The sequence below is a fragment of the Cucumis sativus genome, chromosome 1 (genome assembly GCF_000004075.3).
Source record: "Cucumis sativus cultivar 9930 chromosome 1, Cucumber_9930_V3, whole genome shotgun sequence".
NCBI lineage: Eukaryota > Viridiplantae > Streptophyta > Magnoliopsida > Cucurbitales > Cucurbitaceae > Cucumis > Cucumis sativus.
Window position 1 is genome coordinate 1,111,967 of NC_026655.2, and position 135,809 is coordinate 1,247,775.

Sequence of the window (135,809 nt, forward strand, 5' to 3'; positions counted from 1 at the left end):
TTATGATATTATATAGTATATTAGAATGTTAGAGATTGCAATTAATATGTTTGTGTATATATATATATATATTTGGATTTACAATATTTTTTTTTATTTTCTATTGATAATAAATTTTAAAATAAATTATACCACATTCGATAACCATTTTTTTTAGTTTTCTATTTTCAGTCTCGAACCTCATCATCATTTTTTTAACTCTACGTTTCTTGTCGATGGTAATCAAAATATATTTTCACACGTGTTTTGTTAACCATATGATTTGTAGTTTGTTTGAGACTTTAACTTTTTCCTTGTTTGACATGCATTCTTTGTCCGACGCCTTCCAACTCCTTTGAAACTTTTTTCCACTAACGAATTTCTTATAGACTAAAGGAACTCGAGTGCGTCTCCCTCAACTGTATCAAGTTCAATATCACTAGCCAACTCAATGATAAATTAGTCTTCTAATCCCTTGAGAGCCGTCTCAAGCAAGGATTATACAATACTCTAATAAACACCTCTTGCGATAATAAACATTGTTTAAAAGTATCCAATTAGCTACAATAAAACATTATTTCAAAACTCTCAATTTGCTGCCGTTACTACAACGTCTACTATATTTTGACATTATTCATTCATTTTTATTATTATTTATTATAACTTTATTATTTTTCTTATCAAACTAAAATAGTTTACGCACTAAACACATACTATTATATCTCAAACCAAAATATTATACTCATTAAACACAAACTATAATAAGTGCCCTAAACATCTCGCATAGATTTAAATTGAATCGACGAGATTTCAATATACACAAATGCAATAAAATGTAGCAAAATGGTAAAATAGAAAATCCACCCTATGGAAAAAGTGTGAATTAAATATTTAGAAGAAAATGTATGTAAGATTTGGTGATGTATTAATGTGTGGAAACATACCATTGGATCCAAAGATACTTTCTTAATCCAATTATCTAATAATATATATATTAATTAAACAAAAGAAAAAGTAATGTAATTAGTGAAGGAGTTTAGATTGGGTGCGGCCAAACGCACGTTAACAATAGTTAAATAAAATAGAATATTAAATAAAGCGAGGGGACAAAAAGCCAAAATTTAGGGCACTGCCAGTTGTAAATTGAAATGTAATGTAAAATCAATTCTTGTAAGATAACATTTCATTTCATCAATTTACAATATGATTTTTTTTTATTTTACAAATTTAAACCTTATATTAAAATATTTTTCTTTTAGTATAAAGTATAAATAAACCAAAGTTTTTAAATACGTATCTAGAGAAAATAAATATATATATAGTAGTAGTTTGGATTTAATTAGTATTCCACTTTATGCTTCTAGAGGGACCTTTTTCAATTGTATTAGCCAATATGTACAATGGGCTACATTCTCATGATTTAACTAATTTGAATATTATATTTCTCGTTATTGTAAAGTTGATTTTTTTTGTTGTTAAAATTAAATATATAAATAATCATTTCACCCCTAAATTCATTTTTTTTTTATTTTGTTATCTACTGTTTTAAAAAAAGTAAAATAACTTGAAATATTTACGAGATTTGTTGAATTCTATCCATCATATAAACATATTAGACTTTTATTACTATCTACTAGTGTCTATCAAATATTTGTTATTGATATAATATGAAATTTTGATATAGTTTATAGATATTTTGTCAAGTTTATTATTTTTGATAAATTTTCTTTAAAAAACTTAAAAAATTATTTATAAAATATTGTTTATGTTTTTAAAACTAACTATTTCTTCTATTTACTAAAAACAAAAACTACCCACGAGAGATTAAGGGATACATGCTTAATTACCATCAAACATTCATATTAATAAAAACCGTGTCATTTATTCACATGAAATGGGTCAAAGCGAGCATAATTTAATCAACATATAGATGTGTTAGTTCTTCTATTATAAGTACTTACCTTTTTTTCCATGAGTGATTATACACATAGACATTTTAAAAAATAGCAAAATAAACTAAGATATTTACAACATACAACAAAATTTTGATATATCTATCGCTGATAGAATATAAAATTTTGTTATATTTTGTCAATTTTGACAATTATTCATTTATATATGCATTCCATCAACTAGTGAAATATATTTTTTTCATCGAATAATTTTAACCTCTATCAGTTGAAATAGTGAGAATTCACGTTGAACTACATTTTTTACTGTCAATTAAGTTTGAGATAAAACGACGTGATACTACCAAATACATATCATGTGTGACTAAATAAAGCACATTTTTCCGAATGAGTGTAAGATACTTTATGGTACACATTTAAGTAATTAATATATAATTGAAATTGAAAGATAAAAAAGAGAAAAAAAAGTATATTCAATTTAATGAATGAATTGATTATAAAATTGTGTGGAAAAAAAATAGGGATGTGGGAATTTTGTCGGCGGTTCTTTCTTTTCAACGTTGGCTTTTGTTGATTCGGGCGCCCGATATTCCCTTGTCACAGCTCGCACGTGATTCCCACTCTCCAATTTCCCATACTATCCCCTCCAACCCTACTTCCCTATGCCCTTTTTCGTCTTTTCTTCCCTTCTTTTATCCTTCTTCACGAAACCCTAATCCTTTCAAAACGTTGCCGTTTCGATAACTCTATTAACCGATGTCGTTTTGGGGTTTTGGGGGTTTTGTATTAATTTAATTAAGTTTAGTTTGTTTTTAAAATGGAAACTCGGAAGGAAGTCAGTTGGAGTAATGACTGTTTTTGGGATGAATTTTTTTTTTACTAAATTTCATGTTTAAGAATGGAATGAAGAAGAAGAAATGGGTTTTGTGTAAAAATGAAAGAGGAGGGATTTTAAAGTATTAAAAGTTTTTATTGATAAAGATTGATAAAAGAGGGAACCTGGAAAAAGCCACTTTGCAGCTACTCCAAACCAGTGTGTATATGCAGTTTTTTCTTTTTTGTATCGTATCATTCTATCTTTCATACCTCCTTCTTCACTTCATACCTATCTCTTAAGTTTTGGCTGGGTGCTGTTTCAGAATACTCTCTCTGCTTTTGCTTCAAACCATTTTTATTGGGTTTTTTTTTTTTTTTTCCCTCCCCTTTCTTTCTCACTTTTTTCAGTGAAACACTTTAAGCTGTGCTGTTAATGGTGTATTGACTTTAAAGCTTTTTTCCCACTTGATTTTGCTTCTGAAAGGTTTGTTAAAAGGCACTTTTACTCATCTTGTTTTTGGGAAATTACTAGAACTGATGTGGGTTTTTTTTCCTCGTTTTATTTTATCCTTCTCATGTCTACTTTCTGTTGTTTTTGTGCTATTTATTTTATTGTGTGGAGTCCCATCTATAGTTTTTCCACCTAGTATTCTTGTGTGGTGGTGCATGTGAGTGTTTTACTCTTCTGGGTCCTCATGTTTTTGACTGTTTTCTCTCTTCTGCTCATACTTTAGTGTCTATCGTTTAAGATTACCGCATTTTCATCATCTGGGGTTTTTGTTTTGGATGATTTAGGAGATGGGTTGTGCTTAGATTTGAGTTTTGTTGTACAGGTTGTGGAAATTTTTTGTTTCTTGGGTAGAGGAAAAAGGGTTGTTTCAAAGCAGAGAAAGCTGTGGAGTGAGTCATGGCGGGAGGTGCAGCACCGAAAGTAGAGGAGCCTCAAGCTCATCCACCGAAAGATCAGCTACCTAATGTTTCTTTCTGCATTACTAGTCCACCTCCATGGCGTGAGTGTTGCTTTTTGCTTATTTTTTCTTCCTCCTTCCAAATTGAGTTCCATTTTCAGAACATTAGTTCGATTCTTCTGAATCTTGTAAGTTTTGCGCTGCTTAGCTGTTTTTAGTTCTTAGAATTTCTTGATTCATCACCACTGTGTATTGATTGCTGCCAGAAACTTTTATTTTATTTCCATTCTCCCGGTTTTCCTCTTTATTTTGTTAGAATCTGCTGTTTGGAAAGTAAATTTGTATTACTTTGTAGACGAATCTGACCGATCTTCTGATCGCATTATCTTCTAATTTTGTCATGGGAATAAAGCAACCAACCATTCCTTTGTTCACCTCTTTTACGCAAATAGTAATGTTGGGCTTGTTGCTTTCCTTCTTTTTCACACAGAATTGGAATCCGGTTTAGGCACATCAATCTAGTAGTTTATTGCACTTTACAGATTAATTAGTTTCAATCTTTTCTTCTTCCACTTTTCCGTGGATTCTTGTTGTATTATTTTATTTTTATTTAGCATCCATTTGATTTTTAATCTTTTCATTGATGTAATGCAGCTGAAGCTATACTTCTTGGTTTCCAACATTATCTGGTGATGTTAGGCACGACAGTTCTGATTCCTTCTTCTCTTGTTCCTCAGATGGGTGGTGGATTTGTAAGGCCCAACTGAAACTTTTGTATTATTTAATTATTGTTCTATATCTATGTTTGCTTTTCTTTTGAATGATGCTCTTTAACAACCATGTGACTGTAGCTCATTATTCTTATAGGAGGAGAAGGCAAAGGTTATCCAAACCTTGCTCTTTGTTGCTGGTTTGAACACCTTGCTACAATCACTCTTTGGGACTCGGTTACCAGCTGTAATTGGAGGGTCGTATACCTTTGTACCCACCACTATTTCAATCATCCTTGCTGGTCGATTTTCTGATACGGCTGATCCTATTGATGTAATGTGAACTAAATCCTTCTGGGAAGTCTAACTCAATTGTTTATAGGTCAATCTGGTGAATATATTAATACCTAATGCTGGACATCAAATACCGTGTCATTCATGCTACAAGGAATGCTCATTTGTCCAGTCAATGACTAATTTTTACTGATGAGAGTTTTCTTCAATAGCATTAACCGTGCGTTTCATTTGAGGATGTTGACATTGCTTTGCTGGTTCATTCAGAAATTCAAGAAGATAATGCGGGCTATCCAGGGTGCTCTCATTGTTGCTTCAACCCTTCAGATTGTCTTGGGCTTTAGTGGTCTGTGGCGTAATGTTGCAAGGTTGGTCCAGTCTAGATTATGAAGGACAGTGTTGTAGTATAATAACAACTTGGAGATTGGGAATTTTTTTTAGGTAATTGCAACTATATAGCTGCCTGACAGGTGCTTTCTTGGGATATGGATGATATTCCATGGACTTGGAATATTATTTTTTGGTTAGTTTGTTTGAAGCAAGGGAGACATGGATGACATACTCAATTCATTAAGTTTGCACGTTTGAGGCTCAAGAACTTAGTTCTAAGATGTTTTCATTTTTTTTTTTGAAGTTCTTAGGCTACGGATTGATTCATGTTACATGTTACTTGGAGTTCATCTTAATGATACATTATGAATTTCCCTTCAGAATTTTTAGTGACCTGTCCACTGTACAAGTCTCAAATTTCACTTTGGTTATCTTTTCCTTTTTCAGGTTCCTGAGTCCACTTTCAGCCGCCCCTTTGGTTTCTCTAGTTGGCTTTGGGCTTTTTGAGTTGGGTTTTCCTGGGGTAAGTCTCTCACACTTCTGCTCCGTGAAATTTTTTAAAAATTGTAATTGTTATTACGTTTAATTGCAATACATAGAGATCCCTACAGTCTTTGGATACTTCTTCACTATAAGGGGGCTGACATTTATCTTGAATGTTAGGTTGCCAAATGTGTGGAAATTGGACTGCCGGAGCTTATCCTTTTAGTCTTTGTTTCACAGGTATTTCTTTTAAGCAAGTGTATTCAGTGTTTTCTTTATAATCCAATTCTTTCACCAGGAAGATAGTTACTTTTCTTCTTCCCTCTCTAGTAGCAATATGCAGTATCTGTGAAGCTATAATCTTGTGTACTTCTTGTGCAGTATTTGCCTCACATCATCAAATCTGGAAAGCACCTATTTGATCGTTTTGCAGTCATTTTCTGTGTGGTGTTAGTGTGGATTTATGCTCATCTACTGACAGTTGGAGGGGCTTACAAAGGTGCACCACCTAAAACACAATTAAGTTGCCGTACTGATCGCTCTGGCCTTATAGATAATGCTCCATGGTGAGTTATGACCTCCTAAGATCAATATGCTGAACATGAAGTTACAATCCTAGCTTTGGATGTTGAAGTTAGAATCTTTTGATATCATATTTCTAATTGCTTGGAATATCTTGCCTTGCCACTCCATTATTGCATTGGGTTTTGCTTCCTGGTTCAACAATATTCTTAACATGGAATTTGCATTTACAGGATAAAACTTCCATATCCATTTCAATGGGGAGCACCCTCTTTTGATGCCGGTGAAGCTTTTGCCATGATGATGGCGTCATTTGTTGCTTTAGTAGAGGTTTGTTTTCTTCTTCTTGATTCAATGGTCGTCTGTAACTGACATGAATTCATCCATTTCCTGATTTCTTCATCTTCTTCCTTGGAAATTGCTTGGTTTTTTTGGCCTTTTCAAATAAACAATGCCTTCGAAAAGTATCTTTGATATAATTGACAATACATTTGACATGATCTTCTTTTCCTCCCTTGCCCCATGTCAAATGCAGTCCTCCGGTGCGTTTATTGCTACATCCAGATATGCAAGTGCAACTCAGCTGCCGCCCTCTATTCTCAGTCGTGGTGTTGGCTGGCAGGTAATGTAAAATTAGCTTATGTGTGTAATATGAAATATGTGACTCATAGTTGCATGGTGGTTGAAGATTTAATCTGTTAAGTTATTTTATTGCGGTTTGATATGACCTAAGGACTGGGCCACCTGGAAGAAAAAGGTTTAGGAGGATGTAATAAGAAATTTGCAAGCAAAAATGTTTGAATTGGCTACTAGTTTACATAGCTAGCAGACACAAACACTTATGTATCTTTATCATGAAGCACACACTTGATACATCACCTTATTTTTTCTTAGTAACCGAGTATTGAGCTCTACTCCGCTTTGCCCACCCAAAGCTAGCTCTAGGAGACAGCAAAAGTTTTCAATTATTAAGATTTCCCTTTGGAGGCTTGAAAGCAGGACATTTGAGGGCCATGGGGGTATTTAAGGTGGAAGAATTCAGCGAGTTCAAAGTTAGATCATGTCAAGCCAAAATTTCTGTACAAAGGTGTTTAAGCAACAGGATGATCTAAGGCTCTTAAAATGGTCTTTTTACGCTTTTCTAGGTGGATGGGATACTATTGAGCCTTGTTGTGAGCAATTTTTCATGCCTGGTTCTCGTTATGACCTATAGCTATGTAGCTGGTTTGTGTTGTAATGAATAGCTTTATGCTTTCTATATGACCAATCAGTATTGTTTCTCACCCCTTCAACTTATCTAAGCAATTGTTTTTGACCCCAGGGAGTTGGAATTCTGCTTTCTGGGCTGTTTGGAACTGTGAATGGATCCTCGGTGTCTGTGTAAGAGTTTTTGCTGCCTTGAGCAATATACCTTGGTCAAGCCCAAAAGTTGTTTTTTCGCCCTTAAGATTTTCTATTGCCTTTTGTATTTTAGTGAAAATGCTGGTCTCCTAGCGTTGACCCGAGTTGGCAGTCGAAGGGTTGTGCAGATTTCAGCTGGATTCATGATATTCTTCTCCATTCTTGGTAAGTTTCTGATGGATTTTAGTGCACTTTTCAGTCTGAACTCATGAGTTAGAAGTTGGTGACGACCATCAGTCCATCTATTCTTATCATCTGTTGACTTGTAGGGAAATTTGGAGCGGTTTTTGCATCCATTCCAGCCCCCATTGTTGCCGCTCTGTACTGTCTTTTCTTTGCTTACGTGGGTAAGCATCCGTCTTTGATAAACCGGTTGATAGTCAGAAATGCAATATTTAAGTCATCTTGGTTGGTAAACTATGCATTTTGTTTCAGGCATGGGAGGTTTAAGCTACCTCCAATTCTGTAACCTCAACAGCTTCAGAACAAAGTTCGTATTAGGCTTTTCCATCTTCCTGGGACTCTCTATACCACAATACTTCAACGAGTTCACAGCCATTAATGGCTTTGGTCCAGTCCACACAAGAGCAAGATGGGTAAGAAGGGATTTCCCCTTAATTTCTTATAATCACCTCTACTCCACTCCATGTTAAATTCTGATGACATTCTTCTCTCTTCTGTTGCTACTCTGTAGTTCAACGACATGGTCAATGTTCCATTCTCTTCTGAGCCATTCGTTGCTGGAATTGTTGCATATTTTCTCGATAACACGTTGCATAAAAAGGATGGTGCCATCAGGAAAGACCGAGGCAAACACTGGTGGGACAAGTTCCGATCGTTCAAGGGTGATACAAGGAGCGAAGAATTCTACTCTCTGCCTTTCAACTTGAACAAATATTTCCCATCTGTGTGATTTGTTGAGATCTTCTGTCAAATGCTGCTGCTGCTGCTGCTGCTTCTTCATTCAAATGGGTCTATGGAAATTAAAACGAGAAGATAGAGTCATTATCTTTTTTAATTTATTGCAAGTAACATCTGTATCTTCTTCTTTACTCTATAGGATCACCTTAATTAATAACTTCATTTAATTGCTTCTCTTTTGTATATCCAACGAAGAGGTGGATTTCGATGTGTCTATGAAAAACAAACGTCCCTTCTATTTTTTACCCCTTCATAATCTTCACTCTTCTTCCCCTAACTATTCATATATATGCTTCACCTCAATACTTACAATAAAAAAATCATTAGCTAACATGGATGTAAGGCTGTTTGTTTCGAGAATGTGAAGCAACGGTCACCAAAAGAGGTGCACGATGGTTTGTTTCGATCACAAGAGAAGGGTAAAGGGGTTGATGTGAATTGTGATAACATCATGTAAAAGAGGTCAAATCATCTATAAATGGGAAAGGACTAAGGGAGTTTGTGATGTGTTGATAAGAATAGTAAAATGCAATAACTCATTGAGGAGACTAAGGCATGTGTGTCATTCTGTATTGGCCAACAGAAAAAAAGAAAAGAAGAGGGAAATGTTTTAGGTTCTAGTGGTTAATATTGAAGGTGACCAGACAAAGGAACCATCTAAAAATTTAAGGCATTTCATTTAAATTTTTAGGTGAGAGGGCAATTCAAGTTTGAAAAGGAATACCATTTTGACAAGTCAACCACTCTAATATTCAAGAGGCCACATTGACCTACCCTACATAAGGGACAATTATATGAAAGTGAATGGTCACAAGAGAATATTCTTACATTTTTCATCACTTTGGAGGCCTTAAAATCTTTTTCTCAATCCACATTATGATCAAAATTGTAATTGAGTAGCACTTAGGCTTCAAACCTTATATAGAATTCATGTTTGGTCTTTGCATTGAAATTTGGCTTCAAGTTGTTTGGTACTTGAGTAGGATTCCACCCTTTGAAGAAATAAGAAAAATGTGTTTAGATTTAGATCAAAACTCTTTCTACTAATAATTCATCGGTTTGAATACTACTTTCGTTTATGAACTTTCATACTTGATTCGTTTTAACTCATTTTGGTTGACTTTCAGATTTTCTTTATAAATAAATTTAAAATCTTTCCCAATTCTATTGCTCAAAATATTTCACAACACCTTGGATATGATTCTACTCGAAGACTTTTGATAAGTGTCTTCTTTTATATATTTTGAAGTTATTTATGAAAATTTGTAATGGAAACAATAAAAATCGATACAAAGATTTACGTAATTTAACAATATGATGGATCACAATTTTATTATTAGAGAGAATATTAGATCGCTAATTACAAAGTCACCTCTAGAATGAGAGATTTTATATTATACGTTCCTCTAAACCCTAACCAGGACAAAAAAAATGTAAATAACGTAAATAAGATAATTGCGAATATAACTTACGTTTAGGATTTGGAGAGACTCGTGTTTGATCATTTTTAGTGTCATATTATAAATTCAAGACATTCCAAAAGAATTGAAAAGAAACTATTTACACCATTTAATTGCCATTAATTCGGAGTTTAATCATCTTTTCAATCATATTTGATAATTTTGATTGAATATATAATGTTTTTTTTTTCTTAATTCAATTAACCAAACTAGAGGTCTAATAATAGATTATTATCTATGACACTTCAATAATTCCTTCTAACTAAAAAGATTCCATCTACTTGTGAGTCACTCACAATCAAATCTTAAAGGCAAAGAAAGAATTGGAATCATATTAAATTGGATATGCATATTAACATGGAAGTTTTGAAATGGATAAATAAAGAAAACAAAAAACGTAAACCGTAGAGAAACGAACACGCTGACAACAATTTATTATTAGAGAGAAAAATATCAAAATACAGATTCAAAACATCAGTAAAGCTAAACCACTTCAAAACCCTAATATCAGAATCGTAAATGACATAAACACGATCACAACTTAGATTTCAAACTGTTGTTCGAAACTCAAATTTTCATAGAAGATTTGTCAATTTTGAAGCAAAAGATTGATAAGAAATGAAGATGCTTTTTTTTTTTAAAAAAAAGAAAATTTATTGTGGAAGAAGAAGGCATTATTGCAAAATAATGTGATAAGAACATTCTCTTCCATGATTACTATAAAAGGCTAAACAACAGAATAAATCAACTTTAAGCATATGGTGAGTTGTGACTCATTTGAGATCAAACACTTCTTTCAAGATAAGAATTGATGAGTTTACATCAAAATTCAATCTTTTTTTGGTATCAAATTACTTGGGTATCCTTCAATTCTTCCATTTGGCTTTGGAATGTATGCAAAAGGATAAGGTCAAATTGGTCAATATCAATGAAAACAGGGCCTAATAACAAAATACACCAAACCCTAAATATTCCTTTGGTTTCTCTAGGTATTTAGTTCATGGGATTAGGGAGGTCTTAGACTAAGTAAAGCCTAAAGTTGGAATTTTGCATTTGTATATCATTAACTTTTCGATATTATTCATCTTTATCTACTCAACTATACTTTTGAACTAGTTTCAAGTTAGTTTATTCAATAGTATGTCAACATCTGATTGTAAGATTATGGAGCAAAAACTCATGCAAAGTCAAGTGTCACGAAGATGGCATCGGGATGTTGTAGGAACCTTATGTCATGATGTTAACTTAAGTAAAAGAACAAAGTCTCACTATCTGAGATGCCAAGTGTAACACGTCTTTAATGGTACAACGTTGTTAACCTCAAGCTAGAAGTGCATTCAAAAGACCTATTTGATGAAGTGAGAGCATTAGTGAGTGCATGCACCTCAACGTCCCTAAATGTCTTCTTTATGCAAGGCACCAAACTTTGTATGAGAGTTTGAGTAGCCTATACATCAATGTTGCAACCTAAGTTATCGAATCATAGTGCTTTGAAGTCAAGTAGCCATTATTGGACTCCTTGAAGTGTAACCGTGAGGACCATTCGTAATTTCAATTATAATTAAACTTGCAGTTGCAATAGATTAATCACAGTCTTTAGTTTTTTTTTTCTAGACTCTTTCCTATCTCTTTGCTTACGAGTAGAGAAAAATACATCTACGTTCTTGTTTGTTGTATCGTTGAACACAAATATTCAAGCTACTAACTTGTAATGCTATCTCATGTCATCTCAAAAGTCAAGCTTTTCTTCTGCTATACAAATCAATATCACAAGCTTATAGATTTTCTTCCTTTATGTTAAACTTGTGGTATTTTAGTAACTTAAGGATAAAAATGTACAAAAATATATGCATAGTTCCAAAGCCAAAGATGCTCATTTTATGAAAAAGATAAGAAGGAAGAAACAAGAGGCAGAGTTAAAGTCCTAACAAAATTCAACAAAATTCAGAGCTTTTGGTTTTGACAGAATGGTCAATTTTTCTTCTGAAAGGTCCCATCAAAATTAGTTGTAAACTTATCAAACAGTGATTCTTTTTTTACCTTTTGGTATGATAAAATATCAACTTCCTCAACTTTTATTTAATTATAGTTTATGTATTTTTAATACACTTTAAATTTAGTCATTCAAAATTAACCTTTACAAAAATTATTTATACAATGATAACAATATTTACGTCGAGAAGTGTTATGTGTGAACGTCAAGAAATAAGGCAACACAAATAAGAAACATCAAGAAAGGTGGCAACGTAAATTCTTTTTTCCGAAAATTCTTTTTTTCTTAACGTTTAAAAAACATCAATAAATTAGAATAGATATTACTTGACGTTTTTAGAACATCAAAGAAAAAGTACTTTTCCTTGACGTTTAACAAACGTCAAGAAAGTTGAAAATTGACCCACTTCCACTTTTAAAAAAACGTCAAGTATTTAAAATGACAAACATTAAGAAAGTCATTTTTTCTTCCTTCCAGTAGTGTTATAGTAAAAATGCTAATAGAAAACAACAAATGGTTTAAGAACTATTTTCAAATATAGTAAAATGAACAATGATATATTAATATCTTTTATCATTGATACATACGAATACATCTATCAGTGTCTAACACTATCTATAATGATATATTGTAAAACAATTTAAAGATGTTTTGCTATCAATAATAAACTAGTTGTGAGAGATTTATTAAAAATATATAGACTAAAATAGTATTTTAAATTTTTTGGAAAGAGGTACATAAAACTAATGTATAAATGGAGCAACAACAACCTAATAAATTCATGAAAAGGAGAAGAAGAAAAATGGTACCCACTAAATTTTCAATTCTTGAATGAAGAAAAAGTTGAATATATATATTTTTTATTATTGTTTAAATGTCATAAGAAAAAAAAAAAAGGTATAAGATATTTGTTGTAATATTAATTAATTAAATTTATTGCATTCTTCTCTTACTTTTTGGTATTATTGGTTTGGGCATTTTTAGCCCTTCCCTTTTGCAATACCTAACCCTCATCACATGGCTCCTTCTTCCATACCTTTTTCTTGGACTTTGACCAATCACATTTCTTCATATTCTAAGTTTTTATTTTAACAAAATAATATAGAAGTAATTATGGCTAAATTAAAACACCCATGCTCCTAATCAATTTGTTTTTATTTTTATAATCTTTGACGAGATTGTTCGGGAACTATTTCGTTTGTTTTTGTTTCTAGATTTTGAAAGTTAGTTAAAAACCTATTTTTCTTTTAATATCTTAAAAAGAAGTTGAGATTTGAATCCATGACCTTTTGTTGTCGACGGTTGAACTGAGTTCATATTTGCAAGAATCTGCATGTTACTTACATACAAGACTTTTTGTTAGATTTTAAAAATAAAAATAAGTTTCTAAAAAAATGCCTTTTTTAGTTTTGGAAATTTAGTTTGATTTTAAAAACAAAAAATAAGAATCGTACGAAATATTTTTAAAATAGAAAAGAAAAAACAAAATAGGTATGGAATGATGTTTTAATTTTTTTCTTTTTTGAAATGTAGAAAAACTTAACAAACTTAACAAACTTAAAAACGAAATTGTTATCAAATAAATCTTAATTGTTCTAATTTTAATTTGAAATTAGTTTAAATCGTGTTATTTATTATTACTATTATCATTAACAATACGCAATACATGAAATGAACCCTCTAACTTCAACGTCGACAATACAAATTAAACACAAACTAAACTATACTCATTTCAGCCTCTGGATACCTATTTAACAATATACAAAAATGGCTATTCCAAACAAACAAAAAATAAATAAATAAAGTGGTCAACAAAATTTGACTGTCACTGACCAAAGTTGCTTTTAACATATGATAAGATATATATATATATATACATATTACATTATAATAATGTATTTGTTTAGTGTAATTGAGTACAAAAGATTACTACTTTTCTTAGAATCATAAATTATTAGAAAATCTAAAAGCATTGAAGCAACTAATTAAGTTATATATAAAAGTAAATTATCTTGTAATATATATATATATATTTTTATAATGATTCAATATTTGAATAAAAGAAGAAAAATAAAAAAAAAATGTAGACATCTGAGCATGTGAAGAAGTGATTTCAAATAAAAATTTTGAAGCATGTGAGAGTTAGTTATTCTTTCCATAAAAGCACTTATTTTTCTCATTTTAAGGATCATGTCTCTATTTTTCTCTTTTAACATCATACCTTATAGTAAAAAGTTTCATACAACGCTATAATTCTTTCCACTACTCTTTTCTTCCTTTTCTTTTTCTTTCCCATTTATCTATTTCTTTTCTAAACCAAATTCTACCAAATACTTACAAAATATAGTCAAATTTCATATTCTATCCATGTCAATAGAAGTTTATCAATGTCTAATGTCATATATATATATATATATATATATATATAAGAGATATTTTTAAATATAGACTTGTATCAGTGTCTATCATTGTCTTATTAGATATATTTATAGAATTTAAAATTTTGCTATACATACACATGTATTTGTCTAACGGTTCATTGATACTTATCATTACTCCTACTTACATCTTACCTTTTATCATTAACATTATCAATAATATATATTGAACAAATCATTTTTCAAAAAGTGATTATTGAGAGGGAGGATTGGACCTACGAGGAGGTCGATAGTACATGTTTGATATTGGTTAAGTTGTGCTATTTTGCCTTTAAAATGTTAAATATTTGAATCTTTCACTACATAACTACGTAATAATATATTTTTAGCGATTAGATTTATAATTTAGCCCAATACCGATACATTCCCTCTTTTATAACTCATAAACTTTGTCAACGTGAACGTAACTAAAAGGTAATAATTGAAATATATGTTTTCCTTTGAGGTTGATGGTCAAAAGACTCAAAACCTCATATTTGTTAACAACAGTCTAAATGTAACTCAAACGTCAAAGATAGATTGTTTGATCCACTCCATATGTAATTGTTGAACATATGAGAAAATATCATTCTGATCCCTAAATTTTGTGTTTAGTATTCAATATATTCAAAATGTTACGGATTTAGTTATTAAGTTATGAATTTAAGTTTCAATTTAGTCCATAAATTTCATAACGTTACAATTTATTTGTTCATATATTTCAAGGTTTGTAAGTCTTTCTTTTTACTTCTTAATACTAATTTTCAATCTTTTAGTGTTTGAAATTCCATAAATGTATCTTGGTTTGATTCTCATCAAACTAGAGAAAATTCAATCAAGAAAACTGAAAAGGATAGCAATAGAAAAGAAAAAAAGAGACAAAAACTGACAATAGGCTTCCTACCACTTGAACAATACACAATTTTTTTTTCCCAAAATCAAGAGCATGGCAACTTTTTCTGTCATATCTTACAATCTCAATGATATTGGCAAATGAAATGCCCACCAAGAATTATACACAAACGTGTTCCATTCTCTATTCATCTTTTTACACTTTACCATTCTTATCGGTAAGCTTTTATGCTTTATTCCATATATTATAATATCAGGGTTTCATTTTTCTTGATCCATTAAACAAACCCAACAATGGGGGTTTGTTGTTGTTGTTGTTTGTTAAGTACGATTTTAATGTATAATAAAACCCTTTAATGAGTAGAAAATACCCAGAAGAAGAAGAAGCTTTTTGGTTAGTAAGGCTGAGTTTGATGGAACCTTTAAGAAAAAGGGTAAATTTCCTTTTTGAAAGGGGGAATTGTTTGTAATGAATAGAAAGAGTTTGTAATGTAATACATAACCAAAAAAGCAATAGATGAACACCATTTGATGGGACACCACTCATTATACTGTTACTAAGGGGTATTTTCTTTTTTGTTTTTTTCAACCTTGGTTGTTTTGTTTCATTCTTGAAGCTATGGAATTGATGAACTTTATCTCTAATTGCTTTATTAAGATTTGTTTTTACCCTTTTTCGAAAGAAAATTCTCATTGTCTGTATGTGGTGAAGGAGATGGGGATTAATGGGTTGGATTTGGGAGGTACCCACAAGATTTTTTTTTTCTTTTTTTACCTCCAATTCTGGTCTGTTTTCTTATGGGCTACTTGAAAACTACTCTCAGTTATGCAATCCAAGGAGAACCACTAGAAGTAGAAGATTGAAGTCTATTTTTCTTTTTGGTGTTGTGGGAAATATTTGACATTTTCTGAAGGAAAAATTTGTCTTCTTTTGTGGTCCTGTGGAATCATAACTTTGAGAGCATGACATTCAAAATGTATACATCCCCATTTCATTTATTAATATTCATATATTCTTTTTCATTTACAAAGTGGTGGTCTCAATTTGAATTGATGTGTGGAGAGGGGGTATAAAAAATACCCAAATGAAAAGAGAAACTATTGGGAGGTAAAGAGAAAGAAAAGAGAAGTGATGAGAGAGAATGTATTCATCATGTAATGTGTATATCAAGACTTGAAGCTGTATTTTCACCTTTGGCACCAGATCCTCTGTTCCTCTACCCACCCAATCATAGCTCACCACCTCATAACTTGTTGGACAATCTTGCCCTTCTTTATCACCTGAGTGAGTAGCTTTTTTTTTTTTTACCCTCAATGATCTATTAAGCAGATAAGAATTTAAGGCTGCTGGTGAATGAGTGTTTCTTAAGTGGCTATAAAAAAAGATTGGTTCTCTTCACAGCCCCTCCCCTCTTGCTTTGCTCATTATCCTCATATCTCCCACAATTTCAGAGAGAACTAGAGATGGGAAATTGTCAAGCCATTGATGCAGCAACACTTGTGATACAACACCCAAGTGGGAAAGAAGACAAATTGTATTGGCCTGTAACTGCTAGAGAGATTATGAAGATGAATCCTGGTCACTATGTTGCTCTTCTCATCTCTACTACCATGTTTACACCAAATGAAAGTAATAACAACAATCAAACAAGCAATGAAACCAGTAGTAATTCGGTTCGTTTAACTCGAATCAAGCTTCTTCGCCCAGCTGACATGCTTGTTCTTGGCCAAGTTTACAGACTCATCACTACTCAAGGTTAGTTTTATCTATCTTTCTTCCTCTTGTTTCTGTTTGTTTTGTCATATCCAACTTTTAAAACTCTTGAAATATCTCTTTACTCTTAAGCTTTTTAGGATTAACTTGAATTAATGGCTTCTTTGCTCTGGTTTTCAGAGGTCATGAAAGGTTTATCAGCAAAGAAACAAGCAAAAGTTAAACAAAGTCAGTTAGAAGCAGCTGATAAGCCAGACAGAAGGAAACAACGTACAACCAGAAGTTCAGATGCAGCAGCAGCAGCAGCTGGAAGATCTGTTTCTGAAGATCAAATTCAGGTGAATTTTTAACAAACATCCAAAGGAATTTTTAATTCTGAACGATGTTTTTACAACAAATGTTGTCTCTATTTTGAACTGAGTTAAAAACACAATTCTTTCTAAATGAATTGCACAATCTTTTTCCAGGCTAACAAACATGAGAAAAACAACCGACCAAGGACAAGTACGTCGACAACCTCGGCCACAGCCAGATCAAGAACATGGCAACCTTCATTGCATAGCATCTCAGAAGCTGGAAGCTAATCATTTATGTTTCCTATTTCCCACATGCTATTGAGAGACAGGGTGGCACAGATTGTCCTAAGGCTCTTTAAGCTTCTCCTAAGAGGAAAAAAAAAAAAAGCAAAAAAGGAGAGATAGGCCAAATGAGCCTTTTAATTCAAGAAAAATTCTTCACCAACACGTTACTGATAATGATATTAGGATGGTGGCTGTAAAAGAGTTGTTTAAAACTTTTTCTTCAATCTTGGGGGAAAAAAAGAGAACCAAAACTGTGTGCATAAGAAAGCAGGGTGGGTATATAGTGAAAACCAGTTGAGATTCTTCAAACATCTTTGTAAATTCATAGTCTTTTTCACCAATTAAATGAGATTTGAGCAGAAAAAGATAGCTCAGTTTTTTTCTTCTTCTTATTACCATTCTGATTATCTGTCTGCAGAACTGACAAATTCATGTGATTCACTGTTGTTTCTGTTTTACACCTTTGGTTTATGAATTATAATCTCGTGAAAAAAAAGGTTTAATGGTTGGATTCTCTATTAAGTCGAGGTTGAGCTCAAAAAAGCAACTTCCCACTTGCTTTAATGCTTACAACTCATGAGGAGCACAGTTGAGTTGATGTGGATTTGCATCACTATCATCTCAAGTTTAGCTAAGCATTGTACGGTATAAAGTCTTTTCTAACATCTTTTCTTGGAACTAATCAAATAGATTAATAATTTTGTCCCATTCTTTGATTATGATTCATAATTACCAAATGGGTTAATTTTTCTTGAAATTACCATCTGTTTACCTATATTTGTAAACTATTTGTTGGTAACTAGTTAATTCTTTGGAGCAGTTCATAAATCAAGAACAGTAAGTTGTTCTTTGTAAAAATGAAAGTGAAGATATAATTAAAAAGTAGAAAAAGAAAAAAAAAACCTAAGACAGAATGACTCATGTATAGTGCAATGTGACATTGGCCTCATGCATAGCTACAGTGAAATTACATAATTGAAGGCTAATTGGGATGTGATGGATTGCCACTTCATTCCTACAACATTAAGTATATAAAACTTTTAAATTCTACCGATTCAACATGCGATTAAAATTGAAAGATTCAAACGTCTAACTTCTTTAATTTAAATTCATTCTAAAATTTAATTATAAAGCTCTAAAATTTCAAAACTAAATAAATTAAGTTAAAATTGATTTTTTTAGTAAACTTTGAAAACCTCCTCCAATGTCAAGATACGTAAAGATTTGAACCATAGATTTAACTACTAAATGGTAAGAAATTATATAGAGTTAAAGTTATATACTTAATGGAAATAGAATTGTGAAATTACAGATAAATGGCAACAAAAAGTTAATCTTTTTCCTAATGATTATAATATTGGTTTTGATAGTCATTAATTGAAGCATTATTAAAGGTAGATTTTTTATACTAAGAATATTCCATCTTTTAGATGGGTTAGAGAATTGATAGTGATTATTAACAAATTTGAATAAGAAACAAAAAGTTATACGAATGACTCGTAATACCTTTAGTTTGTGACGCTATTAGCATACTGATGAAATCGATGAACTAAATATTTTTACTCTTAACAAATTTGTTGTTGTCTATTTTGACGACATATTAATTTAGAATCTTTTCTACTCTTTAATTTCCAATAGTACTTTAATAATTTAGCCTTACATCAAGTTTGTATATTCCTTTACCAATCCCTTACAATACTTGGAAGGTCCTTTTTCATGGATTTCATACTTAGGTTGGAAAATGACAGTGCACTTTCTACCATGTAAAGAAGACTTTCAATGTCTTAATCTTACGATAAATTATTGTATGTTATGGAATCGACATAAAAATTTACATGTTAGCTACATCTTCAAACACAATTTATTATTAAAAAGAAAACTTCAAATAATAAATTGAAATACGCTAGTAGAGTTAAAAGAGTTTATACAATGTACCTCTCAAAATGCTAAAAGTTATATATTTTCGTAACTCTAAAGGAAATCAATACTTGAACATTCAAAGTGTCAAGTAACATATTCAAAAGTTTGGACGAGATATATAATTAGAAAAGGTGAAAGGATGGAGAGGAAAGAGACAGTTGCCATGCATGCACACAATCAAACCTTAGGACAAAAGGAAGGAGTAAGATATAGTGGAATGTGACAGTGCACTCGTGCATAGCTATAGTGAAATAATATAATTGAAGGCTATATATGTGATGGATGGATCACCACTAAACACACTTATAAGCCCAAAAAAATAACACTGTCATCATTTTGGGGCATATTTTTTGACCTTTGATGCAATCATTAACTTAAAAACTTTAAAATAAGAGGAATCTTCTTCAATACCCAAAGACATCATTACATAAAGTTGTATATATATATATATTGGGCTTAAAGAAGGGCAGAGCAATTACAGACCATAGGAGAAAAAGCAGAAGATTCATAACTTTTGTTTTCTTTTTAGATTTTGTTAAGTTATTGCTCCACTTATGAGATTGCTTTTTTATTATTATAGAAACAAACACAAGATCATCACCACTTAGTAGGTGGAGACTTTAATCTTAACCTTTATCTTTGATTCTAAATCATCATATTAATATTAAAGTGAAGTTGTAAATAAGATCTTTCAAGGAAGTCTATACTAATATTTTGAAAAGTAAGTTTTTGATAGCTAGAAATGAGTAGACTTTATTTGGTAACCCTTTGGTTTTTGTTTATTCGATTTATGTAAAAGGGAGATTTGTTTTTTTTTTAATATAGCAAGTGAGATGTTGTGATGTCTTGAATATATTATCTAACTCTTTCTATAGACATTATCTTCGTATTCGTATTGTGTACTAAGTTGTTTTCATAATGGTAAAATTGTTTCTCCCTCAATCTGCCATTATCAACTCTTCTAGTTCTTATTCTTTGTTTTTGTCATAACATGGATTATGGATATTTGAGCCTCAAACCTCAAAAGAGATGGAGTACATTTCAATTTTCACTTTTTTCTAACATTTTTTTCTTTGGTTTTATGACCTTCTCTGTCATATCAGAGACCTCATTTCTCAAAAAAAAAAAAAAATTCAATGAAAAGCACATCAATGAAACAAAACAAAAACAAAAACACCTTTCATACTCAATGAATCAAGACCACTAGTTTTCTCACCTATCAATTGATTGCAGCATATCCTCTCTACATAACGCTACTAACTAATTGATAACAACAATAATTGATATCCATTGTTATGCCAAGCTGTTTCATATTGCATTTTGCTTGTCAGTTTCATCACACAAGTTTTTACTTCTCTCTGTTACAACAGTATGGTTGACTGTTTCTCTACAGGCAAAAACGTTTGTATTGAAGCTTGTAGCCTATGGTCATCTAGACTAAGCTGAAAGGTGTTTTGCTTTGTTGTTTCACACGTGTGTGTTCAAGAGTTCATATTGCTCTTATGGGGACATAATCCTTATTTGCTTTCTCATTCTTGTTTGAGAGAAGCGTTAGAAGGAGATGGAGGAGAGCTCATTCGTAAGTGTAGCTTTAAGTAAGTTATTCTGAGGGGATCTTGACTAAGAGTTAGCTATTTGTGAGTTACTGTAGAGGAAATCTAATGGATAAATACCTTGTTCTAATAGCTTGACTCTTTCTTTAACGAAGTTCCTTTCCAATAGGCATAGTCACACTACTCCCATATGAAGTGTTATGAAATCACCAAAGACACAAAAAACATTAAGAAAAAGAGAGAGAATCGACACATATATGTTATGTGATACACTACTAGCAATGTGTTATTTATGTTTCCGAGATAAAGAGAAAACAATATTATTAGTAAGAATATTACAAAATACAGAGTAGCGACACTAAAGTTAAAGAATTTATGTTGTGTACATCTCTAAACCCTAGAGTCATCAATGTATATAACCATAAATAATAAAACATATTGAATACTGATTTTAACTAGGTTTTAAGGACGTTGTCCCCCTAACCCCCTCCAGTGAGACTCCTCGTATGTGGTTGTTTGTAGTGTTAGATAACAAATTCAAAACATTCCAACATCAACAGATAGATTATATCACATCGAGCTGGGTTGTCAATCTTTGCGTTGTTGTTTAGTGTGTTATAACATTGTGTCTAATTTGTGTGAAATCGATAACTTCACCAAAATAGGTCATTATAAGTGGAGTTTCCCTCTTTTTTCTTTCATTTTTTTTTTTTTTGACATGAGGGGTTGGAGCAGAAGAATAAATATCAATAACTTCATGTTCCACAGGTTATGAGGCATATCATTGGTGAGTCTTGAATCTCATTCACTGACTCCAGCTGTTGGATAAGAATAATAATTGAGATACGTCTCATAATTTAGCAGATCTTGTTCTCTTCCCATCTAGATCCAAATTTCAAGATTGCCAAAGATCAGAAAGAAAGGACCAATAGCTTTTTTTCATGGCAGTTCTGACACAAGAATTTGTACTTCTTTCTACAACTTTGAATGTGATTTACTGTTTGGTCAACCAATAATAAAGAAAATTATCATTTGAAACAAAACAGTTTCTTCACATATAACAAAAAAAAAAAAAAAGCAACTCATTAATGAAATGATGAAAACAGCTTATGGTCTGATCAATTGAATAGAATAACAATACATCTCTTTCTGCAGTTCTTATGTAAGGTTTTAAGCTCACACTCAAAAAATTTATTGAAGCTCAAATTGCTGTTATAGTACACTTCATAGAATAGCAAACCGAATCCGTAAGTAGTGAAGAAAATTGTAACTTTATCAGCTCCTCGTGCACGATATAACAGTTGCAATCGACAGAGAGTTGTTCTCAACTGGTGTGTTCTTAGTCACTTCCTTTAATCTCTTCATGCTTGTCAAGTTGGCTGAAATTCCCCTTCTGTTTGAAGAGTTGGTTGTGATGATGCCTGCAGTAGAGTCGATGTTCGTGCGCTATGTAGTTCGATGGGCTAATCACACACCCTCCATGTGAGCACCTGAAGCAAGCTCTGTGGTATGATTTACTGTCAACTGCCACCTGAAGGAAGAAAGACAACAGCAAGTTTTCAATTTAGCAAACTAGTTTTAGTGAAATTTGAATAGTGCCTTACTGATTCAAGCATTACGTCCTCGATCAAAAGGTCAGAAGTTCAAAGACTCCAGACTCGTTTTAGCAACTTTGAGGAGTAAAATACCCCAAATCTCGTAAAGGAAATTGAGAGATTACACTGTCTTAGATCGAGGAGACAAATATATGTTTATAGGATCTTGATACTTGATAGGATCAAATACTTATTCATTAGTTTGACTAACAATGGAAAGAGAGCGAAAAAGGTGAAAAGTAAAATAGTTTGGGAGAGTTTGAAGTCAATGTGTTGATGGAGTCCTTTTGTGAACTTGTACAGGAACAGACCTCATGAACTATCTCTACTTGTATTTGTATACTTTCGACAAATAATCGAAACCTTTCTTATTTTTCTTTGTGGGGGTCTATCAGGATCACACTCCTCTTTCTCTCGCATGCAATACACAAACAGACGAAAAGAAAGCTATTCTAAGCCAACAGTCAACCACCCTTCCGAATTTGTAATTTCCAAATGTATCATATTGTCCTAAGTTGAATTTAGCTATATGGAAATTATTGCACTGATTCATAACATAAGCATTGGAAGCAAGTAAAAGCTTACAGACATTTAAACGGCATAATGAACATTTACCTTCTCAATTGGATAAACAGTTTTCTTGCAAGTAACACATTTATCTTGAGTTCCAGCAAATAAACTTGACAATTTGCTGTTGGTTTGGACCTTCAAACATAAATCAAATTTAACTTTCACGTTTTAATAACAATATCAAGTTGTTAGATACCAGATCATAAGTATTGATTTTAAAAGATAAAACTTGGAAAAAACGAATAAAGCAAAGAAAAAAAAAACCTGATTGGTAGATCTGTCTGTTCTAACAGTTCTTGGAGTAGCTAAAAGAGAAGAAAGAAGAATATTTATAGACTGAACAAGCAGAAGCCATTGCAAATGGTTGAACAAACAGCCAATTACCTTCAAAGCTTTTTTCTAAGCTTCCAGTCATCTTGAACAACTGATCAAAGTGAGGTTTGCAATACAATACACCCTCAAAGGAGGAGTAATTGAACAACTGGAGCAACAGGAAAATAAAAATGAAATTATTAATAATAATTGATATTGGTGATGGTGGTGATGTTTCAAGTTACAGATTCCAAGTCAACCTAAATATAGTTCAACTAGTTGAAGATTCAAATCTCTAATCTCTCATGTTAAGTCTCTCGTGTTATTGAACTCAAGAGACAAACTATGACCTTACTTGAACAAAAACAGTTCTACTTCTATAGGTTGTACAACTGTGTCTTTGAGTTCTAATGCACCAACAAACGTGATCTTAATACACACGAAATCTTAGTTAGCAAAATTCCTTGTCGGAGAAGCTTCACAATTACAGACTCGAGAAATCAGACCCTTATGAGATATGGGAACCATTTAAGATCATTATGAAATCCTCTCCAGGAAAATTTTAGCCAAATTACAATACTTGAAGCATTCCAACAACGGTGTTTTCATTAGTCATAGATAAAAATGGAAAATAGGATCATTTTACATCAGTTTGAGACACAATCTTGATATCTTGAGCAGGCATACATCAATATAATCTATTCAAAAAATCTATATGGTCAGAATTGAACAAATAATCAGAAATCAATAAGGGTTCTTATTCATTCAACTTTCAATCTCAATCAACAAGCATTGAAGACGTTAGAATGTTTTGAATCTGTTATGTAGCACTCTAGATAACCAAGAACGTTGGTTAGAGGGGTGCCTTATGTAAACTCTGAAACTCTAATTTTCCCTTTAAATCTGATATCTCAATATTTTCTCTCTAATAACAAACAAACCGTTCACTCCCTCTCTATTTGTGAATCATGTATTGATTATTTGTTTTCTTTTACGTTGCTTCTGTTTACCTTTGATTGTAGATTTCTTAACATGAGAAACCATTAAGAATGAAACATATCTGTTTATAGAAGAAGAAGAAGAAGAAGAAGGAAGATTAATAAAAAAAGAGATACCTTTAGAGTGCTCTTGCAATGGTGGCATCTGAAACAAGCCTTATGATAAACTTTGTTATCAGCAGTAAGCTGATCAACCAAATAAACAGTCTTGTCACAAGCTTTGCACTTTTGGGTTGTCCCTAAAAAAGCCATCTTCATAAAATTTGAAGGATTCAAAGAAGAATATGAACAGAAACACAAACAGAGCTGAACTGAACTGAACTATCAAGCTGAGAATAAGATCAGACTTCAGAAGGGAAAGAAGAAACAGAAGATCTTTCCTTTGCCCTTTTTATGTGTTGTTTCAATTTCAAAATTCAGTAAATTTCCTCTCTTAGTCAATCCAAAATCCTGAGTCAGAGATTACAGCTCAGGCACATTTTGAAATCTTGACCAATAAATTTCCCATCTAAAACAGCCGTTTACTACATCATTTTACACGTGTCGTCTCTTTTATTTGCTCAAAAAAGTGAAGTTTATGTACTAAGCAGTGGATTAATGTTAGGTTTCAATGCAATTTTTATTAGTATAAACGTTATGTTATTCTTCACTTGTAATGGAAGTAACAGAACCAAGTTTCTCAGTTACAAAGTCTTTTTTAACCAAAGATCATATTGATTAACCTTGAGTTAAACTTTTAGAGGTTCGGTTATAAAAGTGGAGAGATGACTTGTTGAATGAATTAAAAAGGTATGATGGAAGATGAGAATTTTTGAATAAAAAACTATATGGCTTTTGAGTAAACAAATGTGGTGACAGATAAGAAATGCATATACAAGGAATTCGAGAGAGTGTATATGACAACTTTCAAGGACTATAAACATTTTAATTTGTTGAGTTCATGATTTGACATATCACAAGTCTTCAAACTAATTATTTTATGCAAATACAAGGTGTCAAATTCAATATCTTGTCCATTGAATTTAAAGCTAATCTCTTCTCTCTCTTCTTACAAATTAAATTAAATTTTACATTATTTGAAATAATTCACTTTACATTAGACTAATTAAGCTTTTTTTTCTCTCTCGATCAATTACAAAACACTCTATAGTGTATAGTATATACTATTTTTACTTCTTTAAACAACATATTAAAGTGGAAGTAGAAAACTTTAAATGGTATGTTTGTTTTCTTTTCAATTAAACTTTATATCTTTTCTCAATCTCCTTTTGAGGCGCCGATTTGGAATAACAATTGAATTGATATTTGTCCCACCTCCAGCCTCCACCATCCTTGTTGTCCTCAACAATATGAATAAGACTACATTAAATTTGAATTATTCCTTTATTTTTTTAAATTTTGTTTAGAAGGTTTTATACAAATGGAAAATCACCTAATCCACTAGGTATATACATAGCTTTAAATAATAATAATGATACAAAAAATAAAGAAAGAAAGAAAGAAGCATCTTTCTAGGTTGCAAAGAGTAGTTAGGTATTGGGCATTATTTATACTTAAAAAATCGTAATCATGTCAATAATAACCACCAGCCAATCTTACTTGTATTTCTAATTTATTTTTATTTTTCTTCATGTGGGTGTTACTTCTAATTTAAAACTCAAATCATTAAAACAAATCATGGATCAATTTCATTTAATTTTTGTAACAAAATATATGAGATTAAATATCAATGGATCATAAAGTTTTCAAGTTAAATCATCTTGTAATCGAACAATTTCTGCCACATAAAAAAAGAAAAACTAACCTTTTATTATAAAGTAGTTTCATAGTAAACATCATGAAAAAATCATCACAAGTATTTATGGCTAAATTAAAAGAGTACGTTGGCAAAATTAAAAGGATGTTCAAATCTCATCTCAAATTAAATCAACCAAATTAAACCGATTCGAATTTGATAAAATAAAAATTCAAATAAAATCTTTTAAGCAACATAATAAAAAATGGAACTCCAATTTGAGAATTCCTTGCAATTACTCTAAATTAAAAATCTCATATTTCTTTCCACTATGAAAGTTTTTTTTGTCAATAAAAAGGCGAAAACGAAAACTAACTTAAGAAACCAACAAATCGACCATGTAAGTTCTATTTCAAGCTTTGAAGCAGGCAATGTTGTAAGCTTCATAAAATGTGTTCACAACGATGTAAACGCACTCTGATATCCCCTTGAGATGTTATGAAATGAAGGGTACAAAAAGAAATTATTGATGATTAAAACCCTACAAGAAAAAAAAAAAAAAACTCGATCTTTATTTTAGCACACAGATGAAAGCATTAAGGACTTTTTGGCAGACATTTTAATTGGCCAAATGGATACAAACTCCATCATGTACTTCCGCTACCTGTCTTTGCCTGTCGTCGAGCTTCTTCTCGCATGGTCGCTTTCACATAGATTTCATAGCAACATCCTGAAAAATATGATGATAGAGATCAAAGATTTGTTTATTTTGGGGGTGGGGAAATAAAAGATGTAAAGATGTCATTCAAAGGAATGGAAGAGATACTAAGGAGGTGTTTGGTGCGTTGAGTTGAGTTGTAAGTTGAGAGTTAACATATTGAAGTTATGAAATCCATGTTTAGAGTGTAGAGTTGTTTAGTCTAGAAGAGAAGATATAGTACAAACTTCAATAACGAACACTAATGAAGCTAGTGAATTGAGTTATAAGTTGGTAGACCAAAAATCCCTTAAAAGATATCCTTCCTACCATCGAACATGGGTAGATAAAAGAACAAAAGAATACCCTTGACGAAAGAGGATAAATTAACGAATGATTTGTAAGATTTTGACCAGAGAAATTTTCCATCTCTTAAAATGCTATGCATGTTGTGTTAGAAATTGTGTCATTTCTTTCTAAACAAGTGGCCCACAAAACAGATCTTGACGCTTTCACTCCCAAGCTTCACTTAACCACCTAACCAAAATATTTTCAGGAAAAACTGGAAGTACCGATTGAAAATTTTACCCTCCTATACTTGATGTGTGGATATATCCCATTTCCCCCATCTTTTTGTATATCCCTTTGATAATGAATGTTTTTATTTCTTGAAATAAAAACAAAGATAATGGTAACATTGCAGAAATTAAAATAAGGAAGAAAAAAAGAACCTTCTAATGACCGGGAGAGCTCAGAACAAAGAACATCAAAAGAGGAAAAAAATCAAAGATGTTTCGACATCATGCCAATTCACACATCAGGCAGCTGTTAGGTACCTTAAGCACCTTGGAGAACCACACCCCAAGTCAACAATTGGGGTGGGAGAGCCAAGCCGCTTAAGTACCATATTGGTAATCCCATAACTACCTTGATTTCTAACAGTACCCATTCCCGGAAAGTCGATGTCCCACCGGTTCCACTCTGAAACATTGACAACCAGCTCTGATACTATTGTTAGGTACTTAAGCACCTTAGAGAACTACATCCCAAAATCCAGCTATTGAGATGGGAGAGCCAAGCCACTTGAATACCATATTGGTCATCCCATTCTACTGATGGGGACACAAAGCATCGCATACCTACCTTGGTTCCTACAATACAAAGGCATCTCATAACTACCTTGGTTCCTAACAGCAACCTAGTGCAAATGTGAGGCACTCAAAACTGAAGAGAGAGAAAAGCTTCACTGTCCACATTCTAGTCATGGAAATAAAGATTGTGGGGAGATCAAATGTTAGTGTACGAGCTCAGTTGACTTAGGCACAGCAAACAAGATATTGCCCACGCTTCACTGGACTTAGCGTTAAACTTAAACTGTTCGTTTTCTACAAGTTTGAATTGACATTTTCGGAGAAATCTGAATAATAGAGAAGCATTATTGGCATCCTTACGAATGTTTTTGGAGATGAGGGCACTAGGCTCTAGCATATGGAGGCTGGAAGCTAATATCAAGTTCAACTAATGCAATATTGCTGAATCAAACTATGGAAACGCAGAATTGCCTAATAAGTTGGTGAATATGATGTGCAGCTTAGAGGTGGTCTTCAATCTTCATTTTCTTACTGCTTCGCAGATCAATCAACACTCATGACCTGCTTGACAGACATATTTTCATATATATATGAGTGTCCACGAGCACACACATGAAACCTCAAGGTGGTGAAAGCTCATTGGAGAACTAGATTACCAGGTCCCTAGAAGTTGGTCTCTTGACCACTTCAATGGAAGTAGCCGAAAATCTTTAACCTGATTGGGCTTCTGCAGAATTATTAAGGACCCCAAATTATATGGCGGCAATTGGCATCACTGGCAACCAAGATCATATTCAGTATAGTTATTCCAGTTTTTGTTGAGAATTAAGGGAACTAAAAAGAAAGAACGAGAAGAATCTTTTGAAGACAGAAAAGCTCATATGAACAATGTCTGGAAGAGTGTTTTGTTTTGCTGTTCTCTTCAAGGAGAGTCATACTACATTATTATCCTGTTTGTTATATAATATCTTGAAGAATTTGATTGTATTCCTCCTCTTCTACTTTTTATTGTAAAGAGAATCAAAATTGCAAAGAAAATAAGTAACTTGTATGTGCCTTTACCAGTTGATCTATTGTCTACGACCAAGTGTCATCATGATACTTAAATAAACAGGAAAAATAGCTACTTAGACTTTCAATTGAACTGTTATTAGCTAGCTGTATCACCTAATAACATCCTTAGATAGAACTCAAGGTTGAGGCCACTAAACTGTAAATGAAACTAATATTAATCTGGCAGTCACTACTATCCTAAATTAAGAAAACCTGTACCTGAATTGGTCAACGGAGTGGCATGTTTAAATGATCGTTAGTACTAAAAGAAATACCATCTCCAAAATTCACATATCAGTAAAAGTTCTTATAAGATAAATCCAAAATCTCGATCAACTTAAACATTGGCCCTTATTTAACTAAACACTACTTTGTTCTAAATTTGAGTCTCAAGTTTCTTCTTTTGCAGTCATTGAAACCCAACGTTTCTACTAAAAACACCCCATACAAGCTGCTGCCCCTTTCTTCCACTTCAGTAGGTATTATTTCTACCTTCTGAGTTCACCTAAGATACTTTTCAGCTAATACAATACTAAGAATTAACCGAACCAAAATGGCTAGAGCTAATTTTCACCTCTAAGGAGCAAGTAAAGATGTGACATTCTTGTAACACAATAAGGAAATACACCATCCAAAAGTTTCATCCACACACACACCAATCACATGTGTAGCTATAATGGCAAAAAGTGCAGAGCAAGAACCCCATGGGACAAAGAGAAACATATTTTATTTATTAAAAGAAAAAAGGGCCAATACCTGCAACAACCACAATTGTCAAAACATCTCCAACTCTTTTGAGTCGAGAGACAGCTTTCTTATGTGATCTGAACCGCCTAAGACAAGGGTCCTCAGCTAATAACTGCCAGACATTCAACATAATAAAATTCAATGCCAATAAGTCATTGCAATCACATACACAGCAACAAAAGTGCATCAACAAAATACAAGAGATGAACCAAAATTTTGGTAGACATGTTAACCTATCCACATGTATAGCAAAATCCTTCGCGAAATGAAGGGAATATATATTTTCTAAAATAGTTCCAAATTCCAAGTATCGGTGTGGAATGTATAGTTGCAAAGTTCGAGAACGCGCATGCAAATCAACCCTTTAATATTCACAACCAATAAAAGAAAAAAAAAAATTCACAAAGGTTTCATGCCATAGCATGGTAACAGATTAATGTAGAAAACAGCAGCCGTCAATTTCATGAACCTAAATGTAGAAGCTCAAGCAGTTCGATCTGAACAGCTTCGAAAAAGTTCCATCTATACTGACATGGAAAAATTCAAATACATACGAGAGATCAATCAACTTAATGGAGCTAGTATGAGGTAAACAAGGAATTAACTAAATATCCAAACCGATGCAATAAACAGGTAGAATAACAATTAAAGATGGAAAATAAGAAGATAGATAGATATGCTTACAGCCTTTTCACGAGTCCCTGGTTCGACGTGGAATCCACGTCGAGAAAGTGAGGAAGGATCCACCTGTGGATGGGCCAAAAGGTGAAAAGATTGAACGAAGAGATAAAGAAAGAAGGGATTGAGGGAGAAAGAACCTGAGATTGAGATCGGAAATGAGAGGCAAGAGTGGATTTGTTGAGGAAAAACGCCATTGTTGAAGAGTAGGAAATGCGAGAAGGAAGAAGGGAGAAGTTTGAAACCTGAAACTGAAGTGGGCTTCCAAAACCTTTCACCTCCAAGGTGGTAAGTGGTGAATGTGAAAAGTAAAAAGTAGAAAATAAAAAATATTTTAATACTTGAGCTCTGGAATATTGGGCATTTCCATAAACAGTAAAATAAATTAAAATATTTACTAACCTATTAATATAAGGAAAGAAGCCTAATGTAAATATTCTGTTAAATTTACCTTTTTTTACTATTCTTAATAATTCTAAATCCTTTTTATTTAATTATAAATTTTTGAAAAATTAACTTTCAAACTATATCATAATAGTCCAAAACAACAACGGTATTTTATAAAAAAATTTAGAAGTTGTCTTTAAAATTGTTTTCTAATTTTATTTTGTGTTTTTCTAAGCCAAAAATAATAAGAAGAAGAAAGATTGTCATAAATTGAAAATATTGAGAAAAAAAAATTGCAAATGAGCTGGGATGAATTTATCAATTTTTCTATGATTTGTAAAATAAGGTTTAAAATATTAAATTTGTTTAATGTTTTTAAATGTTGAATTTTAGTTTATGAACTCATAATAAATCTTAAAATTAGTTCTTACAGTTTTTAATTATTTTTTGCTTTTATTAGGATTTTCAACATAAATTTTAAAAATATATTTACATGTTTTGTTTTGTTTTTTTTTTTATGAAAAAAGTATAAAGAAAACATTTTGATTAATTTTGGTATGTTTCCTATAAAGTGATGCAAATTATTTTTGAGGTAATTTTGGTTAATTTGTAAGGGTTTGATAAAATAACCATTTTTACAATATTTAATCTCTGTGGAAGAGAAATGCGAGTAGTGGATTATGGGTTGCCACGCGTTTAAGCATGCAGGCAAGAAGCTGTTTACGAATCACTTCTTCATTTTGCTTAAGCAGCCTTCAAATGCAAACCACAAACTAGAATATGGCGTTTGGAGGAGCAGCTGCCCCTGCCATGGCCTCCAAATTTGCAACAACAATCACCACTCCAATTCGACTGATCCCATCTTCTCACCTTCCCAAGCTCGGCCGCCATAGCACTCAACTCTTCTCCCCGTTTCGAACCACCAATCAACTCGGTAACATTCATTCTCCATTCTTCAATTCTGCCTCTATTTGTGAGTCCTCGTTTACTTGTTCTTTCCGTTTAAATGATGTTCTTGTTCTTGTTCTTGAAGTAATTTTTTAGATGGACAAAACTTTTTTTTTTTTTTGAGTTGCTGGAGCTAGAAAAGTGAGAAATGGTTTGATTAATTCCACGTTCATGTGTGCGCATTTTGCGGATTAACCCATCGTCTTAAATCTAATGGAGAATTATGGTTGATGGGTTTAAGAGGGGTATTTGCAAAAGATTTGTCTGATCAAATGAAATTAGCTACTTTAGGAAAATGACACGCTACAAGCTGTTAGTTTTCCTTGGTGATTGATGAACAATGCAATGCAGGATTGAAATACCAAATTCGTGCTATAAGTGAAGCTGTAGTAGATCCTGTTTCTTCAAATAAAGAGAATGGAGAAGGATCATCCCAAAGTTGGAAGATCAAAATGCTCTATGATGGAGATTGCCCGCTCTGTATGCGTGAGGTTGCACTGAGATATCTCATTCGCTTTTAAATTTTAGCCTTTGACAATGGTTCAGTAAATTTTGGCTGTTTAAATTGTTGTTTGATGTCCCATTTTTGTCTAATTATATGTGAATTCATGGTTCTGATAGGTTAATATGCTAAGAGAGAGGAATAAGCAATATGGTACAATCAAGTTTGTTGACATTGGTTCAGATGATTACACGCCACAAGAAAATCAGGGTCTTGACTACAAAACCGTAAGACTTTGATTATTTCTCTTTTCCGAATGATTGAATATTAAGTATTAAATATCCGAATTGTGGAAGGAAAGAGGTATAGAGAGATAACAATTAACAAGATGATGAATCATACTTGATACTATCGTTACTGGATTTTGAATGGTATGAATCCCATGAATTGTAGACCCATCATTATACTCTTTTCTTCTTCACTCTGCATTTGTGAAATTCAAAGATCACCCTAGTGCATAAGAGTGTCTGTAAGGAACCCTCTATGACAGTAAGTTCTCGCTATTGAACTACAAGGCAATGCAAATAACTATTATCGAGAAGTCGAGAACCACTTTCTAGTTCACGTAAAATGCATATTATATGAGATTTTATATTCTTGTCCTGCAAGCAACAGTTTTGAAGTTATGCACCTTCTATTTTCATTTAGGTTATGGGAAGAATTCATGCAATCCTTGCAGATGGTACTGTGGTCAGAGATGTTGAAGTATGTGCCCTATTGTGTTCCTTTTGTTGTTCTAATTTAGATCCAGCTATAAAATTTTGATTATATCATGTGGTTTCTGTTGGGTCATACATCGTTTCAAACTTTCAAGGTCTTTATTCCAAATATTACGCTTTTTCCCTGTTTTGGGGTCCTTTTTTTTGTATTGTGACTTATATCAACCTTAGACTCATTATTTATCAGCTATTGATCATTTATTACATATCTTGCTCAAATATTAGATGCTCAACAACCTTTAGGAAACATATTTACTCAATAATCTCAATAGATACTTTGTCTATTTTTGACCCTACCTCTGTTGCAGGCCTTTAGAAAACTTTACGAACAAGTTGGTCTTGGATGGGTATATGCTGTTACAAAATACGAACCAGTAAGTCTTCTCAAACTTATTTGATCTTTCATCCATTTGTTTCATCAGAAGTGATCCCACAGACTATTCTCTTTAGTTCCACATTGATGCTAATGAGCAGCTTATTATCTACAGTTTGGAAGATTAGCTGATGCCGCATATGGTCTCTGGGCGAGATATCGTCTTCAGTTGACAGGTGAAACACAGCAAGTGATTTTTGGATCATATAGTTACTATGTCTATATGGGATCCTTAATGACCGTGTACAGAAGTAAAAAGCATCAACCACATGTGTATATCTTGTGTTACATAGCTACATGTCTCACACATCCAAACCTGTCTTCTTGTGTTACATAGCTGCATGGTTAATTGATTCTCAGCATTGAAAGTATCCCCATGAATATTCATTTACTGACTGATTCAAAATGCTGTCTACAACCTTCAAAAATCAATTTGTACCTACCATTAACAAAACTCACAAGTCTTAGGGTTCTTGATGATTGTGATCTCTAAATTTTTCTCATTGCAATTTGGTTTCAGGCAGGCCACCTCTAGAAGATATTCTGGCAGCACGAAAGAAAAACCAGGTAAATTTATATGCTTGGTATGAACTATATTTTTGCCTTTCCCTGACGATAAGATTTATCCACCAGCTTTAACTTACAAGAATCAAGAAAGAATTTGAGAGTTCTTTTTTGGGCTATCTCATGACTTCTAAGTTGACACAACAGTGCAATAGTAATTTCGACACGTTTTTCTGACTTTCTAGTTTGTGTTTTACAAAATATAGAAGCCTATCTATGAATATACACATACGTGTTGGACTTTCTGTTTTCTACACAGGATGAAATATGTAATGACAGCAATGCATGCAAGAGGTAATCCTTCTACACGGGGTGATGATTCTCGCTTGGCTAGTTGAATATCAGAAAGGGGTTGGAAAAGGACTCAAGCTATTAAACGTCATTAATTTAAAGGCCAGTAGCTTCTCATGCATTATTGTATTAATGGATGTCTAATAGGCTCATAGCAGTACCCTTTTTCTTTTTTCTTGGGGTAAGAGATAATACAATATTTATAGTGTACTTTGGTAAGATTCAGAGGCACTTCTTCCCAGCTCCTTGTACTCAATAATCTGTTACTTCTTCTAATGAAATATATTGGTCTGTGCTTATTCTAACAGAATGCTAATGAAATCTACAATTTCATCTTGTTGGTTCCCTTGTGTTATGAAATGTTTTTGTCGAAATATATACATCATTGCCAAATTTACGAGGGGTTGTGATACTTTTTAACTTCTACTATTTTGTGGTTCGTCGAGAAGGGCGTTTTCTAAGTTACACAGGAACTTACAGATGATGAATATGTTTGAAGCTTTTTAGGTGATATATGGGCGAGTTTTGCAGAAGAAATGTACTTTTGTCGTCATGGAAGAGGCCTTCAAGGACGCTGTTGCTAAAAATGATTGTAATTAGTGAAAACAAAGTTATCTTTCAGTTACGTTAGGGGTTAATCTTAGTGTTCTTGAATGCATAAGCTTTATTTTCCATTTCTTTCGAAACAGCAGCCATCTAGGCATTCATTTTAAAGAGCTTGTATTTGCCACCAAACCAGAAACTGCCGAGGAAATTCAAGAGCCATTTTTAAATGGTGACTTAGGGAAGAATAACTGAGCACATAACATAACCTAATGCCCAAACATAAAATAAATGGGATACAGGCACTGCACACAGGAGGAAGAGAAAATTTTCTCAAGACACCAACCTTCGTAAGAAGAAAATTATATGCACTATTAATAAAAAACCTCCCATTCCCAATGTTAAAAAGTGGCAGAAAGAGAGTTTGTTTTGTACAGAAATGTATAAACAGTAGCTTGTAAAGAACCAAAACATAAGCATTGGGGGCATTCTGATCAAACATCAACTGAGACCAGCTACTTTCTGATAGTGCCGAAAATTGCTACACCAATGTACAAACACTTGAATCAGAGAGAAAAATCTTCTGGCTCAGAGAGATAGCATATCCAAAACACTTGGAAAAAACTGCACAGGACCTTCCGTATCACACAAGAACACCCCTCTCTTGCATCTCTTTATAAACGCACACACTTTAAGCTGGACGCCATTTTTAAGTTTCAACCATAGTCTAATTTTTCCTTTCCACGACTCTGTACACCTTTGTATCTCTTGAAGCCAAGTTTGTTTCTTCTCCTGATTACCAATCTCAACAAAAAGAACCATTTTAGCACACCATATACCTTAGCCCATCTCATTTGAGCAACACACGATGAGGAGCCACCTTGAAGAGTAGTTGTTGTCACTCGTGATTCTAAAATTGAGCTACATTGCACATCGGACTCTAGAACTTGCATATGATCCACGTCAAAGAAAGATGAGTGTAGTGGCTCGGAATCGCAGATCAGAGAAGAGTTGGCAAAATTTGGGGAACTTGGCATCGGATCATATCTTACAACCATAGAACCGAAACTCTGCAAAGCATGATCGTCCAAGCCGCTAGGATTCCCAATAGAACCCATTGATGAAATTATGTCTGAAGAATAGGCATTTGATGGTGGGAAATCAAAGCCACTAAATTTTGGAGAAGACAAGTACTTGCTACCATAAGAATGGTCCTCCATGGGTGAGCTCGGGGTGTAAACAAAACTAAGTGGGTGAGAAGAGCCACCTACAAGCAAAGTTTCATCATCAATGGAATCCACTTCGTCCCAGTGTTTGTATGCAGAGACAACCAAGTTGTGAGCATCAACCTGAGTACAGAATGAATGTACTGAATCAGCTGAAAAAATGTAAAGGAACTTAGAAGAATGATATATATATATACTTAGAGGTGACAGGAGATGAGTGCCTTTTCACTTTCAGATAGCTTATCTATGGGAACGTACTGGTAATCTGAAAGTAGCCCCATTACTCGTCCTACAACATCAAAAACCACTCCGCTTTTCTGTTCCAAATCATGAGGTTTGTACACATAAATCTTCTTATCGAGCACACATGTTTGTGCATGCTCAATTATAGCTTCCCACATTTTGGTAGACATACCATGGCCAAGAATCTGGTTTTAAAACCAAAAAAAAAAAATCTATAAGAAGTCATGATTTGCACAAAATTTAGATATATGATAAACGAGAAAAAGGTATATACATTGCGAAGCCTTGAAGGTTGTACATAAAGCTGAGTTAGGAAATCTTTCACCGTCTCGATTTTTTCTTGGCTCAGGCGCTTATGATAGGCTCCATCCTTGCTAATTTTCTGCAATCTCCATACTTCATCCTGCAGAGTTGGAGGATGGTGCTTCTTGTACACTGAACCAAATGGCAGATGTCAATTCTTTTTCTAATATGTCAGACCAGAAAGATACAATATATATGCATGTACATATGCCTCCACAAACCAAAGGATGGGAGATAATATATTGAGAGTGAACTCCAGTGTTTTGTATTTAAATGAAGCATATTCCTTAATGGCGTCAAAGTCAGTGTTAAAAAGTGGTCCATCAAGATTTAAAACTGCTCTCAATTCTTCAAAAACGTATCCACGAGATATTACACATAGTATAGGTTAATCGTATCACAAGCTTCACATGATAGAAGCTTCCAAATAGCCAGTATCATATTTCAAGCTCCAGTTTGCAATTTATAAGTTCAGTTGACAACCTAATTCAATACAATAAGCAACAAAAGATAAATAACAGCCAAGCAGAAGTTTTGAAGCCGTTGGGCCAAAAAAAATTCATAATGCATAATTTGATTTTATACAGACTTCATGACGAACATCTAGAGAACAAATGGCAGAGTTTGATTATTAAAGAAAACTGTATTGAAGTTTGACAGCAGTGTTCCATTCTCCTCATAAGAAAGGAACTATACTCGGAATAATTTGATGCAATCAGTACCAAACTTAATATTTTGCAATGACGTACTGATCTTTCATTTTAACAATGTGTAAATTCAAATAATAAACCTAATTACTCACATTCTCCACGGTGATCTCTGACAACAAATGACGCAGTCTTTGCTTCAAGAATTCTTGTTCCATCATTGTCGTCTATAATTCTTGCACCGAGCCTGAACCGACGACTTCTAGTCCAGCTTGAATTGTCAGTGAAAGAAATCTCACCTACCGAACCAATCCCATCTTTGAGACTCACAAGTGTCTCTCCTGTTAGAAGGGGTTTCTTTCCTTCCCTCTCTCTTACAATGTTATTCCTAAACTCCTCTGCGGTGTAATTATCACCTCCACCCTCAAAATCACCCTCAAGCACTACAATTTCCACCTTGGCAGAGGATTGAGGCCCAGCGCCAACAACTTCCCCAGTTAAGGTGTCAACCAAAGCCACCATCAAATTGGAACTCTCTCTTCCTTCAATGCGAGATCCAGTAAATACCGGGAGAAAAATATCAGTTATGAACTTCAATTGAAAGCATCTCGGCCCAGAAGAATAGTTTTCTTTCGCGTCATTCCCATCATTCCTTAACATAAATGCACATATTTCATCAACACTCTAATATATCTCATCCATACATAGATCTTTTGGGTTTAACAATTTATGATCTAATGTCACTTCTTCTCTACTTCTAATTGTAGAAGTGGGGGCAGTAAATGTACATGAAAGCATAAAAAGTACTACCTTTGCACATTGGTAATGTACTTTCCTAGTGCCAATTCAACCTCCTCCCTCACCTGTCCAGCACACAATTAGCAAAGCTTACATCAAATTTTCAAACTTGCAACTCAAGGAATAGAACCGTTAATTCATCTATTAAACCATAAATATACTTTTTGATTAATTTTCTTTTTTTTTTTTTACAGAATCAATACGTATAATACTGTAAGAAATCAGAACTGTTGAGTTGATGCAATTTGCCTATCCCATTAATTAACTATAAAATGTTTGTCTTCATTTCAAGTTTCCCATGAAGTAGCCATTTATACCTTGCCAATCCAAATAGTTCTTCCCCACCCTTATAACAGAAGTATTCAATATTCAAGAACTGTAGGAGAACTAAGTAAGATCCCAAAGCTGAGACCACAACCTAGGCCTGAAGAGAGAAATAAGCAAGTAGCAACCGATCATATTAATTGTTCTTTGTGATTGATTTTTTGGTCATTTTCCCTTAGTATTGCTCGAGTTCATCTTTGTCTTAGTTTGTTTGGATGATTTTGTCCTTTTCTTATTTTGCTCTTAGTATAATCCTATTGTACTTTGAGCATTAGTTTCATTTATTATTATTAATAAAGAGGCTTATCTTCGTTAAAAAAAACAAAACAAAATCAGTAGACATTTGGAGGACAAGAAAAATAAGAGACTAGAGCACTCAATGATAAAGCTTATCTTCTTTGATTCTTAGTAAGATGAAACCCTTATATCAAGTCCACGGAGTTATTTGGTCTTTCAACTTGAAACATAGGAATGGAAAAACTTCATCTTAAATCACCACTGCTGTAACTTATCGTGTGCAAATGTGAAGTTGGTTTTTTTTGTTACTTAAATTTTTATTATTAATCGACTATGAGGCTCTAGCTCCAATTGCTTCATGAGTTTGACATTTTATGTTCCTGAGACAACAACTTAAATTCATTGTTGGGATTTCATAAGCACTCAATTCCAACAAAGCATTGCCTCATTTCAACTTTCAAAGGGTTTTAAATTTTGATGGTTAAAAGATATAAGAACCCTACCAATCATAAGTCAAGCCAAAATAGCCAAACTACTTACTTTTGTTGCAAAAAAAATATATTCAGACTATGAAAGTATCCTTCCTTTCTAAACTTGTTTGGTAGACCATTTTCTTCTTTTTTTTTTTTGGATGTTTCTATTCTTTATTCTGTCAAATACTTTCATATTCCAACAAGGGTAAACTAGACTAATTCCATATGCACGTTCCATATTGCATATAAGGGATGGTATGAACAGAGAGAAACATAGACAAAAGCTGGCAAGCTTTTCAAAATAAAACTTATAGGTAGATTCGACCTCAATGGTACTATCAAAAAACCTACTCCGCTGGAAAACTTTAATTGGTAACATTTGGAGTATGTTATTCTTGGTTGGAGATAAAAGTGACCAGATAGGCCAGCAATCTAGAACTAAAAAAAGAGATGGTCTTCATATCCCTATGATATCCATTTGCAAAGTAATCAAGCTTTTTATGTTATGCTTAAGGCTTTGACGCTTCATTAGAAGATTCCTGGACCTTATATTTGGTCCTTTCTTTATATCCAGAAAAATAGGAAAAGGTCCTCTTTGGTAAAGGCTGGGACTCCAGTCCCACTATAAATTTTCTGCAGCAATGTAACAATTTTTCATTGACAAACAATGAATATAACATATTTCCTGGAGGGCTCCTGCTTACCACTTTACGAATGACAGGCTCCAATAGCTGTTGCATTGATTGCAATGATATGGCATCACGAACCACACTGTACATTATTGAAAAATAAAACATCAAAAGAAATTTTAAATTATAAAATTTGAAAAAAAAAATGAAAAAGAAAACAACATAGCAGTCAAAGAACCACAACAAGAATATACTGGTTGCTGCAAGGTTTCGAGGTTCCAAAATCTATTGGGGACATACTTATTATTAACAACATAGGAAGAGTCGTAGCCCCCTCATCCATCATATCTTGTAGCCAGTGTTTTTTAAAGCTCAAGGTGCAACAAAGCACAATACAATAGCCTTCTAGGGCTCAAGAGCAAGGTGCAAAAGAAGTGTAAGCCTTTATTTGTGAAGTACGCTATATATAAAAGTCACTACATTAAGGAGAGAAAGCAAGATGAGAAAATATGGAAAGGACCTCTAAAGACAAGAAATTTTGCATTTAGACTTACTAAATTTGATATTTTTTAGTTAATAAAGAAGGAAAAACCTTAATGATTACCATTTCTTAAAAATAATGAAAAAGCCCCAGAGGGCAGGACCTTGAGCCTTAGGACTTCACAAGAGACATGTGCTTTGTTTTGTGAGTCTCACCTTTTCAAGGTGAGGTACAAGACCTCAGCCTTCGGCCAAGTTCAACCTACTCCCTATTTCCTATATATATATCACATGAGATCGTGCCTAATAGCTTCTTCAAGGCAACTTTGTTCTTCAGGTAAATATCAAACAAACTCAATTGCACATACCTATCCCTTCACACTCACACTCATTATGATGCTCCATAAAATGCATCATTTTTCACTCCTCAGCATAGTCCCTAGAATCCACCCAAAAAATACTCAAAACAAGAGTCATCTAGCTCTTTCACCAACTCATGTAGTAGCACACATACAAATAATTCTCCTAACCTTCTATTAAACCGACGAAGCCAGATCACACCACATTCCCACTTCGAATTCTAAGCTTCCAGCAAATGGAAATCATATCCAAAACATAGATAACCATTGCTAACAAAACTCACTAAGACTCCATATTGCAAGAAGAAATTAAACATAATCAACTACAAACCTTCCATATCCACTAATACAAGAACAATCCCACAAAAAATCAATGAAACAAAAACCCAATAAAAAGAAGTAAGAGAGAGAGAAAATCGCCATGTGGTAGTACCTCATAAAACAAAACTTTCTACGCTTATCATCGGGATTATCACCATCCGCCGGACCATCTCCATCATCTGGGTTTCTTTTCTGCGACAACATAGGAGGCCACAAGACATACAGACACAAGACGATGCGATGGAATTGGCGAAGATTGCAATGAACTAAAAAGACCCACATGCGGCGCAACCGCAAGAAAGGAATAAAAGATATACACAGATAATGAAATATATATAAATATAAATATATATATACACACACAAACCCACAAATCAATTTCGATTGACCCAAAAAGGAAAATAAGCCAAAAAAAAGAAACCCATCTGATCCCTTCTACTCTTCGTCCAAATTGGAGCTCTCCTTGCCCTGAAACTCAATCATAGTCGTCATTTTTTGCCTCAAAGCTTTCTGGGTCGGTCTGAAAAAGAAGAATCTGAAGCTGTGGCCGAGTCCAACCGTGAAGAAGAAGAGTGTAAGCCAGAAGTGAAGAAGAAGAAGAAGAAAATCGTTGGAGAAAATTTCCGTTGAGGCGAAAGGCAAAGAGGGAAAAGGAAGAGTAGATTGGTGTGTCAGTCAGAGAATGCGAGAGCGTGTGGGTGGCGAAATGGCCCTTCAAACCGCGTCGAGAAAAATAAATAAAGGCTGACGTCAGCCAAAACGGGACCTACTTTTGAATAACCTTCACACGTCTTCATGCCCTCCGCCCTCTTCCCCATCGCTTTCCTTCACCAAATTTACATTTACCATATTGCCGTTATGTCCTCTCGTGGGGTCATTCTCCACCAAATTTTCTTTTAGCTTAAATTACAAATTTGTCCTAACTCATTTGAAAGGGGTGATTTTGTAAAAATATCCAAAATAATAATGGAATTCATATTAAAACATTTTTTAAATTTATAAAAATAGTAAATTTAAAACTGATGATCTTTGATAAGCCCTTATCTTTGTAGTATACGAAAATTAACAAAAATATTTACAAACTTATTAAATTCGAACAATCTATCTTTGTTTATTACTTATAAATGGTAATATTTTACTGTATTTTTAAAAAAAATTAAAATTATGTCCTTTAAAATAAATGTTTGTATTTTACGAAGATTTATCAAAAATAACAAATTTGACACAATAAAACATATAACAAAATTTTAGATTTTATCCATAACATACAATAATATAATTTTAAATTTTGTTATAGCTTATAAATATTTTAATTTGTTTTGTTATTTTTTAAAATGACTCGTATTTTATCTTATTTTTCAATTATAATATATCAACACATGTTTAACATGTGTGTTTAATCATGCATAAAAGTATTGTTAAATGAATAAAATTATCACATTGTTCAACATTATTGAACCTAGGGTGCTTTATCAATCAATCAATATTATTTTATCCTATTCTAATATATGTGGCACACAATGTAGAATAGAGTTGGAGAATTAATGGCAAGTTTTGGTTTTGGTTTTTCCTTTAAAAAAAAACTAAAATTGTTGGAAATTTAGAACCTAGATTTTGGAAAGCAGCACATGGGTATCCTTAGAACCATATTTAGCCACATCTTTTACCTATTTAACATTCAACCTAATTGAATCGGCTAACTAAACGTCTCAAAATCAGGAGTATAACTCAATTAACGTAAATTTAAATCTCAAAGGTAGACGTTCGATTCTTTCACTAATATTCAAAACATAATAATAAAAAATTGTATCAGCCCTTTGAATTCAACTCCTTTCTAAGCCTATCAAAAGTAGACTTTTAAGAGTGTTGTGTGTATGTACATATTATACACCTTTGAAAAGTAGACTTTTAAAGTTATGTTTAATATATATAGTTTTTAAATTTTGTTCAATATATATAATTAAACACTTCAACTTCTAAAAGAATAATAACTTTTTAGGAAGGAAAAAAAAACTGATATTTGCTAAATAACCAAACACCATATATTTATTTTTGTTTGAAAATTTTTCTAATCAATTAAAACCACAATTATTGGTCAAATATGAGCATAACTAAAGCATCAACTACCATTCAAAAAGTTCAATCTCACACTTCATTCTTTTTAGACAACCAACAAAAAGTCGTATTCAATAGTACCCTCAAGAAGGAATTGATGCTCTAATTTGAACACTCGTACAAGTTTAAAAGCTTGTTTTTTATACGGATATTTTTTAAAATAAAAAATAAATTAAAATATTTACAATTTATAGCAAAATTTTGAATATATCAACGACAGTCACTAATAGACTCCTATCGGTCTATGAATGTGATAATAGAATTTAAATTTTCCTTTTATATATATATATATATATATATATATATATATATATATGATAAGAATGATATATATGTTATGTATTATTATAATAAGTTTAGTGCATTTGAATAGATATTACTAATAGCATTAGTCAAAATGGTGAGAGCAACTTAATAATAATAAACTAAGCGTGATATGAACTCAACTTGATAGATATGCACCCATTTCCACGAATCTTCCTCTGTACTTTCAATTTGACATCACCATCACGGCTTTGGATTTGGGAATGACGCAATTACCCCCCGGCTTCAAAAGGCCAAATCGGATGGCGCCATGCCATGCCCTGCCCTGCCCCTTGAACTTGAACACAACAACAAAAACACTTCACAAAACCATGTGTTCCACTTCAATCATGCAAAGCAAGGGCTACGATTTAAGTAATAATTACAACAGCAATAATATAGAGAGAATACAGAAAGAACGACATGACACCAAGGGACCGAAAATAATGTCAACGTGTTCGAAGGAGTGAATGACTTTTCTAAACTTCAGCATCTCGGAACATGGGTAGGAAATAGTACAAAGAGAAACTTTAGTTGAGTTAAAGCCTAAGTGTGGGTAAGTTATAATAGTCCATTTTAGAGCTAAACGACTTCTAAAAGTCCATCTACTCCCTCCAAAGATCGAACTTTTCAGCTCAAAATTTTGAGATTGGACCTTTTGAGAGAAGAAATGAAAAATAATAATATTAGACTATCCTGCATCTATCAACTATGAGAATAGCATCTACACATTGTGGTACCTACATTGAATAGTTTTTCATTTTTGTGGGTGAAAAAGAATTCTTGTATGGACTAAGCAATTTCTTACAAAGTTCATTTTGGCTTGACCTCTTCAGTTGGTGGAAAAGAAACCAAGTGTGGAACTTTATTGAAGATCGTTACCGTCTATGTTATAAGTGTAACCACTGACCACAATAACCAGATGAGCTACATGATCGCCTTCTACAAGTAGTTGAATCGACTCCGCATTCTTCATCACTGAAACACTTGTGATCTGCTCGAGCATCAAGGATGTGGCAAGCACTCTCTATTTGTTGGCCACCATCTCCTGCTGTGTTCAGTGAGGTGGCTGGGCAGACTTGTAAAGACATTGCGCTCAACCTTCTTGATGAATTTTCACCCTATAGAAATAAAATGCACTTCATCCACACTAATTCATTTCACATTTTTTTCAGCCTAAGAAGATATAGGAGATTGCACCGTACTACTTGTGTAAAAGAACACGTGAGCTCAAGTAGCAAATGTAGCCAAAATGCTTTAGTAAATTCAAGATCGGTGAACTAAGCTTGAACTAAGCTTAAAAACGATACTTCTACCAATTTTGTTTTTGTTTTATTGGTTTTCAAAATTCAATAGAAACTAAGAAAAGTACTTAGAAACTTATTTTTGTTTTTAAAAGTTGGGTAAGGATATAAATGGTTAACTAGGAACTATGAAAACCTTGAAAAATAAATAATGCCAAAGAATCAAATAGTTATCCAACTAAGCCTAAAATTTTTAAATATTTATTTCAAATATGTTCTTCATTAAATATTTCCACTCAATTGGACATATTTTTAACAGTGGCTAGCTGTTATGGAAGGGTAAGTATGTAAAGACTGGGTAGTGGGAGAAATACGTACCTTGATAGATGTCCCGTTAGTCAGGCCATAGACCTCTGGAAGTCTTTCGTGCCAAGAACTTAAAACTGGCAGGGGGTGACCCTCCGTAGTGAAAATGTAATTTTGATCAACCAAAAATGAGTCGTCAAATAAAAGATATAAATATTTGCACCTATAGAAAGAGGAAGACGATACTTTGGTGTGATGAACAAGCTGGTTTTATAGAGAACAGAATCGGAGGGAGAGAAAGAGAGAGAGAGTTCATACGTTTCAGAGAGGAAAAAACTATGTTGATGATCTTCCAACTGCATAGTTGTAACATCTCTAACACTTGCAAATCCTCCTTCAACTTTAGTGTGTGAAATAAGGGACTTTATGATTGATTCACCCACTTCAAAGTACCAGGGATCTACAAGACCAAAAGCAATAGTTTATTGAGGAATAGGATGGATGATTGCTAGAAGCAGACAATGAGATAAACCATTATATAAGATCCGTTTGGACTGCCATACGGAATGAATACAAAATTCAAGTTTAATAATCAGAATATCAGTTTGGCCAAGAAGCAATGTGAATCCCTGAGATATTCTATGTAAAAAGAATACAAGAAGTTTGGCCACCATAAATCGAAGAAATATCTTATGTCCTAGTGTTAGGCTCAGATGCGCTTTATAAATTATAACTAGTAGTTGGAAAAGATAAGGAAAATAGCATTCCAAGAATACTACAATACAGCAGAGCTTCAAACTTTTTGTCAACATGAGATAAAATAATCATAATATACAGAACGGGGAAGTTTTTGAAAAATAAAACCTTTGGTTGCTTGATATAAGTAAAAAGTTGACTCTGCCAATTCTGGACGGAGAGGATAATACTTTTCTGTAGGATGCAGCATTTGACGGTCAAGTAAATACCTGGACAATTTTAAATCCCAGAGTTCAGATTTAATCGTTTTCATGGAAAATACACAAGCTCCAATAGAGAAACAAGATAATAAACAAAAGAAAATAAGATAGAACAGCAAAAATTCTGTCTTCTGGTCAAATCATGGGATAGTTTAAATAGACAGATCTGCGAGGAGTATACCTTTCCGGTAGAACTCCATACTTCTCCCATACATAAAAGAACTCACGATGTGATGAATTAGCTGCCGGAATATCCCCAACAAGAACCTATTAACAGTGAGTCAAAACAGTCATATTTGAGTAAATTAACATTTCCTAAACTTAAAAGGGTTATAGCAACTAGCCTGTAGGCCAGGCCAAAATGCTTGAAGGCTTGTAAGCTGCCAATAGGTTGCTCTCCCCGTCCTCATATCGGCCTCATGATACCTACATTACCAAATAATTTCAAACAGCCCCCCAACTTAAGATAATATATTTTTGTATACTACCCTTTCAAAAGGGACTAAGTGGAGGATAGGGAATGTATGGATGCTTTTTTAAAATTTTGTTCCTAAAGAACATTTTCAAAAACTGTTTTAGCTGTCATTGTTGAAAAATCTATTTGGAGAAAAAAAGTTCGCGTTGAAAATTGTTTTGTTAAGTATAAGAACAGTTAAAAATGCACTACCATGGACCATGTCTGAAATATTTCTGCACAGCAAGGTAAGCAGCGTGAAACATTCTCCAGAACTCTTCTTTCCCAAAAAGAACATGCGCCTTCAATAGATACTCATAGAATGAGTCAACCCCTTGAAGAAACCACAAGAATCAAACATCAGAATTGTGGTTTTTTAGTCTTTCAATATATAATTAAGTATAATTCTAACCCAGCAAGCTCAATTCCATAAAACAGATTTTCTTCCTCATGGACGTTGAGTTAATATTACAAGAGTATAAAGCACCCTATAAAAAATGGGTGACAATTATTAAATAAGAAAAAAGGGTAACAGTAAAGATATGCTAATATCTACCGAAATGTGTAAGAATCTGTATTTCAGCAACAGAGGTGACATACCAGCTCCAATTCCAGAAGAGAACTCAATCCATTCACCTGTTTCCACATCCAATGTAGTTCCAAGTAAATTCAATGAACTGCGCATGCTCCACAACTTACGAAGAGCACGCAAAGCAGCATGTTCAAACCTGGGGTCACCAGTCAATCGTGATAATGCTCCCATTTCAAGAATTAAAGAACCTATATCCAGATAAAAGTTGATTCAATTCAGACCATAAATCTTGAACGTATACTTATCTCAGCCATAAAAGATAAAACCTCACCACACCCCGAAGTACTTGTTTCAGTAGTCTCATCCTCCATTACTCCATGCTGCCCACAGAATTTTGGATTGACGCGGAGTCATATACTCCTCTTTAGAGGAAGGAAAGGGGAACATGACCCAAAAAAACCATATTCATATATTCTAAAACTGAAAAGAAAACTTCTGAAATTATCTAAGGAACTCCTATGTACCAGGGATACAGGGAGCATAAACTGCATCAAGAATATCATTCACATAGCCCAGATTTAAGCTCAATTTTAGAATATTTAACACCCCCACCCCACTCTTATCCAAGAAAAAAAAACCACAGAGAAGAAGCAGATGAGAAATAAAGCAAAGTAAGATCTGGCTTATTGAATGCAAAATGTGTTCAGTACACCTACGGAGATTCACTTATTATTGTTGTAATCATTTAGGAACCCATACCAAGAATATTGTTCAATATGCAAACAGCATAAACAAATTAATAATTAAGCATCAGAGACATCTCAATATCTCAACAACCACAAGATTAGCTTGATAAAAGAAAACAGGCCAGTGAATGCAAAATCCCATAAAGATCATATAGCAAAAGTATGATATATCATAGTATTTTTAATCTATAAAACTTTGACATAAGCAGATGATAGGTAATACCTTGAGGTTAATCCAAGCATATGGCAACCCTGTGGGGGTATTAAATGCAGGTAGGAAGCGGTTCCCTAAGTCTTCAGCCAAAACTAATAGTTGATTCTTATAACTTTGTCTAGCCAAACGATTTGTGGAATCAGTTGCAAGAACATGGGCAGAAACAAGTCCTCCAAGAACTCGTATGTTGCACTACAAAATTGTTGACAAGAGTTAGGCATGTATTGCTACTTCAGACACGACAGCTTAGCTCTTTTTTAGGACAAAACACATTTGAACTCTAGAGATGCAACTTGCCAACCAACCAACCACATTCATCTTTTTAGCAATTAGGGATACATAAGGACTCGGATACCTCAAATAGATTTATCCGTGCATCAACATCAAAATGCAAATTTTCAGAAAGCCAAAGCACGGCCTTTTGAAATTCAGTGTTGTTACCTAAAATTACAAGACTGAAAAAGAAAAAGGTCATACATTATGAAACTGATAACTAAACAACCATAAATTCAGGCAGTATATCAATTCATACCTAGACAATGATTCAATTAATGTAAGAGCAGATCCAGTATAATTTTGTGGCAAGTGTTCCAGCTGAAATTGGAAGAATAATAAAGTTAATGCATTCCCTGCAACCAACCACTCTACAGCTATATTAACAACATAATTATTACCTTAAGATTACCCAGCTCACTGAGGGAGTTAGTGAAGGTCTTCGTAAGAGGTTTTAGCTCATCATTCTGAAAGAAATAGGCTAGTCAATAGATTTCTACATTATCAGAGATTCAGAGCACACTAATCTGCAACTGAGAGCACTTACTGGAAATGCATATGTCATATAGTTGTCATACGCATGGTAGAACCTAAAAGCATACAAAATAAGCCAACTGTTAGATACTTTGTGAACTAGTAATGTGGGGATCATCTAAGTTAATATGACAAAACTATGCAAGAACAATGTTGCATACTAAAACAAGATTATGCAACTCACCAATAATAAGGATTAAGACACAGTAACTAGAGGTCAAAATAATACACTTAACGTCACTCGGAAAGAAGTTCAACAAATCTAATCGTAGTTCCCCTGAAGACCTAGACCGAATAAGATCGATGTAGTAGTTATTTGATCCCATATTACTGTGACTTATTTTCCCACATAAGAAGTAGATAAAACTCAGGGGCTTGTGTAACATACTCTTTTGAAAACAAAACTGAATCTAAGAATTCTACGGTGGTGTGAGCTCGGCTTGACTACAGCAATTTCAAACTAGAATATAGATACTGGGAGGGTCAATAAATATTACAGATAATTAAACGATAAATGCAACACAAATGATTTGAACTTAGAGTATCCTCGATAAGAAGAAAAAAACATATCGACATATTCTGAATATCTATGTTTGAATTCACAAAACAAACTATGGTCGTAATTCAGAAGGGAAAAAAAAATCCTATAAAAAGAACCTGCAATATAACACTTGTTCCAGAACTAAGATAAAGTAAATCCTACAGCATACAAAATTGTAATCGAAAACGCTTTAACGTCAATTAAGCCTTCCATATGTTATTGCGTTAGATATTTCGAAGAGCCAACACTTGATCCAAGCAACAATTCAAACAAGACATAAAAGCCCACAGCAATATCACTCTACAGCCTCCATGTTCCAGAAAAAAAAAATGGCTAAGCACAGATAACAATGATCAGCCTCAGATAATCCACATAGCGAAAATTCTCCAGAAATGACAAAATCAGACTTCATAGTTATAATCTTCAAAGAACTGAACAAATTATCTCCTATATCACACCAAACACTAGAGTTGCTCAACACTACCGATCCGCATAAAGAAAACGAAACCAGAACCGAATCCAATTGGCCGAAAGGAAAAACAAGACTACCGAAATTAAACTAAAAGCGGCAATGAGGAATATGAAGATAAGAGTCTTACATCCGGCGGGCTTTCTCCCTCATACGCATTCTCTTGGAAGTCAAGTAGCTGCTGGAGCTGGAAGGATTGAAGAGAGTGAAGAAGATGATGAAGAGTAGGAGAATCCATGCGAAAGACCGGCGAGACAACATGTATGGAAGTAGTGTATGGAGGGGATAAGAATTCCGGGAAGAAGAAACGAATCGAATCGAATGGAATCAATGGCGCTTGGGGATCTGAACCGAATCTTGACTCAAATCAAAGACGCCCATGGAAACTTTGTTGTTGTTGTGTATTGAATCATTGAATAATTTGGTTATTAATTTCCCAAAAGAGATGAGTGCGAAAAAACAAATCTTCCAATTAAACATAAATATAATATGATGATAATAATAAGATAGGAGTATATATATTCATTCATTCCTTTTAAATTGCATTTCTTCAAACTTGATGGGTAATTTGGGAAAGACTTTTATAATTAGTCATTTCACAAATATAACAAATCAACAAAATATTTATATAAATAATGTTGTAGACGAAAAAAAACAATTCATGATTAACTATGTCCAACGAAAAAAAGACGATGAAACAAAAAATATAGAAGAAAAAAAAAGATGTCAGAGGATAATAGATAAAAACAATAATAATAAAGGGCAAACTCATAATTTTTTAGATGGTAAATTTAATAGACTTTTTCATTTTCTTATGAGCATCGTGAAATAATTTGATCGTATCAAAGTTAACCGTTATATATATTATCTTGGATAGGTGGCCTTGTTCCATTTACAAATCTAAATATTAGATAGTTGCAAATTTAATAATTAAATTCAAAATAATTAACTATAAGCAACGTTTTAAAACATTTGTAAATATAGCAAAATTTGTCAAATTTTATCAATGATAAAAGTCTATCACTAATAGACTATGTTGTAAATATTTGTCTATCACCAATAGACCATAGGAGTCTATCAACGATACAAATCAATCCGTGATAGTTTTGCTATATTTATAACTTTTAAAATGTAAATTATATTTCTCAAATGACCATTCATTACAATTATCTTTAAATATTTTGTTTATATTTTTTTAGAACACCTCTTTAATTAAATAATTTATTTATAAATTTGATTCTATTGGTTATATTGAAATAACTTAATAAGTTGTAATAAAATAGAGTGATCGCTCTCGAACTCAAATAATTTTATACACTGTCTCAACAAATATTTGAATTTTTGTACATTCTCGTTGAAGCATATCTTCTTAGTTTTTATGTTGTACTTTATGTGTGTAAGATGCATATAGTGCAACATTACATGACGTGAATTTAAACATTTGATATTTTAATTGATAGATTATGATTTTTATGTTAAGAAAACAACTATAATTTTTATCCCAACAAATCAATGCCATGTAACGTTGCATGCCATAAAAATGTATAAAAAAAAATCAAACAAGAGGATAGGTAATACAATTGTGATTTTATCCTATTAGAATATAAAATATAGTAAAGATTATTCTATTTCAAAACAACCTTTAAAAAGTTAATCAATTAATATCCACCTATACACAAATATGTATAGAGTGCTTTTAACTTAAATTACATAGGTTACACGATAGCATTGCGTATATTCATAAAAACTAAATAGTAAATATGAATTTGATTTTGAAATTTTGAAATATATAAATTAAAATTTCAAATTCGAAATTAAGATATATATACTTCAACAAAAATTTAAAAAGTTAAAATCTACTCCTTCCTAACAAAATATATAGTAAATCAAAACAAATATTAGAAAATGAGTAATTTGTTTCACTAATTACTACACACCACTAATTACCATTCCATAAACCTTTCCCCATCCAACCACTTGTCATCTTTTACACAAAATAATCCATAGTAATTGCTTTGATTCAGTCATCAATGGAAGTTCGAGGACATCACCATTTTCCGCCATTACCAATCTCCTACAACTTCTCCCATCCACAACCCCACCTCCATTTCCCACCCTTTTTCATCCCCCCCCATCTCCATCTTCCCCAATCCGTCATTGTCTTACTTCTCATTCCTTCTGATCATCAAACACTCCACAAACCTTTTCTCCACTGTTCCGGCACCGAGGAAGCAGGTTTTCCACCACCTCCTTCCTCTTCCGCCATGGCTTCCTTTCCTCCTCCCGCTTCCCTTTTCGTAATTATCCTCTTCGCCGTTCCCTTCTTAGTTGAATCCCAGCTTTCTCTTGACTATTACCAGAAAACTTGCCCCGATTTTGCTAAGATCGTCCATGAAACCGTCTCTAAGAAGCTTGCTACTAGCCCAACCGCCGCCGCCGCCACCATGCGTCTCTTGAGCAACGATTGCTTAGTGGGAGGCTGTGATGGCTCTCTTCTCATTGCCTCAAACGCCTTCAACCACGCCGAACGCGATGCGGAAATCAACCTCTCTCTTCCAGGAGACGCATTCGATGTCGTCGCTCGAACGAAGGTCACTTTAGAGCTTTCCTGCCCAGGGATCGTCTCTTGCTCCGACGTATTAGCACAAGCGACTCGCGATCTCATCGCGATTACAGGCGGACCGTCGTACAATGTTCCATTAGGGCGAGAAGATAGTTTGGTATCAAAATCATCCGAAGTAGAAGGAAACATTCCGAAGATGAATCAAACAATTGACGAGTTGATCAAACTATACACAGCGAAAGGATTCACAATTCAAGAAATGGTAGCGTTATACGGTGGAAGAACAATCGGATTCTCAAATTGCAAGGAGTTCGGAGACCGAATCTTCAAATTCAGTAAATCAACACCAACAGATCCAGAGATCCATCCGAAGTTCGCAGAGGCTTTGAAGAAGAGCTGTGAAGGATATGAGAAGAATCCAGGAATGTCAGCGTACAGCGACGTCGTAACGCCGGGGAAATTCGACAATGTGTACTTCCAGAATCTGTTGAAAGGACTGGGATTATCGGCGTCGGAACATGCGATGGTGAAGGACGCAAGGACGAGGAAATTTGTGGAGATGTACGCCGGAAACCAAGCGTTGTTCTTCAAGGATTTCAGTAGCGCCATGGAGAAGTTGAGTGTTCGTGAAGTGAAAACTGGTGGGAAAGGAGAAGTGAGGAGGAAATGCGATGTGTTCAATTCAATTCAAACTTGAAATAAAACGTCAACAAGTTTTTCCAAATTGTAACGGCGTCGTTTTGGGACATCATAAATAATTTACTTAATGCCGTGATTTAAAGGAGGAATTTTCTGACCTCTCTTTTTTGTAAAATTGAATTGGAAAAAAGTGAGTTAGAGTTTATTGATGGAGTGCAATTGTATTTGACACCATGAATTATTATTTGGTGTTTTTCTTCTTTTTTTTTCGAGCATGAAATTATAATATGCCCTCTCGTACTTATATTTCAATTTATTTATGTTCCTTTCTCTAGTAAATTGTAATAAAGTTTGTTTTTTGAGTTTTTTTAAGAAAAAAATTGACAAATTATTTACACATAAAATTATTACATTTAATTTTTTATGAAGAATAAATATTATGTTAAATGTTATATTTTTCTTTATTTTTTGTTTTTGTAATGACAATTTGATAATTAGAAGCTTTGATTCAGAGTTCTTTATTTTTTTTGTTAAGAAATCAACATATTTGATAATTGTTTCCTATTTTGTTTTTATTATTCCTTATTTTATACATTATTTTTATTATTTCATTCTTTTATATATTAATTTTGCTGTTATCTCCTTTACATTTTTTTCCTTGGCCACGAGTTGTTCTAGTTGGAGGCGACCGAAGTTGGGTGGCAACGAGGGTCAAATGTAGTAGCCAACAAAAAAGTAAGTAAAGAAAAGGATATAAATGATAAACAAAAAAATAATGATCAAATAAGTTATCATATCAAATATAACATTGTTTTTAATTCTTAAAACATAAGAAACGTAGAACAAGAAATATGAAATATAAAACAAAACATTATCAAACGAACACTTATTTTATTTCGTTTTTAATTGTATATAATCTATTTAGTTACAAAACAAAGATCTATTTAACTATAAAATTATCTAATAGTCTTTATTTACTTGAATGGTTGATAAGAAATAAGAATAGTAGATCTAAGTGTCTACTAATAATAAATAAAAAAAATACAAAGGTGGTTATTGAATTGTTGTAAAGTTGTGAGCCTCATGCATAAAGTTTATGAACTCTTTTAGGTCAACCACTCAAAAGCACCCAACCTCTTCTAAATCTGGTCCTCTAAATTCAAACAAATTTGGAAATTTATTTTAGATAAAGCATTTAACAAAAAATAATAAATCAAACACATACTTAAATGTTTTCTCTCCCAACAAAAATAAAAAATAAAATAGTTATCAAATTAATAACGATTGAGAGTTGATGTTATTAGTATATTACTCAATAAACTATGCTCTATTCAAATTCTAATAGAATAGAAAATGTGATGTAAAAAAAATAATCATGAAAAATAAGAGAAATATGAATTCCCAACTCCATCCAATTTAATTTCTGTCATTTTTTAAAACAAGAAAAAAGAACAAAACCTATTTTTCTATCATAATTAGATTAGATATAAGTGTAATTGAAATTTAATATTATCTCAATAAAAAAGAAAGAAAAAAGAAAAGGAATTTATTTGTGTGCATGCCCAGTCAATAAATCATTCATCCTTGTGTGGTAAAAATGATTGCACCCACTTTGTGAGTTGTCTCATTTTGCCTTTATATATATATATACAAAATGCAAAAATACATATATGACAACCCATGTGACATACATTTCAATTATACTAAACATTGAAAAAAGTAATTTCAACTAGTTCTTACCAAAAAAAAAAACTTCAATAATTTTAGTTCAAAGTAAGAAAAAAGAAACTAAGTGTGACATCATTTGTATAGATTGATGTCACAAGTAATATATATAAATTGATTGTGCGGACGATATCGATAAATAATCATAATTATTGTGAAAATCTTTTAGTTGAAAAAAGTAACTATATAAATATCGAAAAACGTTTTCTATTTTTCATATATTATTTCTCACATCAATTTTTATACTTTATAATAACAAAAATGATTAAAAAAAAATCAAAATATAACATACGTTAAAGAGGACGAACATAGTAGGTTAAAAAAAAGTACCCTATATTGACCTTTTAAATGCTAAAAAAATATTTTAAAATGAAAGAAAAATTAAACACTTGAATATTTGCTATAATAAAAAATAGAAAATAGAAAATAGAAAACAATTAAAAATTATATATATTGTCACATAATATTTATAGCGAGTTGGAATACTCACAAATAAAAATAAAATAGGAATAGAAAGAGGGAGAGAGCTTTGTGGAATTGTGTAGGGAGGAACATTATAATTTGCAATGCAAAAAGTATAGAATTGCTTGTGCCATTTCTAGAGGACAAGAATAAATTGCTCACTACAATCTATATTTTGGTGGGTCCCTATTTGTTTTTCATTTTTCTCCCTCAAATCATATTTATCTAAATATACAACCATCTAATTCAATTTTATTATTGTTATATACTTTTTTAAAGAAAATTATTAAAATGGAAATATTGAAAAAAACAATAAAGTGTAATATTTTTAAAAATAACAAAATAAATTAAAATATTTACGAGTATAATAATTTTTTGGCTTTTATCAATATCGTCGACAAAAATATATTAGTATTTATCAATATATATTATTAATAGAATTTGAAAATTATACAATATGTTCGGATGTTCCATGACGATATTTGCAAGCTTGACGCGTTTGAATTAGAGTTTCAAATGAATATTGACAAACCAAAACGAATAAAAAAATACTACCCTACTACCAATAAATATATTTTGGAGATATCTTCTGTCCATTATGTGATTGTGTTAGTGTCACTCTTGACTAAATTCATAAGTCGACTTTGATTGTTTTAAACAAAAAGACGTATATTACACGTTGTCGTATCAAATAACTGAAACTAATAGTTGTCACACATTTATGGTATTTCTATGTAATATGTATAATTGTCATTTTTCTTAGTAGAGGAGAAACGACAAATATTTGAAACTCTAATGGATGAGTTGTATTCACTACACACAAATGAAATTGTACCCGAATTAATATATTTGTATAAGATATTGGGTGGTTTAATAATTTAAATTAACATAGAAAGTTCACAAATTTGACTCAATTTAACGAATTAAACACATAGTCAACTATATACAATTTTACAAAATTTGACCTTCTATTACACTCACCCACTTGTTTTCAACAATAAAAAGTAAAATTCTTAATGAAAATAAAACTATAAATTTACTCACACACACCAAAATCTAATATATTACTAACTAAAATGCATCATCACCACATTTATTTTAACATTAAGATTCAAATAAATTTATTTGTTTTTATAATAAACATAAATTTGTACCATCAATTTTAAAATTTGAAGTTTAGTCATTATTACATGAACGAAGTAAATGACAAAGTTTGTTTGTATTATTGTTATTATTAGTTAGTATATTGTGGAGTTTATTCAATTTCAGTCTATATATTATGATCAACTCTATCTTAATTGTGGTCAATCATAAATAGATTCTAAAATTTTGAGAAATTTTATTATTTAAAATAAATTATAGGGTATTTGTCAAGAAAAATTACATAAGATGACATAAACATTTAGAGAAAAAAAATATGACACAATTTTTTTTGCATATTGTAAATATGATAAATAATTAGTGATATTTATCAGACAACTGTCTAAGGTTATAAGAGGGTTATCCATGATTACATTTACTACATTTTTGCTATTTTTGTCAACATCTCAAAATTAAACTATTTCTAATATATAATCAAAAATTAAAAAATGTGTTTGATAAAATTTGCTATATCTGTTTAAATAGTTTCAAATTTTACTATTTTTGAAATTTTGAAGTAAATTATGTTAAAATTCATGTAAACATTTTATAAGACGTAAACAACAATCTAACAAACTCACAGATTATAACATATAAAAAAATGAAACCTATAGTAGTTTATTTAAGTAAAAGAAAATGATTTTTCTGACAATATGACACCAGGAGTGGACTGTTTCTTAGAGCATGAAAATTAAAATTGTAATGAAATAATAAAAAGCCATTTCCCTCGTCGTTGACCAGTCAACCCACAAAAACCAAACCCACAGCAGTACAATGCCCTAAAGCACGCACCTCAGCTCACATCAGCTCTCCCTTCTCCATTCTCCATTCTTCATTCTCTTCTTCTCTCTCTTTTTCTTCACTAACACAATTCTCTGTACAATTGAATTCCTCTCCTCAACTTTGATTTCTGTATGTATGGGTGGCAATGGCAAATCCCGGTGGAAGTTCCTCTTCCCCCACCGTCGTAATTCTAGGCTTCAATCCAACGATCCTCCTAAAGAGTTCCTTTGTCCTGTTTCTGGTTCGTTAATGGCAGACCCTGTTGTCGTTTCTACTGGACAGACGTTTGACCGTGTTTCTGCTCAGGTTTGTAGAAATTTAGGGTTCTCCCCTGTGTTAGATGATGGTTCTAAGCCTGATTTCACTACTGTGATTCCTAATTTAGCTATGAAGAAGACAATTCTTCATTGGTGTGAGAAGTCTGGTGCTCGGAATCTTCAGCCTCCTAATTACACCTCCGTTGAAAGCCTTGTTTCTGCATTGATGGAGAAGGAGAAGCCTCAAGGCGGGATTGGGGATTCCTCGGATAGGGATTTGTTAGAGGGGGTATCGGATTTGCCGGCAGTGGATTTCTCGCACGCTGCGACGGAGTATGGACACCGTCCTGAACGGTTTTACACCAGCTCGTCGGAGGAATCAGTCGTCGTTGGGGGAAGCCCGGGACCGTTCACGACTCGACCTGCGTGTTATTACTCATTTTCGTCTTCTTCGTCTGAAACCGTGGAAAACGAAGCGCTCGTACAAACCCTAGGCCCGAATTCATCGATTTCCGAGGATGAGAAGAATATTTTAACGAAGCTCGAGAGTTCCGATGTGTTTCAGCAAGAAGAAGGCGTTGTTTCGCTGAGAAAAATCACGAAAGCCGATGAGAATATTAGGGTTTCTCTTTGTACGCCTCGGATTCTTTCCTCTCTCCACCGGTTGATAAAGTCGAGATACCCCAAAGTACAGATCAACGCCGTCGCCTCTCTTGTAAATCTCTCCCTCGAAAAGCCGAACAAATTAAAGATCGCGCGGTCAGGATTGGTTCCAGACTTAATCGATGTGCTTAAAGGAGGTCATTCCGAAGCTCAAGAACACGCCGCCGGAGCGCTCTTCAGCCTAGCTTTAGAGGATGACAATCGGATGACGATCGGAGTTCTCGGCGCGCTACCGCCACTCCTGTACGCACTCCGATCGGAAAGCGAGCGAACTCGAGACGATTCAGCTCTGTGTCTCTACAACCTAACAATGATTCAGAGCAACCGAGTGAAGCTTGTGAAACTCGGCGCCGTAACGACTCTACTTTCCATGGTGAAATCAAGAAACTCAACGAATCGACTGCTATTAATCCTCTGTAACATGGCCGTGTGCCAGGAGGGAAGGTCCGCAATGCTAGACGCCAACGCCGTCGAGCTTTTGGTCGGAATGCTGAGGGAGAAAGAGCTGAACTCCGAATCAACCCGCGAGAACTGCGTTGCGGCATTGTACGCACTTAGCTATGGAAGCATGAGATTCAAAGGATTAGCGAAGGAAGCTGGAGCAATGGAGGTTTTGAGGGAGATTGTCGAGAGTGGAAGCGAGAGGGCGAGAGAGAAAGCAAAGAAGATACTGGAGAGAATGAGAACGAGAGGGACATACGGTGAAGACGACGACGACGACGATCCCGACGGCGAGTCGAGTTTTGAGAGAGGTGGACTCAGTTCGACTCGGTACCCAATCGGTGGTGCAAGATTTCCCAGCTCAGCCAATACGATGCCGTTTTAACAACAATCCCTTCTTCTTTCAGATGTATTCTTTTTGGGTTTGTTCTTTGTTTTTGTAAACTATGTAATTAATGGTTTTTCCCTCTAGAAACCCTTCAAGTGAGATTCGAAGAATGTGTATTCTATTTTTTTTTTAATTTTTCTCAACAACATTTAGGTTGGTTCGCTCGATTCGATTCAAACAAAAATCTCTTGAGAAATAGTATATGTTTAGACCATCAACTATGTTCATCAAGTTAACAATTTTCGTAGAGATAGCTTAAACTTTATGATAATCTAATTACCGACTAGCTTATAAACATTTACATATGATTCCTTAAAAGAAGGTTTGCTTTTTCCTACTTTGTCCAATTGATATTGTAATGGTTACTTATGATGTTTTTCCAAAATTAATGGACTTTTTTATTAAAAAAAAGTTAATTAATTTTCAATTTATGAGTGGTTGATAAATAAGATTATAAAATGGATATAATTAATGAGCCCACTTTAAATTGCCCTTTTTAGAGGGAAGTATTGGAGATGTTTTCTTCCTTTGTCTTATCCCTTTCCACTTTCTCCATTTCGTGTGAGTTCGAAATTGGTATTCATCCTATGTTTCTTTTCTCATAAGAGAATTCAACTTATAATGGATTGTCTATACCATATTATTGTTACAAAGTTATAAGAATTTTTTGGATAGTTTTCTTAATGGCCCGAGTTTGCTTGGGAGATATGACTAAACATGCATCGCTTCTCAATAAGAGATCCTAAGAACATGAATGTGTGACGTGTGATTAAAGAAGTTTAAAAGAATTTAATGTCATTGTCTATGCCATGTTGCTTAGGAGACACAACTTAATAAAATCATATTTATTAAGGGGTCAGTCTCACATTTTCGTTTTTTGTATTTTAATATTAATTTTAAAGTGTTATATTACAATATATTAAATAATGTTTTATTGTTACTAAATTAAGCTTCTTGTACAATGGTTGTGTTCACCTTCAAAACTTCAAAGTTCTTGATTCAAATTTCATCTACTACATCTAAAAAAAATTAATATTATTATCTATGCCAACCATATGCAATTTTTTTATTCGATAACTCAATCATATAAATTTTAAAGTTTGTATTTTCTTCTTATAAATTTCACTTTCATAAGCATCCAAGTGAAAACAACAACAATGAAACTTATACTTAGAGGCACAAATTAAGTTTTACTTTTAAGAATGTTTTGTCCATAAAAATAAATAAAATGAAAATGAAAATGTATAATAAATTAGAATACTAGTTGGAGGAGTGAAATTTTGTAATAAGTAAATTTTAAAAAAGAAATTGTAAAAATAGAACATTCGAAAAAAAGAAAGAACGCAGAGTAAATTTTGTCACATTTTTTTTTGTTGCATGGAGTTTAAGTAGTATGTCCATTTTACCACTCTTCCCTTTTTTATTTTTAAAATTATGCTTATTTCCTTTTAATTTCTTACAAAAAATGTGCATATTTCTTATATTTAATTTTTATTTCAATTAATTAATAATTGATTATTTAACCAAACCCTAAAAAATGATCAAGGTTTGAAATTCTAAAAACAAATTAAAATTAAGTAATTCTAATTTGAGATTAAACATTTTTTTTTCGATGATGAAGATCAACGGCCGTAAATTAGTCAAGAGGAGGTCTGACGTGGTGGAAGAGGCCCCACATCCCTATTTATGTATATATATTATATTACACTGATCAGTTGCAGTTTCGCTTTCGCGCGCTCTCCACTCTCGTCGGGACACCGCCGGCCACTGCCATTGTCCGGTAGCCACTGGAACTTTTCAAAACCAATTGCCATTGCTGGATTCCTCGACGTCATCCACCACCATGCCAATTTTCTCTACAAATTTTCATTTCTACTTTCCACTTCCACTTCCGATCTCTCTTTTTTCTCTTTTCTTCTTCTTATGGCGTCCTTTTTTTCTTCCACTTTCCTTATCTTCGTTACAATTTTCGCCGCGTTCTCCACTTCTCGGTCTTCGACGATCGGAGTCGAATATATTTCGCGGCTTCTTGAGATTCAGGATCGCGAGAGAGTGCCTGCGTATGTCCAAGTTGCTGCAGCTCGTGGAGTTCTTCGTCGGCTTCTTCCTTCTCATCTCCCTAGCTTTGACTTTCAGATTGTTTCTAAGGTACTTGGCTGATTTTCTTTACAAGTTCCAGTGTTATCTATTTGACTGATGAAAGAAGTATAGACTACAGAGTAGTTTGTTAGAGAGATTTTGATTTGTTTTCCTAGGCACTCAAACATTTAGGAAAATGAAAGAATTATTGTACATTTAAAGTTTCGTTTGCTTATAGTGTCTGTTTTTCATGTTCATATTTCTCGTGGTCTTTCTATGTGTTGAATTTTCTCAGGACAAATGTGGTGGAGAATCTTGCTTCGTGATCAGGAACCATCGTGCGTTCAGGAAATCCGGGGATCCTGAGATTTTGTACGTAGAAACTATCTGCTAATCTTTTCATTCAGTTTGCCTTGATCTAACTGGCCTTTAAAATTGGATTAAGCTACTATGTTGCTTCTTGTTATTTAATAAGTGAAGGATCGGGAGTTCACATCACGAAAAATATTAATTCGTATTGCACAGTGTTCTTTGTATATAGAAATTATAATCGATCTCTTACTTTTCAACATGAACACGATTTCCAATATTTTTCTAGAATCGCTGGGGTCACTGGAGTGGAGATTTTAGCTGGCTTGCACTGGTATCTTAAGCACTGGTGTGGTGCACACATATCTTGGGATAAAACAGGTGGCTCACAACTGTTTTCTGTACCTAAGGCAGGCCTGTTACCTCGTATTCAAACAAACGAGGTTGTGGTTCAGAGGCCTATTCCTTTGAACTACTATCAAAATGCAGTTACATCAAGCTGTAAGGTTTTCTTTTTGGATTTTTCATTACATCCATCTCGTTGCAATGCACAATTTTCATAAATGAAATTGAATTACAAAATTGTGTTTCTCCAGTAACAGTTATTCGTTATTGTTTCGATACATATTTTTCTATTTTCACTTTCTTTGCTTCTGGTAGACTCTTTTGCCTGGTGGGACTGGAAAAGGTGGGAAAAGGAAATAGACTGGATGGCTCTTCAGGGTATCAATATGCCTCTAGCATTTACTGGGCAGGAGGCTATTTGGCGAAAAGTATTTCGGGTATGTTTTCCTCTATTTATAAGTGTTATGTTATTCATACTGTCTTCAACATAATGATATTTTCAGCAAGTGTGAACTGTCATCTTACCCTACATATGCTATAATCTCTGACTTATCTTAATATTTTTGATGATTGAAACAATGTTACTAATTGTGCATCATGGGACCATGGATGCAATAGTCTACATCCTTTGCACTATAGCAATACAAGTATAATATTACTCTGCTGCTTCCTGCTATTGGAAATTGTTTCTGGCATTATCTCAACTTTTCCTTACATTAGAAGCTTCTTTTGTTCATTACTTTCTTCATCATTGCTATGGTAGCTTTCATGTCCTTTTCTTCAAAAGAAAAAAAAGAAAAAGAAAAAAACAGCTTCCCTTGAGTTATAGGCATGCTCGTTTCCTACATTTTAATTTATGCAACAAAGTGGCTAAAGCGAAAAAGCTATCTCTAGTAATTTTTTTGGCTAGATCCTATTACAATTTACTTAGTTCAAAATATAGATCGATCTCATTCCACACTATATTTGCAGAAATTTAATATAAGCAACTCAGATTTGGATGATTTCTTTGGAGGTCCTGCTTTTCTTGCATGGTCACGTATGGGAAATTTGCACAAGTGAGTAGTTGCTTTGTAACTGCGTTGAAATTAGATCATTGTTGGATCGATATTCTACTCCGCTGGGACTAAAATGTAAGATAGAATGATAAATATATAATCATCGTCACAATCAACTACATAATCTTCCTGCTTTAATCAGATATATGTAGAGAATGGCTTAAATGTGGCATGTATTTTGACTCTTACATTTCAGTTCTAGTTATAAAAAACTCACTTATAATTTCTTATCATTGCGTTTTTAATATCAACACTCTTATCACAGATGGGGTGGGCCACTGCCGCAAAGTTGGTTTGATCAACAACTTATTCTGCAGAAAAAGGTTATTGGCAGAATGTTTGAGCTGGGAATGACTCCAGGTATTTTTTAAGCACTGTCAGATAATTTTTGTAGTACCTCATGTTGTAATGGAGTTCATAATTCTTTGGTCTTGACCCAGTAGGAAACTTAAGATTCTGTTTCATTTAAATATTTTCACTTTCATGCTGGTTTTCTTTTTGAATTGCTGTTTTAAAGCTTCAGTAATGTTGCTATAGTTCGTACAGCCTATTTACTGGACAAAGTTCTTGAAAGCTTTTGTGCTGGGAAGAATTTATGGACCATGGTTTTCTTTTTTCTCCTTTCCAGTTTTGCCAGCCTTTTCGGGTAATATTCCTGCTGCTTTCAAACAAATATATCCAGCAGCAAAAATAACACGCTTGGGAAATTGGTAACTCAACACTCCCTTATGGTCTTATCTTATATAAATTTCATATTTGGTATGGTTAATGATGTTTTTATTGTGTTGTTTTGGCATTTTCTTAGAATATATTTTGAAACATCCTGGAACCAGTGTTGGTCAAATCCATGATACTATAAAAGAACAAAAGTAGTCCATGATACGAAGAATGTGAATCACTTTTGAAAATAATCACTTTAGTGAACTGTTTGATGATATTTTTTGATTTTGTTTTTGGTTTTAATATTTTTCAAGGTTTTTTAAGTTTGTCTAGACGTGCTTACTATTTTAAAACAAAGTGTAAATTGAATGACTACTATTAAAATTTGAGGATTTTTAGGATAAAAACATTACCTAAAGAAAAATATTTAAAATGGAAAAAAAAAAGTGATCGAAGGATTAGTGGAAGGAAGCAGGCAAGTGAAGAGAATCTAGTGGAAAACTGTATACACAGGGAGAGTAGTAGGAGTGAATGTCTAAATAGGAGAAAGGCATGTGAATCGAGAGAAGTTAGAAATTTTATTTTTAGATGGAGTCGACTAGAAAATAATATATAGAGGAAGATCTCGAGAGGGATTAATGCCAGAAAGTATTGGGATAGAAGTTAATGAAATTATTTTGATTGATGAGTGAGAAAGTATATCTAACATGATTAATAAGAGAAACAATGGAGAGGAATTAGTAAGCTAAGTTATATAGAGAGAAGTTATTAAGTTGGAGCTAACATGAGTTCCATTCATTAGAAATTTACTGCCAAAATATGAAATGATCTCTTCATAGAGTAGTCTGACCAGAAAACCTCTTACTTTTTATTTGAAGCAACAACCTGCAGTAATCCTTCAAATCACGAGACCTTACAATGATGCTTGAGCAACAAGAAATTTTGCAGAGTACTTGTTTAACTAATGACAATGTCAATTGTCTCTATGCTACCATTGTCCTGCAGGTTTACTGTTCATAGTGACCCTAGATGGTGCTGCACTTACCTTCTTGACGCCATGGACCCTTTATTTGTCGAGATTGGTAAAGCATTTATTGAGCAACAACAGAAAGGTATTTTTAGACCTACGCGAATGAAATGTATGAGAACATATTTCATGCCTTTTCTTAAATGATGCTTGATGATTCTAAAGTCTGAAATTGCATTTTTTGGCCAGAATATGGAAGAACATCCCATGTATACAATTGGTATGGTGCTTGTTTCCTCAACATATTTTGTATTGTGTGCGGTTCATTTTTCTTTTAATCTTCACTGTAAGATGTGTATGGTCAGCTTTGTTACATTATAATAGCAGGAAAGCTAGCGAGAAACAAGCATTTAAAAATGGTGCAATACTGGTTTCGACAGTCTTTAAATTGTATTTTCTTCAAACATGAGAACTATCCGCCATCAATTTTTCACATCATGAATATCTTTTCACCTTACAGTGATACCTTTGACGAGAACACTCCACCTGTTGATGATGTGGAATACATCTCTTCATTAGGTTCAGCTATTTTTGGAGGAATGCAGGCAGGAGATTCTAATGCTGTCTGGCTAATGCAGGTAATTGTTAGTTCGTTTTTCCATGTAAGGGGCTGTTAGGCCAATTCACTTAATTCTCTGTATAGTTCCAATTTTTATGGATGTCCCTGAAGGGACCCAAATCACTAAGTTTTCTAAGTCATATCACAAAGCAAGTGGAACATGATATGGATTACTCTAGTGAATGTGCATTTCATCTCTTCTTGTTCTGTTTTGGTGAAATGTGAACTTTTTTCTCGATCTTCTTAATGAAATTTGTTCATGTACAGGGGTGGATGTTTTCATATGATCCATTCTGGAGGCCTCAACAAATGAAGGTTATAATCGTGCTTTATGTCACCAATTGCTCATGCAATCATACACGAATATATCTTCCTACTTTCAATCATCATTAGATCATTGCATGCATGAAGAATTTTATCAGGGAATCTTTGACTCAGATCCGCTGTGTTATTTGTAAATGCTAATTCATTTACTTGGGCTCGTTGTATCGTGTACCTTCTTTTATCTACTCATCTTTAGGGTTGTCATTGTGCATTACTTTCACTTCTGGTTGAAATTGGTGAGATTTTTCAGGCCCTTTTACATTCTGTCCCTCTGGGAAGGCTGGTAGTTCTTGATCTGTATGCTGAAGTGAAGCCTATCTGGATATCCTCTGAGCAATTTTATGGCATTCCTTACATCTGGAAAGTCTCTATTTCCATTCTTTTGCTTAATCTTAATGCTCATATCTAATAAATGGTCAAGGCTTAGGCTTACAGAAGGCTTTTTCCATAGCATATCAGCAATGTTGATGAGTATGTTATAATTATCAGTCAAGAATCGACATTCAAAGTTCCTTAGTTTTAAGTTTTCTTTATTTGTTACATTCATGAATGTCTAAAGTTATTTTTATCCGGCCTTGACGTTTTTTTAGTTGCTATACATTGGTTGATTATGTTGACAATCTAAGAACTAACCATTTAAAAGCAGTGGTGTTGAGAATGGCATGTTATATATCTTTTTACAAGCCCATTTTTATAAGTTAATAATAATTTGAAGAGAGAATCTCAAACCTACGGTTGATTTATTAAAGTTCCCTTGATTAAGGATTACATTATCTAATTTTTTTTGGATAAATTTTATATCCTTTTCAATGTAATTTCAGTCCAATGTTATCTTCGTGTTTTTACTTTATAAGAAAGATGTTTCTGGCAAGGCAATTTTAATACCCCATTTCATTTAGTTTGCAGGTTAAAACTGCAGTTATCTGACTTTAGCCGTTTCAAGAAACTTTTTGTAACAAAACTGCTTATCTCGTTAATTCTGTTGTCTTGAGCTAAAACTAGATTGGTTTATTGTTTCATTAGCCATATGCTATATTTCAATGAATGTGTAATACTCGTGAATTTTAGCTTCAATAACATGAATTTCTATTCACAGGTGCATGCTACATAATTTTGCTGGAAATGTTGAGATGTATGGCATTTTAGATTCAATAGCATCTGGACCAATTGAAGCTCGTAGTAGTCCATACTCGACAATGGTAAGATTTTCATCTACTATTATTTGGTGTCTAGATGTTGTCATAATGTTTTGGCAGCATATTGAACTCCTATGGTTATACAAATTTTTTATTCGAGGAGGAAACAAGTCTCTTTACTAATAAAAATGAGACTACCGCTCAAAATACAAGATGATTATACAAAGAACAGAAAATGTATAATTTAGGGATCGGTAGGCACACCTAGGCGTCTCAACTAGGTTGACACCCCTTTAGCACCCTCATCATCTCCAAAATAAATACCCAACTCTAGGTATACTAATTTTGATAAATACTCCAATAGTTTTATAAAAGTAAATTTGGTGCTTTCTTTCTCTCGTCCATAAGTGCAGCTCCAGGTATATATGAGTATTAATGCAACTTTGAGGAGATGAAGTGATTCTCTTTTTTTCTTTTCATTATTGAAAAAACGGCTTGAAATATTATTTTGGCATTTAATATTACTCAATTCTTTTATTTCTTTTTATTATGTAGTGAAGTGACAAATGGCTTAATCATAGTGGATTGTGGCAGCACAGTCACTCTGCCAATTACAATAAAAATTCTACCCATAACATATCATCTCTCATTAACATGTAAAAGCTTTATATTTAACACATCTATGAAGATATTACTAATTCCAATCTTCCTCTACCCTTCTCTTTTTCTCATATATCTGAGGTGTATCATTTATTTTGCAATGTTTAAGTTCGTTTTTAGCTTTGTCAACGGTGTTTTCATTTGAAGGTCGGTGTAGGAATGTCCATGGAAGGAATTGAACAGAATCCTGTTGTCTACGATCTTATGTCTGAAATGGCTTTTCAACACAACAAAGTTGATGTCAAGGTACAAATGTTTTACAATTATTTTTAAAATATAATGGCCCATTTGCTTCATTGCCAGTTGTATTCATGCTCCATGTGTGGAAAGCTGACAAGTGACATTGCATAGATTTAATCGAATATACGGAAGGGTCCATCATATGAAAAGGATAGTGAGATCATTTCTTTTCTGCCGTGCATATGTTCACATCCTGGCTAATGCCAATGTGGTTTTATTTTCCAAGTTGATTTCACAACTAGTTCTGTTGATGTCTTGCATGCAATGCATTATGAGAAGGAACTGACAGATGCGAAAGATAGAAAATGTTTCATAATAAATTCCATACAATTCATGAACAATCACCACAAGTTCTATGTAAAGTATCTAAGCATGGAAGAGAGCTGAGATCTATATGGAGATTAGAAATACCTGGAGCTATTATATAGATCAACTAACTTGCGAAGTTACATGAATTAAGCAATCTTCCTCAACTAACCAAATATAGGCAATCTTCTTTGCCAACAAATATAGGCAACTTCCTAAGCTATGCTCTACTATAATAGTAAGTATATGTTTTTTCTCCACCGACCATACTGATGTAGACGAAGCCCATAGGTCAATAATTAAGGCCATTTGCTTATTAAATAGCTAAGATATAATTTTCGTTTGATTCGTTACCCAAATATGAAATAATTGTTAACTTCATTGCAAATCATTCCAACAATAGAAAATTTCTTTTCTAGTTCAACAATTTCAGGTTTGTTCATAACATCTTGGCCAACATACTGCACACTTTCCCCATGATTTCTGAATTTTAGCTCTATCACTTTCTATTTTAAAGTTTATTTTTCTCCAATAGAATTTATTTTCATGATAGATTTTGCGCAATTGTGTTTATAGAAAATTTTGTTCCCATCAATTAAAATTTGTAAAATACTATCCTTTTATTTCCAGAAATGGCTTCCTCAGTATTCAGTCAGGCGTTATGGTCATTTAGTCCCTTCAATACAAGATGCCTGGGATGTATTATATCACACCGTCTACAACTGCACTGACGGTGCCAATGTAAGTATGAAAAAAACTGTGATGGCCATTCAACCTTTTCTTCTCTTTTGGTACTTCTACGACTAGTGTTTCCTGTCTTGTTGCTTTCAAATGGTCATCGCCGTTCTCCCTTCGTCTATTGTGTTAAAAAATGTTATGCTAACATATGTCTGTCACTATGGAAAGGACAAAAACAGGGATGTAATTGTGGCATTTCCTGATGTTGATCCATCGGCAATCTTAGTATTACCCGAGGGGTCCAACCGACATGGGAACTTGGACTCAAGCGTGGATCGCCTCCAGGATGCAACGTTTGATCGACCTCATCTTTGGTATCCTACTTCTGAAGTAATTAGTGCACTCAAGCTTTTCATTGCTGGTGGCGATCAACTCTCTAGTAGCAACACTTACAGGTTGACTCACGAATTTAAAATATCTCATCATTTACTTGAAACCTATAGAGATATCGAATATCGTCCTTTTCTCTATGTTGAAGTCTAGATTATTGAATTGGCATTTGTCACCACTCTTAGGTATGACCTTGTAGATTTGACCAGGCAAGCTCTAGCCAAATACTCGAATGAACTGTTCTTTAGAATTGTCAAGGCATATCAGTTACATGATGTACAGACAATGGCCAGCTTAAGCCAAGAGTTCCTTGAACTTGTCAATGATATTGACACATTATTGGCTTGTCACGAGGGATTTCTTTTGGGACCTTGGCTACAAAGCGCCAAACAACTCGCCCGAAGTGAAGAGGAGGAAAAACAGGTTCAATTCAAGTCCATTCTACCAATTATGAGAAAATTATACTAATAACATCCGAATTCTGACTCATCTCAAATTACAGTATGAATGGAATGCAAGAACTCAAATAACCATGTGGTTTGACAACACAGAGGAAGAAGCAAGTTTGCTTCGTGATTATGGTAGTGATTATTATAATTTATCATTGAGATTAGGCAATTGTACATTCAAATTTGACTTATTTAACCGCGACCCAGGAAACAAGTACTGGAGTGGACTCTTGGGCGATTATTACTGTCCTCGAGCTGCAATATACTTGAAGTTCTTGAAAGAAAGTTCGGAGAATGGATACAGATTTCCATTGAGTAATTGGAGGAGAGAGTGGATAAAACTAACAAATGATTGGCAAAGCAGCAGAAAGATTTACCCTGTGGAAAGCAATGGAGATGCACTTGACACATCCCACTGGCTATACAACAAGTACTTGCAAATACCTGAGAGCTCTGACCAATGAATCAGGCAAGTTATCCTGCTAGCAACTAAGATTTGAATGTTGCATAATGTTTATTTTGCATATTTTAATTCCTCTCCTGTTTTCTGTTTCGTGTTTGAACTAGTATTATTATTTCGCAGGTTTACAACCTCCTTTTCCTTCTACACAAATGGCCAACGACACAATTTATCTCCCGGTAATGCAAAACCATTTCTTTTTGTCTTTTAAATAGTATCATTGAGTTTCTTGTGAACGTTAAGCTTATTGTGTCATTTCCAATCCGAACATAATTTAACAGATAAGACATCAACTATCATGAATCTGTTGACCTAAACAAAATATATTTAATTATGATCCCAGCTCTTTGTATTTAAGAAAACAAACTATTCATTCGCTTTAGCAAAAAGAAAAGAAAAGTATATCATCCTATATTTTTGGTTTAAATATGGTTTTTGGTCTTTAACTATCACCTCTTGGTAAAAAAGGAGTCATGATCTTAATAACTAACTAAGAGAAAATATTGTTTCGGTGAAAGTTTTTTTATTTGTTTTCCATCTCATTCGTGATTCTTTTGAACATTTATGGCCTTTTGGAACAAAAATTAACTAAGATTATAATCACATTTTGCTAAGTAAATATTATTTAAAAATCTCCAATTAGCTATAGTAAACATATTTCAAAAACTTTATTATTTTTTTTTATAGTTTTTACTATTTGACATTATCATTTTTTAATTCTTTACTACAGATTTTTCTATTTTCTTATCAAACTGAAATAGTTTATACACCAAACACATATTATTATAACTCAATTAATACGTACCTCAAACACAAACTATTCTAATTTAAGTATAATAGTCTAGAACTCCTGGTCTTGTAACTAAAATTATAAAGTATGTATTATATGTAATAACAGGGAAGATGACAGCATCTAAAATCCTTTTTCTAAAGGGAAAACGAAGACTAAAGTTAAAATTCTGAAGGTTGAAAAGTCAAACTTTGCCATCCAAACTGTGGCTTTTTGGCCTGTACTTGCTTGACTAGTAACTACTATTATATTTAAACATCCAACTGTTGTTTTCCTTTTTGCATAATTATAATTGTATGCAATATTTTTTCAATTTGTTCCTTGTTCAAGGCGTTGATTTGAAAAGATTAAATTAAAATGTATGATAGATAGATAGATCATCACTTTGTTTCCAAGAAATAGCCAAATAAAACCTCATTATATTTGGCGTAGGCGGTGACCGATACTTTGGTAAGGTTTGGCCGTCGTTAGTTATTGACTTTATATGCTTTGGAACCTTCTTGAATCTCCATTATCTTATACCAACCTGAACCAACAAATATCACTTTTAACTCTCTTTTTCTTTTTATTAAAATATTATTTTAGCTTAGTGATTTAAAGTTAATTTTTAACAAAATTGGTTTAAATGTTAAGTTATTAAAATGAGTAAAACAATTTTAAATTCTATCGATGATGTATATTGTTATATTTGGTAACTATTTTAGCTTATCCTTTTTTAAAACATTTGTTGGTAAATCCATCAAATAGAAAACACTACTCGATTTGACACAATATAAAATAGTTTGTAGATATAACAAACTTAGACTCTAATATCCTTGTTGCTAATAAGAATGTATTACTAGTAGAGGTCTTTGTGATACTATGCATTTGATTACTTCCAACTCTAAAAGTGATTAACCAATGAAATTATCTTTCTTCCTCAATCGTACAACATTTTAAAATGAAAATCATGACGGTTCATACTAACTTACACAATATTTAATAGGTTAACTCACCATTAAAAATTTTGGGGGTGAAAAATATAACGTATTGGATAAGACTAATGAATTGTCCATCAATTTGGTAGAAAGCTAAAGTAAGCCAAAAATTAAATAACGCATAGATTTAATACTATTTTTAGAGCGAATGACTCAATTTTGAAAATCTCATAGCCAAAAGCCAGATAGGTTTTAAATTGATTATAAGGTATATCTACTCATACATCCATAAAAACAATATTCAAGTTTTTTTTTTTGCAAATGTATTTTATTAAATGCTGAGATAGGGATTTGAATCCAGAACCTCCAGTTGAGTTAAGTTCACGTTGGCAACAATATTCAAATTTAATTTGTTGATATCCAAAAAAAAAAAAAAAACACTTGCGCACATGCAATAATGGGTTAAAGTATTGTTTTGAACTCGGACTTCATGCTTTTAATTTGATTGTATTTAGTTCATGCATTGTCTACATTAGTTTCTATCTTTTGAATAAATCTTAAATTTAATCATTTTACATTTTGTTGAGGTTAAATTCAATGAAATTACTAAAACAAAACTATTGCGCTTGCCTATCGCCTTCTTACTAACTCGTTTTCCTCTCTACTCTCTTCCTTTCTCTCGTGATCTCGCTCTCCACCCATTGGTCTAGCTATTCACCAATAAATCCTTGATAATAAGAGCAAGTTGAAGTCGTTAGTTGGAGTATCAACATTTTTAAATTTCATTAAGGACGGAAAAATCATTTTCATACCTGCATCATTTAATTAATTAATTGTTATGAATAGTACACACAAAAATTAATCATAAAATATATTAAAAATTTCCAATTTACTCTAGAAAATTGAATGAAATTTTGCTATATTTTATAATATCTCTTATATAATATTTAAAATATTATTATATATATATATATTTAAAAAAAAATAGAAAAAACCAACCAATTATTTACACTCCTACAAAAACTCAAGATTTATTATGAACCGTAAATATTTCGATGAAATTGTATCAGATGACAAAAACATTTTTAAAAAAATATTTCATGACACCTGTTTTTTTATATTTAAAATATGACAAATAATCATTGATATCATACACTCTTAAATTTGTTATTTTTACCCTAAAGAAAATATAAATTTTTGTTTAATTTGTTATAATAAAAGAGAATTTTCGTGGGAGGTGACCTTACGTGTCCAAACAGCTTAAAGGAAAAGAACACAATATTTGTATGACTTTTCAATCACAATCCACACCTCATTCTTCCCTCTCTTTGAATCACTTCTCACGCTCTATAAATAAATACCCATTCCCTCTCACATTCTTTCATCCTTTCATTTCTTCTTCTTCATCTTCAATCCAAATCCATGGCTGCAGGCAACAACACCTCCTACGATTGGGCCGACCAGTGGGACTACAGCGACTCCACCGACGTAGTCTCGGATAACAAGAAGAAGACCGGCGGTGGAAATAGTTCGGCCAAGTATAAGCAGAAGGTCGGGGAAGGGCTTGGCAAGACCAAATCTGTGGCTTCTAATGGCGTCAAAAAGGTTAAAGAAGGAACCTCCCTTGGTTTCCAATGGATTAAAGAGAAATATAATAAAACTGCTCATAAGAAGTAGAATATTCATCCATTCTTTTTAATTAGTTTCTCTCTCTAGATCTCTGTAGCTGCTTTCATTTTGATTATTATCTTTGAGTTCTCTGTATCTTTTTTCTGTTTGGTTATACAGATGCATATATATGTATGTACACAATAGATTGTTATTATTCTTTTGTTAATATGATTTCATTTTATCTCTGTTTTCTCTTGATTTTGATTTCCTTTTCGATTCGATTGTTCGATTATTCTTGATCTCCAATTCTCCATTTCTCGGTTTCTTCGGACTATATTAGGTCAAATTCTTTCAGAGAAATTGATACACTCCCCATGTAATTTGGAAGAGAAAAAATCGGTTTGGATCCTTAATTCAACTTACTAAATCATTTATATTTGATGCAATTACGAAGAACGTATTTCATGAAGGAAAAAAAAAAAAAAAGTCTAGTTTTCAATTTTTTTCAATCGACTTGATATCTTAGATGTAAAAGTCGAAGGAAGAAACTAGAAAATTATGGAAAGTTTGAGGTGAAAGTTGATGTAATTTAGAAGGGTAAGTATATATATATCAAAACTAACTTTCTCTTCTTTAGTTTTCATTTGTGGGAAATGAGATTGTAAATTGTCAACTTATCTAATAAATATAATAAGCCATGTTTGAATGAACTAATTAACTATTCATTTTCATACCACATTTAAAGTCCATTGATACCAAAATGAAAAGAGTTATAAACTCTATTGATATATATTAATTAATGTAAAGATGACAAGACACATAACATATATATATATATAGCTATAGCTATCTAGTTGAGGGTAAACTCTTTACATGTTGTTTGAATAAGTATATTGAAGTAATTGAGTTGGCAATAGTTAGCATGCAATCTCTTAAACCCTCTTACAACTTGTTTTAGTAGTGTTAAAAGTGTTTTAATAAGTGTTTAAAAACTTGGTTTCTTGTTCCCTTAGTTTTTGTATTCAATAAATAAATATATATATTTATAATACAAAATTTGAATCTTTAACTCGATCTTACTAGTAAAGATTCATTATGGTAACATTGATTTGTTGTTTATACGTTTTTTTAAGTGTCAAGAAAGTGAGTTATGTTCGATTAGTTTGATGGTTGCGTACAACACTTTGTAATTACATTACCCAATTCAACAATCTAGTTATAGTCATAATTTATTTGTTATCAAAGGTTCTCCAAATTATCCGAAAATATCCTTACTTTCTCATTGCTCACTCTTTTCATGGACTTACCACTTTCTTATTCAAAATAATTTAGTACAAGGTAACTTTAAAAAAATATAACAAAATCTATCGATGATAAACTTTTATCATTGATGAACTTTGACATATTCTTTTATATATTTGCAATGTTATTTTAAAAACATTAGTACAATTGTTATAGTGGGAGTTTGTAAAAATAACAAAATAATTTATAATAATAAATATCATGTCACTTATATTTTCATTATCATTATCGTCATACTATTATTTGATTATCGTCTGATTACCATTATACTTGTCAAATTTGTAATATGAAAATAAAAAAAAATGTTATAAACAGTTTTTTTCTATTACTATTTTTTTTTGTGGGGGTCGTATAATGCAATTTCCTTGTTATATTTACTTAACTATCAAAGTGGGTAGTGGATTATCAACTGGGTAATGGATCCTCCCTCAATTATGGAGTGGGCCGATAAGCCCAATTTTGGTGCGCATATCCAACCCAACCTCCTCAAATGTCCCTTCCACCTTTTTATTGGAAGAATTAATAAATTATGTCAATTTGTTTTTCTTCTTCTTCTTCTTTTTTTTAAGTATCTATATTTGTAGTACCAGACTAGAATTTGGACTAAAGAAATTACCTAATTTGCTCGTACTTCAATAATGAATTTGTGGAAGTTTGAAGTGAGACGAAGTAATACTCTTCCCACTAATTTGAGGAAGAAAATAAATAAAGTAAAGTTGACATTTATTTCAAACTAAACATAACATTTATTAAGTTGAAAATATTGAAATTTTAGATGAGTGGTGTTTTTGTATAATTAACCAACTTTAAACTTTAGAGAAAAAAAAAAGGTAATTCTTTGTGGTTTAAATTAATTTTTAGTATATCATACAAAACTAATATTTTCGAATTAGATAATGAAATAAACAACCAAGTACAAATTTTCAATTAAATTAAAATTAAAGAAAAAATGTTGTTTATTTATTTTAATATCAATTCAATTAAAATAAATAAATAAATACAAAGATTGTGATGGAAGTTGGTGGGCCTACGAGGTGAGTTGTCACTCCCACGTGCCGTCAAAGATATTATTCATTTGATGATATAATTTCTTTTATTTTTGGTTATGAAGAATTTTCAAAAATAGTAAAATTTTACAAATTATTTACATAGTAAATTCTATCAAATTCTCATTAGCTTTAAATATTTTAATTTACTTTTCCATTTAAAAAATATTCATAAAAAACCTATTTAATTTGATTAGAGTTAATATTAACACTAATTAAATCAACTTTTATTTTTTAAAATATAAAAATAAATTAAAATATTTACAAATTATAGCAAAATTTTAAATTTTATCGATGTTAAATTTTTATTACTGTCACTGATATACTATCAATATCTATTATTGATACAATTCGACAATTTTAATTATAATTTAATAGATAAAAATAAAGGCATATTGTTAGATAATTATCGAATTTGAATGTTTGATATCTTAGGCATAGAATTCTTGAACTAAAAGGATAAAAATAAAAGCTTTAGGGAAAAAGTAGTTAGATGCACCCACGAGTGATGAAATTTTAAAATATAAAATAAATAACCAAATTTAGATTCTCATATAAAAGGTAATGCTTGTCAATCAAAATAAAAGCTTTAATTCATATTCATTTACTTTTCAATCCTTGTGTTTCACAAGTGAACCTGGGTTGATTGAAAATTAGTTTTTCCACCAAAATATGCCACTAACATGATTATAGCTGCAAACCCATTCCAACTATGTTATAATGCATTCACTATATGCAACAAAAAAACGTTAAAGGAGAGATTAGAGATAAAATCAACCTAAATCAAATTTTATAGAAATACTTTTCTTAAAAAGAAAAACAACCATAGCATGCTTGCTTCATTGTCTAACTTTATATATATATATGTGTGTAAAGAAATATATCTAAATGAGTAATTTAATTCTTTTTTAGAAAAATAAGATTAGGGATATTTTTGGGTGATTGTGAACCATCTCAACATGTTGATTTTATATAATAAAGTAATGTATAATATGTGAGGTGTAAGAGATTTCTTTGTTGGACCAATATCTCTATCTTAACGTGGCCCTATTTTATTTATTTATTTTTAATTACATTTTTTGATTTTTTCTTTATTAATAAAACATTTTAGTAACTTGGTTTTCTTCTCCAATTATTCAAATATTTTATATTCACATGAATTATAAAAACTACAATATAATATTTGATATAACATTTATAAAATTACGTCTAATTAGTTCTATCTTTTAGTAGTTAGTTTTGTTAAGTGGGGTGTAAATTTATTGTTCGAAAACTCAATTTTCATCATTTTATGAGTTCAATTTATATAATTACCGGTCCATTTTTAACACCTTAAAATTAAATTATTGTATTTAAAAATTTAAGATGGTAATTACAACCACTACCATATTTTTAGAGTCATTTTTACAATTTACTGATTTTATTTTTATTTTAGATATGATCATTTTCACATACAAAAAAAAGAAAAACCTTTTACTCCAAAAAAAATCCCACTTGTTTCAAACTTTCTCTTTTTGGAATGGAATATTTACGGAATCCCCATGAATAGGATCAAACCTTATTCCATGGTATTTACATGAGATTCCTCTTTCTTATTCTTAAGCAAGTCCCCGAGAGGGCTTGGCTTAGTTGATCCATGATTTATGTTTCGTCTTTCGTTTCGTTTTCGTTTGTTTCGAGAAATATATCGATCAATTCCGATTCTTTCTTTTTCTATTGATTCTTTTCAAGACATAGCGAAATCTATTAAACTCTTCCAATCACATTTTAGTTTTTTTGTTTGGAGTATCGTAAAAAACAGTAAATTTAACAAAATATTTATAAACTATGACAAAATTTTATATTATATTAATAACAAACATTTGATAGACACCGATATTATTATATTTGTGATATTGATAACAATGGTAAAAGTCTATCAATTTCTATCATTTACACTATCTAAAAAATTTGCTATAGGTTCACACTCTTTGAATTTATTTTTAAATTTTTTTAAATGTCCATTTTTTTCAAATTTTTTTATATTCGTAGTAATTATCTTAATCGGAAATATTAATTTTCAACGATTTGTGACGGGTAGGGGTAAAATAGTAAATTCATGGACGAAATTCAGAAAGAGAAAAAAAAAGTACGGAGAAAAAAAAATCCGCAAAAGTAGTTCAGAACTTTAGCATAGTTGAGTATTTAAATCGATCATCTCATTTCCCGAACCTTCACTACTTTGAAGTTTGAAGAAGACAAGAGCTCTGCAGTAATGGCGATTTCCATTCCCACCCGGCAGCTATTCATCGACGGCGAGTGGAGGGAACCAGTTCTCAAGAAACGCATCCCCGTCATCAACCCCACTACTGAAGAAACAATCGGTCTCTTCTTCTCTTTTCTTTTACTAATTATGATTGTTCATTAATTTGCTTTGGGGATCAGAAGATAAGACGATAGGAAGTTGTAAGTTGTTTGAGAATGGATTGTTTATAAGTGGGTTGAGTCTTACTTTTGTGTTACTTGACCAAATATGCTTCAGGATCTATTCCTGCTGCTACTGCTGAAGATGTAGAGTTAGCTGTTGATGCTGCTAGAAAAGCGCTGGCGAGGAATAAAGGCAAAGATTGGCGCTCTGCTTCGGGGGCTGTACGTGCCAAGTATTTGCGTGCTATTGCTGCCAAGGTCGGTGGGTTACATGGATGTCTTACTTTTATTTGATTGTGATTTGCTCTCTGTTTTCCTATTGGACTGATGCTAAGGATCTTTGATGCTTTTGTTATTTGTGTATGATTTTAGTGGATTGAACCCATGAATTGGTTTCTGATGCGAATCTATAAAAAGTGAGAAATATGGTGCCATCCATCTTCCCGTTATAGTTCATGGAAAAATCAGATATTAGGATGGAACCGTTTTATAGCTCTATATCTCGTCTTAGGAATGATACTTCATTGTAGTGAACTGCCCTAGCTTATTACAACATGGGGATTACTCACCTTGCACGAGTTCTATTTAAATTCATATTTATATTGTGAGAGTCGAAAAGTTTTAGTGACTTTGGAAGTTATATCACGTATAAATTCAACTTTACTATCATGTTGAGGGATTCTTTTCTCCCATTGGATATGTTAAGCAGTTGGGTTGTTGTTGTTATTATTATTTTGTTAAGTGTTAATGTCATCCATCCTGAACTCTGTTTGTTGTTTTCTCATAGATAACAGAGAGGAAATCGGAATTAGCAAAGCTTGAGGCAATAGACTGTGGAAAACCTCTGGAAGAAGCTGCATGGGACATGGTATGGAAATTAATAAAAAGTTTAAAGATATGCATTGAATGTAACATTTTCATCACCATCAATGTTTGTTGGTGTTGTACAGGACGATGTTGCTGGGTGCTTCGATTACTATGCAGATCTTGCTGAAGGATTGGATGCAAAGCAGAAAGCTCCTGTTGATGTTCCCATGGATACATTCAAGAGCTATGTTCTAAAAGAACCTATTGGAGTTGTTGGGTTGATTACTCCCTGGTACTTGTTGCCTCTTACTGCTTTGATTCTTTTTTTAGTGGGGTTCTTTCTTGGCATAGCTTCTCAACTTTTGTTGGAATACTACACTTGTTATTATTTTTTAAATCATAGCCAATTACTGTCTCTCAACTTTGAAACTGTTGATTCATTAACTTAAACATTAGGATATTAAATATTGCAATTTTTTCTTAAATATATATTACTTGGATTGATTTTTCAAATACAAGTAAATCTGTTGAGGTATTTGTTTAATTGTTATGTTTGTTCAACAAGTGTTTTATACATGTAGAACAAGGATTGAATGTTAGGTTGTCCAACATATGGTCCAACAAGTCTCAAAATACTAGGACGTTCAATACTTGTTGATCGCAGATATGTTACCCAAACTTGAGTAACTCTGGTTCATAGTTTTCATTTTACCTTTAATTTGGACAAGAGTCATGCTTTGGGATGTTATTAGTTATTAACCTCCAGAGTCATATCTTGTTCTGCTCTCTTTTTTTGTTCTCTTTGTCTACCTTTATCATTGTTCTCAGTCTCTAGCATGGTGCTTATCTTAATTTTTGATAAGCTTTAAACTTTGCTGATGTCTATCTTTTATTGAAGGAACTATCCTCTATTGATGTGTGCATGGAAAGTTGCACCTGCCTTGGCTGCTGGATGTGCTGCAATTTTGAAGCCATCAGAACTTGCATCTGTGTAAGTGATTATGGATTTTATGAACTTTATTTATTGTGATTTTTTAAAAAATGTTGTTACACAATACCTTTTTTTGGGCAGCACCTCTTTGGAACTGGCCGAAATATGTAAAGATGTTGGTCTTCCATCTGGAATTTTGAATGTTCTGACAGGATACGGCCCTGAAGCTGGTGCTCCTCTAGCATCTCATCCTCATGTCGACAAGGTATCGCTATCTCTATTGGCATCTACTTGTATCCTTAAGGATAAATTGTTGTCTAACTAAAAAAGAGAATACTTGATGATAGGTTGCATTTACTGGGAGTAGTGCTACTGGAAGCAAGATTATGGCATCAGCTGCTCAACTTGTCAAGGTTGAATTTCAGCACAGTATACATTTACATTTGATTAGTAGAAGTTCTAAATTACCATTTGACTCACTTTCTCCTTGCCTGTTTTCTTTGGCAGCCTGTTACCATGGAACTTGGTGGAAAAAGTCCCATTGTTGTTTTTGATGATGTTGATCTTGACAAGGGTCAGTAACTTTAGAGCACATTTTTCTTATCATGGTCTTTAGTTTATCATGGTTGATAAAAGAAATTGCCCTTTGCAAAGCGAGCTACCTTGAAGCTTTTGAATTGGATCTGTGCTGTTTGTGGTTTTGATATTATTAACTGTTTTTCTTTTCCTATGATTTATAGCTGCCGAATGGGCAATATTTGGTTGCTTTTGGACAAATGGTCAGATTTGCAGTGCCACATCCCGTCTACTTGTACACGTATGTAGAAATCTAGATGTTTCTTACAGTATGAAATTAAGTATATTTATTTCTATCAAATACGATCATTCTCTCCTCCTAACTGTCCCATGGATATAGACACTTTATTTTTGGTAGTATCTTTTGGGTTCAATGGAGCAGACGATTTTGTCCTAACCCAGGAAAGGATAATTGTGTTCAAGGCCATCTCGTAGAAAAATTTTCTGACTTAGTTAATAAGCTAAGCATTTTTATTCTTTCTTTTTCAAGTTTTATATTTGTTTCTTCTATCTGTTATTTCAGGAAAACATTGCTGATGAATTCTTGGATAAGATCGTGCAATGGTGCAAGAACATTAAGATTTCAGATCCTTTAGAAGAAGGTTGCAGACTTGGCCCTGTTGTTAGTGCAGGACAGGTGAGGGGGATATGTTTCTACATTTCTTGAGTTCTGTATGACAAAGAAAAGAACAATTCACTGTCACTCATAGTTTATGGACATGGACATTTGGTAATAATAGGACAGAACACCTGGAAGGGCTATCTTTTTCAAGGAATATATGCTCATATATTAATATATTTCATAGCCTACAAATTGTGCTTTTCTAAAAAGTAAACCCATGAAAGGTTAGGGATAAGTTAAAGAATGCAACTCATGCAATTCACACCGGCTTAAATTATTATATTTACCCTATTGTTTGATTCTTTAGCTAATTTTTGGTGTAAAATTCAGTATGAGAAAGTATTGAAGTTTGTCTCAACTGCTGAGCAAGAAGGTGCAAAGATTCTATATGGTGGAGTTCGCCCTAAGGTACAATTAAGTTTTTTTCTCATCAAATTTACTCCTTTTCTTTTTTGTTTAACTAGAACTAACTAAAATGTGTCACTACTATGTTTAGCACCTAAAGAAGGGATACTTCGTTGAACCAGCCATTATTACTAATGTTACAACCTCCATGCAAATATGGAAAGAAGAAGTCTTTGGACCTGTTCTATGTGTAAAGACTTTTAGTTCTGAAGATGAAGCTATTGAATTAGCAAATGATACAATGTAAGTAAAATTCTCCCACTTAGTTTATGCTGGAAACCGTTTCCTGACGTTCAGTTGATCTTTTGCAGATATGGGCTAGGTGCTGCTGTAATATCAAACGATTTAGAAAGGTGTGACCGTGTAGCCAAGGTGAGGATTGGAATTATCAAGCACCTATATGGCATACGCAAACGAGAAACCTCTGAATTTCTGATCACTTCGTGTTTCCTTATTTCTTCCCAACAGGCTTTTCAGGCAGGAATTGTGTGGATTAATTGCTCGCAACCATGCTTCACTCAAGCCCCATGGGGAGGCATCAAACGGAGTGGCTTTGGTCGAGAGCTAGGGGAATGGTATATTTCCATTTTATACTAAAAACTGCTAGATAATCTACTCAAGGTTAATTTAAAGATACCTAAAAAGAAGTTCAATTAAGAAGCTTTTTTGGTGGATTCCCAAAGCGTTCATTTAGTCTAAATCTCTGTCTGACTTATCTTTTAAGACATAAAAAGATTTAGCTGTTTGGGAATATAATCTTTATTCTTGTCTCTACTTTCCAAACCTATTAATTTTAAACAAGTTTGAGCCTATATAAAAAACGAAAAATTGAAGATTCTATTCCACGAAGCACGTTTTTGGGAAGTTAAGAAACATAGGTTTATGTTGAAATAGCTTTGAACATGATTTTTCAAACAACTCATGCATCCTCATTGGTCAGTATCTTAACATTTGAATCAGCAGCACATGTACTGACTATCTAATTTTTTTTGTTCAATCAACAGGGGACTTGATACTTATCTGACTGTAAAGCAGGTTACTCAATACATATCCGATGAACCATGGGGATGGTACAAATCTCCTTCTAAACTGTAAAAGAAACGACCCCTCTGATTCAGAATAAGCACTTCTCGTCTACTACCAAGTCTACGCGGGAGAATAAAGTTGGGTGAAGAAATTCTTGCACAAGTAGTTCTGTCCTGTGAGTTTTCTGTTTAGTTCAGTTAGTTTGTGGTTAAGAACTCAATTCAATTTACTTCAAACATTAGATACTATGATTGTGAGTCAATAGAAAATGGAGTGAGTTGTTGGTAGCCTGAAAAAAGGAATTACTGTATGATAGAATCTGACCTTTGTATGAATTCAGGCACTTTCTTTCAGTCTTCTTCTATCATTCTCAAATCTTGGCTTTGAAACTATGAGGAAGAACATGGATTCCTTCTCTAGTATTAATTGCCTAAATGGGATTCTACGATGAACCCTAATCTTTTTGGTCAATTTAGTAGATCTCGACCACCCTTTTCCAATTCAAAATTCATAAATCTATTGAAAATCAATTTTAAATGCTATTAAACATCATAAAGATACAAATTTGAAACTTTTGACAACTGTTTTACACAATTATTGAATCTTGGCTGATTCTTGAGAATGATAATAAATAAATAAAAGATGATAATGAAAGGAATAAACAGAAGTTAAAATAAGAAAGAGATCTCTCTGGTTCCTATGTTGTCAAGCAACTTGTTTATGGGTAATCTCATTCTTTCAACTCAAAATAATATAAAATGTATATTATAAGCAACCATCCCAACAATTTGATTAAATTAAAAATTTGATCAAGTTATATATTAGTAGAAATATAGTTGAAAAAATCTTCATAAATACTTGATTGGATTTGGGTAGATACTAAATTCTAAGTTTCTTCAAGCTTATCAAATGTTGTAGTTTATCTTCTTCGTTGCCGAATTGAGCTTTGTTCAATAATAAATCAATATAACTTTTAAGTCTCGATTTTCTACCTCACTAATTAGTTATTTCACTAAAGAAGCTTTTTTATCTTTTCAATGAGAGATAGACAACTTCTTTCAAGGAGGGATAAGCAAAGAACCATCAAAATCAGTTACTCCATCACCTTCTCATCTTAGATAAAAGGAAAAATATTTGAAAAAAACATTTAACCCTTACGGACGTTTGACCTCCAAATTAGAGTGGATGCGTAAAAGAACTCACTCATTATTTGGTTCATTAATAATTAAAAGAGTGATTACCTCGTTATTCACATTACCTTCTTTAATTATTTTATTCTATAATATTTACCAACTCAATTCATCTAAACTAAACGTTCCATAGAAATTCAAAGATGCACTAGTCCGACAAGCTTATTCTTTCAAGTGCCTCTTTCTCGTTAAACAGGAAATTGACTCTTTTCTATTCAGTCTTTTTGAAGGAAACAACATTATAATTAGTGTATTTGATAATGACAGTTTAACAAATCACTGCAATAAAAGCAAGAAAGAACCACAAATCTGTCTGATATTTCTCCTTCAAATTCCCTCTTTCCAAACACAAATGATGTCTTTTCTTATCCCATCATTCTTTGTCCAAGAAAAGTTCAAAAATATTCACTAAATTATCACAAATGCAACATATTAAGGCAACCCAAATACTCAAAAACAAAAAAGGAAAGCCTAAAGATGCGTTACAGTACGAAAATTTTATTTGTTCTATAGAATATTTAGTTTTTTTTTCTTGATGGGGTATGATATAATCATGAGATGGGTAAAATTTTTATGCATAGGAACCTTCAACCGACAAATTCAGAAAGTTGAGTGTGAAATTGGTTTTGACTGAAGTATGGGCCAACATTATCCTTGATGATGGGACAGGCCAATTCAATTTCACTGCTTAATTCTGCCATTATTTCCCACTGGCTGAGTATCCATAAATCTCTCTTTCTTCCTCCTCAAAAACGTGGGAAGTGAGAGATGGAAAGTTGATTTTTCAGGCTGGAATTGTCCTGTCATCGTAAGAAACTGGCAAAGTAACTGCATTAATTCACATCTCGTATTTCTTCTTTGAAATCAGGTCACTGTTTGTTTCGCTTCGTTTGTTTGTTTGTTTGGTTGAATTTTTCATTGGGTTTCTCTCTGAATTTAGAGATCTTGTTCACAAAACATTATTACCATTTCTGGGTTGTGTATATTTCGCGCCAAATTAATTACCCATTTATGTAGATTTCTGATTATTCATTTCTTACATCGAGAAATCGCAGTTTATTTCGAGGGATTCTTGATTTTGAGATTAGTTCATTGGTGGGTTTTGGGATCTGGGTTTGCTTCGATTAACGATGGGGAGCACAGAGGAGAAGGTTGTAGCTGTGATCATGGTCGGCGGTCCCACTAAAGGTATATGAAATTTCTTATTTCTTCCTATTTTGTTTTGGAGGGAAGTTTGTTTGATGCATTTACATTCAAATCTGACTTCATTTTAGCTTCTTCTTCCAGCAAAACTTGATTCTGTTTCTCTGATTCTATCTGGGGTTCATAGAATCCAGCTTTTGTTCATAGGACAAGAATCATATTCTTCAAATATCTAGTTCGTATTTTGGTTGGGTTTTTTGCTCATTCTAGTCTTCGTAATGAACAGGAACTAGATTTCGACCTCTGTCATTGAATATTCCCAAGCCTCTTTTTCCTTTGGCTGGACAACCAATGGTGCATCACCCAATTTCAGCTTGTAAAAGGGTATGTGTTCATGAAATCTTAATGGAATAAGCTGTCATTTGATTGTTGAATGGACACTCTGTTTATCAAACTGATGTAGTTTCTGTTTTGTTTTTTTACAGATTCCAAATCTGGCTCAGATTTTTCTTGTTGGTTTCTATGAGGAGCGTGAATTTGCATTATATTTATCTTCCATTTCTAATGAACTGAAAGTTCCTATTAGGTAGCCATTTCCTTTCAAAGTCTACACCAAGTTGTGTTTATTTCTCATTTTTTATTGTGTTTGTTGTTGAATTGCTGTGATATTGTGTGTGGTGATTAGATATTTGAAGGAACAGAAACCACATGGTTCTGCTGGTGGACTTTTTCACTTCAGAGATCTTATCATGGAAGACAGTCCGGTTTTCGTCTCACCTTTTCTTCTCCAATTTTGTCTATTAAGTTGATTCATCAATGTCTTTAGATCTCCTAATGTTTCTATAATCTTGTTTTCAGTCACATATCTTCTTGCTGAATTGTGACGTTTGCTCGAGTTTTCCACTCCCGAAAATGCTAGGTAGCTGTACTCCTTTTCTTTGATTCAATCTTTTGTTCCCCTTCCCCAACATGCCGGTACTACGTTCGAGTTAAGGTTGATTCTCATGTAAGAAACAGTTGCAATGGTTGCCTTAATAGGTTCTTTACCATTAATAAGATTGATGTGCTACAGATGCTCACAAAAGTTATGGAGGGATGGGAACAATCCTCGTAATCAGAGTAAGTAATCACGCCCTAGCTCTTAAGCTGGATTCTTTAAAGTTCAATGCCTCCGATTCCAGGTTATTGGTTCTTCTTCAATGTTGTCCTTCATCCTTGTTTTGTTTTTAGGTATCAGCTGAGGCAGCTCACCAGTTTGGAGAGTTGATTGCGGATCCAATAACAAACGAACTACTTCACTATGCGGAAAAACCCGAAACTTTTGTATGCTAACTAAAAAAAACATTCAACTTCAGCACTACTACTTCTCTTTTGATTGGATTTTCAATTGTGTTCCTCTGCTTTTATCTTCCAAAACAGGTCAGTGATCTCATTAACTGTGGTGTCTACATATTTACACCAGACATATTTTCCACAATTCAAGGTGTTTCGACGCAGCGGAAAGAGAGAGGTGAGTAATAGTCACATGAAAATTATGATTAAGATGATTTCAAATTGCTGTAGTTATACAATAATGAAGTCAATTTATTTGAAGCAATTTCCACTATTGGCTTGATTTTCAAAGGGGGGAGAAAACTCTTTCTTCAACTGCATCACCATATTATAGATAGTTTATTGTCCATTCTCAATTATATCTTATTTTGCAGCAAATTTGAGCCGATTGTCTAGCTTTGAAGCCCTCCAGTCTGCTACAACAAGGTTGGATGGATCCTTCTCTTTTATGTTGAAATTTTGTATTTAGATTTGGTGCAGACACTTCGAAGCTGCATATAAAAATCAGTGTCTTTCAGATTGCTCGATATCTAAAATTACTAATAATATAAAGTTCGATAACAGGAGCTTGCCTAAAGACTACGTAAGATTGGATCAAGACATTCTATCACCTTTTGCGGGTAAGAAACAGTTATATACGTATGAAACGATGGACTACTGGGAACAAATCAAAACGCCTGCGTAAGTACTACATCCACTCTTTTAACTTATAAGCTTTGTTTGCAACCGTTTAAAAATTTATACACATCTTTCCGTGTAAAATTTTGCAGAATGTCGTTGAAATGCTCTGGCTTATATCTTGCTCAATTCCGGGTCACCTCCTCCAACCTATTGGCAAGTGGAGATGGTATGAAAAATGCTATCATCATCGGTGACGTTTATATTCATCCTTCAGCTAAAGTACATCCAACTGCCAAGGTCACCTTCTAAATCTCAAGCCGTAAATATGATATTTTCTAGCCAAAATGATTATTGTACAGGACTTACAAATTTCAATGACTCTAATTTTAGTCCCTTGTTGTTCTTCTACTTTCATTCAAATTAAACTTGTATATTGGCTTTTCTCTTCTATGCCGTTATACAGATTGGTCCGAATGTCTCAATATCGGCTAATGCTCGAATTGGAGCTGGTTCTAGGCTCATTAGTTGTATCATCCTTGATGATGTTGAAATTAAGGTATGGATTTATCTGTTTGCAGAAAATTTGGACTCGGACTAGAAGTTTATTTGTTATTATTTTTTTGGCTTGTCAGGATAATGCAGTTGTCATACATGCAATTGTTGGATGGAAATCGTCTATTGGTCGATGGTCTCGAGTACAGGTAAGTCGACAAATGAGCCCTTTTTCTTTTTTCTTTGGTTCCAATTTTTATCAACAACATTACTTAAGTTAGTCATTTTAATTATTTTTGTCAACCTTCTATGCTACTTTCTAGGCTGATGGAGATTACAATGCAAAGCGGGGAATTACGATTCTAGGTCTTACTCTTTACCCGTTTATGCCTTTTATTTTCTTCTAAAAAAAAAAGAGACAAATGCTTTTCTTTCCCTCTCGAGAAGCGCCACACAGCTGCGGTTCTAATATGACAAACATCGGTTTTATTATCCAGGTGAAGCAGTCGTGGTTGAGGATGAAGTAGTTGTGACAAACAGTATTGTTCTCCCAAACAAGACTCTTAATGTGAGTGTTCAAGAGGAAATAATTCTATGAAAAAACCTTTCTTTAAAAGAAAAAGTTCAGTACATTTTTGTGTCATATTACCCTCCTTGTTGTTCTAGAAAAAAACACACGTGGAATCGTCAAAAGTCCACGACGACTTCTGTAAATTGAGATCTATTTAAAATTGGCTACTGCTTTGATTCAATTTTGCAAAATACAGACAATAACTACATATTTTGTAGATAAACTAGCTATTCCAAGTCATTTGTAAGTGCAACTATCTTACAATGGTAGTATAATACACCATGACGATGGCTTCCGGAGATCGGAGTTGGCACAGCCAACGTATAAGGACCCTATGGCTTCAAAAATTAGTTCATCAAAAGAATGACTTGAATGCTATACTTAGATGTTGGTTAACAAGAGATTCCAAGCTACAAAAGAAAAAGAAGAAAAAATTCATCCAAAGGATGACTCCAATGCTACACTTAATAGATTTTGGTTGTCAAGAATTATGCTTCAGGGATTTGTTTTTTTTTCAGAGTACCATAACTTCCATGCTTCTTTGTAATGGGAGAATAAATCTCTTAAAGCTGCAATATCACATGAACGAAAACTACTTGTATGTTTACTTTTATCTTCAAAAGTTAGTGAATTTGAGTTCTTGAAAGAGAAACTAGAATTGGACATACCTTGATTCTGATACTGAGGACAGTAAGTCGAGGCGAGGCTCACCCAGTTTTTACGACTCCGTTTTGCTTCAATTTTTGATGCTCTAGCTTCCACTCTAACACTGGGTGAGAAGGGTCCAAATTTGAAGCTCTTAGAATTCAGATCTTTCTCTAATTCGCCACCGGTTACTTCAACCCCACAAGTCTCAAGCTGCACGTGCCGCTGTTGCTGGGAATTAGGGCTCTTATTCAGATCAAATGAATATGGCAATCTGTTTCTCTTCAAGTGGTTGTTGGTTATATCGCTTCCGAAACTCCTTTTATTTGAATCACATCGAAGCAGCTTGCCTGGACGACAATTTTCGACTAAACTTCTCCATCCTAGCCACTTGAACGCAGGCTTTCTAGTACCATCGGTTTGTGTCTGCATTTGTAGAATTCAAAAGATTAAAATATGTATCCAATTTTTTTACAAATAGATTAGCAAATTCGTTTGTTATCAAAAACTTGACCAAAGGTTGAACTATATCATATCATTTTACCTTTTCAATAAGATGAAGTGCTGCCAACACATTCGCGATATCGTAAAGGCGTCTGACTTTGCCTGAAAAATTGAAAGAATGTTAAGAAATTAGTTCTCAACCTATTCTGTTAAACGTAAGAAATATTTCAAAATTCTCACCAGCAACAAAGATTCATACTTCTCATTATTGATACACTTTCACCATTACCAAGCAGTAATTTTGCAGCTTCGTCAAGTGAAATCAGATGGGCCTGAATAGAGAGTTTCTAACTTTTAGATGATTTTCACATAAGAACAAAGATCACTGAATTAAATATCTCATCTTGCTTGATGACTCACGCTAGAGCAGACAAAGAGCTTGACAAAATTCTGCGTTAATAGTGCAAGAGATTTTTCCCTCCGATTCTCTGATGCCACTTGAAAAAGAAAAATTGAGAACGAAACTAAAACGAAATTAACATCCTAATGATCCCTGAGAGTGATTATCCATAGTTTCAAATGATAAATTAATCTAATTGAAGCAAAAACTTTGCCGTATACCACATCTCACTGACGTTGAAGATTTAGATATGACAGAGATTGAATCATGGCTCACAGATGTAAGATCTGAACATGTTTCTTCTTCATCATCTATCAACTGATACACAAAACAATTTGTGACTAATACATATCAACTCATACACAAAACATAATTCACATATAACAAAAGAAAAAAGATAGCTTTAGTAACAATTCGACGTACACTTGAACGGTCATTGGCATCTATAGCGGAGGAGCTATTTCCCTTCGAATCTTCTTCCTATTACAAATGACACCACTTAATTTTTTGAATTTTAACTAAATATGAATTTTAACAAAAGAATCAACCTTAAGTTTCCGTAGTGCTTTAGGAATGCCAGAATATCCTATCCAACGATATTGATTCTTCGCTTTTCTACACAGAATCTGTAATCAAATGCAAATTGTTAAATTAAAAACAAAGAATCATTCATCTAAGATAACAAATAACAAACAGCAGCAACAAATTCCTTACACCAACACTTTCTAAAACGTTAACAATATCGTAGATCCGTCGTCTTTCAACACCTACAGAATAGCAGTAACAAAAAATCCTTCAAAATTTCAATTAACGAAAGTAAAAAAAAAAAAAAAAATTCAGGAAAAACAGACACTACCTAGCCGAGATGCGGCATTGTCGAGGCTGATCAACTGAATGTCATCTCGATCATACAGTCTCAAAAAACTACAAAAAAAAAAAAAAAAATGAAGAGAGAAAATGAGATAAATTTGAATAAGTAGAGAGAAAATGGGAAAAAAAAGGAAGAGAGGGAGATGAAACTTGGAGCAGAGGAGGCCGAGAGATTTCTGCTTCCGGCTGTAAGCGTTTGAAGAAGAGTCCGGTAGTGGAAGATGAAGATTGGCGGCCATAGGTAAGGTTGGTTTATGTGAAGGGGGAGATGGAAGTGGCGAAGGAAGAGATTTGTGGAGTTGGAGTTGGATTTGGAGAATTGGAGGGAATGGTTTGAAGATTTAAACAAAAGATTTGAAGAACCGTTGAGAGAGGGAGGGAGGGAGCGTGATTCAAGTTCAAGTTCAAGTTCAAGTTCCACACAACAGGCGCGTTATCGTTTTTTTCTTCTTTTCTCTTTTCAAATTTTATTACCCATTGACCGTTTTGCCCTTTCGCCCTCGTTTCATTTTAAAATTTTCTAGGGAGTTTGTAAAAATAGCAAAGAAAAATTATAATATTAGAGTTCATATTACTTTGCATTTTCAAAATTGCAAAAATAAAAGTTTAAAAAATAGATTATATGGTCATATTTACCAAATTTTTTTGTCATTTAAGTAAAAAATAATTCAATTTTCATTTCGTTTCTCTTTAATTCAAAATTAGACATTTTTAAAATTCATCCAACTCTTAAAAAAATAGGTTTAAAAAAGTTAGATTTTGTTTTTAGAATTTTGGTGAAAATTCAATTAAGATATAAAAGGTAAAGGTAAAGTGGCTTGTTTTATAATAAAAATCTAAAAGGTTATTGAATTCAACTTTAAATTTTTGATTTTATTTTATCCTTCAATTTTGAGGTTTGTTTTACTTTAAATTTCTAATGATTTAGATTTATATTTTTTTTAAAAAAAAACAAGCTTTAAAATATGAGGTTGTTTCGGTAATAGAAAAAAAAAAAGTATCCTTCATACAAAAAATCACTAAAAACTAAATTTTAATTATACTTTTTTTTCTACAACGAACAAATAATTCGTCAATTTAACAACTTTCTCTTAAAAAACAATTATAAATTGAAACTTAATTACAATTCTTTTATTTTTAACAATAAACTCTTTGCACAATCACTTTTCTCTCTAAAACTTTTCTTCTTTATTAAAAATTTGTTCAAGTATAATTATTTATTTCTACTAACATAATTCGTAACTATACCTTGTGAACACAAACTTATGTAATTTTTATTTTATGATATTATTCTAATAAAAATGTTTCGTGTTTCCAAGAAGTATATTGAGAATTTGCTTTCTTCTATGGATTAATCGATTCCCAAAGTTATTTTTTTTTCTATTTTTCACAAAATAATTTTATTTTTCGCTTTTTTTGAAGATATTAAAATAGTAAGTAGTGGACTGCTTTTACTAATTTCCATTACTTTGTTGTTTCTTCTGCTTTTGTTGAGATCCGATAATTATAATAAATTTAATAATGAGTATTTTATTGGTAAATATCTCTTTATTTCTTTCCCCAATGGATTTTATATTATTGGAAGTCAATAGAGATTCAAATTAGAATAATGTGAAATTTTATCAATAAGATATCCAAATATCTAAAGATATGTTTTGGAAAAGAAAAACATTCTAATAATTAAGTGGAGAATGAGGTAACAAAAATATAGTTATTCAGATTTGGTATATATTTTATGAATCTTTGGGATTTCTTTATATATACACACATATATACATACATATTAAATTAACATAATGTGGTTCTATTAAGTTATTCATGTGCTGAAATAATAATTTTAAAAATGATATCAAAAGAGAATCTGATTTAATACTTTAAATTGTGTTAAAATATAAACTTCTTCATATAATTTAGTAAAATTTAATATTTAATTGATGGTTTATAAATATTGACAGACATTTTCTAAGGTGAGTTTTATATATAGAAAAAATAATGATTAAATTTTAACTTTAATTGCAAAGGCTAAATTTTGTTGATTTTGTAATTTAATCTTACACTAACTAAACCAAAATTAAATGAAAAGACATATATCATACTTTCAAATCTTTTGCTTATGTTTGTTTTGTCCTCTCAATTTGGAAGAATAGTTAATCTTCATTATTCACCTTAATTTTGATTTGGTTCAATTTTAGTTCTACACTTTTAATAAGTCTTAAAAGGTTTTTTTAGAAATTACTATTGAGACATTTTTAAAAATAACAAAATAAATTAAAATATTTATCCGCTTATCAAATTTTTGAATTTTATATAGTCACTAATAGACTTCTATCCCTCGGTACTATCAATGTCACTGTGGTTATTAATGTCTATTATTGATAAAATCTACAAACATTGTTATATTTGGTAACATTCCATCAAATTTACTATTTTGACAATTTTTCTTACTATTATTATTATTTAACTATTTTCATAAAATTCAACTTTGAGAGGAACTTTTATTTGACTAAACTTGAAAAACTTGGATAAACTATGTTATAACATTAAACTAGCAATAGCTAGTTAAGATGTTGTAAATTAAAGTCGAAGAAACTTTTTTCATCGTGTTAGGACAAGAAACCGTAATAATATAATATTGTCTACTTTAGATATACACTCTTATGACTTTGCACCGTAATAATATAATATTGTCTACTTTAGATATACACTCTTATGACTTTGCTTTTAGTATCATCCAAAGCACCCCATACCAATAGAAATAGTCGTCCTCACTCATAACCGATGGTCGCATTACAAATCCGAATTTGGCTAAAGATGAGTTAACCAATTGAGAATAAACCGACACAATTATAAAAAACCAGAATTTTTGGACTCAATTAAAAAAGTAAACTTGATGATAAAAAATTGGTTCATTTGTTTGTAACAATTTTTTTATATAATTATCAATTTTGTTTGCTAAATAATTGATAAGATCGAGATTGAAACCTAAGTTTTAATTTGTAGAAAGTAAGTTTACCCATTGTTACTCTTTCAAAAGTTCTCAAATCTATTAGATAACAAAATGTTGTGATATTCATAAATATTTTATAAAATTTTCGTTGCTATTAAAAACAATTTTCTCTAAAATTTAATTTGAAATAAGAAAAGGGGGAGAGAATTAATGAGTTGTGGAAAAGAATGTAAAAGGAAAGATCCGTAGGGATGTACTAAGTAACACTGATCCGCCATTGATGAAAAAGGAAAAGGCAAAAAGGAAAGAGATTGAACATTGAAGAAATCAGTGATGGTTAAGATCGGAAGAAGATCTTTCTCTCTCACACGCAATCCCAAAAAGAAAGTGAAGAAGAAAAAAAGGCTTCAAATGGAATAATAATAATAATAATCACAAGCAAAAGTACAAACTCCAAAGCAAAGCAGATCCTCCAGTTTAATTCAAGAAAAATCGGATTCTGTATAATATCAGTCAATCGGATTGGATATCGACGATTATCATCATCAACATATATATATATATATATATATATATATATATATATATATATATATATATATATATATTTATATATATAATATCGAATCCCTAAATCTCCTAATTTATTTCAATTTCAAACACAGAAGAAATGAAATCGGATTTGACGGTTCACGCAAATAGATAATTTTCTTTTTTGTCTTTGATTCGATTCAGAAATTAGAATCAACAATCACCTGCTAATGCTACGCTCTGCTGCCGATGAATCGTTCTTCGGATTCCGTGCTGCTGCCATTGGCCATTGGGCGGCTTTCCTTTTTCGCTGCCGCCATTTTTGCCCTACGCTTTCCTTTTTCTCTCTCTCGTCTACTCAGAAAATACAACCCTTCGTTTACATTTTAATTTATGTGAAAATATTTCAATTTTTAAAATATTTATAAATATAACCGAATATTAAAATAGTCTGATTATTTTTATATATTTGAAAATAACTTTCTATTTATTATCCTATTTTCTTTTTACAATTACCCATTTGTGGTTTTAGTCTATTTGTTCATAAAGAAAATAAGAGAAAGATATATTTTTGGCCATTGATGTTTGAACTTAATAACCATTTTGTGTATGAAGTTTAAAAACGAACACTATCAATGTTAAATGGCCTATAAAATTAGTTATTAGAATATTAATTGACTAATAGAAAAATGACATGACATTGATTGAATTTTAGTATAATAATTACTATATGGAGACAATGTGAATTATGACCAAAACGCTTCAATAAAAAACATGTTAAGATTTGAGATTGGTGACTAAATTTAAATACCATTTAACTTATATTATATTTATTTTAAATTTATCCATTTATTACAATCAAATTCAAAATTTTATATTCAATATATATATATTTATTTATTTTAGTTTAATATAATCTAAATGTTTAGTTGTTTGAATTGAGTGGAGCTCGTCCTTCAACTTTAACTAAATCTAGTTCTAAGCATCAATACATATGTTCGAGTCTATCTATGGTTGAAGAGGGAAAAATGATTGGAAGTGGTACTAAATTATTTTCTTGGGGTGTAACTTTTGAAGAATGCAAGTGCACGCCCAATTATTTTGTTGAAAGTTGACATTGCTATTAATTTCACAACAAAACAAGCTTGCAAGGAAAGATTGAAATAATTACAACCTATTACAATCAATGTTATTGTATAGGTAAATAAAACTCTCTTTTTTCAAAAGAATTCAAAATTTCAAAATATAACTCTTATTTCCTCTATACATTCAAACTTGTATACCTAAATTCAATGAACTTGGCTAATATTTTCTTTAAAATAAAATTACTCACACGGTTACCGTTTCGATTGTATTCTCCCTATCATTCATTGTGAGTAGTTGAGAGAGTAGTGTTTGTTGGATGTTTCATTTGAGAAACACAAAAACAAACGTTTGAAATGTCCAAGCTTTTGTCGATAACATTGAATTTTTTTTTACGAATAAGACCTTGTGTTTAGACTTATCGTTTAGACCATATTTCTTCCCTTATGCGTGATTTGAAGCTTACCTCCTCTACATATCAATGTTGCTATGTTTAGTGGTTCAATAATTCGTTAGTTCAATGTTTTTATTCTATATTGCTAAGAAACAAAAAGGAATTGTAAAAAATAGAAGAATTGACAAGTTATTTACATCTCATATCAAAAATTTAATTCAAATCCAAAATAGATAACCAAAATTTTAACCAAAGTCCAAAGTATCAATTTTTCTTTCTATAGGATGTAAATACTTTTACATTTTCTTCTATTTGACATGCTTATATAAGTGAGATTGATACACATTAGTAAGGCTATTAATTTCTATTATTAATAAAAATGTTTTGCTATTTTAAAAAAATGTTAACCTAACATATGGATATTAATGAATATTTTAAAAAAAATAATAAATAAATAAATGATTTGAATAAAAGTTTGATAGTTTAGATTTATTAAGATTTAGGGAATGGTGCAAAAGGGAAAAAGAAGTTGAAATGTAATGAATAGTAGTGGTCAACGGTGTGCGGCAGTTTGTAAAGTCAGTGGGCACAGCGCCTCCAAAACAAACACAATGGCATATACTCATAGATCGTACTCTCAATCTGCACACTTCTATTACTCTCTCTCTCTCTCTTTCTCTTTCTTTTGTTTTGACCTATCATGGCGTCAATTGACAAGTGGCCCTATTCTTTATCTGCGCTGGGATTTCGATTCTCTCTCTCAAATCACATTAAACAAACAAACCCCCTCTTCTCCGATCTCACTGAAAATTTTGGATCCTCAGAATCTCTGCTTTTACTCCTCCCCATTAATTAAACCAACCCATTTTCCCCACTTATAAGATGACCCCATTTTCCCTCTTCTTCCATAGCCAACCTTTTTTCTCTTCTCTCTCTCTCTCTCTCTCTCTCTCTCTCTCTCTCTTTTCTCCCCATGGCGACGGTTCCTGATCTCTTCCGCCGCAACGGACTTGTTGGGTTTTCCGACGAGTCGAAACAGAGGAGTTCCGGTTCCACTCAGCTTCATGTTCTTGCTGTTGATGATAGTTTTGTTGATCGGAAGGTTATTGAGCGGTTGTTGAAGAGTTCGTCATGTGAAGGTATAGATTGTTGTCGATGATTGTTTTTGTTTAATGCGTTGATTTTCGATGGGGTTTGTTTGAATTGGATTTGGTTTTTTTTGTTCTTTTTCTTTTGCAGTGACTGTTGTTGAGAGTGGGAGAAGTGCTCTTCAGTATTTGGGTTTGGATGGGGAAACTAACTCTGTTCAGTTTAGTAGTGTAAGAAAATTTTCCCTTCATTTTAGTAATTGTTTGTTTAAGTCGAAATGTTGTTTGATCTTGAATTGATGATTAGTTGTTGGGTTTTGTGTTGATTTATTGCTTTCAGGCTTTGAAGGTGAATCTCATTATTACAGATTACTCCATGCCTGAAATGACAGGATATGAACTGCTCAAGAAGATCAAGGTTGGTTTCTTGGTTGATTGGCTTGTTTTTTGTTCTTCTCACTCTTTCTAAAATAAATTGGTTCTTAGTTTTTGAAAGTTTCGTCCACTTCTAGATTTGTTGCTTTGTTACCCACTTGTTACCCAAGTTGAAGGAAAAAAAACAAGCCAAAGTTTTGTTCTTCCAATTTGGCTAAGAATGAACTCTGTTAGTAAACCATTGTATGAAAATTGAGAGATACTGCACTTCGTATGTTATATCAATGGCTGAAAGAGGATTGTTATGAACAGGAATCATCAGCTTTCAGGGAGATTCCTGTTGTGATAATGTCATCAGAGAATATTATGGCTCGTATCGACAGGTATAGATACATTCTCCCTTCTCTCTTGTTCTTGGATTTACTTTTTCATGGTTAACTTTAAAGCTGAAGAATTGGGGTTTCATTTTTCTTATAGTTGTTTAAAGGAAGGGGCTGAAGAATTCATAGTAAAGCCAGTGAAACTGTCTGATGTGAAACGATTGAAAGATTTCATTATGGAAGGAGAAAATGGAGGGAAGAAAATTGATCTTAAGAGGAAACTCCATCTCAATCATGATCACAACCCATTGTCTCCAGCCTCTCCAACGCCGTCGATGACAGCGTTCGACCAATGCCAAGGATTCAAGCAACGATCACCACCGTCGTTACGACCGTCCTCGATCATACATTCATCAAAGAAACCTAGGTTCCTCAATGGCAACTAATTCACATGATGGAATTCAAGTGGTAAAAGCTCTTTGTTCTTTTTGTATAAAAGTTGATTGGTGTTGTTGGAAACTCAAAATCCCACATTTGCTGTTTCTCTTTTTCTTTTTTGGTTCATTGCTGTTTCAAAGGTCTCAGAGAAGTAAAAGAAAAAAAAAGTACATTGAAGTGTCAATGAAAACACAATAGACAAGTTTCGTAGCTCTGCTTGGTTGTTTGCTTTCTAGCTATGTTTTGATCTTATTGCTTGTGGCTATGCCACGAGGAGAGATTCGAACGTTCACAGTAATTAAACTCGACTCTTACATTGTACAGTGGATCGGGTCACAAACTTTCGATTCATTGAAACTTGTTGATTTTGGATTTATTATTTGTACCTACAAAATCTTTTGTTCATAATATAGATTGTAATACAACTATGAGGGATTGGGAAGTTATTTGGAAATCAATCATGAGAATAATTGACATGGATTATTGGGGAGAAATGTGTTGGAGTAATGATGGAATTATGTGGTTATCATTTTGAAATCAGTTGCAACCAATTGTTAATTATTTGATTAATTTATTCCTTATGAGAATAATGCAAATGGATAATGGAAGAAAACTGTGGTAGTATTAATGGAATATATATTGAAATTCATCATATATTTGGGTCATATTCAATGTGAAATTGGGATAAACATATTGAAACAACCATTAAAACAATAAGTAAAATCGATGAGATAGCATCTATGTCTAGGGTCTTTGACTTGAGATCACCGGCTGCAAAATGTTCAAATACATGAGTAAAGATCCAACTACAAATCTTCACTAAAAAGGCAAGAGATTAGAGATTTTGTTCATATAAAATGCACCAAAATGTCCAAATACACGAGTAAAAATCCGACTACAAAATTCACTAAAAAGGAAAAAATATTTTTCAAAAGGAAACCAAATAAAATCTTTATCCCAATTGATTATTCTTCAAAAAAATTCTTTTTGACTGTCAACCAAAAAAGTCAAAGCTGAACAAAACAAAATTTCCGCATCCATGTGGCTTCTAACAAAGGGAAACAAAAGTGATCTCAAGTTTCAAAAAAAAAAATTCTTCTTTTTGTTAGTGTTGTACTATAACAACATTGTAATGTATAAAAGTCAAATAATATCTAAGCTAGCGATATACTTTTCGAAATCATATTAGGTACTCCCTGTTTGATTGTATGTTAAATGCTTTCAACTAGCCCAAGCAAACAAGTTGATGCAGCAAGTGAAGTTCGCCTTTCTTTTTTAGATGCCCTCTTTATGATATTTTGCATTAGAACATGTTGTCAACTCAAATGGATTGCAAATGCACTAACTAAACACTTTAACCAAATCTTTACTTGACTAATACATACATTCTTCATGGATCCCCCACTTCTCAACCAACTGTCATCCTAAAATCTACATGAATGTGGAGAGTTTGAACATTTAAACTGCAATTCTAGTTGGATGAACATGTAGTCCAACTTTATAAATAGCAATGTTATCCTGGCAAATTGCAAAGAATCAATTGATTCCTAGGTTTCTTTGGAAAAGTAATGAAAGAGATGGAAAACAGAAATGGTGCACAAGAAGCTTCCAAGGGAAAGGCCAACCCTGGAAAAGCTACGATTTTGGCTCTTGGGAAAGCATTCCCTCCTCAACTTGTCCTTCAAGACTACCTAGTCGACGGCTATTTCAAGGACACAAGCTGCGATGATATTGATCTCAAGCAGAAACTCACTCGACTATGTAATTTTAATCTTTCACTCTTTCTTCTTTTTTTTGGAAATATCTCATACTTCATTGATCTGAAAGAACTGAATGGAACTTCTAAGATGGTTTTAAAAAAAATTTACAAGTGCATTAGAGTACTACTTCTCCTTTTTAACTGAATTAATCGTCATCCTCTAATAGTGTAAATCCTTTAACAGGCAAGACAACAACAGTAAAAACTAGATACGTGGTGATGTCAGAAGAGATCTTGAAGAAGTACCCAGAGCTAGCAAAGGAAGGTCAACCGACCATAAAGCAGAGACTGGAGATTTGCAACAAAGCTGTGACAGAAATGGCCATTGAAGCTTCACAAGCTGCCATTAACAACTGGGGAAGGCCAGCTTCAGACATTACCCACTTAGTCTATGTTTCTTCAAGTGAAGCTCGCTTGCCTGGTGGTGATCTCTTCCTAGCAAGGGGCCTTGGACTCAGCCCTCAAACCCAACGAGTCATGCTTTACTTCACGGGTTGCTCGGGAGGCGTGGCAGGCCTTAGAGTCGCAAAAGACTTAGCTGAAAACAACCCAGGAAGCCGAGTCCTGCTTGTCACCTCTGAAACCACCATTATCGGGTAACTCTTTTAATCACCTCCTAAAGCTCATACATGCTGTTCTCAGAATTTTAAACATAAACACCAATTTCTTTACAGCTTCAAGCCACCGAGTGTAAATCGTCCATACGATCTCGTAGGCGTGGCACTATTTGGGGATGGTGCAGGGGCGATGGTAATTGGGAGAGACCCTTTTTTGGGCATTGAACGACCACTCTTTGAACTCCACACAACAACCCAGAAATTCATTCCAGATACTCAGAACATAATCGATGGGAAACTGTCGGAGGAAGGTATTAGTTTCACAATAACAAGAGAACTTCCTCAGATAATTGAAGACAACATCGAAAGTTTCTGTGAGACATTTCTTCAAACACTTGGGTTACATGAGAAAGAATACAACAAAATATTCTGGGCAGTACATCCAGGTGGGCCAGCGATATTGAACAGGTTGGAGAAGAGGCTAGAACTGTTACCTGAGAAGCTGACAGCGAGCCGACGAGCTCTGATGGACTATGGAAATGCGAGTAGTAACACGATCGTGTACGTATTGGAATACATGATGGAAGAAAGCTTGAAAATGAAGATGGAAGGTAGGAAAATTGAGGAATGGGGATTGATTCTGGCGTTTGGACCTGGGATTTCATTTGAAGGGATTCTGGCGAGGAATCTTGCCGTATGAGAAAAATGATAGAGTTGATGCTTACTATGAATATGAAATTTTCAATTTCTATTGTGTGTTAGTTTTTAGAAATGTTGAATGGAATGATTTGTTTTGGTCTCTACGTTGTTATCATCCACCAAGCTTTTTGTATATTATAATTAGGATAATTATAAATAACAATTTTAAGAATAATGATAACAAAATCTATTGGTAATAACTTCCCACAATTTTTTTTAAATATAACAATCTTAATTATTCCTTTAATTTTAAAATATTAAGTCTATAGAATAAAACTAAACAACTCATTTTAGCACTATACATCAATTTTCAAAAAGTTATATAGTTAGTCACTAATGTTGTAATTTTATCTTTGTTTCAATTTAATTCTTAGTTTCGATTTTCATTAAATACCAATTAATAGACATTAATGTCTATTAATTGATTTAAAATAGTTGTGAAGTGATGATTGAAATTTAGTTTTAATAGTGATACATAAATAATCAAACTTAATTAATCATACTCTTTTAGGATGGAAGGTGAGTATTTAGCTGATGTTAAACCTTAAAATGTAAATCTTGAAAAATCAAAACAAAAACAAAAAAATGACTAAATTTAAACCAAACTTAGAAACTAAATAAAAATTAGATTTAAAGCTTAAAGACCATAATAAAACAAAAGTCAATAAAATTGTAACGGATTAAATTAAAAACAAACTCAAAATAAAAGTCTTGAATATTTAATATTTTGAAAAATGTGGACCAAATAAAAAGTTAACAGAGGTGTAAAAAAGGAAAAAAAATATTTATTCAACTCCGAACCATTAATTTTATCAATTTAGACCTTGTATTTTTACAAAAACATAAATATAAACTTCAAATTTTAATTTAAGTTTTAAATTGATACATTGAAGCAATAATTAATTTAAGATTTAAATTTATACAACATACAAAGTTTTATAATATAAATATTTGTATATGGAAAAAAAAAACCAAAAACTTATTGGTGGAAAAGGAATTATAATTTTAGGAAAAGCAATTCCCGAAGACGCAAACTCTCACATGTGAAAGTGAAACAAACAAACAAAGTTGGAAAGTTCGTAGATATTGAAACTTTGATTCCTTGACAAACCACTTATATTAAATTTCTTGGAAAAGCACTGCCCAATCCAAAACTACTTTTCCAAACGGAAAGACGACAACCAATGATTAACAATTCCATAATATACAATCTTTTGTATCATAAATTATGAAGACCAAGACGTAGACTCAGAGCCAAAAGAGCAGAGAACCATAATCGGAGCTAAGGGAAAAAGATGGCTCACCTGAAGCTTGAAGGCGCCATTAATTTGAAGGAAGATCTCATCGCAACCGCTTGCTCTGCCGCCATTAAAGCTCACAAGCATCCTGAGAAGCCATTTCTTCTTGATAAAACTAGAGATTCCTCCATCATTAGCTTCGCCGGATCTTCGTCGCCGGAAGCCTGGTTCTCTGCTTCCGATTCGTCTTTTGGAGAAACCAAAATCGATACTCAGCTGTTTCCGTCAGTCAGGAGCATCGGCGTCGATGATTATGCCGTCGTCAATTCCGCATTTCTTCGGAGATTCCAGGGGATTTTGGGGAAGCTTAAGGAGGTACCATTACTATTATTTGCCCTAATTTGGTACTTTTTATTCTTCACATTTGCTTTCTTAAGTTATTTATTTACTTTCTTCAATAAATTTTGGCTAATCTAATTATATATTTTAATCTCAAATTTTCTATTTAATAATTTTCCAAAGTATTCTTTTATACTTTTTCTCATTTCAGTTGGAGTAATGATAAGTTTCAAATGCAAACTTAATAAATGCTCTTAATTTGATTCACTTAGGGGAAATGGAGTTCCATGAAAATAATTTTAAGTCCCACAAGGTTTGTTATATACTTACTCGTAGAAGTTTAAGATGATGATAAATTTAGATATTTCATTAAAATTAAAGTTAAAGATGACTCTGCGTTCAAAATTTTAAATAATATGATCTAAATTGAAAAAAAAAAAATCAAGTTTAGAGTGTTAACACTGTTATAAATATTCTATTATAAATTGCAATAAAAAGCATTTTTGTATGGGTAGACTAATAATCGAGTAAGGAAACATGACCTATACAAATATATTTTCAAATTTTAGGATGAAAAAAGAAAAATTATTATAAATAATAAAACTGGAAGTCACTCAAAATATATTTTGATTTATATATTTTGATTCAATCTAAACAGACCATCAATCCAAATAGCCCTCAATAATCACCAAGAGGGTTGCTATATTTTGTATTTGAAAATCGTCTTGAGATAACGAATAGATAACAAGTAGTTTTATTTTAAAAAACAACAATAAATAGGCTTTCTTGAAAAATATAGGACAAAAATTAGATATTTGAAGGTATGAACACAAAAAGTTGAATAAAATTTTGCTTTGACATTTTTGCAATGCTATGATTACAACAAAGATGATTAGGTATCGTACTCCATATTTAGAAATTGCATTATTTCCCTATGCAATTTCAATAAATCCAGGCTTCCAACAAAACCCTATCACTTCTCTTAACTATTGAGGGATTTCGTTTTCTCAGGTTCTGAGAGTGAACAAGTCTGTGGTGTTTACCGGCCACTCAGCCGGAGGTTCGATAGCCATTCTTGCAACCATCTGGCTGTTGGAACAGCAAAGAAACCCAGACTCAAACCCATACACCAACTTCACTCCTACATGTATCACATTTGGATCTCCCCTTGTTGGTAACTTCATTTTCTACCATGCTCTCAAAAGGGAGAAATGGTCCACCCAATTTGTGCACTTTGTCACCAGATACGACATCGTTCCACGAATCCATCTTGCTCCTCTGTCATCCTTACAACCACAACTACAAACCATCCTCAACTGCCTGAACTCGAGATCACTTGGGTCAACAGTGAATGGAAACGTAGCTACCGAATTCTTTATGACGGTGATGAGGAATGCATCGGCTGTGGTAAGCAACGCTGCATGTCGTCTCATGGGAAACACTAACCTTTTGCTAGACACATTGCAAAGCTTTGTGAAATTGAGTCCTTATAGCCCTTTTGGCACATACATTTTCTTCACTGAGAGTGAGAAAGCGGTGGTGGTGACCAACCCAGATGCTGTTTTACAAATACTATTCTATGCTTGTCAGTTGAGCTCTGAGAGCGAATGTGATCACATTGCTCAACAGAGTTTAAAGGCCCATTGGGGTTATGAATCTAAAATGCAGCAAAACTTGGAGCTACTGCATGCCATTCGCCTAGATGAATTGGCTAAGCTGCCATTGTCCTTAACAGGCAGGAACACGGCAATAACTGAAGCATTGAATGAACTTGGCCTAGTAAGTTCTCTAATCTTCTTGCTCTCTCCATCTTTATCTCTCATATTATATTCTTCGACTCCTATACCTAAGAAGACAAATACACATGAAATATAGATACAATAAAATACACCCAATGTTCAATGCACCAAATCACATTATGAAAAGTATCTAAAAGTATCAATACTGATTTTTTGCCTTACCTAAAGGATAAGGTATCCCTAACGGGACTTGGTACAATGAACTCTAACCATCAAATGTGAAATTACAGAGTACAAGAGCTTTATTGAATCTTCGGGCAGCAGGCGCATATGAAGAGCAGAAAACGAGAAATAAAGAAAGGATGGAAGTAAAGAAACAGAATATCGAGGATCATTTGAATTGGCTAGAAGTAGATTACAGAGCTGTTTGTAAGGTTGATGGTTTCGGATACTATGATGTATTTAAACTCCAGAAGGATCCAATAGATTTCCAAGCTAATATCAAGAGACTTGAACTAGCAGGTATATGGGATGAGACTGTAGAAATGCTCAAAAGATACGAGCTCCCAGAGGAATTTGAGGGCGACGATGAATGGATAAAACTCGGAACCAGGTTTCGCCGTCTTGTTGAGCCTCTAGATATTGCTAACTACTATAGACATTCAAAGAATGATGACACTGGTCCTTATCTGATAAAAGGAAGGCCGAAACGTTACAGATTTACACAAAGATGGCTTGAGCATAATAAAAAAATGTCAGATCCTAGTGAAGAATCAACTCTTTGGGCAAAAGTAGAGGAGATCCGTATCAAAACCAAAACCAAAATGTACGCTGAATGTTCAAGAGAAATTATAGAGCTGGAGAGGAAGATGAAGCGATGGATCAATGAGATTGAAGATGATATGTTGTTAAAGAAATCTACCTTCATGGAGTGGTGGAAGACACTTCCTGAGCATCATAGATCACAGTCTTGTATTAAGGATGACATCGAGAGGATGGTGAATGACAACAATGCCACTAACACAATGTAGTCCAACATTAATAAGCCATTGTACTTGAAAAAGACAATGACATTCCAACAGCATCCCTTCTGTTTGTATGAATAATCAGAACTTATTTAAAAAATGTCCCTAATGTAATGAACATGTTCTGAAACAATTTCGCTACCAATTTTATAATAGTGTTGAGGCTATCAACAAGATAATCAACAAGCACTAACCTTGTAAACTCTGACAGAAACGGCCAACCACCTGTGCTGACGGGCAGAGGCCTCGTTCATGGTCCATGGAGATAAACCTTAAGAAAAAAGTACGACAAATATAGAATAGAATAACCATTTAAAACAGCAGACATAAATTTGAGCATGTTTGGAATGACCTTTAAAGAGCTACAGAAGGGGTATCCAAGCACTAAGATAATCAATCCAAACTCCATGAATCCAATCTCCAATCTGTTCATTTACAGAAATTGTAATAGTTTCCAATAGAGACCACCAATCAACAATCAATATTTTCTAAATAACTTGCACCGAGTAAGTCAATATCAATAGCAAATGAGTAGAGTAGGACCTCATTGAAAGGAAGGAAGATCACCAATGGCCTAATGAATACATGATGTACAAGCTCAAATGGTGAACGTTATTCCTGTGAAGGATCAACCAATTACATAAACTATGAGAAACTCGTCGTCCATGTCCTGCCCTGCCACTGCCAGTGAAGTACAGACGAATGGTCTGACCAAAATCGACGTTGCATTTTCACCATCCAAGGAAAACTGCCGGCTAAATCACTGTCTTTCAAGCTTAGATCACAGTTTCTTTATTGTCTCTTTCATGGAGACAAACATTTTTTTAAGAACTGTTTTATTCAATTTGAAAAGTCATATGTAAAGACACATATGAGAGACACAGGAGTCCATCTTTAAAGCATAAGAAGCATCATAAAAAGGAACACCCACCCCCACCACACACAAACACACGAAATCTCTTCCAATAAGAAGAATCAAGGCAAAGGTAAGGCTGCAAAGTTAAAACAGGCCAAAACCAAAAAGTTAAAATAAGGGGTTTCCAATCATTGGACATTAAAGAGTCATTTTAAATGACGAAGATGTGTTAAGATGTATCAAACTATAGATTCTTCAATATCAAACCATGCTCACTGTTAACTCTTGAGAAAATGTTATTTTACATGTATGTTGCATTCAAGGTACACAGTCATAAAAACCTAATTAGCCTATATGTCTAAACTCTAAAAAGCAACACAAATTGAGATTTACTTAGGCTGATTTCAAACTTCTTATCCCAAAATAAACAAGCAAAAAGACTTATGTAACATACAATTTATTGGCAAATACATGAACTCAGACAGACAGAGGAACGTGATAAGTAGAACAGTTTCAGCATATATGCAAATACAAATAAATAAGTGGAAAAACCAAACGTTGTTTCATTATTCCATGTATTCATTTCTATACCACCTCGTCTATTCACATATTAAGTACGAAATAGGTCCTCTACATTGGCAAATGTACGATAAGATAAGAACCACACTCATGTACGAAACAGTTCAGTTTAAAGGTTCTCAATCTCATAACCATACTTCAACACCCAAATGCCACTTCTATTACTATGAAAATCAGAGCCCAAGACTAGCATAATACCCAAGACGCAGGAACAAAAGGAAAAAAAAAAGTGAGACCAGACGTACATTAACTCACAGAAACTGAACACTACCTAAGACCTTGAAATCATGCTACAAGAACGAGCCAATGGTAACGTTGGGCTGCCAGCAAGTACGTTTGTTTCATTGTCGGCAGGATCACGATCATATGGCTTTCTGCAGCCAGGACAGCGCCCATCCTCTTCAAGAATCCTCTTATGACAGAAAAGGCATAGTCGAAATCCACAGAAACAAGGTAAAAAACTTGAGTCTGTAAGGTCCAAGTCTTCAAAGCAAATTGGACAAGATGTAGGCACAGGAATAACACCACCACAGGCCCAAGAGACCCCTCCACATCCAAAACGCCGATCTGTAGTCGGTAAACTAAGCTGTTTTGATAACGTGGGCAAACTCTGAGGACGAAAGGCATCATCAGGCCTCCATGCTCGGCAATTCATCGAAGCCCTCTGCACTATTCTCCCACGCTCAACACTCGAGTCACCATCTCCTACGCCCAACTCGTTTCTTCTGTCTCCACAAGAATCCAATTGAGAAATAACATTGCCTCTGGGGGAAGACTCTGAACATTGATCATGTTGCTTGTCAGTGGCGGCTAGGGCATCGGCAATAGCCTCCCAATCATCCAAGCAGTCATCATCTCCTTCTTCTTCTTCCTCCTCCTCCGTTATACTCCCTGAGCGACAGCCACTAGAGCTGCTACGGCAGCTACTACTACTGCTACTCCCAGTAAAATGAGGACCCGAATCATTTCCACCCAATATACTACTGCCAAGACTAGGGGGGCTATTAGACGGTGAGTCCGAATAATCGCTATGGTGGTGGACCGATCTGTCATTCTCTTCTCCTATTTCCCTCATATTTATTTTTTCAGAGGAAAGGTCATCATCTTTCCTCGTTTTAATAACCACTGAATCCAGCCGATTGTCTTCCTCGTTCCATTTTTTGTTCTTTACAGCACCTATCACTCGTGAACCCAAATCGATTAAAAACAAATTCCCACATGCATCAATCCCGTTTCATAAACATCTTCAATCAAACAACAAATTCAAACATAATTAATGGTTATACCTCGAGAAAGCCATTGTTCCCGACGAACGTCAAGCTTGGATTGCTTCAATTTTGAATTCCTAACCTGAAACCCCCAAAACAAAAACAATCACAACAAATTACAAGAAACAAAAACAAAAACAATAAAATATCAACAAAAACAAACTCTACATCATTAAAATCAAAAGAGAAAAAAAATGAGAAGATTTACGTTTGAACAAAGAGAGAGAAAGAGAGAGAGAGAGAGAGAGAGAGAGAGTCCTCACCCTCTTCTTCTTGGGCAGGGGCAAATCCCGAGCGTTGGGTGCCAAAGAAATTGAAGCATTGGCGATCGAATCAGTAACCATGATTGAAGAGTTGAAATCGAATTGAAGGAAGAAGAACGATGAGAAGAAACCCTAATTTGTGTGGATATTTTTTTCCGGGAGAGAGAAAAAATGGTTCGGGGGAGAGAAAGGGAGAGAGAAAGAGAATGGATAACGGAAACTCCTCTGCTTCGCTCGCTCTTTTCCACAGACTAGGAAAAAAACAGAGGGCCGAGATTTCATTTAAATACCAACTAATTTACCATAATATCCCTCTTCTTTTCCTAAATTTTCGTTCTTACCCACTCATCCCCTCCCCTTCATATTGGCTTTATATTGAAGGGCGAAACATCCTGCCTTCGTGTGCTTCCCCAAAGAGACGATTTAAACGATGACGTTTTCCATTCCATTTGATTTGGGCCATTTCTTGGGCCGAAAAAACCCCCAACAACTTCGGCCCTTTAAGGGAAATTGAGAGGGGGAGGGAGGTTAGGTTTGTTTGGTATGTTAATGTGATCCATTTTCTTCCTCCTTTCCGATCTAGGTTTTGAGGGTCCAACTCTGTTTTTAGAGGACGATTCACTTAAAAACTAACTTTTTTTTTTTATTGCTTAAAGTAAGAGATTGAAATCATTGAAGCTCATTCAGAAGAATGATCAAGTTGAGCTTTATCTTATCCAGTAACGTATTTGTCTGAAACTCTTTGGAAGAGTTTGTAAGATAAATCTAACCTGATTAGTCTGATTAATGCGTTCACCTTTTACTTCAACGATGTTGAATTGCATCATCATGTCTAAGACATGTTCTCTAACAATTGTATCTTCCTTCATTCGCTTTGTGTAAATATATTTTATTACTTAATGTCTTAGGGAGTATGACTGTTGTTCGAACATCTCCCTCAACAAGTTCATAATCGCTTTAGTTGTGGCTAATGTCACACCTCGTCTCGCACGCGTTCTTAAATTTATCGTGCAAAACAAAACGTGACTTAAGCAATATAGAAAAATGAACTAAAATATTTATAAAATATAATAAAATTATAGAATCCATCAAAAATAACATTGATAGAATAAAAAATTGACCGTGTATGATAAATCCAAACTTTTACTATATTTTGAATCATTTTAGTCTATCTAAAAATGTTCCAACTGTGAATATGTATTTGATACACTTGTTTTTAAAATATACTTAAAAAAAGGGTATATTTTAGAAAACAATAAAACCACGTTTTATTTTTTAAAAAAAAATATTAGAGAACACAAAACACAACATTTATAAAGAAAACATAAATAGATTTTAATCAAATAAATATTTTCAACATTTTCAAATTTACAGTCAAACACAATTAAAAAAAATGAATTCAAATCTAAAGTTTTTAAATTACAACCAAACAAAGATGTTTTTAGATATGGTAAAAATGAGAAATTTATTGTCATAAAAAATTATTTCCAAAGTAAAAAAATTGAACTAACAACCAAATCCAACCTTTATTTTTCATTTTTTTAAAGTAAGAATACTCTAATTAATTGGAACGTATAATGTAAGGACTCAAAAGGAGAAAAATAGTACCTTAGATATATATTTTTAAAAAATACATTAATCTAAGAAAGTACCTTAATTATATTTTTATTATACATAAAAAAACATTAATTTGAGAATTGGGTTTTTTATTTTTTATTTTTTAAAAAAAAACCTAAAATTAGGTTTTCTTACTTGGAGAAAATGGAATCTAATATTGGGGGGAATTTCCAACAATATGTTATGACCACAAGTTTCCTTCTTTCCATTTTAATATATCTTTTCTAATATAAAAATATTTTTTTCTTAATAGAAAAATACAAACTAATTTAGTAAAATCATATCAAATGACGAAAACTTTGAAAAAAAAATAGCTCATAGTACCAATTTTTTGGCATATTACAAATATGACAAAACTAGTGATATCAGTAATCATAGGGCTAACAAAGAGTCGTCAGTTTTAAATTTGTTATTTTTGCAAATTTAGAAAATGTTGTGACATGGACTCTATTATTATAATTTCTTTTTGCTAATTTTACAAAAGCCCCAACGATTTACACAAAAACCACTAAAAGACAAAAACTCATTATAATTATTTTATGATTTTGTCATAAAGTGTAAATAGTTTATCTATTTTATCGTTTTATTTACTATTTCCCATAAAGGTAAAATTCTGATAATTTTTTTTTCTTTTTCAAGTAGGCTATATTTGTTAACATATAAGTGAATATTTATTAGTCCTTAGGGAGGGTAGTGGTTAGGTAAAATCAAATTTGTGTTGAGTTTGGCCAATTTGTATTAATTTTCCTTAGTCCCACACCAACAGGGTATGAAAGTAATTTAACAACAAAAATAAAAACACGGAGAAAAAATGATTTTTTAACGGTAAATTATCATTGAGTTATGCTTACTATTAATATAATAATTGTTTGTACGTGGTATTCAAAATCTCAAATTTCTAATTTCTTTTAGATGGAACTTGCCATTTAAAGTAGTTATAATATTAAGATAAAATTAAGAGTTTCTATTATCTATAAGAAAAAAAAAATCAAAAAATAGTCCTAAAAAGAAAAAAAAAATCATTACATTTGATTTTTTTTTTTACTTTTGACAGTTTTCCATAAAATTTATATACTCTACGTTAGTTTGGGATTTTTTACTATTATTTTCTTGTGAAAAGTTAGTCATTTGATCCTCACAATCGTTAAATTGAAAATAAGCTCTCGAAATATTTTTCTTAATTTTTGAGACATTCACAGTGACTAGTCCAGATGAGTGTGTTTATGTGTTGGTAAGACTAGAGATTTTTACAAGTTGTTTATAAGAAAAGTACATTTTTGTTTAATAACACGAGTGAAAAATTAAATATCTATGATCTAATCACTTCTTTGTAATAGTTTAACGGTTCAAGTTGGGGTTTAGTTTATAATTTATTTTTAAACAGTTGATTGTAAAAATTTGTATTAGTTGAATTATGCTCACATTGATAGATTTATGTATTTAACTCTTTTTGATTTTGTTGGTTTTATTCATGTATTAATATGTGGATTTTGTTTAATTTATTTGTGACGTATCATTTCACCATTTACTCTCTATTCTTCTAGGGTATATGATTCAATTCAATAAAGCTAAAAGCATAGTGTTATGATTGACTCACTCATGTGCTGACTAAACTAAAGGTGAAAATATTTTTTTATTTTCTAAAAATGATCAAAGACCTATCTAACTAAAAGGTCGTATAACTATCGACACATAACCCTATTTCAATAGGTACGACGTTGTACTTTAGATCTTAAGCTTGGAGATTTCGATTTCCAATTCTATCGTATTGTTAATCTATATTTCAAATATTGTTTAAATGTCCTTCTAAACAATAGAATTTTAAAATTAATTAAAATTACTCTTAATTGATCACAAGTTATCACATAGAAAGTAAGAGACGATAAATGAAAACGTTATTAAATGGACCCTAAATTTCAAAGTTTTTTTTGTTAAAAAAAAAAGGATTGAACTAACATTAAGATTTATTTACAAATATGCCTATAAATATATATATATACACGTATATATACGAGATTTGAATTTTGTACTTAATAGATCAATGAATCGTGAAAATACTCTTAGCTTAATTAGTATGATCTTTCTTTATATATAAATGAGAGTTTCGAATCTCTTAATTCTACCATTGTTGTACTAATATATATATATATAACATTTTAACTTCATTTTTTGTTTTCAATGAGTCTTCGAAATTTTGAATCGTATCTTATAAGTCTATTTATATCCATATTTTTTAAAACATACATTCACATAATTTGTTAGAGGTAAAATTGAAAAAGTTAAGTTGTTTGTTGGTAGAGAACTTGAAAACATACATTTTAAACAAAATGGATTAAATGAAAACATAATTCTACTTTACCAGAAACATATTTGATAGCAAATTAAAAAATTGAATTGTAATTTAAATGATTGTAAATTCGTTGTATTTGGTTACTTTAAAATAATTTAGTATTAATTTATTTACGAGCATATATTTTGTTAAAATAAAGTTTGTATTATTATTATTATTATATTTTGTTAAATTTGTTAAAACGAATTATCCACATTTCATAGAAAAAATTCATACAAAAATTAATTACGCCTCATTTTTATTTGAACAGTAAATATTTTGTTTATTTTCTGTTTTTGACATTTTCTATATGTATACGAAGAATCGTAAAAAATAACAAAGTTAACAAAATGTTTTGTAAAATAAAATAATAAATTAAAATAAATATATAGCAAATTTCATATCCTATGAGAGATAGATATTGATAGGTGCTGATATGTTTCTGTTACTAACATCGATAGACAATAATGAAAGTTTACGGGTTTCTATGAATATCTGCTAAACTTTGCTATATTTTATAAATATTTTAAAGGACATTTTCAAATACAGTAAAATAAATTAAAATATTTAAAAACTATAACAAAATTTTGAATTCTATCCATGATAGAAACTAATAATCTTCTATCATTAATTGTCTATCAATAGCACAAACATATAAGTTTCTATCAATATTTATCTCCAATAGAATCTAAAATTTTGCTATATTTTAAAAATATTTTGTCAAATTTATCATTTTTTGATAAATTTTATTTATTTTACTATATTTGTAAATGACTCACACACATATATATATATATGAGAAATTACATTAGATGAAAAAAATTTGAAAAAAAATGGCTCCTAACACTTCTTATTTATATATTGTAAATTTAGTAAATATGATGGTAATCAAACGATAATATGATACGATCATAATTTAGTTTTAGATCTTCTATTTTTACATTTTTAAAAATATAAATTACATAGGCTCTATTAACATTTTTTTTTTTTTTACTATTTTTGCAAACTCGCTCGGCGTGTTATATATATTAAAAAGAAATTTGATGGAGAACGGTACACCTGAAAGCTGAAACGTGGAGCCCTCCACGTGGCGTGATGGGCCTAAAAAGTTCCAAAAGAGAATTCCACAAAAATCCCATACTATCGTATTATTTTTCCAATGTCGTCATCTTAATATATCTACACCTATAGTTACTTTTAAATTTGTTTTTTCTTTTCACAAAATTACTTTTAAATTTATATTTTGTAAATCTCAAATTACATTTTGTACATTTTTTTCAAGTTTACATATTGTTAATTAATCTTGGCATCTATTTTTTTTAATGGAGATCTACAATTAAGTCGCAATAAAAACTATATTATCGATAAATATCATCATTAAAATGCATAGTATAAAAATATACTATATATGTAGTCGGAATGAATATTAAAATTCATAATTTAGTTAGTGTCATTTGATTTATCAAAATTTGAATCTCAATAATTAGTGGAGGAAGAGAATATAATTTAAATTAGCTAACTTATATATTTTCCAACTGGTGATCGTAATTTGTATAAACTTAATTTGAGTTATATTTAGTTTAGTATACTCTTTAAAATTTAGTGATCAAAAGAATAGATTCACGTGGTACTATCGTCCTAGAATGGAAAATGGGTCATCATTCCTTAAGAAAAAAAGAAAATTTGTTAGATTGAAGATGAGATGAGGTACACCAAAATTTATACATTGTTATTAAGTTGTAACCATATCTCGACTTCACGCATTAACTTAAGCACTAAAGAATATTTTGCAAAAACTATAAGAATTTTTTATCTTCGACGATAGCTTTTTCTGTCCACGTAATAAAAAATGTCAAGAGAGCTATTATTCTACAGACATTTTTTCAATGCGTGGGCATAACATCACTTCTACTGACGACAATCTACACACATTAGCAAAAAATTGTGTGGTTAATTCTAGTGAAAATATTAGATTGAGTTTCTATCGACACTTATTTTAGTTTCTAATTAACCACGCATCTGTATTGACAAAGACCACAATTCTTGTAGTGAAAGTACTACCACATTGATATTTATGCATAGTGTATTGAACATATGCTACGATAACAAAGGAAGTTTAAAGGCGAGAAACACACGACAAGTCAAATGATTTAGAAAAATCAAGATTAAGATTCAGAACAAAAGTTTGTCGAAATTTTGTTCGAAAAACGACATTTGAAGGGCGAGAAAAAGCTTTCCCATGACGAAATATAGGAATATGAAGCATTCGAATTTGTATGATAGTTACGTATGGATGGGTATCAAAAATTATTTGTTGGCACCCCACACGTTATATGTCGCACTACATGTTAAGAAATAAGCATATACATTCTCTCTTTCCTTGCAAGATAAACAATAAATTCAATGTACTATAGATTTAGAGAGAAAGAGATCTCTCCCTCTCTATATATATGGAATATATATTAAGGTGAGCTACAATTTTCTTGGTTGGATGTACTCTCATATTCACTCTAATAAAAGCCATTGTCCCAATTTGACCATGATTTTGGATGATGACTTCTTAACTCTACCCACATTTTAAACAATTTCATTAGTTTAATTATATTATAATCTATATGATTGAATAATCTTCTATGATTGTATTATTGACTATAATAATAATAATGATAAATAGGTAAATATATATATATATATATATATATATATATATATATATATTATTATTGGATGAATATCGATCGATCGAAGTTGAATTTCAGCTAAACTGCTATTGAACTGACTATAATCGATGAATGATGATATTGGTTGATTTAAATCGATTTAAGCATATAAAATCATTTGTTTAGAATTGCTATCAGTTTGAACTTTTCTCGAATGGACCGGTGAAGAAAAAAAATGGTAGAATATAAAGTTGTAGGAGTTTTAAATCATCTTCTAAATACTTTATATACTAAAAGCAACCAAAGGAAAATTAAAGTTAATATTTTAGTTTTAAAATTTAGTGAAATATTAAAGAAGATTATTAGGAGTGATTCACTTCTCAACAAATTTTGAAATCATTATAAACTTAGTTTTTTCTTTATCCGAAATTAATTAATTTCTAGTGATTAATGATACATTATAAATGATTTTTAAGTACGACAAAAACCATTTTCATTCATTTCAAAATTACTTCATCTTCTCATTTTTATTATAAATGATATTTTTAACACATAGGTTGAAGGGATGAAAAATGTTTATATGTATAATTTTTATTAAAAAAAAAAACAACAATATTTACACTTTCAAACAAAAATCTAATTCTAATAGATTTTTTTTTTTTTGTTTTTCTACTAAGGGTTAGGATATATGTATATTTCTATTTAAGAAAAAACCAAAAAATAGAAAGAAAAAAAAGATATTCAAAATCCCTTTCCCATTTCAACCGACAAAGAAGACTGATAAATTAAGGCCGTCGAGTTTGGGGTCAACAAAATTTGAGGTCATTAATGACTTTTGTGGTTCCCTAATTAAATTGTGTTGTGAGTTGGGACACCTCAACTTAAATTAACTATTCTTATCACCACTATTATTATTATTAAAGACATTTTTAAAAATAACAAAATAAATTAAAATATTTACCAGCTATAGTAAAATTTTAAATTTTATCAATGATAGTCTTCTATCACAATAGCATATCAATGACTGTCGATGGTAGAATTTGCTATAGGTTGTAAAATCTACTATTTTTAAAAATTTCCTTTATAATTAACTATTCTTATTACTAATAAGAATAAATTTTAAAAATAAAAGATTTGACAAACTATCTACGGTCTATAGCAAAATTTTAATCTCAAAGTATTCATGTCTTTTTTATTGTAAGATGTAAGTACTTTTCAGAAATGTAAATTCTCCATAATAATATTATTAGTATTAGAGGTATTTTTTAAAATAGAAAAATAAATTAAAATATTTACAAACTATAGCAAAATTTTCGATTATATCAATGATAGTCTTCTATCACTATAACATATCAATGACTATCGGTGAAAGAATTTTCTATAAGTTGTAAATATTTTGTAAAATTTGCTACTTTTGAAATTTTATCTTATTATTATTCACTCTTCTAATTTTAATTTTAAAATTCCAATACTCTTTTTTGAAAAAATGGAAACTATTCATGAAAAAAAAAACCACTAAAAAATATTACATTTAGTTGATTTTTTATAAAATATAAATAGTTTGTTCATAAGAAAATTACATCAAATGACAAGAATATTATAAAAAAAAAATAGCTCTGACACCAACTTTTTGCACATTGTGAATATTAAACGATAATCATAAGACTATTGGAGAGCTATCAAACAGTAATCACAAGACTATTAGAGGACATCACTTTTAAATTTGCCACTTTTACAAATGTAAGAAACGTCGTTACATCATAATTTTTTTTCATTTTACTGATTTTGACAAATTTCCTAAAAAAAATATATCAAAAACATAAAAAGTGGAAATAAACAACAATTTATAGAGAAAACAAAGTTTTTTTAGGAAAAAAAACTAGAGGAATAAACCCTAAAGTTAGAATAATCGAAAATAAAAAGTATAAATCAATAATGATAGAGACGAAAAAAAACTAAACTTTTCACATGATTTTAAAGACAAAATAAAAAGAAATGAGAGAATATATATTTTTCTTAACTTGAAATGATAGTCAATTTTTTTATAAAAAAATCAAAATATCCCACAAACATTAAAAAAAAAAAAAGACAAAAGACTTAAAAAGAGTGAATTTTTAAATTAATGTATTTGAAATCATGATCCATTAGAAACATTTTATTAATTACTCGAAACGAAGATAACAAGAGAGAAACCTCACCCATCTCTTTTGAGATAGAATACTCTCTAATTATCATGAAGTTGACTAGCCCACACCAAAAGACGAGTCTCATCCCTTTCATAACACACAACACAAGCACCACACAAAAGACTCAACGCCAACAAACGAAATCGAAGCAAAAGACTACGCACAAACTAAAAGAGCTCGTACATATGATAAGGTGAAAAAAAAAACATTCCCTTTAATAAAAGAAAATTGTTAAAAACAGGATGCTAACACTATTTGTCATTCATAACCGGAAATTAAACAATTGAATTTATAAGATATTAGAAAAGAAAAATCAATATTGCAACACAATAATAATTATAATTCATTTTAATTTTAGGAATATGATTTTTGAGATAAATTTGTTGAACCAAAATTGAAAAGAAAACCATTAGTTGAGGTACCAACTACACTCATGTTTTTATGTGTAAAATCATTTGAACTAAAGCATATATATATATATTACACAAACACAAGAGAAAGGTAAAGAGGAATACAAATCAAATATTTTTCTCACCTACCACACCACTTTTGCATTTTCTTCTCACCTCACTAACAACAAATCCATTTTGCCTTCAAAAAATAAAAATATTACACATCATACCAAGAAAAATAAATTAGGAGTTTTGTGTTTTTATTGTATAATAATTATAAGTTTAGTTGTTAAATAATAATCTAAACTTTTAAAATGAGTTATAAATTTACAATTTTCTTAATATATTATGGAGTATTGATTCTCACATACCCAAACATTTATTGTTTGTTTTTTCCTTTTTTTTTTCTCAACTATTTAAAAGAGAGATTTTTAAATATAGCAAATAAATTAAGTTATAGCAAAATCATCAAATTTTCTGTAAATTATTGGAGTTTTTTTTTTTTTTTTTACTATTTTGTAAATAGTTTCAATTTTTACTATTTATCACAATTCTTCTACTTAATATAAATATAGGGCAGGACACAAATTTATTCACCATTTTATAAAGAAAAAATAAAATTTTAAAATTTTAAAAAAAATTATTTGAAATTTGGTAAAAAAAATTAATTCAGGAAAAATTGAAAAAATAGATTCAATTTTCAAACATAGAAAATCAAATAAGACTTATAACTAAAGGGTCAATCACCAACCAGAGTATTATTCTTCAAAACTTGGTTTGATTTTATAATATGGGTAGAAAGTTAAATTTAAAAATGAAAGTTGGGTTTATAAACTTCATTTTTAAAATTAATAAAAAAAGTATTAATGTCAAATTAATTACCAAATGGAACTTTATTAAACATGTTTTTTTTTTTTTAATATTTAAACATAATTTTCAAAGTTGACCCTAAAAATAAAAGAGAATTATGGGTTCTACTTTGTGTTTAAAAAAATGTTAAAAAAAGTGAACCTATTAAATAATTGTGTATTGTTTTTTTAGAAAAGAAAGTAAAAGAATAAATGAAGATAGGGATACATACTTTTATTAACTCATCACTTTAAAAACAAATCCTTAGTATTAGCATCTAAAAAAGGTCAATTATTCTAAATAAACCTATGATGTTGAAATGATATAATTAGAGATTGAAATTTGTTGTAGTTACTTTTTTAATTAATTAATTAATTAATTTGTTTTTTTTTTAAATTCTAAAGGATGATAGTGAAAGGAAAACTGAATCGAAAGATGGAGTGAATTGGGAGGAAGATTTAAGCGGAAATTTTTTGTCTTAAATATCTACAACTGTAGTAAAATACCACAATTTATCACATGACAAACGATCAAGACAAAATATTATTAGCTGTAACACAGATAGACGATAATGATCTATTTGATATTTTGTGGTCTATATTGAGATATTTTGTTATATTTTATAAATATTTTAGTTTATTTTTGAATATCTGAAAATGATTTGGAAGGAATAACAAAGGGTGGTTTGGTAACTAGGGATTAATTAATTAAAACATTAATTAAGGTTATGATTTCTTCAGCTTTTTCTTAAGGTTCATTTTATAAAGGGCTCGATTTTGCTCCCACTCATTTCATTTTAGCTTAAATTGCAAATCACCTTATTAATTAATTTAATATATATATAAACATGCTTTAACTCATTCAAATGATTTGTTCTAAAAAATATATATATTTATTATTTATATATGTATATATATATTTTAATTTCATCTGAATATTTCATTTTGCATAAATAATGAAACTATATGTTTAAGATTGGTAGGGTGACAAAAGTTACACACATATATTGTTTAAATTTCACACGTTTTTTTGCGTATTACATTATTTTTGTTTAAGACATCAATAATATTATTTTTTTTAATCTTCGCAAAGGAGAACAAAGTCGTTCTTGTAATCGTAACTTTGACAACTTCTTCTGAACGCTCAACGTTACTCTTTACTCTGAAAAATATATTTTTTCAAATGTAAGGATATTACAAAAGACCTCATTCACCATCTCCAAAAGGGAAGAGTGAGTGTTATCTCTAAAGAATAGCTACGACGTATTCTAATTTGGAGACCGTTATAGGCTCACCAACACATCGATTCAATAAACTTTCACACAAGTAGAGGTGAGCATCGGTCGGTCGAAGTTGGTTTTTTGACAAAACCGACCATAATCGGTTTAGTAAAGTGTCAAACTGACTAGTCGATCAGTTGATTTAACACTTAAAAATACTGTTTGAAAATTCTCGATTTGAAACTGTTTGAAACCAGCTCTCTTGTTTTTCGATTGACCAACTTCAATATGATTCTTGGTCCATCATGGTCACCTATACATACAAGTTTACTAGATAGATAAGACCAAATCAGAAGAAGAAGAAAAAAAACGTATTGACAAACAATCCCAAAAGGAACGTGGAGATGTCAACAAACTATTTGGACAAATTTTCATTCAAACAATGAAAAACAAAAACAATAATGATAATGATATTATTTTATTCACCGTATAATAAGGTTATGATAAATGAGAGATTGAATGTATTTGAAATAATTCACATAAATAATAGAAAATAATAGTGATTTGGTTGAATTAAGTATTTGTTTAATTATTTAAGAGGGAAATTTAATAGGCAGAAGAAGAAGACTGCGTCGTTCGGGGAAAGATTAAAGACGAAGCAAACAGTGAGAATGGTTAAAATAATGATGAAAAGTAGGTTAGTCTTCGCCAGCAGGTGACGGAAAACCCCAATCATTACGTGACACGTTATCTTTTAAATTATGACCAATTAAAGTTTTCACTTTATTAATTTTTCAGTACCCCTTCACAGTTCACATCATTTTCTCTTTATCCCAAATTTACTTCTTTTTCTTCCTTTTTGACCTCTTTGCCTCTTGCATTGTTAGCTAAAGTAATATGGATATCAACATGCTATTGAATTTCGGTTGACACGTACGAACATGTTTTGAAACGTAATTCATCAATGGTAAAGTAGAAAGTGACCTTTAGTTGGATTGTGTTTGTAGTTGTTTGCTTTTTTTTCGTAATCGTAATAAATGTCTTTAGAAATCACCTTCAAATAGAGATGATCATCGGTCGGTCGTAGTCGGTTATTTAAAAAACTCAACCTGAACTGACCATAGTCGAGTTAATAAAGTGTCAAACCAACCTCAATTTTAATGAGTAAGAGTCGACTGGTCGATTTGTGTCCGGTCAGTTTAACATTTAAAAATACTTTTTGAAAATTCTCGATTTGAAACTTTCCAAACCAACATTTTCTCGTTTTTCTACTAATCGACTTCAATTTGATTAATAAGCTCGATTTTTCGATATATTATGCTCACTCCTACCTTCAAATATGCAATCAAAACATGTAATCTAATTGAGTAGCAAAAAATTGAGGGACTCATTACTTTTACGGGTACGATAAGAATATGAGAATTATGAATTTGTTACTTTTACTTTTTACCTTTACCCTACCATTTTCATTATCGTTGAGATAAAGTAGTAACAATAAACTTAACAAATTTGTAATTATAAATAATAATTATGTCAATTTAAACCCTAAACCACAAATGTTATATCAATTTAAACCATAAATTAATAATTATATCAATTTAAACTCTAAACTTTTACAGACTCGTAAATTTAAACTATGAACTTTCACAAACATATCAATTTAAACTCTTAACTTTTATAAGTGTGTCCAATAAAACATAATAGATGACTTAAATTGACGCAACCTAAAACTCGTGGTTTAAAATAATATAATTATCATTAATATATGGTTTAAGTCGATACAAACTATAAGTTGATACTTTTCTAAAAGTTCAACTATATACATACCATACCTCCTCTAACACTTCATAAAACTATTTATTATATTTGAATTAAAGAAAACTTTAGTTGTTACTACAATTTATTTACATGCCATTGAAGTGTAACTATAGAGCATTATCTCAACTATAGAACATTACATTATAATTTCCCCCACTTTTTTTAAATAGAAAAGTACACAACAAATCAAACATAAAGAGCCTAGATGCTATTTTTATGTACATTTTTTAATTCTTAAAAACTAAAAAAGGAAAAGAAAACACAAGTGGGGGAAGTTAAAACTACCAAAATAAAATACATACACAAACTTTAATATGACACAAATAAAGAAAGAAAGAAAGTAAGAAAAAGTAGATGTACTATTTTACCCAATAAAAAAGAAAAGAAAAGAAAAGAAAAAGTGGTATTTTCAAATATACGTTGACCAACCAAAATATAACAAAAATTTTAGATTCTATTAAAGGTTGACAAAAAGACATCAATAGACTTGTATTAATGTCTTTAGTGATCGATAAGGAATAAAAATGAGCATGATAGACCCAAAAATTGAGCCGACCTACTGACTAGAGGAGTCGGTCAGGTTCAATTTCAAAAAATTTCAAATCGAGAATTTTCAAAACCTATTCTTAAGTGTTAAACCAACCTAACAAAAACTGACTAATCCTTACTTATGATGTCAAGGCCGGGTTGACACTTTACTAAACCGATTATGGTTGGTTTGGGGTCAATTTTGTAAAAAAAAGACCTGACTTCGACCAACCGATGTTCACCCCTATTATGGAGTCTATCAAGGTATTTCAATAATATATTTTGTAAATATTTTGGGTGTTTTTATTTATTTAGGATGCTTTTATAATTTATAAATAATACAATATACAATAAAAGGTGAATAAAGTATTTATTTAATTTGTTAGGAGTACAAAAAGTGAAGAAGGGTGTGAGGGAATTAAATGTATATATTTGTGGACCAACGCATAAGTTATGATTAATTTAATGCCAAATTTAGGTTATAATCAAATTATATATATATTTATTTATTTTCCTTAAGAAAAAGATTATATAAAATTTATTGTGATCACCGGCATCTTCTTCTTCACAGTTCCCAACAGTTTAAAAGCATAAACCGGTTTCCTCGCGACTCCCATCTTCTTCCCCAACTCCCCGCGGGAAAAATCCGTAGCCATTTTGTTATCCGCTTCCCGCCGGCAATGTTGCCGGTATTTCCACATCTGTCGCCGCCGCCTGAGGTCTAACTCTGTATACGGCTACAATTCCACTTGTTATGGCTCTCTCTGCCTCTACGCCGCAGAGCTTGAAGCTTCGTATTCTCTCGTGCCTTACCAAGCTTTCCGATCGAGATACCTATTCTCTTGCTGCATCCGAGCTAGAATCCATTGCTCAGAATCTTGACGGGAGTACCTTGCCGATTTTCCTTTCATGTATATATTCCACTGATGCTTCGGATAAATTGCTGGTTAGGAAGCAATGCATTCGTCTCTTTGCTGTTGTCTCAGAGATTCATGGAAATTCTCTCGCTCCTTACCTATCGAAGATTCTTTCTAATATCACACGCCGGTTCCGCGATCCTGATTCGTCGGTCCGATCTGCTTGTGTTAGCTCTGTAACAGCATTAGCTTCCGGTGTTACCAAACCGCCGTTTTCGACATTTTTGAAGCCTTTAACTGATTCGCTTTTCACGGAGCAAGATTCTAATTCGCAGGTCGGAGCGGCGTTGTGCTTGGCTTCGGCAATTGATGCTGCACCGGATCCGGATCCGGTTAAGATCGGCAAGCTTTTGCCGAGGTTTGAGAAGCTTTTGAAATGCGAGAGTTTCAAGGCGAAGCCGGCTCTCTTAACGCTGATCGGGAGTGTTATTGGAGTTGACGGAGCTTTAGGAAATGGAGCTCTAAAAAATTTGGTCCCCTGCTTGGTTGCATTCCTCAGCAGTGAGGATTGGGCGGCGAGAAAGTCTGCGGCAGAGGCGTTAGGTAAGCTAGCAGTCGTGGAGAGGGATGCTCTGGCAGAGTTCAAGGCCGGTTGCTTGAAAACGCTCGAGAGTCGGCGATTCGATAAGGTATCAGTTTCTTAATGCCTTTAAAAATACAATAATCGAATTTAGTTATTTGATCTTGTTTTTCGAAACACTGTGATATAGGTTAAAGCTGTACGTGAGGTAATGAGTCAGATGCTCGAGGCATGGAAACAGATTCCTGATCTCTCGGATGAGGCATCTGCGCCTGCTTATTCCCAATCTTCCTCGAAAGGTAACGTGCTTAGACATTATCTTCGGTAAATGTTTAGCTAATTTCCTGCATGTCTGGTGAAATTGTTTACAGCATTGTAATTTCTTCCATTTCGGTACTTGATTCTGTTTTAGAAATCGTAAGTGATGGACGTTATCCACCTGGATTTAAGAATAATTCTTCAGCTCGTCTTGATGCTCCTCTCCCGAGGAAGAACGTTATCTCAGCTTACAGGTCTACACCGCCGGATGCCTCACCTGCGACGGCAGCGAGAAGGAGAAGCTCTTTGAGCGGTGGTGATAAGAAAGCAAGTTTGTCAATGCTCCAGAAGGCTGAGCGTAAGAAGCCTCTGGACTGGAAAGTAGAAGTCTCTGTTAGGAAATCTCCCTCGGGAGAACTGAAGGAAAGAGATGAAAACATTCCGGATAGAAGGTTCAGTGAGAAAACAAAGATTTCGAAACCAGAAACAAAACGCGCACTCTTCAACAAGATTTCTGACGATAAGACTATTAAATTCGGTGGACTCCGGTCTGGATCTCGCGTAGTTCCTTGTCCAGAGGATTTTCCTGAATCGACTGTTGTAGCAAGTAGTGCAACCGATGATCTGCACAGGAACCACAAAGACTCTGAAGAATTACATTTGATCCGTAACCAGCTTAGTCAAATTGAAAAGCAGCAATCCAGTCTTCTGGATATCCTCCAGGTTGGTAACCGAATCCCTAAATCTGTACCTAATCTGAAAGTAATACGTTGAATCTGAATTTATTTTCGTTTCTTCATGCTTGATTCATGACCTCAGTTAAGTTGTATATGTTTTCCTCATTGTCATTCTAGATATGATAAATTTTCCGAGAAATATGAACGTTCTTACATCAATATAGTAAATCGTTCCTTGGAAATTGGAATAATTAGAATGCAGGAAATATAGACGTACTTGTACAATGTAGATAGAACAATAGACGGCAAGCACATAGAACATTGAATCCAAAAATGAAATATTCAAGGGACATTGTATGTTTCATTGTACATGCTCTACGGAATTAACATGATTTTCTTCCTTAGAGATCGGATTTGATATCCCATCGATCGTTCGAATATGATTTTTGAAGTATACACATGGTTGTTTTTTCATACCTCACCCTGCCACTAAATCTTAGATAAACCACATTCGGGCTACTATTGTGTCAACTGCTCATGCCGTTTATAACTTCTCTACCATTTCTTACCAAAAAGTACGTTTCTCGTCAAAATACAAACAAACTACTGCCAACTTCAGAATTACATTGGGATTCTCTGCAATGTGCAGTATAGTGATCACTCATTGCAATTCAGTCATTAAGGGCTATCAATCTCACGTGTTTTGCCTTATCTACCCTTTTTAGAACTTCATTGGGAGTTCCCAGAACGGAATGCGATCCTTGGAGACGCGTGTACATGGTCTCGAACTGGCATTGGATGAGATCTCATATGATCTAGCTGTATCAAGTGGAAGGATGTCTTATGCTAATACTCCCACAACCACTTGTTGCCTACTACCAGGAGCTGATTTTTTGAGCTCAAGGTTCTGGAAGAGAGCAGAAAGCAGACACTCAACGTCAAAGTTCTCTACTCCCATTCGTGCAACTCCACTGGCTCCAATCCGCAGCAGATCAGGCGATCGCCATGGAACCAATGTGGATGTTGGATCCACGAATCTGGAGAATCATAGGTTTCATATCCAGCGACGGGGTGGATTTATGGTGAATCCATTGGCTGTGAGACAAAGTGAACCCAGGGCTGCCTCAGATGTAACACACTAAAGAGTAAATTCTGAACTTAATTCACTCTCTCTTTTATTTTACTCTTAAATTCCATCACTTCTTTTTGTGGATCTCTAAGTAATTTACTAAACTTCAAACCATTTTTACTCTTTTTTCTTTCTGGGATTTGTTATATAGGCTTACGGCTAAATGGGTTTTCACATTCCTTGTGCCAATGGGAATCTAAAGTGGGGATTCAGAAAGCAATTACTACCACGATTTATGTGGCTAAGGTAATGCATTTAATAGCATTTTTCTATTATATGTTCAAGAGCCAAGTGATCTGAAAATTCAGTGAGGTGTCCTCAAAAATTTGAGTGAGGTGTCAAAGTTAAATTTCTCTTTTCCCTATTGATGTGGCTAAGGCAATGCATTTCTTTTAAATTTTTCTTTTTTTGTTTGGGAATGTGATTGAAATTGGAAACAATAGGAGTCTACACTTAAATGCCAAATATTCTAATATCTAGAAAGGAGAGTGATTAATGATGTGTAAATAGGAAGCAGAATACAAAGGCCTTTTTCACTTCACTTTACACTTACGATTTTACTCACTGGGGTGTGGAGTTCTTTTCGATCGGTTGAAACTTATTGCTTGAAGTGGAAAAGAGTACATATATTTGGTTGATGATTATGATGTTCTCTCTTCATTTTTAGCCTTTTTTATTTTTCTTTATAGTATCTAACTTGTATAGGTTGGTAATCTAAACCGATACAACTCTATCTATTAGTTTATATTACTGATAAATACGGTTAAAAATCTCCTTAATATATATATAATATGATTATAACTTGTGTCAATTTTAAGAATAATAATTTAGTATATAATAATATTTTTTAAAAAATACAAATATGGCAAAATCTATCTATAGTTGAAAGACCATACAAAATCTATTCGTATGAGATAGACTTTTGCAACATGTCTTACAAATTTTGCGATATTTGTAAACTTTTACAATTAATTCTCTATATATATATATATTATAATATAAATAAATAAATAAAGGTGTCAATCTTTTTTTAAGAAAAAAGAAATGTATGAAAGTGCAATGCTTAGTAAAAAAGAAAAATGGGTATAGTATTGAGAGGTTCACATGTAGGGCACTGCACAACTGAAATCAACTTTTCTATTGCATCCTTATTTTATTATTAGTATTATGCCTTTATATTGCATCTTTATTTGAGTCATTGGATAAGACTTAAGAGAATATTAAATACAATATGAAATTTTAGGTCGAGCTTTTTGATGCTACTACTAGTGTCACATCACATTAATCATTAAAGGTGAGTGGTTATAAAATTATAAGAAAATTATGGTTTAGATTGATTGATTGTTTTTCTTTTCTTTTTTTAATCTAGCAAATTTTATCCTCCATGAGATTGTTCCTCCACAGTTTTCTATCGATTTTCCTAATTTTTATTTTTCTAGTGATTTTCCAATTTCTACTTTATCTGAATTTTAAATTAGTTTTAAACATTTAAAATGAGTTAAAATATTGAAAAGTTTGCGATAATAGGAATATATATAATAATAATAAAGTTTATGTCACCGCTATTTTCAAATTTGTAAAATTAAAAAATTTAAAAACAGATTCTATTTTTTTATAAAACAGATTCTATTAGTAAAATTTGCACTATGAACGAAAAAATGCTAATGATCTATTTTTTAAAAACTTTCTTGTCATTCAATTTTTTTAAAATATTCTATATTAATATTTTACTATATTTATAAATATTTTCAACAATTTTGTCATTTAAAATAATTTTTACAAAAAAATAATTTGTTTTTTCTTTTATTTCTAAAATTTAACTCAAAATTTTGAACCCCAAGTAAACATCAATTTTCATTTCTGCTCTCAAGTCTCAACCATAAGATGTGAGTGAAGATTACAATTTCTAGAGAATATAATCAATTACATTGTAGTTGTAACATTTATATAACTTTTGTATTAAAAGAGTTTCATATTTACTTAGGAACATAACAAATAACAAATCTCCAACTAAAAAGAGGAAGTGTATGTCTATTATAGAGGTACTCACAATACAATTTTACCTTTATAAATATTTTTAGGTTTAAATACTATTTGATTTTCCTTACTTTTAATTTTTTGGTTATTTATCTCTATTTTCAAAACGTTCATTTTTATTTCTACAGTTTCAAACTTAGTTTATTTTCATCCTTGTACCCAAAAAGTGACCATTTTGTCTCATTTGTTGAAGGACTAAAATGAATTAATGTATAAAATATCATTCGAAAAGTATAAGAGCAAAAAATGAATCAAAACTAAAAGTAAAGAACATTGATATGGTATAGTAATTCTAAAGTTCTAACTTGACAAATAAAAAACTATCCTTCCTAGAAAGAAGGTGACAAATAGTAAATGGAAGGAGAATTGTGACAAATAATTCAAAAGATTTAAGTTGAGAAGATAATTATTATATGAAAGAGTGATTGGAAATTACCGAATCATAGGTGAGTTTTTTACCCAATTTGACTCAACTTGAGACCAAAACCCCCAAATTAATTTGTAACAAGGCTTGATGGTTTTCTTCCACAACCAAAGCCAAATCCATCAATGAATAGAATGACACATTTTTCTGCGTCCAATTCAGCCTCTTCCAAAACCTAAACTTGGACTTTCCTCTTCTATCTTTTATCTATTGTACAGCACTACCAACATTTTTGCCTAGATCAAGCTGTCAGACACTTCTTAAATGGCTTCTTTCGCATTCGTGAATAATTTTGAAATTCATTCCATCAATAATTTAATTTCCCCCCACCAATAAATAAAAAAATCTCTATAATTAGCCTATAAAATTTAAGCCTTTATTGGTCTCACTAATACGAGCATATATATAGCTGCTCAATTAATATATAAATGTATTAGCAAATAATTTGTTTTTGGTATGAATCTTCCGCATTTAATTGTGCTACAAAAGGTTCGGTTTCGCTCTAAAGTTCAAAATATGTTGGGTTAAGTTTTTATTTTTAAGGGAACCATCTTGTTTTACTTTTAAGGGAAAATTGCAAACACTACCTTCGAAATGAAATATGGTAGTAGTTGCAACGAACCCTTAAATTTACAATTGTAAAAATTAAACTCTTAAACTTACCTAAGTTAAAATTTTAACCCAAAGACTTACAATAATGGTAGAAATAAGACCTCCGAAATAAAATTAAAAAAAATTAAACCTTCAAGTTTATACAATTTCTAACATTATATAAGTTTGAGGGTCAATTTTAACAATCCTACAATTATATAAGTTTGAAGATCAATTTTACAATTAAAAGCTTAAGAGTATAATTGCAAGTACCACATCTATTATTAAAAAAAGGTTTTTTAAAAACTCTGAGGAAAGTGACAAGAGGACGTAAGATGAAAAAAAAAGATTTGTTTTTAAAGGAAAAAAATCCACGCAATATATAAATGATATAAAATTATCAAACAAGAGATTCTATGAGTGAAATAGGATTTGAAGGAACATGAGATGTAAGCGTACCGTTTCTCCTTAGCTCTAATCATCGTTTCGTTTCTTTCCTTTTCTCGTATACGATACGATGCTGTTCATCACGATATGCAATGCTCCCAATTTATGAAAAGTTAAAAGGAAAAAAAGGTTAATGATAATGATAATCAGCAATATAATGTATTTTCTTAAAGGAAAAGGAATTAAACAAAAGGAAGACAGTTGCATGGGGATAAGGCCCCACCCCTCTGGTTGATACGTATGTTATGAGTAATTTATTTATATTCAAGCAAGAAACCTACCAAACCAAGAAACTAATGGCTTCAAATTCCAGCTTTTTCTTTAAAAAAAAACACTCAAATTTAGATCCTACAGCTCAGCCACATGAACAGCATTTTCAGATCCATAACATTTCAGGAAAAATTATATTGTTTCTTCATGTTCAAGTTGAATTATTCAATTTAAGGAAGTATCTACCAATCAATCAATCAAAATTTCACATTACACTTACAATGTAATATGCTAACCACTCTAGTTTCTAAGGAAAAATAACATCAAACAAGCAAGCAAGTAAACAAACAAAAATAAAACAAAAATATTAGGTACAACCAACTAGAGGAAAGTTGTCAATCAAAATTGTTTAATTCCTTAAATCATATGTATTTGATTGATGAGAGATCTGCCAACAAGAGCTTTAGTTCAATTGACACTTGTGTATATCCGAGAAAAAGAGGTTTTGGGTTCAAATCTTCTCACCCCCAATTGGCACTCCTAACTTGTGTTTTGTTAGTTGGTATAAGATGTGTCCCTTCTATTGTACGATAAAACTTGGACTACTTATAAGTCTTTTATCAAACTAAATAGACTAAATTCTATACGTCTCCCTACTATATAAATAAATTTACAATTAAACCTTTCTATAAACTCATCTATTGGAGGTCAGGGTTAAAAATGATATAAGTGTTTTATCAAACTAAATAGACTAAATTCTATACGACTCCCTACTATATAAATAATTTTACAATTAAACATTTCTACAAACTCATCTATTGGGGTCAGGGTTAAAAATGAAATGCGAAAAAGTAAAAAAAAAAGTAAGGGTTCAATAACGGAATGATTAAAGGTAAAAACTACTTACTACCATCTGTGTATGAATAGAGCACAGCAATGATCCATGAAATAAAAGATCACAAGGCATGCTCTACGGACAATATTTTGAAGGCCTTGTGGTCTGCCACTAACTTTGCCGTCAAACGGGGAAAAGATGCTTACTTTAGCCTGAAAAGTTCGACCACTCATAAAAAATTATTACCTTCCTTAAGTTTCATCTTTTGTAATGTTTTATGAGAAGATTCTATTCCATCACATGAAAGTAATATTTTTAAATGCAATGTTTTCGTTTATAAAATACAAATTTCGTACTTGTGAAAAGAAATTGAAAATTGTTAAAATTAGTTAAAAATAATTTCATTAATTTACAAGAATAGTCAAATACACACTCTAAATCTAACCTGTTAATCTTGCACTTTTATCTTCCTCCTGGCATAAAGATGTCAAATCTGAAACTATATATAAAAAAAAGACAGAACTTTACAAAAAATTTCACAAGAAAACTACACTTTTGATAGCTAAAAAGCTATAGTGGGGAGTTTATGCCTTTAATTCTATTAAGGACTCAATGGAGGAAAAAGGCAGAGAGACGTTAAAGAAAAGTGTTGAGAAAATTATAAAGAAGAGTTTAGGTACGGAAAGGAATTAGTCTGAAATAATTGGAAGTGTTAATCACAATGTGAGGAGTTTGTCACAGGAACAATTGGAAGGGTCAAGGGGAATAGGAATACTAGGAGCATTGAAATTTTGCGAATGTATAGAATCTATCCCTATCATGGTAAATCAAATAATTTCTTTCTAGCCATAAACTCCAAGTAATTGCTTTAACAGTATTCCTTCATATAATCTCTGTATTTCCTTTGGACTTGGTTCCAGACAGAAGCTGTATCAAATTATCCTCAACAGTGAAATAAAAAGCCTAAGCGAAGTCAAAAGAAAGGTAAAGAGCTCTCTGATGCTAGAGGGAAAAGAAATAGTAAATGGATCGGCGTTTCCCCTACTTTCCTACATAAAGAAGCATCAATTGGTTGTAATGTCATAATGCACAACGTCCTTGCAATCTCTCGATTGATTTAGCTCTTCAAGAGTCAATAAACATAGCCCAAAAGAAAATTTAAACATTTTTCAGTACTCCCCAACTTTCCAAATTGAGAGTACTAGTTTTTGGAGTAGCAAGGAAATGGTAGCTGTTAATCTTGAGTCGAAAGCAAACTGATGAAAGATAACCTTCTTATGTCACCTCCTCTCTTAGGGCATATTTCAACCAACAGCTCCAAAAGGCCGCAGAATTCCTTAATCACCAACTTACTCAGATTCCTCCTGTCAAAATTTTAGGATGTAGTAGTCTTCTTCCAGAACTACGTAATGTAGCATAAAGTGCGCTAAGCAGAACCAGAAGGAAACTCTCCATTAAATGTCTGTTACTAACAACCCTTATTACCTTTTCCAACAACATGTATTAATGCAATTTTCAAAACTGACAGAGGAAATGTGTTCCAATATGCTTTTAGATTTTGAAATTTTCCACTGAGGGCAATGGCTGCTTCCTACCTTTCTTCTGTTATCTTGTTCCTCTCTTTCCCGTACAAGCTAGGGAATATGAGATTACTAGGTGTCATGACTTATTCGGTTCATTGATGAGCTTCAGAACCACTAACAAAAAAAGCTAACTTTATTTTTGGAAAAACGCACTCCAGTAGACCATATATGATGGGTAGCTATTCCCACCTTATGAACATTCCCTAAGAGAAGTCGCCAGGAAGATCGAAATTGGAAGATAGATATAAAGAATGTAAATCAGCTATCCAATATTATGTTTGAAAATGTCAATCGTCATACAGCGATAATTTTGCAATGCGATTGGAAGGGCAATCTCTTTTGCACATTCAAAAACTTGGGAAGGCAATAAAGAACTCCATTCAAATGATGGAAAAGGGAGAATCAGCTTGACGTAGCTACAATTATTAAATACAATTAACTTCAAGAATTAAACACGATGATTAAAAGACCCTTGAGCATTCACTGGTCCACTATAAATCCACAAATAGTAGAGATAGAACGTGGAACTCACATGTTTCGTGATTCCCAAATGTAGCATGTTTCTAATTGAGCAAAATCCAACTTTGGAGTGTCTTCACTTTGCTGACTTTATCCAGCTAATTGATTGCTCAATATGATGATGGATCATAATAATCTGACAATGTGAAAAAATTGAGGAATATGTCAGAATGTAGCACAATTATTTGATGGGCAAAAGGTTTCTGGTGTGAAAACGTATTAAAATAATTTGACTAGAAACTCATAGTAAAAAAAAATTATCTGGAAATGTAAGGTTGAAAAGCTTCACGAATGGTCAATTCGTTACATGTGCAGCACCTTATGAGGAAGACCACTATTTGCTGTACAGTATTCAAGAGCCTTCTAGTGAGTTTCATATTATATGAATAATTCATGATACAGCTTTAAGGTAATAAATTCTATTGGCACAATAAATTTTCAGAAAAGACAAATTAACCAACCTCATGCGCAAATGTGCTGCTTGCCAACATCTTGAGAATTCAACCATGAAGCTTCAATTCTAAGTCTCTACTAGACCATTCCTTTGTTCCCCATCTTCCTCTTTGAATGATCTTATTACAAGATGAATTACAGTCTGAGTTATTTGGCAAGTCCTTGTGCTTTCAATAAATTGTGGCTTAAGAAAGTAAATATTTATAAGTTACATGTGGGAGTCATCATTCAAATCAGAAGCAGTCTTGTCAAACTTAGTTAACAACCTTTTAACGGTTCAACAACATTGTTGGTTGAGATGGTTTTGATGCATACATTCCAAAAGGTTTCACCAGACTCCTATATCACTTTCAGCATCTGCGTGTGCTGTAAACACTTCATCCTTTTCAGATAGAACTTTCAAAAATGTTTTTGAGAGTACACAATCATTTGTGATTGATAAATTGTTTCCGATTAGTTCAGCGTTGTCTACAAATGGAATTCCAGAGCAATGATAAATAGGTCATGATGTATTTCCATGATCTCCTGTTTGGAGTTTGGAGAGCCATTTTCTTTCTTGTAACTTTTTCCATTTTCTGGAAACTGACATTTAATACTGCTACCTCTGATTGCATCTTTTCAATATGTCAAAATTCTTCATAGCAGCTGGTATATGTATTGCTTCATCCTTTTCATCTCCCATGGCAAATGCTACTTTCCATCATTTAAAGGTATTGTGTGAATCCTGTTAATACTTTTATCTTCTCTAATTCCATACTTCATCATCAAGGAAGAATCATCTGATGGAATTTTGGGGAAACAAAAATTGATATTTCATACATTCTGATGCCACGTTAATAAAGGACCTGTTCAGAAGATGATATTATCCCACATTTCAGTACTCTTTTTCTTTTTCTGAAAAGTGTCACCCTGATACCAGCATCATCTTTCTGCATCACTTTCATATAATATCAACACACATGTTTGCTCGTACCCCTTAGGTCTTCTGATCTCTTCTGCTATGTATTTCATGGGAGGAATCTCCAAGAAAACAGACTTTTCCACTAAACAGATTCTATAGCCACTTTTAGAAGGTTCTAATTCTGTGCTTCTTTTAATGAAGGAAAAATCAGTATCACTGGTACATTGTTTAGGCTTACACTTTCCTGACATGTCCATTTCCCAGATGACGAGCTGTTGTTCCAGATGAGAACCATAACGGTGGACTCACCATGACAGCATGACTAAGAGAGTCCTGAGGCCGCAATGACATACATATCTTAGTAGCCATATTTTTGCTAAATTTTTTCATTTAGTTTCTTATTTCCTGTTCGTTACTTTATCCAATTTATCCTGATCTTCACGCAACTCTTACCATATCTTCCTTCACTACATATTATGCTTCAATTTTGAGCCCAAAGTTATTCATCTCGCTTTCTCTAACCTGCAATTGCAGAAAAATACAACTCAACGGTTGTGTTGATCACACAAAGAAAAATTTAGCTGAAGATAAACCTAAAGGTTTGAACTATAAATTTAGAATCGTTTGAGTTATAAGATAATGTTGTCATTGGCTCAGAATGTAGCAATCTACTGAAATTACAAACGGTTGCAGAGCCATAATGTGAGTAAATCATTATGTGTAAGTGTTAGATTACAACATGAGGATCACAAGATCACACGATGACAGGTGATAAACAGTCTCCTCTATACAAACACACAGGGTAGAAGATGAAAGCAACAGAAACTCCGAACCAAAATTTCACCAAATCAACATCACAAAATGAAGTCGATAACGATTTATATAAATATTTGCTTCAGTTACCAAATACAATCCCTAAAAATCACAAAATAACATAGATATGTCCAAAACACTAGACGTGATCAAAGAATCAACAGATTCCACCATTCTACTTACTATTCATTCTTCGTTAAGCGTCTAACAAGCATCCGAAGTGCTTCATCCTGATTCGTGCAAACTCTCCAATCGAAACCGAAAACCTTCCATCTTCGAAATCATTACTACGCCACTGATTCTTTGGCCGCATCGCGGTGTACATCCGCATAGGCCTTCTTCAATGTCGTCCATATCTAAACATCCATTAACCAAGAAGATTAAACTTAAAAAATGAGAAGCAGAATCAAAGGCGAAGGAAATATGCAAGGTTCTTCTTAATTGAAACGATTTACGGACATACCTCCGGAATCGCTCATTGTCGAGACCTTTACAGAAATGAATTGAGAAGATAACTGACGAAGAAAGAGAAGCCGAATATGAAAATTTGAGAAGCGGATCAAATCCTTCTCCTTTTCGTAATTTTACTATATTACCCTTAGAGATCTCATAATGACGTGCTCACGGGGACCCTAAAACCGGTAATTCGCACTCTTTTCTGCTTTTTGGCGCGGGGCGCGCGCCATGAGATTTCCTCCACCTGCTGCCGTTGGATCGTTGATTCGGTTAAAGTTTACTAACACGTGCGATACCTACAACTGTTATCTGAAAGCTTTAAAAAGTTGAAATCTTAGTATTTATTATGTATATTTTTCAAAACATTGTGATTCAAAATTAAAGAAAAGAAAATTGAAAAATAAACTTTTGAGAAAAAAAACTTTCCATAATTTTTTAAAACTTATAAATTTGATTGTCAGAGTTAGAAAAAATTAACAAACTATTTATCCTAAAAGATAAAATTTATTACTTTCCATTTCTAAAGTATGATTATTTTGTAAAATTTTTTGTTTTTATAATTTGTCTTTTAGTTCAAGAAAAATAAACTATACATTATGAAAATAGTGATTATATAAGTTAAGCATTATTTTTAAACATTGAATTTTGACATGTGAGATGAAAAATCAAACATCTTACCCCAAAGTTGAAGATATATATTTTGTATGTTAATTGAAATATGTTTGTTATTTAAAAAAAAATATTATGATAAATAGCAACAAAGTAAAAATATTTATAAAATATATCAAAATTTCAAATTCTATCTTATGTTTCATCGACAAAGTCTAAAATTTTAGATCATTTTTTTATATATAAAAGTTCCTTTGTTTTCTTTTTTCTCTTGTATTTTAAAATTTTCACAAGTTCATTTTTTAACTATTGAATATGTGATATAATATCGTGATAACTAAATAAATCATACCCTACGACATAAAAAAGTTACTCTAAACTAATTGTAGATATTATATTTAAAGATTGTGAAATTGAAATTAAAACTAACCAACAAAGACAAAGATATTGTAATATAGTAATACTAAAACAGTGGCAAAGCTTAACTCGATTTACATATGTATGTATACTTATTTTAGTTGAATTATGGTTCAAAATCTTAACATCTCAATTTGTATTCGAAAAACACGATAATAGTATCATACCTTTCTACCATTTTTTTTTCTTTTTGTTTTGAGTATTTAAATAACAAGTTTTATTTTACTATTTTGACATTTCAATATTTTATCTTTTGTTTCAACTCTTCAAATAACCCTAATTGTTGACTCGTAGTCAAAGGTGTGAAAGTCTCGAATTTGTTAATTTAAAATAACTATACTAAAAAAGTACAAATAATTTAAATGGATGAAATGATGCACGAGAGAACTTCCCTCTTATTTTATTATCCAACCAACTACTAGTACACATCACACGTTAATATTATAAAAATAACACTTATAACTTTTTGCACTCCCCTTTTGATCGTACCATCTTTTTCTTAATGGAAAACTACTTTCTTTTTATCATCGAGTTTTGATAAACGTATACTTTTGATCTCTTAGTTTTGAGAGCGAATATTTTTAATTTACAAGTTTATAACAATAGATCAATTTAGTCATCGAGTTTTCAATACATACATTTTTAGTGATTGATTTTTGAAAATAGTTTTATAAGGTCCTAAAAAGTATGTTATGTTTGATTTTTTTTTAAAATAACTATATAATATTGAAATTTTAAAAAATAAGATTTAGAAAGAGTACGATTTTTATTCTTCTAATTTAAAACGTCAAATAATTATTTGAAATAAAAGTATAAAGTTATTTGAAATGTTTTTTAAACATATTTTTTAAAAAAAATCTCAGGGATAAAAAAGATACATTTTGAAAACTCAACGATCAAACGAGTCTATTCTTATAAATTTAAAATTTAAAATATTTGTTTTTAAAACTTAGGAATCAAACATACACATTTTTCGAAGCCTATGAAATAAAAAATAAAAAATATTACAAGCCAACATAAATTATTATCGTTAAATAAATACATATAGTAGTAGTGTAAGGCTATTTATAATAGATAAATCGAAATATTTCAGTTAATTTTTTATTTTATATTTAAAAATAACCATAACAAATTTATATTTATTTGAATTAATCTTAACTTAAGCATGCGTATGGTCTAATATCCCTAATAATTTGGATCGAAAGCATAGAAGTTTTCGGATGATGAAATTTAAAATTGATTTGAATAGATCTCTAATCTAATTATAAATATGGATTAAACTAAAAGTAATAAAATAATTTTCAGGTGGTACGATTTTTTTTGAAAGTTGGAATAAAAAATAATTGAAGGTCAAGAATTAAATATTCTGCCAACTGTAAAAGATAAGATAAGGACATTATATGCATATTTATTATTATTCTCAGTTTGTTTTCATTTATTTATTTTGAAAGAAAGCTCCTTGAGATTTGTGAAGGGATACCAAATTTTGATGGATTGGGAGTTCAAACATTATATTATAATTATTGATTGATTTTATTAAACTTTGTTTGAGTTTTTAGTTGTACCTATTAAATATGAGGTATTTTTAAAAATGGTAAAATAAATTAAAATGTTTATGAATTATAACAAAATTTTGAATTATGTCACTCAAATTATTAATGATTATAGAGTTTGTTATAAGTTCTAAATATTTTATAAATTTTGTTATTTTTTAAAATTCTCCATTCAACAACGT

The 135,809-nt window shown here is 32.2% G+C and overlaps 19 protein-coding genes and 1 long non-coding RNA gene across 38 annotated transcripts; 13 read left to right on the forward strand and 7 right to left on the reverse strand.

The window, feature by feature from the left end:
- Positions 1-2,700: 2,700 nt before the first annotated feature.
- Positions 2,701-8,527, forward strand: LOC101211155 (nucleobase-ascorbate transporter 6). Of its 4 annotated transcripts, none has more exons than XM_011660092.2 (15): positions 2,701-2,922; positions 3,539-3,715; positions 4,268-4,365; positions 4,481-4,657; positions 4,885-4,985; positions 5,395-5,470; positions 5,611-5,670; positions 5,812-5,996; positions 6,186-6,282; positions 6,488-6,574; positions 7,274-7,332; positions 7,427-7,518; positions 7,623-7,700; positions 7,789-7,949; positions 8,048-8,527. In XM_011660092.2, the coding sequence occupies exons 2-15, from the start codon at positions 3,613-3,615 to the stop codon at positions 8,264-8,266; spliced, it is 1,593 nt and encodes a 530-aa protein (XP_011658394.1). In that variant the 5' UTR covers positions 2,701-2,922; positions 3,539-3,612; the 3' UTR covers positions 8,267-8,527. The 4 variants fall into 4 exon arrangements, with proteins under 4 accessions (XP_011658394.1, XP_031743176.1, XP_011658471.1 ...); XM_031887316.1 differs by lacking the exon at positions 2,701-2,922 and adding an exon at positions 2,931-2,949; XM_011660169.2 differs by lacking the exon at positions 2,701-2,922 and adding an exon at positions 2,971-3,189.
- Positions 8,528-16,088: 7,561 nt separating this feature from the next.
- Positions 16,089-17,677, forward strand: LOC101211887. Its single transcript, XM_004138077.3, has 3 exons — positions 16,089-16,752; positions 16,891-17,048; positions 17,178-17,677. Exons 1-3 carry the CDS (start codon positions 16,461-16,463, stop codon positions 17,292-17,294), a joined length of 567 nt encoding a protein of 188 aa, XP_004138125.1. The 5' UTR covers positions 16,089-16,460; the 3' UTR covers positions 17,295-17,677.
- Positions 17,678-21,829: 4,152 nt separating this feature from the next.
- LOC101212133 (LIM domain-containing protein WLIM1) lies at positions 21,830-24,701 on the reverse strand. Its single transcript, XM_004138078.3, has 5 exons — positions 24,357-24,701; positions 23,314-23,410; positions 23,194-23,234; positions 22,975-23,064; positions 21,830-22,295 (listed from the first exon to the last, which is right to left on the reverse strand). The coding sequence occupies exons 1-5, from the start codon at positions 24,495-24,497 to the stop codon at positions 22,104-22,106; spliced, it is 561 nt and encodes a 186-aa protein (XP_004138126.1). The 5' UTR covers positions 24,498-24,701; the 3' UTR covers positions 21,830-22,103.
- Positions 24,702-26,346: 1,645 nt separating this feature from the next.
- Positions 26,347-30,541, reverse strand: LOC101212374 (succinate dehydrogenase subunit 7B, mitochondrial). Of its 2 annotated transcripts, XM_031885857.1 has the most exons (5): positions 30,381-30,541; positions 30,247-30,309; positions 29,572-29,674; positions 26,639-26,704; positions 26,347-26,515 (listed from the first exon to the last, which is right to left on the reverse strand). In XM_031885857.1, the coding sequence occupies exons 1-5, from the start codon at positions 30,435-30,437 to the stop codon at positions 26,508-26,510; spliced, it is 297 nt and encodes a 98-aa protein (XP_031741717.1). In that variant the 5' UTR covers positions 30,438-30,541; the 3' UTR covers positions 26,347-26,507. The 2 variants fall into 2 exon arrangements, with proteins under 2 accessions (XP_031741717.1, XP_004138127.1); XM_004138079.3 differs by having other exon boundaries at positions 26,351-26,704.
- Positions 30,542-31,345: 804 nt separating this feature from the next.
- LOC101211654 (uncharacterized protein At5g50100, chloroplastic) lies at positions 31,346-34,361 on the forward strand. 2 transcript variants are annotated; one of them, XM_004138076.3, is made up of 8 exons: positions 31,347-31,561; positions 31,927-32,066; positions 32,197-32,304; positions 32,726-32,782; positions 33,105-33,170; positions 33,285-33,345; positions 33,690-33,736; positions 33,993-34,361. In XM_004138076.3, the coding sequence occupies exons 1-8, from the start codon at positions 31,408-31,410 to the stop codon at positions 34,029-34,031; spliced, it is 672 nt and encodes a 223-aa protein (XP_004138124.1). In that variant the 5' UTR covers positions 31,347-31,407; the 3' UTR covers positions 34,032-34,361. The 2 variants fall into 2 exon arrangements, with proteins under 2 accessions (XP_031737699.1, XP_004138124.1); XM_031881839.1 differs by lacking the exon at positions 32,726-32,782 and having other exon boundaries at positions 31,346-31,561.
- A 553-nt stretch (positions 34,362-34,914) lies between these two features.
- Positions 34,915-41,327, reverse strand: LOC101211405 (calmodulin-binding protein 60 A). 3 transcript variants are annotated; one of them, XM_004138075.3, is made up of 7 exons: positions 40,720-41,326; positions 39,523-39,589; positions 37,797-37,849; positions 37,142-37,638; positions 36,311-36,471; positions 36,015-36,221; positions 34,915-35,916 (listed from the first exon to the last, which is right to left on the reverse strand). In XM_004138075.3, exons 1-7 carry the CDS (start codon positions 40,887-40,889, stop codon positions 35,284-35,286), a joined length of 1,788 nt encoding a protein of 595 aa, XP_004138123.1. In that variant the 5' UTR covers positions 40,890-41,326; the 3' UTR covers positions 34,915-35,283. The 3 variants fall into 3 exon arrangements, with proteins under 3 accessions (XP_004138123.1, XP_011658736.1, XP_031737694.1); XM_011660434.2 differs by having other exon boundaries at positions 35,743-35,916; positions 36,052-36,221; positions 40,720-41,327; XM_031881834.1 differs by having other exon boundaries at positions 35,764-35,916; positions 35,991-36,221; positions 40,720-41,327.
- A 1,726-nt stretch (positions 41,328-43,053) lies between these two features.
- On the reverse strand, positions 43,054-49,755 carry LOC101212939 (alpha-mannosidase I MNS5). Of its 2 annotated transcripts, XR_004214014.1 has the most exons (16): positions 49,425-49,755; positions 48,298-48,340; positions 48,152-48,217; positions 48,010-48,071; positions 47,833-47,932; positions 47,487-47,669; positions 46,849-46,897; positions 46,586-46,765; positions 46,199-46,319; positions 45,876-45,957; positions 45,713-45,798; positions 45,440-45,540; positions 44,894-45,035; positions 44,648-44,798; positions 43,834-44,146; positions 43,054-43,323 (listed from the first exon to the last, which is right to left on the reverse strand). XR_004214014.1 is itself a non-coding variant. In XM_004138081.3 (15 exons), the coding sequence occupies exons 1-15, from the start codon at positions 49,553-49,555 to the stop codon at positions 43,916-43,918; spliced, it is 1,728 nt and encodes a 575-aa protein (XP_004138129.1). In that variant the 5' UTR covers positions 49,556-49,755; the 3' UTR covers positions 43,363-43,915. The 2 variants fall into 2 exon arrangements, 1 of the variants encoding a protein (XP_004138129.1); XM_004138081.3 differs by lacking the exon at positions 43,054-43,323 and having other exon boundaries at positions 43,363-44,146.
- A 1,558-nt stretch (positions 49,756-51,313) lies between these two features.
- On the forward strand, positions 51,314-52,808 carry LOC101213178 (peroxidase 41). Its single transcript, XM_004138082.3, has one exon. The coding sequence runs from the start codon at positions 51,325-51,327 to the stop codon at positions 52,552-52,554; it is 1,230 nt and encodes a 409-aa protein (XP_004138130.1). The 5' UTR covers positions 51,314-51,324; the 3' UTR covers positions 52,555-52,808.
- Positions 52,809-56,455: 3,647 nt separating this feature from the next.
- LOC101213423 (U-box domain-containing protein 38) lies at positions 56,456-58,569 on the forward strand. Of its 2 annotated transcripts, XM_031880130.1 has the most exons (2): positions 56,771-56,912; positions 56,992-58,569. In XM_031880130.1, the coding sequence occupies exon 2, from the start codon at positions 56,994-56,996 to the stop codon at positions 58,350-58,352; it is 1,359 nt and encodes a 452-aa protein (XP_031735990.1). In that variant the 5' UTR covers positions 56,771-56,912; positions 56,992-56,993; the 3' UTR covers positions 58,353-58,569. The 2 variants fall into 2 exon arrangements, with proteins under 2 accessions (XP_004138131.1, XP_031735990.1); XM_004138083.3 differs by having other exon boundaries at positions 56,456-58,569.
- Positions 58,570-60,092: 1,523 nt separating this feature from the next.
- Positions 60,093-70,322, forward strand: LOC101210507 (alpha-N-acetylglucosaminidase). Of its 2 annotated transcripts, XR_970041.2 has the most exons (21): positions 60,093-60,503; positions 60,730-60,806; positions 61,033-61,244; positions 61,404-61,525; positions 62,061-62,146; positions 62,412-62,506; positions 62,775-62,856; positions 63,812-63,918; positions 64,023-64,053; positions 64,294-64,411; positions 64,660-64,707; positions 64,967-65,076; positions 65,813-65,915; positions 66,660-66,758; positions 67,689-67,799; positions 67,965-68,191; positions 68,312-68,549; positions 68,629-68,707; positions 68,783-69,044; positions 69,159-69,214; positions 69,934-70,322. XR_970041.2 is itself a non-coding variant. In XM_011660633.2 (20 exons), exons 1-19 carry the CDS (start codon positions 60,279-60,281, stop codon positions 69,037-69,039), a joined length of 2,427 nt encoding a protein of 808 aa, XP_011658935.1. In that variant the 5' UTR covers positions 60,093-60,278; the 3' UTR covers positions 69,040-69,044; positions 69,159-69,397. The 2 variants fall into 2 exon arrangements, 1 of the variants encoding a protein (XP_011658935.1); XM_011660633.2 differs by lacking the exon at positions 69,934-70,322 and having other exon boundaries at positions 69,159-69,397.
- Positions 70,323-72,065: 1,743 nt separating this feature from the next.
- On the forward strand, positions 72,066-72,601 carry LOC105436119. The gene has a single exon (XM_011660705.2). The coding sequence runs from the start codon at positions 72,165-72,167 to the stop codon at positions 72,417-72,419; it is 255 nt and encodes an 84-aa protein (XP_011659007.1). The 5' UTR covers positions 72,066-72,164; the 3' UTR covers positions 72,420-72,601.
- Positions 72,602-76,900: 4,299 nt separating this feature from the next.
- Positions 76,901-81,926, forward strand: LOC101213657 (betaine aldehyde dehydrogenase 1, chloroplastic). Its single transcript, XM_004138084.3, has 15 exons — positions 76,901-77,064; positions 77,223-77,365; positions 77,895-77,975; positions 78,058-78,206; positions 78,813-78,905; positions 78,987-79,110; positions 79,193-79,258; positions 79,353-79,419; positions 79,586-79,662; positions 79,945-80,058; positions 80,374-80,451; positions 80,540-80,691; positions 80,760-80,820; positions 80,917-81,023; positions 81,453-81,926. The coding sequence occupies exons 1-15, from the start codon at positions 76,956-76,958 to the stop codon at positions 81,541-81,543; spliced, it is 1,512 nt and encodes a 503-aa protein (XP_004138132.1). The 5' UTR covers positions 76,901-76,955; the 3' UTR covers positions 81,544-81,926.
- Positions 81,927-83,361: 1,435 nt separating this feature from the next.
- On the forward strand, positions 83,362-87,014 carry LOC101213901 (mannose-1-phosphate guanyltransferase alpha). Its single transcript, XM_004138085.3, has 16 exons — positions 83,362-83,532; positions 83,720-83,852; positions 84,094-84,191; positions 84,293-84,393; positions 84,493-84,571; positions 84,666-84,726; positions 84,880-84,926; positions 85,038-85,130; positions 85,227-85,317; positions 85,514-85,565; positions 85,704-85,820; positions 85,910-86,057; positions 86,224-86,316; positions 86,393-86,461; positions 86,576-86,618; positions 86,750-87,014. Exons 2-16 carry the CDS (start codon positions 83,795-83,797, stop codon positions 86,848-86,850), a joined length of 1,251 nt encoding a protein of 416 aa, XP_004138133.1. The 5' UTR covers positions 83,362-83,532; positions 83,720-83,794; the 3' UTR covers positions 86,851-87,014.
- On the reverse strand, positions 85,319-89,623 carry LOC101210753 (E2F transcription factor-like E2FE). 3 transcript variants are annotated; one of them, XM_031884806.1, is made up of 11 exons: positions 89,333-89,623; positions 89,169-89,236; positions 89,027-89,079; positions 88,861-88,938; positions 88,736-88,792; positions 88,534-88,630; positions 88,333-88,409; positions 88,172-88,244; positions 88,013-88,074; positions 87,492-87,894; positions 85,319-85,630 (listed from the first exon to the last, which is right to left on the reverse strand). In XM_031884806.1, the coding sequence occupies exons 1-11, from the start codon at positions 89,419-89,421 to the stop codon at positions 85,605-85,607; spliced, it is 1,083 nt and encodes a 360-aa protein (XP_031740666.1). In that variant the 5' UTR covers positions 89,422-89,623; the 3' UTR covers positions 85,319-85,604. The 3 variants fall into 3 exon arrangements, with proteins under 3 accessions (XP_031740666.1, XP_011659112.1, XP_031740661.1); XM_011660810.2 differs by lacking the exon at positions 85,319-85,630 and adding an exon at positions 86,975-87,392 and having other exon boundaries at positions 88,333-88,400; positions 89,333-89,622; XM_031884801.1 differs by lacking the exon at positions 85,319-85,630 and adding an exon at positions 86,975-87,392 and having other exon boundaries at positions 89,333-89,622.
- Positions 89,624-94,802: 5,179 nt separating this feature from the next.
- On the forward strand, positions 94,803-96,791 carry LOC101214143 (two-component response regulator ARR5). Its single transcript, XM_004138086.3, has 5 exons — positions 94,803-95,276; positions 95,377-95,456; positions 95,566-95,643; positions 95,913-95,983; positions 96,078-96,791. The coding sequence occupies exons 1-5, from the start codon at positions 95,111-95,113 to the stop codon at positions 96,364-96,366; spliced, it is 684 nt and encodes a 227-aa protein (XP_004138134.1). The 5' UTR covers positions 94,803-95,110; the 3' UTR covers positions 96,367-96,791.
- Positions 96,792-97,598: 807 nt separating this feature from the next.
- LOC101210994 (type III polyketide synthase B) lies at positions 97,599-99,477 on the forward strand. Its single transcript, XM_004138241.3, has 3 exons — positions 97,599-98,119; positions 98,302-98,713; positions 98,792-99,477. Exons 1-3 carry the CDS (start codon positions 97,927-97,929, stop codon positions 99,372-99,374), a joined length of 1,188 nt encoding a protein of 395 aa, XP_004138289.2. The 5' UTR covers positions 97,599-97,926; the 3' UTR covers positions 99,375-99,477.
- Positions 99,478-100,479: 1,002 nt separating this feature from the next.
- Positions 100,480-103,900, forward strand: LOC101214385 (protein EDS1L). The gene is made up of 3 exons (XM_004138087.3): positions 100,480-100,986; positions 101,962-102,729; positions 102,980-103,900. The coding sequence occupies exons 1-3, from the start codon at positions 100,669-100,671 to the stop codon at positions 103,718-103,720; spliced, it is 1,827 nt and encodes a 608-aa protein (XP_004138135.1). The 5' UTR covers positions 100,480-100,668; the 3' UTR covers positions 103,721-103,900.
- Positions 103,901-105,109: 1,209 nt separating this feature from the next.
- Positions 105,110-106,986, reverse strand: LOC101211244. Its single transcript, XM_004138242.3, has 3 exons — positions 106,681-106,986; positions 106,436-106,499; positions 105,110-106,325 (listed from the first exon to the last, which is right to left on the reverse strand). The coding sequence occupies exons 1-3, from the start codon at positions 106,759-106,761 to the stop codon at positions 105,421-105,423; spliced, it is 1,050 nt and encodes a 349-aa protein (XP_004138290.2). The 5' UTR covers positions 106,762-106,986; the 3' UTR covers positions 105,110-105,420.
- A 13,850-nt stretch (positions 106,987-120,836) lies between these two features.
- On the forward strand, positions 120,837-124,423 carry LOC101211494 (TORTIFOLIA1-like protein 3). Its single transcript, XM_004138243.3, has 5 exons — positions 120,837-121,824; positions 121,906-122,014; positions 122,128-122,696; positions 123,376-123,795; positions 123,931-124,423. The coding sequence occupies exons 1-4, from the start codon at positions 121,033-121,035 to the stop codon at positions 123,790-123,792; spliced, it is 1,887 nt and encodes a 628-aa protein (XP_004138291.1). The 5' UTR covers positions 120,837-121,032; the 3' UTR covers positions 123,793-123,795; positions 123,931-124,423.
- A 1,769-nt stretch (positions 124,424-126,192) lies between these two features.
- Positions 126,193-133,165, reverse strand: LOC105436207. 7 transcript variants are annotated; one of them, XR_004216129.1, is made up of 8 exons: positions 133,056-133,165; positions 132,776-132,948; positions 132,233-132,301; positions 130,887-132,112; positions 130,439-130,766; positions 128,769-128,822; positions 128,396-128,535; positions 126,193-127,373 (listed from the first exon to the last, which is right to left on the reverse strand). It is a non-coding gene; the product is annotated as an uncharacterized LOC105436207 (long non-coding RNA). The 7 variants fall into 7 exon arrangements; XR_004216127.1 differs by having other exon boundaries at positions 130,887-130,997; positions 131,145-132,301; XR_004216128.1 differs by having other exon boundaries at positions 130,439-130,561; positions 130,744-130,766; positions 130,887-132,301.
- Positions 133,166-135,809: the final 2,644 nt, after the last annotated feature.

Coding starts and splice junctions, on each gene's coding strand:
- LOC105436119 (XM_011660705.2), top strand. CDS start 72,165: ATGGCTGCAGGCAACAACACCTCCTACGATTGGGCCGACCAGTGGGAC.
- LOC101211244 (XM_004138242.3), bottom strand. CDS start 106,761: ATGGTTACTGATTCGATCGCCAATGCTTCAATTTCTTTGGCACCCAAC. Junction 106,500..106,680: donor CCCTGCCCAAGAAGAAGAGG/GTGAGGACTCTC, acceptor TGGGGGTTTCAG/GTTAGGAATTCAAAATTGAA. Junction 106,326..106,435: donor GGAACAATGGCTTTCTCGAG/GTATAACCATTA, acceptor CACGAGTGATAG/GTGCTGTAAAGAACAAAAAA.
- LOC101211887 (XM_004138077.3), top strand. CDS start 16,461: ATGGGAAATTGTCAAGCCATTGATGCAGCAACACTTGTGATACAACAC. Junction 16,753..16,890: donor CAGACTCATCACTACTCAAG/GTTAGTTTTATC, acceptor TCTGGTTTTCAG/AGGTCATGAAAGGTTTATCA. Junction 17,049..17,177: donor TTTCTGAAGATCAAATTCAG/GTGAATTTTTAA, acceptor ATCTTTTTCCAG/GCTAACAAACATGAGAAAAA.
- LOC101213657 (XM_004138084.3), top strand. CDS start 76,956: ATGGCGATTTCCATTCCCACCCGGCAGCTATTCATCGACGGCGAGTGG. Junction 77,366..77,894: donor TGCGTGCTATTGCTGCCAAG/GTCGGTGGGTTA, acceptor GTTTTCTCATAG/ATAACAGAGAGGAAATCGGA. Junction 79,259..79,352: donor CAGCTGCTCAACTTGTCAAG/GTTGAATTTCAG, acceptor TTTCTTTGGCAG/CCTGTTACCATGGAACTTGG.
- LOC101213901 (XM_004138085.3), top strand. CDS start 83,795: ATGGGGAGCACAGAGGAGAAGGTTGTAGCTGTGATCATGGTCGGCGGT. Junction 84,727..84,879: donor TCCACTCCCGAAAATGCTAG/GTAGCTGTACTC, acceptor GATGTGCTACAG/ATGCTCACAAAAGTTATGGA. Junction 84,927..85,037: donor GAACAATCCTCGTAATCAGA/GTAAGTAATCAC, acceptor TTTTGTTTTTAG/GTATCAGCTGAGGCAGCTCA.
- LOC101211155 (XM_011660092.2), top strand. CDS start 3,613: ATGGCGGGAGGTGCAGCACCGAAAGTAGAGGAGCCTCAAGCTCATCCA. Junction 6,575..7,273: donor GTCGTGGTGTTGGCTGGCAG/GTAATGTAAAAT, acceptor TTTTGACCCCAG/GGAGTTGGAATTCTGCTTTC. Junction 7,519..7,622: donor GATATTCTTCTCCATTCTTG/GTAAGTTTCTGA, acceptor GTTGACTTGTAG/GGAAATTTGGAGCGGTTTTT.
- LOC101210507 (XM_011660633.2), top strand. CDS start 60,279: ATGGCGTCCTTTTTTTCTTCCACTTTCCTTATCTTCGTTACAATTTTC. Junction 63,919..64,022: donor TATTGAGCAACAACAGAAAG/GTATTTTTAGAC, acceptor TTTTTTGGCCAG/AATATGGAAGAACATCCCAT. Junction 65,077..65,812: donor TATGGCATTCCTTACATCTG/GAAAGTCTCTAT, acceptor TTCTATTCACAG/GTGCATGCTACATAATTTTG.
- LOC101212133 (XM_004138078.3), bottom strand. CDS start 24,497: ATGAAGATGGCTTTTTTAGGGACAACCCAAAAGTGCAAAGCTTGTGAC. Junction 23,235..23,313: donor CTTAGAAAAAAGCTTTGAAG/GTAATTGGCTGT, acceptor CTTCTCTTTTAG/CTACTCCAAGAACTGTTAGA. Junction 22,296..22,974: donor CTGTTTATCCAATTGAGAAG/GTAAATGTTCAT, acceptor TTCTTCCTTCAG/GTGGCAGTTGACAGTAAATC.
- LOC101214385 (XM_004138087.3), top strand. CDS start 100,669: ATGGCTCACCTGAAGCTTGAAGGCGCCATTAATTTGAAGGAAGATCTC. Junction 100,987..101,961: donor TTTTGGGGAAGCTTAAGGAG/GTACCATTACTA, acceptor TCGTTTTCTCAG/GTTCTGAGAGTGAACAAGTC. Junction 102,730..102,979: donor CATTGAATGAACTTGGCCTA/GTAAGTTCTCTA, acceptor GTGAAATTACAG/AGTACAAGAGCTTTATTGAA.
- LOC101210753 (XM_031884801.1), bottom strand. CDS start 89,421: ATGGCCGCCAATCTTCATCTTCCACTACCGGACTCTTCTTCAAACGCT. Junction 89,237..89,332: donor CTCGGCCTCCTCTGCTCCAA/GTTTCATCTCCC, acceptor TTTTTTTTGTAG/TTTTTTGAGACTGTATGATC. Junction 88,631..88,735: donor ATGCCAATGACCGTTCAAGT/GTACGTCGAATT, acceptor TTTGTGTATCAG/TTGATAGATGATGAAGAAGA.
- LOC101211494 (XM_004138243.3), top strand. CDS start 121,033: ATGGCTCTCTCTGCCTCTACGCCGCAGAGCTTGAAGCTTCGTATTCTC. Junction 122,015..122,127: donor TTCCCAATCTTCCTCGAAAG/GTAACGTGCTTA, acceptor ATTCTGTTTTAG/AAATCGTAAGTGATGGACGT. Junction 122,697..123,375: donor GTCTTCTGGATATCCTCCAG/GTTGGTAACCGA, acceptor TACCCTTTTTAG/AACTTCATTGGGAGTTCCCA.
- LOC101212374 (XM_004138079.3), bottom strand. CDS start 30,437: ATGGCGTTTTTCCTCAACAAATCCACTCTTGCCTCTCATTTCCGATCT. Junction 30,310..30,380: donor ATTTCCGATCTCAATCTCAG/GTTCTTTCTCCC, acceptor GCCCATCCACAG/GTGGATCCTTCCTCACTTTC. Junction 26,705..29,571: donor GACAATTGTGGTTGTTGCAG/GTATTGGCCCTT, acceptor CATATTTTTCAG/GATGTTGCTATGAAATCTAT.
- LOC101212939 (XM_004138081.3), bottom strand. CDS start 49,555: ATGTTGTCTCGCCGGTCTTTCGCATGGATTCTCCTACTCTTCATCATC. Junction 46,766..46,848: donor AACAAGTACTTCGGGGTGTG/GTGAGGTTTTAT, acceptor ATCTGGATATAG/GTTCTTTAATTCTTGAAATG. Junction 45,799..45,875: donor CATTTTGGCCTGGCCTACAG/GCTAGTTGCTAT, acceptor CACTGTTAATAG/GTTCTTGTTGGGGATATTCC.
- LOC101211654 (XM_004138076.3), top strand. CDS start 31,408: ATGGCGTTTGGAGGAGCAGCTGCCCCTGCCATGGCCTCCAAATTTGCA. Junction 33,171..33,284: donor CTGTTACAAAATACGAACCA/GTAAGTCTTCTC, acceptor TATTATCTACAG/TTTGGAAGATTAGCTGATGC. Junction 33,737..33,992: donor CAGCACGAAAGAAAAACCAG/GTAAATTTATAT, acceptor TTTTCTACACAG/GATGAAATATGTAATGACAG.
- LOC101214143 (XM_004138086.3), top strand. CDS start 95,111: ATGGCGACGGTTCCTGATCTCTTCCGCCGCAACGGACTTGTTGGGTTT. Junction 95,277..95,376: donor GAAGAGTTCGTCATGTGAAG/GTATAGATTGTT, acceptor TTTCTTTTGCAG/TGACTGTTGTTGAGAGTGGG. Junction 95,984..96,077: donor ATTATGGCTCGTATCGACAG/GTATAGATACAT, acceptor TTTTTCTTATAG/TTGTTTAAAGGAAGGGGCTG.
- LOC101213178 (XM_004138082.3), top strand. CDS start 51,325: ATGGAAGTTCGAGGACATCACCATTTTCCGCCATTACCAATCTCCTAC.
- LOC101210994 (XM_004138241.3), top strand. CDS start 97,927: ATGAAAGAGATGGAAAACAGAAATGGTGCACAAGAAGCTTCCAAGGGA. Junction 98,120..98,301: donor GCAGAAACTCACTCGACTAT/GTAATTTTAATC, acceptor ATCCTTTAACAG/GCAAGACAACAACAGTAAAA. Junction 98,714..98,791: donor TCTGAAACCACCATTATCGG/GTAACTCTTTTA, acceptor ATTTCTTTACAG/CTTCAAGCCACCGAGTGTAA.
- LOC101211405 (XM_004138075.3), bottom strand. CDS start 40,889: ATGTGGGTCTTTTTAGTTCATTGCAATCTTCGCCAATTCCATCGCATC. Junction 37,850..39,522: donor AGCCTGTCATTCGTAAAGTG/GTAAGCAGGAGC, acceptor TGTGCTGGACAG/GTGAGGGAGGAGGTTGAATT. Junction 37,639..37,796: donor TACATTACCAATGTGCAAAG/GTAGTACTTTTT, acceptor ATTTATGTTAAG/GAATGATGGGAATGACGCGA.
- LOC101213423 (XM_004138083.3), top strand. CDS start 56,742: ATGGGTGGCAATGGCAAATCCCGGTGGAAGTTCCTCTTCCCCCACCGT.